This window comes from Castor canadensis, chromosome 6 (genome assembly GCF_047511655.1).
Source record: "Castor canadensis chromosome 6, mCasCan1.hap1v2, whole genome shotgun sequence".
NCBI classification, from domain to species: domain Eukaryota; kingdom Metazoa; phylum Chordata; class Mammalia; order Rodentia; family Castoridae; genus Castor; species Castor canadensis.
This window is the reverse complement of record NC_133391.1, coordinates 82,097,205-82,241,383: the sequence shown is the minus strand read 5'-3', so window position 1 is coordinate 82,241,383 and position 144,179 is coordinate 82,097,205.

The window sequence follows — 144,179 nt, the reverse complement described above, 5'->3', positions numbered from 1 at the left end:
TCATAGTGTCTGAGACCCAGGATTTCCCTGAATGTTTTGGAAGTCAAAGATAGAAATTTAAGTGACTATTACTGGCTGTAAGCCAATGCACACTAGTGCAAAGCAATAGGGAAAATGCTATTTAAAAACACAACCGAGTGTAGTAACTTCTGCCTTTCCCATGGAGAAGACAGGGAAGAGGGGATGATCTGTATAGCTGGAGGAACAAATCTCTTCATTGCTTCTTTCTCTTGCCAAAGGAAAGGCAATGGGAAGCAAGGGTGAGGCCCTATTTAGATGGCCTGTGATTTAGCAGAATATATTAGTGGGTCTTTGGGTGTAACAGAGTCCTCACACCGAGTATGGAGATGAGCAGAGCTAAAGTGGATTACTTTTCATAGGAATATGGAAGGTAATTAGAGTTTTTGTCCCTGTAAGAAAAGAAGCAGATAAGAAAACAGAAGTAAATAGGGAAGAGGAAAGCTCTGGAGCACAGGTAAGTTCATAGAGCTTTTCAAAGTTAGGGTTTCCAATACTGTTATTTCATTTTTTTTTCTTACAATACAATCCCATTCATTGCTTCTGTAAACAGTCAAGTCTGCTACACAGAGAAAGATTTTAATGAGTGTTTTTACTAATTATTATTGTACATATTTATGAGGTACAGTGGATAATTCAATACATGTATACAACATATAACGATCAAATCAGAGTAGTTAGCATTTGCATCTCCTTGGACATGAAAATTTTTTTTATTAACAAGTAATAGCTACATATTTATGAGGTACAGAATGATATTTCAATGCATGTTTACAATGTACACTGATCCAATCAGAGTAATTAAAGTTTCCATATCCTTATCATTATTTGTGTTTGAAGCCTTCAAGCTCCTCTCTTCTAGTTACTCATAAAATATATAATAGGTTATTGTGAACTATAGTCCCCCACTGGGCTGTAGAACACTAGACCATATCACTTCCATCTGACTGTGTTTCATACCCATTAACCAACTTCCTTCTACCGTCCCAGTCTCTGGCAATCACTATTCTATATTCAGATCAACTTTTTTTTTTTTTTTAGCATCTGCATATGAGACAGAACATGCAATATTTGTCTTTCTATGCCTGGCTTATTTCACTTAACATAATGTTCTCTAGTTCCATCCATTTCACTACAAATGATAAAATAGCTTTCTTTTTAAATTTTTATATATTTATTTTTGGTGCTGTGGATTGAACCTAGGGCCTTGTACATGCTAAGAATACAGTCTTCCACTGAACAACAGAAATCTGTTTTTCTTTCATTGTCTGTGCTTTTGGGGTCTTATTCAAAAAAACTGTCTATGTCAATGTCTTAAAGTGTTTGCATATTTTTTTCTAATAGTTTCATAGTTTCAAGACTTACATTGAGGTCTTTGATTATCTTGAACAGATTTTGAGAGACGGGGGAAAGTTTCAATGTTCCACATATGAATATCCAGTTTTCCCAGCACCATTATTAAAGTGGCTGTTCTTTTTCCAATGTGTATTTTTGGTGCCTTTGTTGAGAATCAGTTGGCTGTAAGTGGATGGAGTTATTTCTAAGTGCTCTATTAATGGGTATTTTTACTTGTGAGTGTTTGCTGTGGAGTATAATTCCTTGTGTGTGTAAATCATGGAAGTAGGCTAGATTTCAAATCTTGTTTTGTGTGGTAGGAAACACAGAGATAGAGAACAGTTAGACAACTCATTAATGAAAGTAACCTAACAAAAGCAGGAGTTAAAAGTCAGTGGTGACCAGGAAAAATTTTAAATTCCTTACTGTTGCTTTTTGTAGCAACCTTCACATGGCAAAAAAAAGGCCTTATCAATGTGTATTGCTAGCCCACATGCTCTTTATCAATTAGAAGCTTTCACATTTCCACCAAGAAACAGTCTATGTTTTTTATTCCTGAAAGGGATAGATCTTTATAAATGCCTCAACCCGTAGAATAGGGTGGAAGTGATGCCTCATGATTCTTAGGCTAAACCAAAAAAATATCAATACGTCTCCCATCTGGCTTTCACTTTCTGTAAGGATACCAGCACTTGGAAAAATGTCACCATTATGGAACTGGACACTGTAGCTTAACCCTGTAATCCTAGCTACTTGGGATGCTGAGATCAGGCAGATCAAAGTTCGAGACCAGCCTGGGCCAAAAATAAATTCGCAAGACCCCAACTCAACCAGTGGCAGGGCACAGTGCTATGCACTTGTCATCCCAGCCACATGGAAGGCTGAGATGGGGAGAACTGCAGTTCCAGGCCAGCCCAGGCAAAAAAGTGAGATCCTATTTCAGTGGAAAAAACTGGGCATGTCATCTTAGTGATGGTGGGAAGTTAAAATAGGGGGATCACAGTCCAGCCCAGCATGCACAAAAAATGAGACCCTATCTCAAAAATAACAGAGCAAAACGAGCTGGAGCTGTGGCTCAAATGGTACAGCTCAAATGGTACAGCTCAAATGGTACCTGCCTCAAGAGTGCAAAGCTCAGAGTTCAAACCCCAGTACCTCCAGAGAGAGATGGGAGTGCAGTTGGTTCGTCTTTCAGAAATGAAAATGTAGACCTCAAAGATAACTGAGGAGAAAACAAGTGGCTTACCACACTAAAGAATTAATTCTAGATTCAGCTATTTATTAACTATGTAACTAAAAATTTTGTGCTTTTGACTCAGTTTATTAGTAAAATGAAGCTAATCTATATTTATAATTGTGAGGATTAACAGAAAATGCATGTAAAGAGGTTAGCAAAACGTCTAGCCCAAAATAAGCACTCAATCAATGTTAACTACCATTATTAATAACGGGCTTGGCGTAGCACCTGACACTGGGCAATGCTTGATAAACAGAGGTGCAATTACTGTACCACTCCAAATGTTTACTCTACCATGCTAATCCCTCTCACCAAATTCTGCATCCTTATTTCCACAGCTCATGTTCCTGGAATCTCAATTTGGAAAGGACAGAAAGTCCTGTAGTATATGGAATTGTCAGCTTGTCAGTACAACTAGTAAACTCGACATAAAATTGAACTCATTCAAAATGTTCTACCCTAATTCAGTTTGCTAGGTAGCAGCTTAAAAAGGCATTGATTCATTTCTGCATGTGTTGGAGTATAAATGGCAAACCTTAGAGATGTAATCATATATTCTGCCAACATTGGAAGATATTCCTAACTTGGAGAATTTGTATTCTAAATTAGACTCTTCCATTTTTAGTATTTAATTTCATTTATACTTAACTATACAAAATGTTTGACTCCCCTGTAAAATGTAGCTGAAAATAGATTCTCTGGGCATCTGATAGTTCTAAATTAACTCTAAAAATAATATGTTGATGAGTAAAACAGAGAAAAGCCAGAGATTTCTCATAAAATTCAAAAAAGTGGGTATAGAGCAACAAAGAAACACATGACAACTTTTAATAGACTTTTTCAGACTTTTTGTGGAAAGTTGTCACAAGCCAAGTTTTTTTACATTTAAATTTTTGAGTGAACTAATCATGGTAGCAAGGTCTCATTGTTCTGTCAAATCAGCAGGAGACAACCTCCAAACTATAGGTAGCATTGTCAACAGACTCACCAGCTAAAGAACTGGTCACAACATGTCTACTTTTATTTTTACACTTTTATTGGCATATATTAGTTGTACAGGAGGTTTTCAATATGGCATTTACATATGTGCTTCACCCCCTCCACCATTCTCCCTCATTCCTCTCCCCACTTCCTACAACAATTTCAACAGATTCACTGTTCTGTTTTCCTATATGTATACAAAGCATATCGATAGCATCCACCCTACTCACCTCCTTCACTCTTTCCTTTTACCCTCCCCCTTCCCACTGGTGCCTACCCTCAGACAGGACCTGTTTAACCTTCCAGTCCTTCATTTTTATAATTGTATATTGATTGTTCAAGGGGGTTTTACCATGGTGTTTCATACATGTATATACTGAACTTTAATCAGATGGACCCCCTCTATTACTTACTCTTTCTCTATCACCCTGCCCCTATTCAACAGCCTACAGTGCATTTCATTATGCTAGCTTCATGCACAAGTGCAATGCATTTCATATTATTCACTGTCATTCTTTTCCTCTCTCACGTCCCCTACATATAAACATATATGTGTGTGTGTGTATGTATATATATATGTATGTATAGAAGATCATACATGTATTTATACATACACACATTATTATGGGTTTAAATTCCACAACTGAGGGAAGTTATGTGACCTTTGTTCTTTTGAGCCTGGCTTATTTTGACTAACATGATGTTCTTCAGTTCCATCCATTTACCTGCAAATAACATAATTTCATTCTTCTTTATAGCTGAATGCTACTCCATTGTGTATATACACCACATTTTCTTATTTCATTTATCAGTTGTAGGGTATCCAGGTTGTTTCCAAGGCTTGGCTATTATGAATAGTGTTGTAATAATCATGGGTGTGTGCTTGGCTCTATTGTATCCTGGCACACATCCCTTCTGGTATATTCCTAGGAGTAGTAAGTCTGGATCATAGGGTAGCTCTATCTTTAGTTTTTTGAGGAACCTCCATACTACTTTCCATAGTGGTTTCACAAATTTACATTCCCACCAACAATGAAAAAGGTTTCTTTTCCCCCCATATCCTCGCCAGCATTTGTTGTTGTTTTTGTTTTTGATGATAGCCATCCTTACTGGAGTTAGATGAAATATCAATGTCATTTTGATTTTCATTTCCTTTCTGACCAAGGATGCTGAACATTTCTTCATGCATTTATAGGCCATTTGTACTTCTTTTTTGAGACTTTTATTGAAGATTTTTGCATCCATTGTAATCAGGGATATTGGCCTGTAACTTTATTTTTTTGATGTAACTTTACATGGTTATTAGGGTAATACTGACTTCTTAGAATTAGTTTGGTATGCTTCTTTCCTTTGTATTTTTTGGAGTAGTTTGAGGAACATTGATGTTAGTTCTTTAGGGGTATGGTAGAATTCAGCAGTGAATCCATTGGGCCCGGGTTTTTTTTTTTTTTTTTCATTTTTCTTTTATTATTCATATGTGCATACAAGGCTTGGTTCATTTCTCCCCCCTGCCCCCACCCCCTCCCTTACCACCCACTCCACCCCCTCCTGCTCCCCCCCCTCAATACCCAGCAGAAACTATTTTGCCCTTATCTCTAATTTTGTTGTAGAGAGAGTATAAGCAATAATAGGAAGGAACAAGGGGTTTTGCTGGTTGAGATAAGGATAGCTATACAGGGAGTTGACTCACATTGATTTCCTGTGAGTGTGTGTTACCTTCTAGGTTAATTCTTTTTGATCTAACCTTTTCTCTAGTACCTGTTCCCCTTTTCCTATTGGCCTCAGTTGCTTTAAGGTATCTGCTTTAGTTTCTCTGCGTTAAGGGCAACAAATGCTAGCTAGTTTTTTAGGTGTCTTACCTATCCTCACCCCTCCCTTGTGTGCTCTCGCTTTTATCATGTGCTCATAGTCCAATCCCCTTGTTGTGTTTGCCCTTGATCTAATGTCCACATATGAGGGAGAACATACGATTTTTGGTCTTTTGGGCCAGGCTAACCTCACTCAGAATGATGTTCTCCAATTCCATCCATTTACCAGCGAATGATAACATTTCGTTCTTCTTCATGGCTGCATAAAATTCCATTGTGTATAGATACCACATTTTCTTGATCCATTCGTCAGTGCTGGGGCATCTTGGCTGTTTCCATAACTTGGCTATTGTGAATAGTGCCGCAATAAACATGGATGTGCAGGTGCCTCTGGAGTAACAGTCTTTTGGGTATATCCCCAAGAGTGGTATTGCTGGATCAAATGATAGATCGATGTCCAGCTTTTTAAGTAGCCTCCAAATTTTTTTCCAGAGTGGTTGTACTAGTCTACATTCCCACCAACAGTGTAAGAGGGTTCCTTTTTCCCCGCATCCTCGCCAACACCTGTTGTTGGTGGTGTTGCTGATGATGGCTATTCTAACAGGGGTGAGGTGGAATCTTAGTGTGGTTTTAATTTGCATTTCCTTTATTGCTAGAGATGGTGAGGATTTTTTCATGTGTTTTCTGACCATTTGAATTTCTTCTTTTGAGAAAGTTCTGTTTAGTTCACATGCCCATTTCTTTATTGGTTCATTAGTTTTGGGAGAATTTAGTTTTTTAAGTTCCCTGTATATTCTGGTTATCAGTCCTTTGTCTGATGTATAATTGGCAAATATTTTCTCCCACTCTGTGGGTGTTCTCTTCAGTTTAGAGACCATTCCGGGTTTTTCTTGTTTTGGAGATTCTTCATAATTGTCTCAATCTCATTACTCATTATTAAAGATCTATTTAAGTTATTCATGTCTTCTTGGTTCATTTTTGGTGGGTCATATGTGTCAAGAAATATATTTAGTTCTTCATTTTTTAGTTTACTTGAGTAATAGGTTTTCAGATAGTGTGTGTGTGTGTGTGTGCGTGTGCGTGTGTGTGTGTGTGTGTGTGTGTGTGTGTGTGTGCAGTACTGGGGTTTAAACACAAAGCCTTATGCCTGCTAGGCAGGCATTTTTTCTGCTTGAGACACTCTGCCAGCCCCTGAGTGTAGGTTTTCAAAATACACTTGTATGATCTTCTGAATTTTAATGATGTGTGTTGTAATATCCCCTTTTTAACCTCTGATTTTATTAATTTATCTCTTCTCCTTTCTTCTCTTGGTTAGTTTGGCTAAAAGTTTGTTGATTTCATGTCACTTTCAAAGAACCAACTTTTTGTTTCATTGATTTGTTCTGTTGTTCTTTTTGGTTTCCACTTCATTCATTTCTGCCCTGATTTTTATAATTTCTTTACACATACTACTTTGGGGATTGGCTAGTTCTTGTTTTTCTGATTTTGAGGTACATCACCAGATTGTTTATTTGAGATCTAATTTTCTGATATGAGTACTCATGGCTATAAACTTCCCTCCTAAGACTGCCTTTGCTGTGTCCCACAGGTTCTGGTAAGTAGTTTTCTCATCTTCATTTGCATCTAGGAATTTCTTATTTTGTTTTCTTATTTCTTCAATGACCCATTGATTGTTCAAAAGTGTGTTGTTCAATCTCTATCAGTTTGAAGGGTTTTTGTAATTTCCCTTGCCTTGATTTCTAATTTTATTCTATTATGGTCTTAGGATTCAGATAATTATTTTGCCTTTTTTTTTTTTGTATTGTTGGGATTTTCTTATGACCTAGGATGTGATCTATTTTAGAGAAAGTTCCATGGGCTGCTGAGAAAAACTGTGAAATCTGCTGCTGTAGGATGGAATACTCTATAAATATCTGTTAAAACCATTTCATCCATGGTATTGTTTTGTTCTACGATAGCTTTAATTTTTTTGTCTGGATATTCTGTCTATTGGTGAAAGTGTGGCGTTGAGACCTCCCACTATTATTGTAACTGGACCTATCTGGTTCCTTTGAGCTCAGAAGTGTTTGTTTCATGAATTTAGGGGCATCAATGAAACAGTTGAGAATTGTTTTATCTTCTTGTTGTATTGCTCCATTAATTGTAAGTAGTGATCTTTATTTCTTCTGACTGATTTTTGCTTAAAATTTGCTTTGTTTGGTATGAGAATAGCTACTCTTGCTTTAAATTTCTACGTGCCTGATCTACCTTTTTCTAACCCTTCATTTTTCATTTGAATGAGTTTTTGGTTTTGAGGTATGCTTATTGTAACAGATTGTTGGATTTTGCCTTTTGATCCAATAAAACAATATATATCTTCTGATTGGATAGTTAAGTTTGTTTACATTTAGGGTTGTGATTGAGAGTTGTTTACTGATATCTGTGTTTCTAATTGTGTTTTTTCCAGGTTGTGTCTGGTGTAGTTTGTCCTTTACTTTTGGCATTTTTCATCTTCAGGTTTTGCTGGTTTGCTGAGTTCACCATGCTTCATATTTTCCTAGCTCTCATGGACTCATCAGTTCCTCTTTGACTTTAAGTCTTTCCTGATCACTTGTGTTTGTGATTGTTTCTTTCTTTTCTGTGTGAAATATTCCCCCGAATATCTTCTGTAATGCAGGCTTGGTGGACAAGGACTGCTTTAGCTCGTCCTTATCCTGGAATGTCCTTATTTCTCCACCAAGATTGAAAGACAGCTTTACTGGACGTATTATTCTTGGTTGGCAGCTATTCTCTTTCAGAGCTTGAATTATACAAATCTATTTTTATTTATTTATTTTTTATTACTATTGTGCTGGGAGTACATTGAGACATTTACAAAGGTTCTCACAATATATCAAATATATCATAGTTGAATTCATTCCCTCTATCATCTTTATCACCCCTCCCCCATTCTTGAAATAGTTTCAATGGGTCTCATTTTTTCCACTTACATACATGTATACACAGTATTTGCACCATATTCACCCACATCCTCCTTCCTCACACTGCTACCAATTCCCCAGAATTGTATATAAGATGGTGTTTTTCTCTTGCAGCTTTCACTATTCTTTCTTTGGTCTCTAGTTTTGACATTTTAATTATGATATGATGTGGAGTAGTTCTTTTCTGGTCATGTCTATTTGGAGTTCAAAATGCCACCTGAAGATTGATGTCTATATTATTACATAGACTTGGGAAATTTTCTGCTATGATTTCATTGAATAGGTTTCCTATGCCTTTAGTTTATATTTCAGCTCCTTCCTCCACTCTGTGAATTCTTAGCTTTGATCCTTTGATTATAACCCAAAATTCTTATATGTTGTATTATTTTTTCTTTGTGATTGTTTGCGTGCAATATCTCTTCCATCTTGTCCTCCATCTCTGATATTCTTTCTTCTGCTTGATCTTGTCTGCTGATAATACTGTCCACTGTGGTTTGTATTTGATTTATTGAGGTTTCCATTTCTAACATTTGTACTTGTTTTTGTAATTTCCATTTCCTTGCTGAATTTCTCTTCCATGTTACTGATTTTCTTATCTAAGTCTTGAATTGACTTCCTAACCTCATTCATCAGTTTATCTGAATCCTCTTTGAGATCATTGATCACTTTTCACACTAGGCTTTTGAATTCTGTATTAGATATTTCAGCTAATTTATTATCTTTGGATTCAGTTGTTATTGTTGGAAAGTTTTGGAGCAGCGACACTGCTTTAGTTCTTCATAGTTAAATTTCTATGATGTGATTTGTGTATCTGTTGGATTAAGTTTCTCTTTTACTTTCTCTTACATGTTGAGAACCTACTGCAGTGAGAAGCTCAACAATTTGGCAATAAACCAAATATCTAAATGAATAAGAAACAGTTGGAACCTGTATCTCCCTCCCCACTCAGGTTTTATAGGAATAAACATCTGGTTTCTAGGAGGATGATCTGGGAGCTAGACACTAGCTGAAAAGTATAGGGATTGGAAACTGAGCAATATAGGGGATGGGCATAGGAAAGGAGGGAAGTAGGAAGACAGGAAGGTAGGGAAGTAGGTATAGGAGATAATAGTATGGGAACGTGCTATATAGTTACAACAAAGAAATAGTGTTTTGGGAAATAAGGAGAAAAAATTAAGAAATAAAGAAAAAGATTCTGACGATAAGAAAACAAAAATTTTTTAAAGAAAAGAAGGAAGAAAGAGCCAAGCAAAAAAAAATTCAATAAAAAGGAAAGAAGCAGTTTATATTTCTTGCTGGAGAGAAGTGTTGATAGTCCATGTTTTGTCCAGGTTAGTCCTTCTTGTCACAGTTGTTATGGGCAGAGCTGTACTTCTGGATGTTGTTGGCCTGTCAGTTCTGTTTTCCCAGTAAGGAGGTTTTTTTTCAGAGAGGAAATTCCTAGGTTAGGGTGCAGGTGGAGGTCTGGGGGTAGGGAGAGCCCATACCCCATGATTGACACACTCCAGGACAATTCTCAAAACACAACACTTTGCCAGTGGAGTTTTTTTGGGACTGCACAGCCTCCATGAAGGGGCATGGCACTTCCTTGTTGAAACATGGAGAGATCTGAGTAAGCAGAGCTGCTTGCTCTGTGAGTAGAGCCTTAAATCAATGGAGCTGCTGCCACTGAATAGGATAGGACTGCCAACCTCTAGGCCTTTTTCTGTTCTTCAGATTGCACCTATCAAAACCTCTTCCATTCTACATTTTGCCTCTGGTGGCAGTTACCCATGTGGGCACTGTGACTGTGACTCCTAGAACTTCCCAAGCTGTGACCCTTTCAGTCCCCTAGGTTGATCAGGCACCTTCTGTAACCTGAGGTGTCTGTCAGAGAGGCTAGGTGTTTTGTTTTTGAAATTGACCTTAGTCAATGGAGCAGCTGCTGTTGGATAGGATGGGTCAAGCTGAAAGCAGAGTTTTGGATCCAAGGCTCAAACTCCTGAGATTCAATTTGCCAGGTCTGGCCACCCACCCCTAAATGCCAAATAAAGAGGCATGGTGAAGGCAGAGAAAGGAGGTTTATTACATGGCTCAGGACATGCCATGGGAAGAGGCAGAGTAAGCACTCAGCTCATCTTCAGCCATCTTTGGGGTACAGACATGAACTACAGGTTTAAGTAGACAAAATAACTGGGGAAAGGGGACAAAGGTATGCATAGTTAAAAAGTCCCAGTCACAGGTTTGTTCTGGTTGACCCTTATCTCAGTCCAAGGGTTCCCAGAGGGGTTCCAGGGAAGATGTTATCACTGTCTCACTTAGGGGAGCAATCTGGTTCCCTTGAGATGTTTGCTCTTGCTCCAGGGTGCAGCCTCATCATTATAGGTAATTGTCCTCATTTGGAGGGGTGGTCTGTCCTGCAAATCTCCACTGTTCCCTATCGGAAGTTTCAGTCCTTTGTCATAAAGATGTTATCAGTTCTGTCCTTTCTGGAATCCAAGGAGATTGCAAAGTGACTGCAAAGAATATGTCTTAGAGCAAAGACAGATATAAAATGGAGGCAGGGATGCCAAGCTTCTGTTTTTAGTTAATTCATGTGCCCAAGTAAGGAGTCAGTGCTCTTCACCAAAAGCAATTTGAGGACCTCTTACAAAACCACTGTCAACATTTGTGTACAAGTCTTTGTGTGGACATATGTTCTCATTTCTCCTGGGTAAATACCAAAGAGTAAAAATGCTAAGGCATGTGACAGATATGTGTTTAATTCTGAAAATGCCACCAGTAGCAGAGAAGGTGTTACTTCCCACGTTCTTTAACAGTTGATGTCATGGGACTTCCAGACTTCAGGTGTTGTAATGGATTCGTAGTGGTATCTCATTATATTTGCATTTCGCTTTGATTAGTGATGTTGAGAACCACTGTATGTGTTTGGTAGCCACTCATGTGTCTTCTTCTATGAAGTGATTGCACAAGTCTTTTGATCATTTCCTTACTGGGTGATGTGTTTTCTTCTTTTTGGATTCTTAAAGTTTTTTAGATATATAGTTGCAAGTTATTTGTCTGGTGCATGTGTTCCAAAGATTTTCTTCTGCTCCTTTCCTTTTTGTCTTTTGGAGAGCAAATGTGTTTCTATTTGGAGAAAGTCCAATCTATTATTGTTTATCATTTATGGCTTAAAGATTTTGGATAGATTTGCAAATTGAGTCTGTCAGTCCATGAGCATGAGGTATCTTTTCATTTATTTAGGTCTTCTTTTACTTCTCTTAGTGATGCTTTCTGATTTTCAATATTTAGGTATTAGACTCTTTCATTAAATTTATTCCTAGAAATTTTACATTTTGGGGATGCTGCTGAACATGGAGTTTTCTATTGTTTAGGTTTTCCTATTTTTGGCTACTTGTACATAAAAACACAATTTTCTCTTTTGCCTATTACCCTTATATCCTTAGTTCTTGATAAACTTATTTCCTAGTTCTAGTTTCAGCCATTTTTAGATTTTTTTAGTATTGTTCTAAAACAACTATATCTGTGAATGGTTATGGTTTTAAACCTCCCTTCTAACATTTATGAACGTGATGTCTTCTCTTGGCCTTAATTCATTGGGTGAGATATCCAGAACTAGTTTTTTTATAATATGAAAATGAACACCGTTGTACTGTCTCTGATCAAGAGGAGCAAACAGTCTTTCAATATTTAGATATCATGTCAGGCATTGTTTGTTTGCTTGTTTTTTAAATGTCTGTTTGCCATTTGAAGAAGTCCTATACTATTCCTAGTTTGTTCAAGATTTCTTATCTTGAATGAATGTTGAATTTTGTCAAGCATACAAATATCTATTGAAATTATAGTATAGGCTAGGAATGGTGGCACAGGTTGTAATCCCAGCTACTCAGGCGGCTGAAGCAGGAAGATCACTTGAGCCCATGAGTTACATGTCAGCCTGGGTAACATAGCAAAAAAAAGTGAATTAGAAATGTCTAACAACTGCAAGGCAGAATCTGTATCCTATTGTTCCTGGAAAGGAAGAAAAGGGAGTGTTCCAAGCAGCAATCCATCACTGGGATCCCTGTTTCCTTTAGAGTCTTCAACCACAAAATATCCATCACAATTTTTGTCATTTACTCAGACATGACTCCTGTCTATCTTAAAGTGACTAATCCTTATTTTTTTTAAGTTTTAAAATTTCTTTTCTTGGGGTACTGGGGCTTGAACTCAGGGCCTTTCACCTTGAGCCACTCTAGCAGCTGAAGGGTTTTTCAAGATAGGGTCTCGCAAGCTATTTGCCTGGGCTGGCTTCAAACCGAAATTCTCCTGATCTCTGCTTCCTGAATATCCGGGATTACAGGTACAAGCCACTGGTACTCGGCAATTTTTTTAAATTATTGTTGTACTGGGGGTACATTGTGACATTGACAAACGTTCTTATAATATATCATAGTTGAATTCATCCCCTCCATCATTCTTCTTTATCCTCCTTCCCCCCATTCCTGGAAATTTCAACAGGTCCTATTTTTCCATTTACATACATGAGTACTGTTTGTTTAAGATGGCTTTTCAGAGTGTTTCATTGTGACATTTCCATGTATGTATGTATTATAATCGAATTGGTTCATCCTCTCTATTTTTCTCATTTCTACCTTAGTCCTCTTCCTCTGATTATTTCAACAGGTTTTAAAATTCTATATTCATTGCTCTAGAGAGAATTCTTTTATCCTCCCTCTCTCATGTGTGACCTCCCCTTGTATGATCTCTTTTTCATAATATTGCTTGTATTTCTATTAGGTCTACATTCCACATATGAGAGAAAGCATGCAGCTTTTGGCTTTTTGAACCTGGCTAACCTCACTTAAGATGATGTTCTCAGGTTCCATCCATTTACCTGCAAAAGACAAAATTTCATTCTTCCTTATGGCTGAATAAAATTCCATTGTATATGAATACCATATCTTCTTCATCTGTAGTGGAGCATCTTGTCTTAGCTATTGTGAATCATGCTGCAATAAACACAGGTGTGTGGGTGCCTTTGTTGTAACCTGACTTGACATTCCTTCATGTGTATCCTCAGGAGTGGAATTCCTGGATCATATGGCAGTTCTATTTTTAGTTTTTTGAGGAGCCTCCATACTGTTTTCCATAGTGGTTGTACAAATTTACATTCCCACCAACAGCATGTAAGGGTCCCATTTTCCCCATAGCCTAGCCAACATTTGTTGTCTGTATTCTTAATGTTCTATTCAAACAGGAGTGAGGTAGAATCTTAATGTGGTTTTGATTTGCATTTCCTTTATAACTATGGATGTTGAGCATTTCTTTATTTTTTGCCATTTGGACTTTAAGTCTGGAAAGCTACTGTTTGTAAAAATATGTGCATACTGTGGTAACTCCAGTGTGTATGCGTGTATGTGTGTGTGCGTGTGTGTGTGTGTGTGTGTGTGTGTATCTTAATTGTGGTGAGTTGATGAAAAGGAGAAGAAAGGGCATGCAAATTTGGCTTTGCCTAGCATGTTTTATTTAATTGGGGGAAACATCAATTATCCATAGCAAAGAATGGGAATGAGGTAGAGAGAGGGGTGACAGAAGTAACATTGAGCAGCAACAAGGTCTAAAGCTCTCCCATATATAACCCAGGCTAGCCTTGAACTCACAATTCTCCTGTCTCAGTCTCCTGAGTAGCTGGGATTCAGGTGTGCATCACCATGCCAGACTCCCATGTCTTCTTGAGTCCACAGTTCACATTTGCAAACTGTAAGAAGGAGATGAAGAGGCAGAGGAAAGGGGGATGAGAGGGTGGATGAAAGGAAGACCTAGAGAAAAAAAGTAAAGCGAGTTCATTACCTTTTTCATCAAGTCCTTGAGGATCAGGAAAATGACTAACGGCCATCCTGTATGTTTGTTTCCCCTCCCCAAAGATCCCTTCATCATTTTTCATTGATGTTCATTCAGCTTCTGGCCATTTGTTTCCATTAACAGGTACTTAGATAAATCTCTGAATAGCTCTTTCCATTTTGAAACAACTCTAATTGCTAGAGGACTCTTTCTTACATTAGTTGAAATATTCTATTATGCCTAGTTCTGCCTTCTCCTGGCCTCCAAATAAGAGAGTTGTCAACTGTTCAGAGATGGTCAGCCTGGGTTCACCAAATGTTTTATTTTCTTTCTTTCCCAAATATCACCAAACCTGTTGTGTTTCTCAGATACAAAGATTTCAGAAATCTTCCCTACTTTCATCACCTTCCTCTGGATGTGTGTCAAGCCCTCAATACCCTTCTCAAAATTTAGTATGAAATAAACATACAATAAATATATAACACAGAATCAAAGCTGTTGCATCTGAAAACAATGTACTCAAGGAAGTAGGGTCTTCGGAGTTTGTCAATGGTAATCTCCCTAGGGATGTAAAATGATTAAAATATATGTGAGACTTTTGTTTAATGGAATGGGCACCTGTTTTCCTTTGAAATCGCAGTAAAGAAGATGGGAATGCAACTTTCATAGACAGCTATGTTCTTAAGGAAAAAAGACAGCTGTATTTATTGAGCACGCATTTAAGGTCAAGTATGGAGCCACGTGTGAGCTACAATAGCTTTGGTTTGTTATTCAGCATTTCTCAAACCAGGTCCCACACAGTAATGGTGTCTGACATCACTAGTGGTCTTGGAGGAAAAGGTTTGCATGTCCATTGAATTGTGGAGGGGGGCCAAGAACAGCTATCAGAACTGCAGACGTAGGATGTTTCTCAGTCTTATGTTCTCAGCCCTACCTGACACCCCCTCCTACAACCCTCAACATGCCACACCACTCCTCACTTGACACTAGGACTTCCCAGTGATCTTAGTAGGAAAACATTCTGAAGCCACCTGTATTACTACCAGTGTTTAAATGTGTGTGTGTGTGTGAAAGAGAGAGAAAGACAAACAGACAGACAGACACAGAGGTAGAGAGATCAGCTCTGGTGATTTTCCTCTCTGGCTGTTTTTCCGAACAATGAGAAAGGGTGTCACCTTCTACTTCTTTGATACTCAGATGAGTGGGGTGCTAACTGTAAAATCCCTCCTTAGAAAAGCAAAATAAAACCTATAGTGGAGTTGGAGTAAGCACTAGAGAAAGCTCCGTTGCTATGGATGAGAATGTCAAATAATGTTACATTATTTTTGTTTAAGAGGAGATGGAAACAAGAATTGAGAAGAGAAAGAAAAGGAAAGCTTTAAAGAAAGGGCAAAGAAGTCAAGAGTGCAGTTAATGCTGCCATTTCCTTCTTTAATTTGTTAGTAAAACACTTCTGAACATGTATTTCTGTGTGTGTATATTTCTTTTTTGGGGGATTACTGGAGTTTGAACTCAGTTTTGCAATGGCTTGGCAGGCTATGTATATTTCTTATAAGAGTTTGTAAATATTGTAGATCTGATATTACCAAAACTTAATTTCTTACTTATTTTTAGATGAAAAATAAGTAAATACAACTAGAAGTTCAAATACTGTTCCTGAGCCCAGTGAACTACAATGCAACCCCCGAGGGCATGTTGAGACCACTTTTGGAGGTTGAATGAGCCAAATATTCATGACCAGAAATGTCTAAAATCAATGTTTGCATATCTGTGTAAGAAATATTCCTGTGTCCTTAAGAACTTCAGTAAAATCTATCACGTGCAAATAGTTTGGATGCAGTGTTGTGTGTGCTGTGTTTACGTGTGTGCATAGGTGCTTTTGTCCTGGGTAGAAAGAAAGTGAGCTATGCCTTGGCTGACACAATATGAAGTAAGGAGAAAACACGCATGGCACAATGAGATATCCTGTACAAAGATAATGTAAGCCATAACTTGAAATCAGACTGGGGAGAACGGAAGTCTGTCTCTTACTCAGAATTCCTGGAAAGACTGTGGAGAAGGCCAGGTGTCCACTTTACATAGAATAGAATTCTATTAAATTTTATTTGAATCTCGAAGGAAGGGCAGCATAGATGCTATCTGGGCCTTATAGTTGTATGTCAAAATTAAACACACTGTAATGTTAATTTTATGTGTTGACTACACCAGTCAAAGGTCAACTATTTATCAAACATAATTCCAAGTGTTTCTATGAGTGTATTTTTGGATGACATTACCATTTAAATTGGTAGACTGACTAAAGAAGATTGCCCTCCCTGAAGTAGGTGAGCCTCATCCAATCAGTTGAAGGCTTGACTGGAACAAAAGTCTCACCCTCTTATGATTAAGAGAGAATTCCCCTGTCCAGTGGCCTTTGAACAGGAGTAGCTAGGTCATCAGCTCTTCCTGGTCTTGCAGCTCCCATGCTTCAGCATCAAATTAGGATATGGGCTCTGCAGATTTTAGACTTGCTGACCTCCATAATTGTGTGAGCTAATTCCTTCTTGTATAGCTGTGTGTGTGTGTGTGTGTGTGTGTGTGTGTGTGTGTGTGTGTGTGTGTGTGTGATACTGGTTCTCTGGAGAAATCTTGTACATTTACATAATTAATAACTTTGCCCCTCTAGATCAGTATCAGAAGAAGATAGCATGGAACATGTTGTGGAAAACAATTGACTGTTACCAGAGCTAAGTGACCACGATTAATAACACGGAGGAAACTTTCATTTTAGCATGCTGTTGTTTAGGTGTGATGCTGCCTAAATGCAAAGAGTGGAGGTTCTGTTCCCATGGGTTTTTAATTTCTGAAGATAAAAATAATTTGCTATTGTACATTTTGTAATAGATTTCTCTTTGACAGATTCCTGATTTGAATTTTTAAGGGGATATGCCACTGTTCTCTGCCAATGTGCCTAATAACCAATCCATGGTTTTCTACCATGAGTCAAGCTCATAGAGACTCCCATGGCCGTTCTTAAATACTTATAACACAGTCACACATCCTCACCCTGAAGAGGGCTCTATTTATAACATGAGATTATTAGCAGACTTAATTGACTCTCCTTTAGTCACTTGAGCCATTCCATATGAGCTTACTAAGAAAAAAGAAAAACAGTCATGAAATGTTGTAACTATCAGGTGTAAAAGAGATTCCTGGCAATGACACAAAACTCAGAGGATGAAAAGGACAGATTAATGGATTTGACACAAATAAAATTTTATATAGGGAAAATGAAACAACACACTAGGTAAAACACTGCAACATGTATCACAGCTGCTGGACAGTACCCTTTATCTGGAAAGAACTGCTGTGAATAAATAATAAAATAAAGACCACATTAACAGAAAAGTGAGCAAAGAACATAAATAATTCACAAAACGAGAATTAAAAATGATCAACACATGTGAAGTTTTCAATTTCTATTGTAAAGACATAAATAATTTTTTTTCTCTTTTTTGGCAGTACTGGGGTTTGAATTTAGGGCCTCCCACTTGCTAAGCAGGCGTTCTACCACTTAAGCCACTCAGCCAGCCTTATAAATGATTTTCTTAATTTATAAAAATAAAAAATTTAAAGTCCAATACATTCTGAAGAGATGGAAACAAAAACTCCCATATTCTGCTCATAAGTCAATAAATTTGATCAGACTCTTGGGAAGGGTTTTGACATTAATGAAGAAAAAGCATTACAATTTTAACATTAATTTTTAAAAATATTTTTATTAGTGTATATTACTTATAAAATGATGTTCATTCTGACATTTTCATGTGTGTATGAAAGATACTTTGATAATATTTCTTGCCCATTATCCACGTTTACACCCCACCCCCTCCTGCTGGCCCCCTTCCTACTTCCTAATAGTCCCCCTTGTACTTTTATGTTTTTTCTTTAATATTTCACAAATGAGAGAAATATGCAATGCTTATCTTTCTGCATCTGGCTCATTTTGCTTAACAAGATGATCTCCAGTTCTAGCTCCAGTTCTGTTCATTTTCCTGAAGACAGCATGATTTAATTAGTCTTAATGGCCGAATAATATTTCATTGTGTATATATGTTACATTTTCTTTATTCATTCAATCTTTGGAGGGCACCAAGACTGATCCCATAACTTGACTACTGTAAACAGTGTCACAATAAATGTGGATGTGCAGATGTAACTATTGTATGCTCATGAATAAATGGGCAAATGAACTGAAAAGATAATTTTGAATTAAATGTTGTACTGTAATTCCACTTCTATAGATTTGTCTTAAGAAAATGATCAGAAAAAACATCCATGCATATAGCTAAGAATTTTTGTCCTAGCAATGTTTAAATTCGTAAGAAGCTAAAAAAAAGTGCAGAAAGTGATTACATAAATTGCAGTAGGGCCATACACTGGAACACAAGGCAACCACTGGAATGAGCCCCAAGTTCTTCAGACATTTCATGGGGAGTTATTCGGGGTATTTTATTAAACAGTAACAGAAGATTACTAAATGGTTTATCATGTGATTCAGTTTTTAATTAGCAAATTAAGCATGTATATATTTATGATGTTTAACATGATATTCTGACACAGGTATATTTTGTGGAATGATTAAGTGAAGCTAATTAACATATTCACTACCTCACATAAATCACAGTTTTTTTGTGGCAAGAACATTTAAAATCTACTTTCTTAGCAATTGTCAAACATACAACACATGAGCTATAATTACCATGTGGTACAAGTATTTTGAATTATTCCTCCTGTCTGATATTCTTTGACCAACAGCTCCTCAAATCCTACTTCATCCCCCCTCCCAGGCCCTGGAAACCACCATTCACCTCTGTTTCTATGAGCTCAACTTTCTTAGATGTTAACATAAGTAAAGGCATGATTCCATTTTGACTTAAACATCTAATATAGTCCTTAAGTCTTCCTTTATCCATCTGACCATCACCTCTGGTTTAAACCAGACCTTAAAAAGTGTAGAAAAAACATAGATTAGTTATTACATGCATTGGTAGAGAATAGTGGCATATCCCTTTAACAAAGACTTAAAAATTCAAATAAGGAAATTTGTCAAAGAAAAATCTATTATAAAATATGCATGCAAAAGTAACTTAGCAAATTATTTTTATCTTTCAGAAATTAAAAACCTACAGGACTAGAACCTCCATTCTTTGCATTTAGGTGGAATCACACTTGTTGAAATGAAAACCTCCCCTGTGTTATTAATTGTGGTCACTTAGCTGTGGCAACAGTCAGTTGTTTTCTACAACATGTTCCATGCCATCTTCTTCTGATACTGATCTAGAGGGGGAAAAGGTATTAATTATGTAAATATATGAGAAAATGTTCTCAAAAATGGTTAGAACAAAGTAAATATTCTGTAATTATAAACTGTCGTCAATGTAGTTATTATTATGCAAATTGTTTGCCTTAGACTTTGGTGTAAAGAACCTACTTATTTATCTGGAGGAACAAATATGTTATTATGATATATATTTATATATATATACATATATATTCCAAGTTTTGTAATCATAGACGTTCTTAAGTCCTACATGAGTACTTTCTAGCCTGCTAACCTGATAGTCTCATTCTCCTAATCAAATATTTTTTATTCTCAAATTTGTATCATAGTCTGACATATTGCCTTAAATATCCTGTATAGAATGCGGCAGGCTATAGTTTAACTAACTAACCCAACTTTTTAATGTATTTGGAAAAACTTTAATATGTATATTATCAACACCTTAAAATTAAAAGAAAAAATTGTCAAGATTATGCAGTTTAAACTTGGATGTATAATAAAAACATAAATAGCTTGTTTTCTCACCAAAGAATATGATCTTAACAAGCCAGATGAAAGCTGGGAATCTCCTCTTACAGGTCCCATGTGGAAAAAGGATAAGGTATTTTTCTTCAAGCCATGCTGCTTATATAAACAATGTCTACTGTACTCTGAGAAGGAGAATAAGTAGACATGACAGATACAAAGGGGAAAAAGCATTTTGGTAATCTTTCAGTATTCAAAAAGAAGAGACAGAAGAGAGAAGAAAAGGTAAAAGAAGGAAGAGGAAAAAAATAGAAAGAAATTGGTTGAATGATGAACAAAGTTCATTTCTGCTAGTGATGAAACCAAGAGTTAGCCGTGTGTGTTTCATTTGTAACATGACTGGTGATTAAACTGGCACATACTAAAGACACATGAGACTGGGAAAATTCTTTTCTGATGATGTTTCTTTTTATTTGGTGGCTCTTTGTTATTTCTACTTTCCCTGGCTCTTCGAAGTTGAACACCACTATGTAAGGGATACAAATGGGCCTGTGGAAGGCAAACAGGACATGGTTCACTAGCTAAAAATTATAACCCAGGAATGTCAAATCACAGAGCTTTCCACAAACCACTCAGTAAACTGGGTGCTATGAATTCAAATGAAATATGGGCATTTCCAAATTGAATTGCTTTTTTGTTTTTAATTTTGAGAAGTGTTATATTTAGGAACTGTGTTAGTCAGTGCTCTCCAGAGAAATGTAAGGAATGAGACATGTAGATACTATGAGATTTATTACAGAAATTGGCTCGTGTGACTATAGAGACTGAGAAGTTCCACAGTGTGACATCTACAGGATGGAATAATAGAAAAGCCCATGACAGGATCAGTCTGAATCTGCGCCTGGAGAGGATAGGCACTGAGGCAAGTTCAGGAGTCCTGTGGCTCAATAACCAGGAGCCCCACTCTCTGATAATCGGAGAAGATGGTTTGTACCAACTCCAAGAAGGGGAAGAAGAGAGAGAGAGAGGGAGAGACAGAGAGAATTCACTCTCTCTACTACCCTTTGTTCTATCCAGGTCTCAGCAGATTGGGTGATGCCCGCTCACTTTGGTGAGGATGGATCTTCATTAGTCAGCCCACTGATTCCAATGCTAATTTATCCCAAAGACACCTGCACAGACTCACCCACAAATAATGTTTTACCAAATAACTGGGCATCCTTTGGCCCAGTCAGGCTTACATATAAAAGCAATCACAAGAACCCTCCTTACTCTCTAGCATGTATGCTAGGAAAAGTTGGTGGTGGATATCTGTTGTAAAAAAAAAAAAAGTCCAAGTACCATCTATAGCATGCATCTTTAGCAAACAGAAAATGAATCAATCACTGATTCTATTCACAATTCAATGTAAAAATCAAATATAATTTTAAACAATATACTCACCTATTAAAATGTCCAAAATCTAGAACACTGACCCCAAGCAATGCTCGCAAGGATATAGAAGAAAAACTCTCTGTTAGTGGGAATGCAAAATGGTACAGCCACTTAGAAAAAGATAGTTTAATATTTTTTTTACAAAGCTAAACATACTCTATTTTTATCCAGCAATTATGCTTCCTGACATGGACTCAAAGGAGTTAAAATCCTGCACTCAGATTTTGTAGCAGCTTTATTCACAAACTGCAAAAACTCAGAAGCAATTATGGTATTCTTCAGTAGGTGAATGGATAAACTGAGGCACATTCAGACAATGGAATATCATTCATTGCTAAAAAGAAACAGTTATCAAATCGTGAACAGACCAGGAGGAATCTTAAATATATACTACGAAGTAAAAGAAGCCATTTTTCAATAGACTTCCTCTTAATCATATGATTCTAACTATATGACATTGTAGAAAAGGCAAAACTATGTCAACAGTAAAAAGATCAGTGGTTGCTAGGGGATTAGGGGGTCATGAGATGAAACGACAAAGCACAAAGGATTTTTAGGGCAACAAAAATACTGTAATAGTATCATAATGGATATATATCATTATACTTTTGTCCAAGCCTACAGAATTTCAACACCAAGAATGGACCCTAATGTAAACTATGGTCTCTTGGTGCTTGTGACGTGTCCATGCAGGTTCATCCAACTGTAACAAATGTACCACTCTGACAGGCGATGTTGATAATGGCAGACACCATGCTTGTGTAGTGGCAAGGCTTATTTAGGAGATCTCTGAATGTTCCTGTCCATTTTGCTGTGAACCTGGAAGTGCGCTATAAAAAATAAAGCCTTTAAAAATAAACTAATGCAATGAATTGTATTGTCTTAAGGCGGTTAACCAATTTAAGTATCTTTTTGATTGTACAAAATAATCAGTTTCATTATGACATTTTCAGACATGAATATACATGAATACAATCAAATTCACACCATCACACTTTCTTTCCCCTCTCCTCCCTCCTGCTGGTCCTCTTCTTCTTCTCACATAGTCCCCTCTTCTATTTCCATGTATTTAAAAAAAAACAATGTAATATCTCTGATTCACATAGCATTATGATGATTTATATAAAGGGACTTTGACATTCTTCCATATCATGTCCTTCTGTAATTTTAATATTGTTATTATAGGAATAGATGAATACAGGAGACTAAATAATAAGGAAGATGTCAGCAGCAAGGGAGTGGACTGACTGCCTTGTGGCTACAATCCATTCAAGATTGCTGATTCCTGTAGGAAGCACCAACGTGTTTGTGCTGACTCTGCTTTACAAGGAGGACCTACACAGCAGAACGTAGAGGAGACTTGGTCTTCATTTGGCAAATTAAAACCATGTAGGCAATCAATCTGAAATTTTCTGATGTACTTCCTTTGACATTAAAGTTTTTCCACAGTTGCTTGAATCATTCTTTCTCTTTGGCTTCACATCTGCTTTATATTTTTTAAAGCATTTAATTTGTCCAAACTGTATAGGAAGTAAAATTTCTGCTGCTATTAGTATTTTTGTCAAAATTGCAAATTTATTTATCTATTATCTCAGCAATCTTCTCTCTAGGAATATATCTTATGTACACTTTCGCACACATACAAAATAAAAAAAATAGTCACAAGTTTATTCATTACCACTTTGTTTTCAATAGTGAAACATTGAGAAAAGAAACAAATGACCATCATTACAAATTTGATGTTATAAAGTATGATACAGCTATGCAATTGAATATGTACAGGCTAAAAAGGAATGATGAGACTCCTTTCTCTCAATAAAGAAAGACTCCATGTTTTACCAAATGGAAAAGAAAAGGCAAAAATAATGTAGGTGACATTCTACTTTTCATAATGAAAAGAAGGAAATAAGATTGGAGATAGGTAATTTCTTGTAATTTGCATAATCATTGAATCATGATGAACATGTTTACCTACCAGGAGGTGGGCCATGGCATAAAAGGGACAGGTGTGGAAGCCAGACTTCTTAATTCATGGTATGAATTAAGCACATGCATTCTTTGTTCAAAATAAAAGTAATATAAAGTATAAAAAGCAGAAATACAAACTGAGAAAAATGTTTGCAGCTTGTGTCACTCTCTAAGGGATAATTTATAAAGCCATTAATATAAAAAGAGTTCTGTCACATTAGTCAGTAAAAGGACTTTTGCCCCTCAGAAGATGACTGCAGAATATGAACAAGCAGTTCACAATTAGAGACAGAGATGGCTTTTAAATGAGAAAATATGTGCAAACACACTCAGAAATAAAGGTAAGTAGTCATAAGACACTAATTTCCACCTTTCAGATTATACTTTTCTAAATCTGATATCTCAGCAAAGCAGGGACATAGAGAGTTCACAGGTCTCTTGGTTATTTGGGGTGTTACTAAATTAATACAATATATGTGAAGAACAGACTAGGAAAATGCTACCAAAATTTTAGCTTCAATTTTACTCTTAGGTTTTTATTTTGCAAATAGGCACATGTGTGAAAACACATATGCAGAGAGGTATTCATCACACTGTCATTTATAATAGCCAAAGCAAACAAAGAAGCTGGATGTATCCTAAATGAGTCAACAGTAACAAATTTTGATGCAAGCCTAGGAAATATATTATGCCAAAAAATTAAAAACCAATGACATATATCTGTTTATGTGTTGTTATAGAATATCGAAAAGGTATTAAAAACCAAAGTGCAGAATAGGGCATACAACAGTATGTTTTAAGGATATATGTATATGAATATTTCTGGAACATTACACAAAAATTGATATATATTAAAATCTATTAGTGGAGATTGAATCTAGGAATGAAATTATGTACCTAGAATGAGGTATTACTTTTAAATGTATACCTCTTAGGCTTTGTGAAAATTTTACCATGCATCTGTATTACTTTTCAATAAATTAAACTATCTAAAATAATATAATTAAACTTAAAAGATCAAGGCAAACAAAGCCCATCTCTTAGAATTAACTTTTGTGGTATTAATCTTATAAGCAGTTCAAATTACTATTAGTACTAATATTTGAATTGAAGAATATTTATCCTTAACTGTGAAATCTAGTTATTTGTATTTTTGCTGAAGAAACCATTAGCACATTAAACTGTACTGAGTATTTAAGAATGCATTGCTTTGGTAAAATTTAGCTAATGTTTTCTAGAAGTGACTAATTAAATGGATCAAAATATATAAAGATATAATCTACATTTTAAAATCAATTCAAAAGAGATACACAGCACAAGTAAATATTTGTTAATACACATAGCTAAGCAAGTGCCTTAAAAGGTAGGTACTTACATTATTCTGATTTTCAGCTAGAAACAGATGAAGCTGGGTCTTAGAAGAACAAAGCCTGAATTTTCAACCAAAAGTTAGTTTTCTACTACTGCTGTAACAAATTATTATGAACTTAAAACCACATAAATTTATTTATTTTTTTTCTTTTATTATTTATATGTGCATACAAGGCTTGGGTCATTTCTCCCCCCTGCCCCCACCCCCTCCCTTACCACCCACTCCACCCCCTCCCTCTCCCCCCCACCCCCTCAATACCCAGCAGAAACTATTTTGCCCTTATTTCTAATTTTGTTGTAGAGAGAGTATAGGCAATAATAGGAAGGAACAAGGGTTTTTGCTGGTTGAGATAAGGATAGCTATACAGGGAGTTGACTCACATTGATTTCCTGTGTGTGTGTGTTACCTTCTAGGTTAATTCTTTTTGATCTCACCTTTTCTCTAGTTCCTGGTCCCCTTTTCCTATTGGCCTCAGTTGCTTTTTAAGGTATCTGCTTTAGTTTCTTTGCATTAAGGGCAACAAATGCTAGCAAATTTTTTAGGTTTCTTACCTATCCTCACACCTTCCTTGTGTGCTCTCGCTTTTATCATGTGCTCAAAGACCAATCCCCTTGTCATGTTTGCCCTTGATCTAATGTCCACATATGAGGGAGAACATACGATTTTTGGTCTTTTGGCCAGGCTAACCTCACTCAGAATGATGTTCTCCAATTCCATCCATTTACCTGTGAATGATAGCATTTCGTTCTTCTTCATGGCTGCATAAAATTCCATTGTGTATAGATACCACATTTTCTTAATCCATTCGTCAGTGGTGGGGCATCTTGGCTGTTTCCATAACTTGGCCACATAAATTTATTACCTTACAGTACTAGAGGTCAGAAGTCTTATATGAAAACAAAGGTGTCGACAGACCTGAATTCCTTCTGAAGGCCATCGGAGAGAATCTGTTTCCTTGCCTTTTCTAAAGCTTCTGGAAGTCAATGGCATTACTTTGCTCCTGGCTGCTTCATAGTCTCTTCTTTATTATTTTTTTTTTCATCTTTCCACAGAATTAAAAAAAATTTTTTTATTGTTTTATTATTCATATGTGCATACAACGCTTGGGTCATTTCTTCCCCCTGCCCCCACCCCCTCCCTTACCACCCACTCCACTCCCTCCCTCTCCCCCCTACCCCCTCAATACTCGACAGAAATTATTTTGCCCTTATCTCTAATTTTGTTGTAGAGAGAGTATAAGCAATAATAGGAAGGAACAAGGGGTTTTGCTGGTTGAGATAAGGATAGCTATACAGGGAGTTGACTCACATTAATTTCCTGTGTGTGTGTGTTACCTTCTAGGTTAATTCTTTTTGATTTCACCTTTTCTCTAGTTCCTGGTCCCCTTTTCCTATTGGCCTCAGTTGCTTTTAAGGTATCTGCTTTAGTTTCTCTGTGTTAAGGGCAACAAATGCTAGCTAATTTTTTAGGTTCCTTACCTATCCTCACCCCTCCCTTGTGTGCTCTCGTTTTTATCATGTGCTCAAAGTCCAATCCCCTTGTCGTGTTTGCCCTTGATCTAATATCCGCATATGAGGAAGTACATATGATTTTTGGTCTTTTAGGCCAGGCTAACCTCACTCAGAATGATGTTCTCTAATTCCATCCATTTACCAGCGAATGATAACATTTTGTTCTTCTTCATGGCTGCATAAAATTCCATTGTGTATAGATACCACATTTTCTTGATCCATTTGTCAGTAGTGGGGCAGCTTGGCTGTTTCCATAACTTGGCTATTGTGAATAGTGCCGCAATAAACGTGGATGTGCAGGTGCCTCTGGAGTAACCTGTGTCACAGTCTTTTGGGTATATCCCCAAGAGTGGTGTTGCTGGATCGAATCGTAGATCAATGTTTAGCTTTTTAAGTAGCCTCCAAATTTTCAAAGCTACATTGATCAAATGAGATAAAGAAGGACATTCCATACTAATAAAAGGGGAAATAGACCAAAAGGAAATAATAATTATCAACCTATATGCACCCAATGTCAATGCACCCAATTTCATCAAACATACCCTGAAAGACCTAAAAGCATATATTAACTCCAACGCAGTGGTTGTGGGAGACTTTAACACCCCATTATCTTCATAGTATCTTCAAATCTTTTGGTCCCTTCCTTTCTTTTGGCTTCTTCTTGCCTCTAGCTTCTAGCTCCTCTGACTCTTCTGCCTCTTTATTCTGTCTTTGAAGGACCCTTGTGATCACATTGGGCCCACACAGGATAATCTCCCTATCCTAAAATTCTTAGCTTAATTATGTGTATGAAGTCCCTTTGCCATGTAAGAACATAGTCATAGATTTTAGGGTTTCAAATGTGAGTATCTTTAAGGGACAATTATTCTATCACAACTACCATATGTATATACATCCCAGAATTTCCTCCAAGAAAGCAGAGTCCAGAAGTCTCAAGTCTTTTGGTTAGTCACATAATTCTTATTTTCCTCATATTGTGAGACAGAAACTATAAAGACAGTCATAGCAAAGGGAAAAATATTTTGAAGGAAATGCCTGCTTAAAGCCTACTGTGGTGTTATAGTCTGGCTCAGCAAACATTTGGGGAACAAATAAACAATTGCTAGTAGGTGACTTATTTGATTTAGCCAATCAAACTTTATAACATATTGTCTACTGTAATTGACTAATATTTTTATTGTACCCAAGGATAGTACAAAAGTACTCAGAGCATTTTCAATGTTTTCAGAAGCTTGATGTCATACTGCAGAAACAATGTGAGCTTACATAGAAATATTAAACAAGTGTAAACTCATAAGTAAGAACAAAATTGTATAAAGAGGCCTGCTGTCCCTACCAAAAGTTGCATAGTGGGAGGAAAAATAGAAGAATTAAGGCAGTCTATACTGCTAAGAAGAATAATGAAGTCTTGAGAATGACAATATCCACTAAAGTTTTAAGTGAAGGCTCTATCTGTAATAAATGGACCAGATGGATGGATAGATGATTGATAGATAGATGATATATAGACATAAAAAAAAACCTTACAAGTAGAAAATACACACTAGGTCATGAGACAAACTAGAGGAGAAAACTGAGTTCACCAACAAGCATTAATTATCTACTGTGTACCAGTTTCCTATCACAAGTGTCAGAGGAAAAAAATTGTTGAAAAGATCACATAGTAAGCTCACCTTATTTGTGGATCTATTGCATGCAGTTTGGACCCAGCATTATCATAAATACATACATACATACATGCATAAACAAACAAACAAATAAAATCAAAAGAAATGCTAAAAACAAACATTTTCCCCCACGCGCATTACACAGCTCAGGTGACGTGGAGAAGCTCTCAGTCATCCTCAGTTGTCTTTGAATTGTTATGTGGTCTGCTGAGTGCTTCCTGCCTTCAATTTTGTGAAAAGATACCTCCCAGAAAGCAAATGGTGCCTAAAAAGCCAGGTAAAAGTTACAGTAATCTCCCCAAGCCTAAAGGGCACATAATGTGCTTAATTTAAGCGATAAAGTGCTACCAAACCCCCTCCCTTGAGCAGGACCTGTTCTGCCCTCCTTTTCTCCAATTTTGTAGAAGAAAAAAGAGAAATGAGAAAAAAGAAAACCATGACATTTTTGTTTGTTTATGATAAAGGTAGCTGCACAGGGAGTTTCCTTTGATATTTCCCTGTATATATGTATTATAACTCCAATTGGTTTATTTCCTCTTATTTTTCTTCATTCTACACTATTCCCTCTCTTATGGTGGTTTCAGCTCATTTATTTCTATATTCATTCTTGTACAGAGAATGTATCAACCATGTTCAAATTCTTAGTTTCCTTCTTTTACCCTACCCCTCCAATGCATGACCTCCCCTTAGTGTGGACCAGCATCCCATAATATTGCTGCATTCGTGTTAGGTCTATATTCCACATATGAGAGGGAACATGCAGCTTTTGGTTCTGAGCCTGGCTAACTTCACTTAAGATGATGTTCTGGTACCAGTGGGAGGAGAGAGGTGATGGAGAAAGTGGGTAGGAGGATGAATACATTGCAAAAAATGTGTACACATGTATGTCAATGCAAAAATGATACCTGTTGAAACTGTTCCAGGAATCCAGGGAGGAGGTGATAAAGGAGAGTGATGGAGGGGGTGAATTCAAGTGTGATATATTTGATACATTGTAAGAACCTTTGTAAATGCCACAATGTGCTCCCACCCAGCACAACAATAAAGGTAGAAAGAGTGGTAAAGTAAAGATTTTTAGGTTTGTTGAAGTCTTTTGCAGACTTCAGGCAGTCATATGGGAAAATTGAGCAGGCATCTGCAGTATTAGTGTTAAAGAGCATGAAATAAGATTTAGTATTTGGTGAACAATATTAACTTGTACAATAGTAATTTTTGTAACAGTAATGTTGCCTACTCCATGCAGTTTCAAGTTCGGAAGCTAAGACCTACTATACATACAACATAGACAAATTTGAGTGGTATTTAGTACTGAACTCTAGGCATCCTGAGCAGTTATGGTTTTTCCTCAATGGCGGTCTCCATGGAGCCAATACACATGAATACCAAAGGTCTACTGCAACTTTATCTTTCTACTGGGTGGCATTTCATTTTCTTAGAAGTGCATAATTTTTCACCCAAAATTATGATGGAGGAATACTAATCCAATTGTTCTTCTGTAAGAAGTGCTAATAGTTTTAGGATTGGGTCTATATATATAATAGAATTTAAAGAAGAAAAAATAGAGCTGAAGTGCAGACCTTACAAGTATCATGTTCTGCATGGTCTCTCTTTCCTGAATGTATGGAGTCTGTCATTTAAATATACACTTTCTGATACTAAATATAACGCTGATAATCTTGCTGGAGCACTTAAAGTTTCTGCAGCTAAACTGGGAAGGCCAGCAGGACGGAGTGGCTGGACTACAGTCTCAGATGTCAAATGAGTCTGAAATTGCGCCAGTTTCATCTTCAAATGAAATGAGCCCACTAAATAAGATACTTGAAAGGAGAGAGCTAGTAGCCTCAATGAGTCAGAATAACCTTCCAACTGCGAAGGCCCTGGCAGGAACAGGATTCTTAGCCTCTTTAGAAAAATTGGTTTTCTTAGGAAAAAGAAAGTAATAGTATGAGGTAGATTTTAGATGATTCAATAGAACACATTTATGGAAGAAGAAAAGAAGCATTGAGGTAAGAAAAAGAAAGAAAGAAAAAGAAAAAAATGTGTAGAAAGCACAGTAAGTGAAAACTGACAGGGAAGCCCAGCAAGCCTTTGGGACTGGGGGGAGAATGCATTCATTTGTAGCTCTTACATACAGTTATTACTCAGCACCTTGCACTAAGCACAGATCACTGGTAATTAATTATCAGCTTTCTCTTCAAATTTAATAGCCTAATTTGAATATTTTGACCTAGTGATTATCAGTATAGTGGTTATTTGAAAAGAATATCTTACTTCTTTTGGTAGCAGTGGATTGTTAAAAAAAAAAAGTCTAGTTTTAACAAATATGATAAATGTAAACTATTTATATAAAGTCATAGAGAAGTGAGAAATTAAATCACTGGTCCCAAACATTCTAAAAATCAAATCCAAAAATCAAAGGAAATTGGTTATATAATATCTCCTCTTTGTGAATAAAGTATACCATATATAGTTCAATCTTCCCTGGAAAATTCGGCATTATCATTGTTAAATTCCATGTGGATACTGACACATGTTGAAGAAGACCTTTTATCCTAGGATCATTAATCCCAGAGCGCATTCCTTTAAATTTTTTTTCCTTTGTTTTCTCTCTCTGTTATATTCTTTCTGTTTCTACTGCCAGAGTTTCCTATGTGCTCCTAGTCTGCTATTGCATATATAAATGTTTTCGTGAATGAGTTTGGCTCCATCTGCCCACAAGGACTGAAATACTCAGGCTTAGTTCCAGTTATTTCTGATTTAAGTTTGCAGAGAGAACATGGTTACTTATTTCTGCGTCTGTAAACTGAATCAGGCAAAGGATGATGTTATTGACTTGGGAAGTTATTTGTAACTAAAATACCTCCAAGATTTAGCCAATAGTTCACTTCTCTAGAGTAAAAATAGATATAATGAAATCCAGTGAAACAGAGATCGTCTTTTCAGACTTTGTTGGTGATAGAATTTCATATTTAATGAAATATAATTTTGAAAGAAAAAAGGAAGCAAAAAAATTATTGACATTTTCATTAGTTAGTGACTTTTATTGGATTTCAGAGTCAGTGGTTCACAGCATTTGTGTACAGGAGAATCACACATGGGGCCAGCTTTGGGCATGTGTCACCCATGCAGTACCACAGAGCCTGTGCCCAGAAGGCCCTGCTTTGGTTTTAGGCTCTGCTGTTGCTGTCTTGAAACTGGCTATACTTTTGTCTTTGAACTTGTGTTTTGTAAGTGAAGTCCTATGGAACAATGAAGCACATGTGACATGCTAGTCTACTGTTCCTTGCCTCTCCATTTACACATAGTGTTCATCACATCCCTTGAGCAAACAATTCTGGTGCTGTTCATGGGAGTTCAGTAGGACTCAAAGTATACATTATTTGGGAGTATATTTAAAAAAAAAAAACTTCTCTAAACTCAGAAAACCTCTAGACAAAGGTAGAAAGAAAAAAGAATCTTATTGAATAATTATTCAACCAAAATCTGATGCACATATAGGCAATCTGTTAAAGAAATTACACAGACAGAAATCTTCTCCTTTTATGTAGTCAAACAACTACAACCTATGAGACACATGTCATCAAGATCAATAATAACTAGTCATCAAGTGAGAGTACTTGCCAGCACCATTTGTCACATGTAGTTCATCTAAATTCTCTTGATTATTGGGGAGACCCTCTATATTAGAGATTGGCTTTTGCTTAAATAGAAACAAACAAATAAACTCTTTTTTTTGGACAAGAGGTAGTTGTGAAGCAATACCCTGCAAAAGACAGGCTCCATGGAAACTAAGAGATAGGAGCTCTATCTACCTTGGTTACATTTCAAAGAGATGGTTCTATGGTCCTTGAGAATGTCATTGCTGGGCCACAGAGCTGGCAAAAGGCTTTTAAAAGATTTACATATGCCTCAAAGAAAAAGATAATTTACAATTATAAGTTCCTAAAGTAAATGCTCTAAGAGAAGGGACAAGGAGAGTTCTTTCTCCTTACTTTCATCCAGAAGAATTAAGTCTCTTATATTTGTGTTTCATTTACCTTACACTTTGAGGGTAGGAGTGCTGCAGGCCAGGAGGCCATGCTGCCCATTCATTGGAAGTGCTTGCTTTAAATTCATAAGGGCAGCAATGGTAACTAAGGAATCTTATCATTCCCTTGCTATTTGTGGTACTTCTGTCTATTTACCAGTCAGTTATGCTAAAAAAACTGACAGGTAAATAAACACGAGGCTTCTCCTAGTTCCCTTTCTTTTCAGTCCTTTCTTAGCAATAGTAGAAGGCAGTGAGTGTTAGTAAAAATATATGCATATGAAGATCTGAAATAAAACCAGTGAGTTACTTTTGTGAAGCTTCTTGCTGTCCTGATAGTTTCAAAATGCACATGCATGAATAAGCCACAGAGCATTAACTGTACAATTTTGGGGATTCTACATATGCGTTAAATTACCTTATATCTGTATTTAAAACTGGCATTGCACAATATAAAAATGAATAATAATATTTATTCTAATAAGTTTTATACTTTTTATGATGACAGTAAATAGCAAGTAAAATATACCATGACAAGTTTGAGAGAGAAATTGAGGGAAAACTTTCTGTTTTTAGTATTTTAATAGCACTTCTTTCTCTGGGTTTTGAAAAAAAGGTCCAGCATCTTTGTTTCACACTGACAATTATATACCCAGCTCTGATCCCTGCTACAAAATTTACAAACGAGGGCCCCAGATTATGTGCTTTGGGCATATGGACCCACAGTCTCCAGACACAGGACCCAGCATTAGTACTTTTTGAACGTTAAATTTCTGATAGAAGACTCTGATGACAGTCTGCACTTAGGAACCACTACAATAGGCTATTATGAGAAGATTGTGCTGTCCAGAATGGTCAGGCAAGACTCATTGAGGAATTTGAACAGAGTGCTGAAGGGAAAATAAAGCTTAGTTGAGAGCAAGTTTAAGTGAGACAGTATTAAGGCTAAGCACACTATGGGCAAAAACATCAAGGGTGTGTCCAGTATGGGGTTGGAAAGGATAGCAGGGAGACAGTTTGTCTTGGGCAAAAGAAATTTGTGAATGATTAGTCAGGTGATCCCCAAATTGCTAAAAGAATTTAGGGTGAGGCCTAGTCTTAAAAACATTGGGAAGCACAGAATGTTTCTAAGAAATAGACCTCATGCAGAATAGATGAAATAAAAGACAGGAGGCAGGGAATAAGACAGTATGATAACCAGAGCTTCTGACAAGAGATGATGAGGGCCTAGATCAGAGGACTCTTCTTAAAAATGCAGATTAACAAGTATAAAAAATAACAAAATAACGGCATGAAAAATGTCAGCTAAAATGTACCCCACTACCTGACAAACTAAATATTCATCAGAGCAAATCAACCTGTCCTTCAACACATTAGAGGACCAAGATTATTAAAAAATAATGGATCCATTTGAAAATTATAATTAATTTTACATTTATTAAATATATGTGAAAAATCACCTCATAGCTTTTTTCTCTGAAAATGCAAAACTGCCTGTAGAATATTTAGTGGATTGCAAGGGAGATGAGCTCCAAGATGATTCTTTGTGCAATAGTGGACCAAGTGATGGCAATGCCCTAAGAATGATGCTGAGAGAACAAAAATAAGAAATAGAATAAGAGAATAATCATTAAATTTTAAGTTAGTTGACTATAAATGACTAAGAGAATAATCATTAAATTTTAAGTTAGTTGACAATAAATGACTAAGAAATTATGAAATAAAAAAATGGGAGAATGGCTGGGCATGGTGATACATGTCTATAATCCCAGCTATTTAGGAGATGGAGATAAGAGGATCACAGTTGGGGGTCATGAGCTCAAAAAATTAAATGCCAAAGGAATAACCCAATTAATTGGCAAATGAATAGACAGTTCTCAAAACAGAAATGCAAACAATAAATAAATGCATGAAGAAATGCTCAAAATCCTTAGCCATAAAGGAAATGCAAATCAAAATGACACTGAGATTCTACATCACCCCAGTCAGAATGGCAACCATTAAGAAAAAAACAAGAAATAGTAGAGGGAAGAAGAAACCCCCATACACTGCTATTAGGAATATAAATTAGCTCAACAACTGTGGAAATCAGTATGGAGGCTCATCAAAAACTAAAACTAGAGCTGCCTTATGACTCTGCTGTAACACTTCTGGGCCTATATTTGAGGGAATGTTAAGTCATCATACACTAGAGATACTTGCATACTCATGTTTATGACTGCCAAGCTATAGAATCAGCCTAGGTGCCCAATAACTGATGGATTTATAAAAGTGTGATATATACACAAAGGAGTGCTATTCAGCCATGAAGAAGAATAAAATTATGTCATTTGCAGGAAAATGGGTGGAACTAGAGATCATTATGCTGAGTGAGATAAGTCAAGCAGAATCCAGACCTAAATAATAGTAAGACATGAATGTAAAAGGGAGACAGGGGAGGAAGCCAGGGAAGGGGAGGGGAAAAGAGAGGGTGATAAGGTGAATATGTTTGAAGTATATTATATGTATGTATGAAAACAGCATAATGAAACCCACTAAAAATGCAAAATAAAGGGAGTAATGGGAGAAGGGGGATAAGAAAGAGTAGTAGAGGGGATGAATTTGATCAAAATGCATTCTGTACTTGGGGTTCAGGTTGTGACCCAAGTGGTAGAGCACCGGCCTAGCAAGCAGGACACCCTGAGTTCAAACTCCAATAACACCAAAGCAAAAACAAAGTTTCCAAAAACACATTACATGCTTGTATGGAAATATCACAATGAAATTACTTTGTGCAATTAATATATGCTAATAAAAAAACAAGCTGGAGGTAGTGGTACACACCTGGAATCCCTGTTACTCAAGAGTTGAAAATAGGAGGATCACAGTCAGAGGTCAGTCCAGGTAGTTAGTGGGAGAGCCTATCTGGAAAAAAAACAAAAAACGTAAAATCAAAAGAACTGGGGTTATGGCTCAAGTGGTGGAGCATTTTCCTGCAAGAGTAAAGCCAAGTTCAATCCCCAGTACCACCAGAACAAATAAGCAAACAAACAAACAAAAAAACGGGAGAATAATGTCAAAGATAAAAATTGGGATTTCTGAAAAGATTAGAAGAGATTTTAGATAAGATGATCTTAATATAATAGAGGAGTAAGTGAGTAGAAATTAGTGTCATTCATCATAGACACCTTCAGCAAATAGCAGGATACAAAGTCAATTTGCAATCAGTAGCCTTTCCATATACCAACAATGAATAGACTAAGAAAGAATATAGGAAAACAATTCCATTTACAATAGCCTCAAAAAAATAAAATACCTAGGAATAAACTTATTAAAGAAGTAAAAGACCTCTACAAGGAAAATTACAAACCATTAAAGAAAGAAATCGAAGAGGACTGCAAAAGATGGAAAGATCTCCCATGCTCATGGATTGGTAGAATCAACATAGTAAAAATGGCTATATTACCAAGTCCAATCTACCCATTCAATGAAATTCCCATCAAAATTCCAGTGACATTCATCATGGAGATTGAAAGGTGAAACCTAAAGTTCATTTGGAAACACAAAGGACCACAAATAGCCAAGTCTATACTGAGCAAAAAGAGCCATGCTGGAGGCACCACAATACCCGACTTCAAACTACACTACAGAGCCATATCAATAAAAACAGCATGGTACTGGCACAAAAACAGACATGAAGATCAGTGGAACAAAATAGAAGACTCAGATATGAGTTCACATAGCTTCACCCACCTGATTTTTGACAAAGGCACCAAAAACATACAATGGAGAAAAGATAGCCTCTTCAACAAATGTTGCTGGGAAAACTGGGTATCTGCTTACAGAAAACTGCAACTAGATCCATATCTTTTACCTTGTACAAGTATCAACTCAAAGTGGATTAAGGACCTTAATAAAGTTTCTTATATTAGAAACTTTGAAGCTAGTTCAGCAAACAGCAGGGGATACACTACAAGCAATAGGCATAGGCAATAACTTTCTAAATAGAACTCAAAAGGTTCAGCAACTAAGAGAAATGATAGGCAAATGGGACTACATGAAATTAAAAAATTTCTGCACAACAAAAGAAATGGTCACCAGGTAGAAGAGGCTGACCACAAAAATGAGAGAAAGTCTTTGCCAGTTATACATTTGACAAGGGGTTAATAACCAGAATATACATGGAGCTCAAAAAACTTAACTACCAAAAAATCAATGACTCAATGAAGAAATGGGCAAATGTGTGTGTGTGTGTGTGTGTGTGTGTGTGTGTGTATGTGTCTATGTTTTTATTTATTTATTTATTTTTACTCATTTATTCACAAGAACATACATTGTTTGGGTCATTTCTCCACCTGCCACCCATCCCCATGTTCTTCCCCCCAACCCCCTTGCTTCCAGGCAGAATCTATTTCTGCTCTTATCTTTAATTTTGTTGAAGAGAAGACATAAGCATAATAAGAAAGACAAAGAGTTTTTGCTAGTTGAGTTAAGGGTAGCTATACAGAGAGATTCCTAGCATTGCTTCCATGTACAAATATGTTACAACCCAAGTTGATTCATCACTAACTGAACTTTACACTGGTTCCTGATCCCCTTCTCGTGTTGACCTCTGTCACTTTAAGGTTTCTGTATTAGTTCCTCTGGAGTGAGGACATCAAACGCTTTCATATTTTGGGTTTTCTACCTATCCCCATACATCCTGTATGTGCTCTCCCCTTGTCATGTGACCCAAGTTCAACAACATTGCTGTATTTACCCTAGATCTAAAGTCCGCATATGAGGGAGAACATACAATTTTTCGTCTTCTGAGCCTGGCTAACCTTGCTCAGAATGATGTTCTCTAGTTCCATCCATTTACTTGTGAATGATAAGATTTCATTCTTCTTCATGGATGAGTAAAAATCCATTGTGTATAAATACCACATTTTCTTGATCCATTCATCAATAGGGGGGCATCTTGGTTGTTTCCATAACTTGGCTATTGTGAATAGCGCTGCAACAAACATGGGTGTGCAAGTGCCTTTGGAGTAGCCTGTGTTGCGTTCCTTTGGGTATATCCTCAGGAGTGGGATTGCTGGATCATATGGCAGATCTATGTTTAGATATCTTAAGAAGCCTCCAAATGTTTTTTCAGAGTGGTTGCACTTGCTTGTATTTCCATCAGCAGTGTACGAGGGTTCCTTTTTCCCCACATCCTCGCCAACACCTGTTGGTGGTGGTGTTCTTGATGATGGCTATTCTAACAGGGGTGAGATGGAATCTTAGTGTGGTTTTGATTTGCATTTCTTTTATGGCTAGAGATGGTGAAGAAATGGGCAAATTAACTGAACAGAACTTTTTCAAAAGAAAAAGTCCAAGTGGCCAAAAAAACACATGAAGAAATGCTCAACATCTCTGGCCATAAAGGAAATGCAAATCAAAACCACACTAAGATTTCACTTCACCCCTGTTAGAATAGCCATCATCAAGAACACCACCAACGACAAATGTTGGCAAGGATGTGGGGGAAAAGGAACCCTTGTACACTGTTGGTGGAATGTAAATTAGTACAACTATTATGGAAAACAGTATGGAGACTCTTCAAAATATTAAAAATAGATCTGCCATATGATCCAGCAATACCATTCCTAAGGATATACATGAAGGAATGTAAGTCAGGTTACAATGAAGGCACCTGCACATCCATGTTTATTGGAGCACTATTCACATTAGTTAAATTATGGAAACAGTCAAGATGCTCCACTGCTGATGAATGGATTAAGAAAATGTGGCATTTTTCTCTTCAGCTATAGAGAAAAAATGAAATTTCATCATTTGCAGGTAAATGGATGGAACTGGAAAACATCATCTTAAGTGACATTAGCTAGATTCAGAAAGCCAAAGGCCACATATTTTTCCTCATATGTGGAATATAGACCTAGTACAAATACAAGCAATATTAAGAAAAACAGGACTTGCTAAGGGGAGGTCACATACAAGAGGGGAAGGGTAAAAGAAGGAAGTTAAGAAGGTGAATATGGTTGATGTACTCTCTTACAAGAATGAATATAGAATTTTTAAACCTGTTGAAATCACCACAAGAAGGGAACTAAGATAAAAGGGAGAAAAATAGAGGGGATGAACTAATTCAGATCACAATACATATACACACATGGAAAAGTCGCAATGAAGCACCCTGTATCTTAAACAAACAGTAATGTCATTTTTTAAACAAAAATGAAGGACTGGGGGTCCTTCAAATGAGTCTGGGGGTTGGTACCATTGGGAGGACAGAGGACGTAAGGAGAGGGTGTAGGAGAGTGAATATGGTGGAAATATTATGTAAACAGATATGTAAGTGGAAAAATGAGACCTGTTGAAACTATTCCAGGAACAGGGAGAGCAGAAATAAAGGAAAATGATAGACAGGGTGAATTCAACTATGATGTATTGTAAGAGCAATATATTTACAAATATATGTATATTTGTAAGTGTCACAATATACCCATAGTACAACAATTAAACAAACAAACTAAAAACCTTAGTTAGAACATTGACTGTTCTGTACAAGTTTCAACCCTAGGAAAAAAATTAGTTTTATTGCTATCAAGTCATACAGTCAGGGTTCAGAGGAAGGATTTGTAACCAGGAATTCTAGGACAGGGATTCCACTCCAGGGATTCCACATATCAGGCCCAGCCACTCACCCCAATGCCAAATAAAGAGAAGAGTAATGGTGAAAGGCAGAGAAAGGAGACTTATTACATAGTGCAGCACAAAGCAGGAAGAGGCAAAGTAACACTTCAGCCCATCTCTGGGTACAGATAGGATCTTTAGGTTTAAATAGAGGAAACATTGGGGTAAAGGGAGAAAGACATGCATAATTAATAAACAGTCCTGGTCACAGTCCAGCCTGCCATCATTATCTCAATTCTGGTTCTGAGACAGGGTCCAGGGAAATTGTTATTGCTGTCATCACTTGAGGGAGCAATCTGGTTACCAAGCAACAACTACTCCTGCACCAAGGTGCGGCCTCATCCTCAAAGGTCATTGTCCTCATTTGGGGGTAGTCTGTCCTGCTGAGGCTCTGCTGATCCTTTCTTGGAGGTAGTTTTGGTCCCTTGTCATAAAGATGTTATCTGTTAGTCCTGTCCTTCCTGGAACCCAAGGTGATTGCAGGAGAGAGAGAGACTCGGAGTAAAGGAAACAGATACAAAATGGAGGCAGGGATGCCAAGCTTTTCTCCTACTTTTCGTTAATTCATGGGCCCAGGTAAGGAGGCAGTGCTTTTTAGTAGAAGCAGTGTCTAAGTACCTATTATAATTTTATAACCTGAGTAAGGATGGCTAAAAGGGAGTTTCTTTTACCTGGATGGGAAGTATTTGGAGTTATGAGAGTAGGTGAATCCTTGAATCTTGAGGTGAATCTTGAGGAAGATTTAAATAGAGAAGATCATGGCAAAACCTGATGGAGGTGATTGTTAAAGGTGAAGATCAATTCGTAGAGGTTTGATGCGAAGTCACAGGAATATACTTAATATTTTGTCTAAAATGTACGTTCACTAAGGCAATAAATTGCTGTCTAAATTCCAACGATCCTTCTTCCTGATCCTTTTATCTGTGTCCTGTTAAATGATGTGTTCTTTTTGATATTTTAAGACTTAGGATCTCCTCTGCAGCACATGTTAAGTTTATGTTTGTTGTTCAGAGAATTTATATTGATGCAAGTGGGAAAGAAAAGACTGCATTTAAATTCCAATTAATATTATTATTATCACAATGCAAGACTATTCAGCATTATTGATAGTCTGATCACCTAAACATTCTCTGGATGCATTATCATATCAGCTACATTTCCTGATAGGAATTCTTCAGTGTCACTTTCTGTTCTGTGTCCCTCTCAGATGCTAGTGCTGAAATTTGGAAGGGAGGAGATTAAAAGTAATGCACAGGCAAAAAAGATGAAATAGGAATAACCTGACAAGCTATGTGCACGTCCTCTTCATTGAGGCAAATGTAGAGTTAAATAAATAGAAAGATTTTTTTTTTGTTCTTGGATTAGATAAATAAGAACCATAAAAATATCAGTCCTCCATGGATTAGTTTATAAAGATAATGATAAACTTAATGAAAATTAGTAATCTTCTTTTTCCATGGAATTAACAAGTTGATTTCAAAGTTGCCATGTAACCCTTTCTAGAATGGTCAGGAAATGTTTAATAAAGAAGAATCAAAGATGAGATGAGAAACATAACAGAAGTAAAAGAAAGAGTGCCCCATTAGAAATGCACACAAAAGCCTCTAGAGTTAAAATGATATGGCACTGGCATATGAATATTAGAACCATAGAAAATCCAGAAAGAGAATAATACATATGGAAATTTAGTATATGATGAAGGTCGTATCTCAAAAACACTGAGGAAACAGATGTAGGAAAACTGGACAGTTAAATGAAAAATATACCACACCTCATATCATACACAAGAATAGAATGCAAATAGATCTGTGATCTAATGTTAAAATAAAATGAAACCATGAAAGGACTAAAAGATGACATATATGAATTTATCATAATCTGATTGCAGGCAAAACTTCCTAACTATAACTCAAAATCCAGATTAATAAAAGAAACAATAGACAATTTGGAATACACTAAACAATAAAATTTTTCCATAACAGAAAAACACCATGAGCAAAATCAATGACAAATGCAAATTAGGAGATCCATTTGCAATAGATAGCACAGGTAAGAGCTCCTATTCCTAACATAAAGTAGAATTCTTGAAAATAGGAGAAAACAAGAGCAAAAACTATCTATTGGATAAATAGGCATAGGATAAGAACAGACATAAAAGACATAACAAAAAGCTCTTAGATGTAGAAAAAGGTTCAGAGCCACTTGTGGTAAAGTAAATGCAATTTAAATTGAGATGCCATTTTTCACCTATCAAGTTCAAAACTTCAGAAGCTTGACAACACAGAGGCTGTGATCGCTTTCCCTCATCATTGGTGGAAATGTGAAATTGCACACCTGTTCTGCAGGGATAAAAAGCTTCAAAGACATTTATTCTTTAAACCAGCAATCCTACATCTTCAATCTAACCCTAAAGTTAAATCACAGCAATGCAGACAAAAATATGCACCACAGTATTCTTATATATTTATCGTAGCTACATATTGGAAACAATCTAAATGCCCTCCACTGGGGGTAAGTTGGAAAAACCATGATACAACCACATAATGGAATAATTGTAGTGCCAAAAACATTGAAGAAGACCTATACAAACTGAGATTAAACTTTTGTCAGAATAACTACTAAAAGATGCAAAACAGTATATATGTGTGTATACACACACATATATGCATATATATATATATATATATATATATATATATATAATACACACACACAACACTAAAGAAATGGAAGAAGAATATCAAACTAGTGATATTTGTTATGTATAGGAAGAAGTCTGCTATATATAGAAAACCTGTGATGTACAGGCAACAATAGATGATACAGAGAATGGGATGGAATTGTACTCTCTACACCATCTTGTATAGTATTAAACCGTGTTAGTGTTTTATATGTTAAATAATAAATAATAAAAGATGGGGAATCCAAAATTTACTGTGAACAGAAACAAATGAATCTAATGTTTACCAAATAAATAATCACACTGAAGAGAATAAAAATGAGTTCAAATAACTTCTGAATCATAAGCTCTCTAAGGACACGTTGCCTATGAAGTATTCCTTATTAAGAAATGTGCACCCTAAAAATAGTCATGAGGAAACAATCAGACTAACCAAGTTGGAAGAACAACCTGCAAAACAACTGGTCTGGATTCTTAGAAAATAAGTGGCATTGTTGTAAAAAGATTTAAAAATGCAAAAGACTGGGAAACTGTTTCAAATAAAAAAGATACTGAAGAGGCCTGGCAAGGAAAGGCAATAGATGCTCTTGATTGGATATGGGGCTGTGGGTTTGGGGGAAAGCTGTAAAGATTCTCACTGGGAAAACTGAGGAAATTAGAATCTGAACTTGCCTTAGATGATAGTATTGTATAAATATTAAATTTCATAATCATAATGACCTTATTACAGTAAGTACAGATTTCTCTTTTTCTTTTAACAGATGCATGCTGAAGTATTTAGGGTAGGGTGTTACAAGGCTTGCAACTAGCTCTCAAACATTTCAGTGACAAATGAGTGCTTGAATGAATAAATTGTGTGTTTATTACACACAGAGAGAGAAAAGTCAGGAACAGAGAGATAGAAAATGAGATAAAATGGTAATAATCAATGAATCTAAATTTCAGTTAGACAGGAGTAACAAGTTGAGGAAATCTATTGCGTGGTAATTACAGTTAATATATTTCTAGCTAGAAAATTGCTAAGAGATTTTAAATGCTATCACAAAAACATGATGAAAATGTGAAGTAATAGATATGTTAGTTGATTTGACTGAGTCCTTCCACACTGTGAACATATGTCAAACCGTCATGCTATGTTTATAGTATCATAAATATATGTAACTTTTATTTGTCAATTAAAAACAATCGGTAACTCTAGATGAAAAGTATATGACAGTCATATTATTCTTGCCTTTTTTCTGTAGATTTGAAACTTTCCAAAATAAAAGTTGTCAGTCTTGTGGAGAAAAACATACATAAGGCCTATAAGCCAGGGACAGAAATGGCTGTGTGTATCTACCCCTGTCTCACTCCTTATTCCCTTGTGTCAAAGAATACTACACAAAGCTATTCTTAAGAACAGGCACTGCTGCTCTAACAACAGAGCCTGGAAAACAGCTTAGCTATATTCTGTGCTACCCTGGAAAACTCTATAGGCAGAGAGCAGGAGGTTTATGTGGCTTTATAAATGCTGGCCAATCTTTAGGCCTTCTCTGCCCACTGCAGAGAGGGCATGGGCCTCCAGCACTCTTTTGTGAAGGATAATGGATTTCCAATTGCGTGTTCATATCCTGTCACAATAAATCAGCCACTCTGAAAAGGGACGTGGAGAAGAATAAGGAGAAAACAATAATTTCTCACCAAGTATTTTTGGTTAGAGAAGTAGGTTATTTAGTGAATTTGTTACAGCTTTAAAGATCAATCTAATTGCGACTTAGTCTTGAAGTTCTTGATCCAGTGTGGGAAGGCTATTAAGCATCTAATTGAGGTCCTGTAGCCCTGACTGTTTGGATTCTGGTTCCATTCTAAATATCTGTCCTCTCTCCTTTCCTTTCCTTTTTTTTCAAAGGGTGGATTCAGGTCTTTTCTATTACGTATTTGAATGGTCCCTTTGACTGCCCTAGAGTGGCTCAAACTGTGGATCATCCGGTCACAATCCTGATCTACTTGTATGTGAGTAGAGTACATGGGTGGATTTGACTAACACGTTCCTGGTGTGGGAATGAGACCTCCAGAGGTCCTGGTCTAGAAGCAGAGCCCTGAGACCTGCCTTGGTCCTCCCAGACCTCCAGGGAAAGCCAGGCTTGATGTGGCTTTTGGCTAAAGAAGAGGGAACAGACTGTGCTGGGGGAATTTGCAACTTGGAAAGTCTACTCAACAAAAATGTGGGCTGGCAAATTTTGATGTCTTTACAAGGCTGCATGTAGAGTAATTAAAGTTAATTTATCTTTAGAAAAATTCATGTTTCTAAATATTGGCTTCAGCTTTAAAATAACCCTCAAATAAAACATTACACCTTTTAGTTATCAATTCAACATTAAGCAACCAGAAAGCCAGGGACTCTTTACCCAAATCCAATTTTAGTGCAGATGCTCTTAGAAGATGGAACAAGTCACTAACCTTATTATTCCCATCAGGTTATTCAATCACTGGAGAATAACAAGTCTAACTTTTCTTTCAGATGTCTCCTAAGCATAGCTAATAAGCATGAAGGAATCTTGCCTGGAAGTTGCCAGATATTATGTAAATGATATTGATTAGAACAACTCAACCAGTTGTAGTATATTGTAAGGATTTAAATTTTACAGAAATAAATTCTATTTTTAAATCTCCATGCTGACTTTTTAATAAGGAATTTTTAATTTTAGGGTACCAAGTTTTAAGGAAAAATTTTACAACAATAGTAATAGAATATGAAAATTAATTTTATTAGATAAGATTGAGATAATTGAGTAAAAGTTATTCGTTCACTTAGAAGTCTTGAAACAACTTAAGATTTGGGGGGGATGATTTGGAAAGTTTTACAACATGTCTTGTTACGTGTATTTTATAAGTTTATAACATTTCCACGGAAGGTGACTAAGTAGTTCAATGAGTGAAGTTGTCCCACCAATTCTGAATATTAGGTAAAGAAGAAAAGATCCTGCTTAAAAGTGGGAAAGGCTAATCTTCACAACTAAACAAAATCTTTATTCACAAATGTTCAGTTAAAAGAGGCATAAACTTGCACAGAGAATTAACTTCCCCCTGCCACTTTTGCAATCTTTCAAGAATTCTGTATCCCCTCTTACTTCTGGTCACACACACATGCTTTTCCCTCTGCCTGGAGCCAAGAAACTTCTCTCATTTCTATACCTGACTCACTTTGACTCATCTATAAGAATGCACTAAAAGTTTTACTTTGATGACAACAGAGAATGCGTGAGCTTCTCCCTTAGTGGGCTACCCGCTCTGAGATCCTTTTCCCATTCAGAAATTCCCCCCTTAATGTAATTGCTTATCTGCCTTCCCTACCATGTTAGGCACTTCTGGGGTTGGGAATATGTCCATCTTTTTCAAGATTGTATCTCTAGCTCCCAGCAAAGTGGTGAACAGTTGATTCTTAAAACAATATCAAAAATTTTCTTTTCTGTTATGCTGATTAATCAGGCAAAACTGTTTAGTATTGTTCTTTTTTATTTAGCATACTATTCTTTGTCCTAAACTTGAGATCCCTAGCCATTCCTCCTCATCCTCATCCTCTGCGTGGATAATTTCTGTCTAGCCCACAGGTCTCAGTATTGGAAATACTCCCTCTGAGGCAGCCTTCCTTATACTTCCAGTCAAGGCTTGGTAGTTTTCCTGTGTGTTCCTTCTGAACAGTTCTATGACAACCTTTCTTGTTTGACATTGCAGTTGCCATTTTGCTTTTCTGTATCTACCACCAGAATGGAAGTCCCCTGATGGCAGGGGTCATGCCACATTTTTAACCTTTGCATTTCTAGCATATAGCACAGGCTGACAGAGGCAGTTGTTGAGTAAGTAGTATCTTGTATAATTTATGTTGTAATTACAATTATAAATGACCTTCTCTTAGAGTTCTTTAATGATAATTTTCTGAATAAACGATAAAACCTAAGGTTGGCAGAGTAGTCAAGTGGTAGAGTACCTGCTTAGTAAGCGTGAGTCCCTGAGTGCCACACACACACACAAAAAAATCCTCCAGTACCATACACACAAAAAAATTTAATAATAAAACCTCAATTTCTGTGCCTAGATGTTAAAAGTTACTTTTAAACATGATATATTCCTACTTTTAGGTTCTTCGTTGCATCTTCCACTCAAATTAGATCAATTGCTTTATTCTAGACTTACATAACTCTAGAAAAAATTGTACATTCACTTGGGATTCTATGATTTTATCTTTAGCCCAACCCTAAAATGCTTGCTGTAGCCACAGCTCCCATCTATGAAGTTTTCACCACAGACCTCCTAACAAGGGGTCTTTTTCACAAAAATTGGTTTGCTGATGAACTCTGTGGGTTGTGTGTGTGTGTGCATGTATGAGAGAGAGAGAGAGAGAGAGAGAGAGCGCTCATGGTAGAGGGATTAACACAAAAAACACATCTCTAGACTAGCTAGAATCTATGAGGTAGCCTGAGGTGCAAGCTTTACCTCCTTTAGACAATAGTAACCCAGGAACTAATCTCTAATCTTTTAGGGAAGTCTGAGAGAGTTATTATTGAGGTTGATAAACATATAAGGAGAGATGTAACTAGACAAAGAGAGAGGGGTAGAGGAGTGGGTGGGGGGAGATGGAGAGAATGAAATGGGGTGGAGAGGAAGCAGCAGATATCCATGAGAAAAGCAGGTAATTAGCCATGTGTGCAGAGCTCACGAGGCAACAGATGCTGTGAGTAAGAAGCAGAAAAACATACAGAGGGGAAGAGGGGGGAGGGTGAGGTGGTTGGTAACCATTTGAAAATCAGGAATTAACGACCCTCTGCTGCTGTGGAGCAATAAGATAATCAGGTCACGAGTGCCATCTGGACTATGAATAACCTTTCAGTTCCTGAACCATATGGCAGCCTGCACAAAATCAACTGTACAAAGTGTTCCATTTCCATAATGCCCCATATGTGGGCAGGATCATAAGCTTCCTTATTTCCACATGCTCTATCATAATAATCAGATATTTGATTTGAGGTATCTTGAGAGAATCTCTGTATTGTCACACTGAAAAGCTTCACATAGATTTATTTTGCCTTCCTTAAATAGTAGAATACAATCTGTTTTGGAGGAACCATAAAATAGAAATCACTTTCAACCTGTGGAACCACCATACTGCCTCCTGTGTTGTGCAGTTTGAGAAAACAAATTTTATAAGTTTTTTCATCACTGCAAGGAATGAATGTGCATCTTGCTTTACTAAAACTGGTTTCCTTCTTAGCAAATTTCAAACATATTGAGTCTTTATTTTTTTGTACAAAATCGTTAGTGAATTGTATGAGCCCTATAATTATGTTTCATTATTCACAGTTTAAGACTGAGTATTAACTGAAGTGCACTGCATACTTATTGAAAATTGCTTGAGTTATCTGGCCAATACTCAGTAAATTAATTAAGAGAATTGATTCCTGGCATTTGGGGAAAAGAAAAACAAAACCAAGGAGCCTTCCATAATGGAATTGTAGAACATAAAACTACATGTTGTTGAGAAAAACAGTGTAATAATGTCGGCTAAATACTTATCCTGTGCTCCTAGCTATACTTCACTTTTCTCCCTAAACTTCAGATCCCACTAAGTATTATTTCCTTCCAGTCTGTATTTCAAATGTCCTCACTTCAGTCTCTTGTTATCAGCCTTAATCTCTGTGTTCCCCACTTTTTCCTACTGTTCTGCAAGACCTGGCCTCAAATTAATCCTGCTGAATTTGCAGGATTGTTTTTTTTTTACTGGACTATTGAACACCACGGACAAAATGTAAATATCAGACCTGTCTTGTCTTCAACCTCAACTTGGTAAACATCTATGTGCTTGCTCAGCTGTCACTCCTACTCCCATACAGAGAAATCAAGATTGGATTGCTCTTTTTGAGTCCCCTAACTCAGGCCTCACCTTTTGCAACAAGGACTTTGCTTCCCCTGTCACAGACACATGCTCAAAACACAGCACACCTCCTGTAAGTTGCCTGCAGCTGAATCTGTCTCTGGCTTTCTCTTCAGTCTGAGAGGCTAGGGTGTTTCAAAGTGCAAATTCAACTGCCAATATAAGAATTGAGAGAGTTTCAAAATGGATCAAGGATCTTAATATCAGACCACAAACTCTAAAGTTGGTACAGGAAAGAGTAAGAAATACTCTGGAATTAATATGTATAGGCAAGAACTTTCTCAATGGGACCCCAGCAGCACAGCAACTAAGAGATAGCATAGATAAATGGGACTTCAAAAAACTAAAACTCTTCTGCACAACAAAAGAAATAGTCTCTAAACTGAAGAGAACACCCACAGAGTGGGAGAAAATATTTGCCAGCTACACATCAGACAAAGGACTGATAACCAGAATATATAGAGAACTTAAAAAACTAAATTCTCCCAAAATTAATGAACCAATAAAGAAATGGGCAAGTGAACTAAACAGAACTTTCTCAAAATAAAAATTCAAATGGCCAAAAAACACATGAAAAAATGCTCACCATCTCTAGCAATAAAGGAAATGCAAATTAAAACCACACTAAGATTCCACCTCACCCCTGTCAGAATAGCCATCATTAGCAACACCACTAATAACAGGTGTTGGTGAGGATGCCGGGAAAAAGAAACCCTCTTACACTGCTGGTGGGAATGTAAACTAGTACAACCACTCTGGAAAAAAATTTGGAGGCTACCAACGCAGAGAAACTAAAGCAGATACTTTAAAGCAACTGAGGCCAATAGGAGAAGGGGACAAGGAACTAGAGAAAAGGTGAGATCCAGAGGAATTAACTTGGAAAGTAACACACATGCACAGGAAATCAATGCAAGTCAACTCCCTGTATAGCTATCCTTATCTCAACTAGCAAAAACCCTTGGTCCTTCCTATTATTGCTTATACTTTCTCTACAACAAAATTAGAGATAAGGGCAAAATAGTTTCTGCTGGGTAGCTAGGGGGTAGGCGGAGAGAGGGAGGAGGAGTAAGGGAAAGGGTGGAAGAAGGGGGGAGAAATGACCCAAACATTGTATGCACATATGAATAAAATAAAAATTAAAAAAAATTTGGAGGCTACTTAAAAATCTAAACATTGATCTACCATTTGATCCAGCAATACCACTCTTGGGGATATACCCAAAAGACTGTGACACAGGTTACTCCAGAGGCACCTGCACACCCATGTTTATTGCGGCACTATTCACGATAGCCAAGTTATGGAAACAGCCAAGATGACCCACCACTGACGAATGGATTAAGAAAATGTGGTATCTATACACAATGGAATTTTATGCAGCCATGAAGAAGAACGAAATGCAATCATTCACAGGTAAATGGATGGAATTGGAGAACATCATTCTGAGTGAGGTTAGCCTGGCCCAAAAGACCAAAAATCGTATGTTCTCCCTCATATGCGGACATTAGATCAAGGGCAAACACAACAAGGGGATTGGACTTTGATCACATGATAAAGGGAGAGCACACAAAGGAGAAATGAGGATAAGCAAGAAACCTAAAAAAAACAAGATAGCATTTGATGTCCTCAGTGCAAAGTAACTAATGCAGAAACTTTAAAGCGACAGAGGCCAATAGGAGAAGGGGACCAGGAACTAGAGAAAAGGTTAGTTCGAGAAGAATTAACCTAGAAGGTAACACACATGCACAGGAAATTAATGTGAGTCAGCTCCCTGTGTAGCTATCCTTATCTCAACCAGCAAAAACCCTTGGTCCTTCCTATTATTGCTTATACTCTCTCTACAACAAAATTAGAAATAAGGGCAAAATAGTTTCTGCCGGGTAGCGAGGGGTAAGGGGGGTAAGGGAGTGGGCGGTAGGAAGGGGGGAGAAATGACCCAAACACTGTATGCCCATATGAATAAAAAAAAAAAAGAATTGAGAGAGTTTTATGGTGTAAAACAAATATTGTCTTGGATAGTTATTCTTCTCTTGAATTAGCAAAGCCTTTATTCAGAGATGCCATTGTTAAACTTAAGACCCACTTGCAATTTTTAGTGGTTCCAGATTATTGTGATTACCACAAAGGGTTTTGTTTTCTCCATGATGATGGATAAGTGGCATAGGAGATAATGATCCAATTCTCTCTCTGCCTTATCCTCATTGATGCTGGCCACAGAAAAGCAATAATCAATGGATAAAAGGCAACTATAACCTTTTAAAAATTAGAAATCAGTACTTTTCAATTAGATGAAATTGGGCACAAGCTGTTTTATCTCAATTTGGCCCATAAAATTTTTCTACAAAAATGTTCCAATCCAATTTTTAAGAAAGTAAGACACGGTGGCCTAGACATTCTTAATATTTACTAGGTGAAGATAATAAAGTGTTCTCTTTGAAAATCAAACTATTTTAAAATTATAACAAGTTCAGCATGTGATTTATGCTGCATCAGGAGGCTGAGGGAAGAGGATTGAAACTTTGAAGCCAGCCTGGGCTACATAGAGATCCTGTTTCCAAAAGTATTTATTACAGGTATGTTGTGGTAATTTCTTATTTAACATAGCTCAAAAAGGAAGAATAAAGGAAAATGACTTTAGTATTCTTACAAAGTCTAGCTCTATATTATAATCAACATATTATTGAGCAATTGACCAGTGACTTAAAAGTGAAGATTTCCAAATTTTATAATACAAATATCTTATCTTTACCTCCAGTGTCTTCAAAAATGTTACCCTTAAAATCCCTAACATGGTCCGTGACTTTATCCCCAGATTGTACAACTCAAAGATGCCATTTCCATAAAACTTAGTGGCAGTTCTAGTGTCCTAGTAATGGCCATGGCATTGCTATCTTTAGTTACACTCTATTCTATATGTTGCAGAAATATCACATTTGAATAATACTTACAAGAAGTCTTATTGAGAACTTTATATGTGCCAATTTCCAAGGACATGAGTATGATTTATTCTCATTTTGTAGCTGAGAACTAAGCTATTAGCAATGCAGTAGCTTGACAGTAGCAATAGATAGTATGTCGTTGAGTCAGATTTTAACCTGGGCCAGCCTAAACCAAAACACAGCTTTTAACTACTATACCTTATTTTATCTTTTAGGTAGAAATCTTTTGTCACTATAGTTTCCATCCATAATCTTAGTAATAAAATGTTTTCTAAAATTATCAGTCCTCCTAATGTTGAGGATAAATTGTATGCCAAACCCTAAGAATTAGTAATAATGGATTTAAAAGTAAAATTGGCTATTTATGTACTAATGTATCCTTTGTTTGTTTTCAGATATACCTTTATGTATTTTTCCCTTTAGTTTAACTTCCAGTTGTACAATGTTTTCAGAATCTTTAAAATCAATTTCTGTAAAACATAAGAATTTTCCAGAATGTACTTTTTATAGTCATATTAAGTTTATATGGATCATATTCTGTTTAGTAATTGATCTCTGAAATAAGCTGTTGTTATGGTTGGGATTGGGAAGAGAGAGAGAGAGAGAGAGAGAGAGAGAGAGAGAGAGAGAGAGATCTTTTTAAAGAAAGTGATGCTGTTTTGTTTTGTTTGTTGTCTTGCTATGTGGCCCAGGGTGACCTGGAACTCATGATCCTCCTGCCTCAGAGTTTTGTTTTGAGTGACTGCATTAACAATTTCTTAGCTAATATTTTGCCATCCTCTTAGGAAACAGACTTAATATGCATAAGCATGGGAAATACTATTATTCATTCTTTTTGCATCTAGTATATTTTGGACTCTGTGTATCTGGAATCTGCCTTTGCTATCCTTTTAAATACATACCTTTAAATAATTTCAGTAAGAGCTCTAAACACACATTAACAGCTACAGGACTAAATTGTATAATACTGAAAAGAGAGCCTTAAAACCTTCAGCCAAGAAAAGAAGAAAAGGAGAAGAGAAAAACCTTTATCCAACTTATCTTTTTTGCATAGGTATTTGTCTGGTTAGGATTCTTCTGAAGGCTATTAGTCATGTGCAAATTGAAAAGCACAAGTTTCAGTTATGCAAATAAATGTTCTCAGATTATTTGATATATTTACTTGGGACACTGAACACCTGCAGACATGATCAATAAAAGAAAAGAAAAAATATGCAAAGGGAGTTAAGTCTCTGATTTATCTATTTATTTATACAAATTTTCAAATGTTTAATCAAGATGCAAGAAACAGGCAAGCATCCAAATAAGATTTCTTATTCATCCATGTACCAGGACATGTTGTGGGCTACAATAAAGTGGAAATAATTATATACCATCTAAAAAGCTTCATACTAAAGAAAAGGCAAAAGCAAAAAATGACAATTTTTTCACTGTCTCCATAACTTTCTTTTTTGTTTCTGTCCGTCTTTTGAGGAATGTAGAATTTAAGTACTCCACAGTCCTAGAAAATTACACCATCTGCCATTCATTCACTTACCCAACGACAAGATTTATTGAGCAACTACTTTGTACCAGGCACAGTATTGGTACCATAGACTTGGAGGGTGTTACTGATGCTAAATAACTCCCTCATAATTTACTGGGAGAGACTGGAATTTAAAGAAGTGGCCAAACAGATTTGGAAAGATTAGAAGAATAGGGATTTGTGTAATGGGTTGGAAGGGCAGATTGCCCTAGGATTTAACAGGAGGAAATTGTTGGTCTGGGAGTCTTGGAGGGCTGATGAATAGGTGGTAGGATAGGAGTAATAGGGAGCCGTTGAAGTCAGTAAAAGGGTATGGCAGTATGGGAAGGAATAAAAAAGATGGCACAAACCAGCCGGAGGGAAAAGGAGTGCAGTATTCCAAAAGAACTAGAAGGACAGGAAGGAACTTGACCCTAGCAAGGAACCTGAGAGAGGCGACTCTTACAGTCTTCTGACTCTTTCCCTTGGGGCATTTGCCAAAACCTTAACTGTGTGTGGGGAGATTGGACAGATATCTGCTGGGCCACAGACTCCTGATGTCTTAATAATCTACAGAGACAAGGATTTCAGGCTCAGATCCACTAAGAAGGATATGCCTGATAGAAATCCAGGCTTTTGGTTGATAGTTGAGACCACAGTGGGCCTGTGCCCTAGGAGTAAAAAAGAAAAAAATCAGATTTAGCAAGCCTGAAACTCATTCTACAGTCATCCCCGTTATCCAGTTAGGGTGCCACAGTCATCCTTTACCCAATTTTTCTCCAGGAGAAAAGTAAAACTTTTTTGAGGAGGGATGAAACTATCTATAGCCAATGTAATTTTATCAAAATTTCTGCTGCAATTCAAGAAAAATTACTAGACATAAAAAGATTGAGTTGTGAAAACATATTTTAGTTATTATAAATATGTTAAAAAAATGAATAAGCAGAAGGAATTTTTCATAAAAGTATAAATACAAAATCTCATGAAAATTCTTAAAACTGAGAAGTACAATTATGGATATAAAAGGTTTAAATGTTGCACATCAGAGAAGATTAGACAAGATGGAAGAGATGATTAGTGACATAGATCAGTTAAAAATATCCAAACGGGCTGGACATGGCGCACACAGAGCTATCAAAGTAGGGGGTAGGAGGATCGAGGTCCCATCCTGGCTCAGGCAAATCACGAGGCCCTATCTGAAAAAACAACTGAAGCAAAAGTCTCCAGCTGGAGAGTCCTTGCTCAGCAAGCACAAGGCCCTAAATTCAGTCCCCAGTAGTGTCAAAAAACAAATCCAAACTAAGCAGGGCATCGTGGCAAACACTGCAACCCCAGCACTTGGAAGGCTGAGGAAGGAGAATCACAAGTTCCAGCCCAGCCTGGGCTACACAGTGACCCGATTGCAACTTTTAAAGAAGAAAATCCCAAACTGAAGCACAGAGAGGAAAAGGTACATAAAATCTTGTGAAATTTAAAATGCACATGCACTAAGAATACATAGCATCTATTACAAAGAGAATAAAAGGTCAGTAAAAAAAAATAAGTATTATTTAGGTTGTTTCATCCTTGGGAAAGTGCTAAAATACAGATATCTTAGACTCTAATAAAGTCAGTTGCTTTTTATAATGTCTAGGATACCCTAATTGAGTATCAGAATGTGAATAATCACCAAACTCAAAGAAGGAAAATAGAATTATAAAAATAATTAATTCCAAGCAATGCAACAAAGAAGGAAAAAACTGATGAAACATACCATATTAACATGATAGACTTAAACTAAATCTATTGTCATTCCATTATGTGTAAGTGGTCCAAATATTTCCAATTAAAAATTTTAAATTATCACACTGTATTAAAAAAATCAACCTTAATAACCAAAAATTTTGAGAGGTAAAAAGATATGCCATGAAACCATGAACCAAGAAAATTAAAGGAGCTATACTAATAAGAAAAAAAAAACAACCTAGTTTTTTTATTTGTAGTACCACCTCCTACGTGAAACTAGGAGGTGGTACTACAAATGAGAAAAAGGCTCATTCAGATGAAGACATTACATTTCTAGATCTTTACATAATTAAAGCCTAACCACAAACTATGAAAAACAAAATATGGTGAGAAATAAAAGAAGGAATGGACAAAAATTCGATAATGAATGGAAATTTTATTTTAAAAATTGCAGTTGAGTTTGGTGGTGCACGCCTGCAATCTCAGCACTTGGGGGGCTGAGACAGAAAGATCATGGCTTTGAAGTCAACCTGGGTTACACAGTAAGACACTATTGCAAATAAATAAATGAATAAAAGTAAAACGTTACACAACAAGCAGACAAATATATCAGTGAAAATAATGAAATGTAAACATGATTAGCAAATTGGCTGTCATAATTACATCAATAATTCACATTTTTTAAAATTTCACATAAAATATTTATCAACTTTAGCCTTAGTCTAGGTTATAAATCAAATCATGACAAATCTCAGAAAAAAATTGAAATTGTAAGGAGTGTGATTTTAATTAAGCAAGAAATCAATTTAAAGAAAAATAGAAAAATTTGAAAATAATGTATTTCTAAATGACAGATGAGCTACAGAGAAAAATTGATACTGTCTCAGACTAACTGACTTATTCCTAGGAATTTGGTGTTTTTTTGTAATATTGTAATTTTTTAACTTTCTGATTGGTTACCTATAATATACAGAAATCCAATCAATTTAAGTATATTGGCCTAGAATCTGCTATCTTGTTAATTTCACTTAATTCTAAGGGTTATTTAGATATTTGTTGTGGATTATCCATGAGTTATTTAGATATTTTCTACAGTCAAAATAATGTTAGCTATAATTTTTGTCAGTTTTATTACTTGCTTCCCAACTCCTTTATCTTTTGTTGATTTGGTTGCCTTATTTCAGTGGGTAAGACTTTGGCACAGTGTTGATTAGAAAATGGTGATTGTACACTTCCTGAACTCAGCGCTTCCCACTTGCAAACCAGGCACTCACAAAGTAGGCACTCTACTTCTTGAGCCACACCTCTAGTCCATTCATTTTGTTCTGGTTATTTTGGAGGTAGGATCTCCTGAACTATTTTCCTGAAGCTGGCCTTTGACTTCAATCCTCCCAATCTCAGTCTCCCAAGTAGCCAGGATTATAGGCATGAGCCACTGGTACATGGCTGTAAAGCTAAAATTTTTATATGCTGTAAGGTTTTTGTGGATTTTGCCAATCAGAATATGAAACTTTCTACTATCACATTGAATTTAATTTTTTGTTATTGGTTTTTGGCAGCACTGGGGTTTGAACTCCAGGCCTCATGCTTGGTAGGCAGGCACTCTTACTGCTTGAGCCACTCTGCTAGCCCATTTTTTTTTCTTTTATTATTCATATGTGCACACAAGGCTTGGTTCATTTCTCCCCCCTGCCTCCACCCCTCCCTTACCACCCACTCCGTCCCCTCCCTCTTCCCCCCACCCCCTCAATACCCAGCAGAAACTATTTTGCCCTTATCTCTAATTTTGTTGAAGAGAAAGTATAAGCAATAATAGGAAGGAACAAGGGTTTTTGCTGGTTGAGATAAGGATAGCTATACAGGGCATTGACTCACATTGATTTCCTGTGCATGTGTGTTACCTTCTAGGTTAATTCTTCTTGATCTAACCTTTTCTCTAGTTCCTGGTCCCCTTTTCCTATTGGTCTCAGTTGCTTTTAAGGTATCTGCTTTAGTTTCTCTGCGTTAAGTGCTAGCCCATTTTTTGTGACAGGTTTTTTTCAAGAAAGGGTCTCATGAACTATTTGCCTGTGGCTGGCTTCCAACCTCATGGCTAGAAGCAACTATACCTCATGTCTGACAAGGCTTATGTCAAACGTCCTTTCTCCGTGAGGCACATCAGCATTCTTGTACTTAGGACCACTAGACACCACTTCAGCACTAGTTGGGGGTCACTCTAAAGCAAAGAAATCACCAACAGAGAGCATGAAAATGCAAAAACTTTGGCACAATATACACCGCAAAAGTTCCATTTACTTACAGGATGAAAGCTGGAACAAGAAGGCAAAACATCACCTGTTCAACCTCAACTAATATTATATACTACAAGGCCTTAAAGTTTTCACTGATCTGTGCATGTCTGCAAGTGACTGCAAAGCATTGGTGAGGATTGATTTTGAGGTTACAAATACACTTCAAGGAATAGATAAATTTGCAAGTATGGAATCAAACAATGACTCTATACATGTAGATAGCATAATTATCAAACTATATTTGGCAATGACCAACACTAACTTCAGAGCAATGATAACCTGTGGGGAGAAAGGAAATGGAAAGGAACAGAGGATAGCTAAAGGAGGATTTGCCTTGTAGGGTTATTTTTAGAAAAAGATAAAACCGAGGTTTGGGGTGTGACTTAAGTCATCGATCACTTGCCTAGCAAGCATGAGATCCTGAGTTCAAACCCTAATACTGCTTTAAAACAACACCCGCCTCCCCAACTGGGTCATGTATGGCTGATCATGGATATATTTTACCTTATTTTTAGTGTTTTCCCACATACTTAAAATATTTCTATTTAGAAATAACAATTATAGACATCTGATCTGTTTCCTCCATTGTTTTATTATAGACTAAAAAAGTTTAGTAGTACCAAAAATTTAAAAATTAAAATAAAAAGCTTAATTTATAGCTGTATGTTAATAGATAGGATGCAAAGAATTTTTTATGTAAAATTTGTCAATGGGTAGATTATTGGTAAATGATAAGGAAAATCACCAATTGAAGGCAATTCCTAAAAATGAGAAAAGTCTAAATCTATAATAACATCTTAGGACCAGAGATGGGAGTTATTTTGGTCATAAGTTGGTTGTGCTGCAAAAATGACTGGATAACTTTCAAAGGTTCTTACTCTGAGTCCCAGTCTTTCAGATTACAACTGAACAGGCCTAAAGTCATTGTCTTTTTTTAAAGCTTCTATATCTATGTCTACCTCCATCTACAAATGTGTGTTTGAGAACCACCAGACCTGATGTTAGCTGTGGACACAGGGCTGCTGCCCTGCTGTCCTTCAGAGGGCACTGGGCACACAACACTTGATTGGTGCCTCCTGGAGTTGTGCAGTATCACAGCCCTGCTGGACCACTGAGTAGTTGTGAGCTCCAATGACTCATTCAAAGTGTGGAATATGAAATGTAGCTCCTGATCCATGCATTTTAGTTCCATTTTTTATACTCCTTTTAAAAACTCCAATTCCTTTCTTTCACTTAAATGAGTTGCTTAAAATCAAGCATGCATACATCAAGGATAAAAAATCCCTTCAAATGTAATATAAAGTAGAGTTAATAGAATCCTAGTTAAAGTCATTAATGTAATTGTATTTAGGGACATATTTATACTTGCAAATTTGAATGCAAACATATCAAAGTACGAATGTTTAAGAATGGTAAACATGAAAGAAATTTCTTGACAAAAACACATGCCAATAAATACATATTTATTATTGGCATATCTTAGCTGAGACTCTTTTTCAGAAAACACTAAAATAGGAAGCAAATAGGCAGAGATGTAACCTAGTTTCATGTTTCTTTTTCTCCCTTCCTCTCCTTGTTGTGGAAGGTCCCTCTTCAACAGCATCTTCCTTTCCTTTTGGCCTGGGTATGACTTAGGACTCAGAAAAGGCTGTTTATGGGGGAAGGACTGTTTAGATTGTTTTTTATTTGCTTTGTTTGCTTATAATTTTGGGGGGCAGAAGGATTCTACACTGTCATAATATTATGAAGGGTATGTTGCATTGTAAAAGCACCAACAACCTTTATTATGAAAATGCTTGAAGTATTTTCTGGCTATGTGAACTTTTTATCACTTTTAAACTACAATTCATTTACAAACTGATTAATCAATTCTGTACTTGCAAGAGATGCCTGTATATCAATATATGCAAATGCAAGTTATGGTGGACTAACTTTTTCAGACCAAGCTTCCCTTTGGATAAATGAAAATTAACTCTTTGAAGATATCAAAAAGCTAAGACTTGAGAGTCCCTTAGTCTCAATGCATGCCTGAAACTATGAATAGTATCAAACAATACGTATGCAGTGCTTTTTCCTTATGCATATATATCTATAATAAACTTTATTTTACAAGTTAGGTGTGGTAAGAGATTAATAACAATAACTTGCTAGCTATAGATTGAAGCAACTTTAGCAAACAATTTTTATTTCTTTCCTTTTATGTCAAGAACTTTCACCTTTTTATGTAAAGAAAAAGCACTTTATGGCTTCCCTTTGGCATATCCAAATTGCTAGCATCATTACTCTTGCACTTTGAAGCCATTATTTGGTAAGATAAGAGATACTTGAACACAATCACTGTGATACAGTGACAGTTAATCTGATAATGGAGACAGTCACTAAGTGACTTACAGGTGGGTAGCGTATAAATTTGGATATGCTGGACAAAAGAATGATTCATATCAAAGGCTGGACAGAGGAGGACTGCATGAGATTTCACCACACTATTCAGAAAGATGCCCAATTCGAAACTTATACATTTTTTATTCCTTGAATTTTCTATTTTACATGCTTCTACTAGGGTGGACTGCAGATTAAGTGAAACTGTTGAACATTAACCAGCAGGTAAGAGAAGACTACTATACAGAATAATGAACCCAGGACTTGCTGTTACCTTCCCTCAGGATATTTGTAAATTTAAACAGACATCTGAGGGACTGAGAGAAGAGTTGAGATTGAAAAACCAAGGAGAGCTTTCAACACCTTCACAGAATTAAGGAGAGAAAAACAACTGAGTCTGAAAAGAAAACAGGCCCAGGTAAGTAGCCAGGCTATCAGTCCAAACTTTTGAAGCACAGGCTGGGAGGAAACAAGTGGAAATAGAACAGTCCTTACAAAGACTGAAACACAGCTTCAACCATTTCCTATGAGGCTGCTGCTCTGATTTACATCCTAAATCCGAAGAAAATACTTTCTGGGAAGATGTGAAGTTATTCAGAACCTGAAATTTTTTCTACAACTTCCAGAGACATTGTCTACCATGTAATTAAAAAAACTACCAGGATGCTGGATGACAGGATCAAATAATCATAAATCAACAAAAAAGATCCACAAAATATCCAGATTTTGTAGCCATGAAACATAGGCTTTAAAATATTTGCAATTAGTAAACACAAAACGTAGATGACAACATGGAGAAGGTCAACAGAGAAATAGAAATTAATAAATAAGAATCAAGTAAAAATGATAAAACTGAACACCATGTTTGCATATAGTTCTTTCTATCAAATCTCAGTCATTACATATATCACGTTTCTAAACGTGTTATTTCACTAGTAATCTAATATAAAATTATTTATTACTTAAGATTATTTATAATTCCATTATTATTGATAAATTTTTGAACTGAGCCACTAAAGATTATAATCTAATCTGTCAATCATAAAAATATTGAGCTTCAAAATATCACTTCTTATTAGAAGTCTATACTAATTCAAAATTCCCTCTGAATGAAAAAATCTCAGGTTCTCACTTGTCATAATAAAGTCATTAGTCCATACTCAGATGACAAACAGGAACCTAACCACTAAGTTTTTAATAGATGTTTCTTAGTTCATATGTATGGTAGGTATTTTCCAAGTTCACTTTTAAGGTGTCATGCATCTATACGTAAAAATAGACACATACATACTGCTAAAAATTTATTTAATTAGTCAACAGGTTAATGAAATGAACATTTCTTTTCCAGAAATTCTTCAAGGTGAGAGGTGTCAGTAGCAATAATGTAAAAAGAAAAAGAAGTAATGTTCACTAAAGCCTAAACCCGATAAAATAGTTATTATTTCTCACATTTTAAAATAACGCTCAGAGAAGTTAACATGATCATGGTCACAGAGCTACTCTATGGACGCAATGGAATGCAAACAGTTCTTCTTTAGTTCAAATCCCACGTTTTTCCAAGTATGTTGGAAAAACATACTGTGTTTTCTGTCTATAGAAGTACATAGATAGATGGGCAGATTTATGCTAAAATCGGTGAGGAAATAATCACATTGGGATTTTAACAGAATATTTATCTGAAGTCTATTATATTCCAAACTTGAGTATGGCCACAAAGTTCACTAATGTTGGATCTCATATATCAAAGGTATATACAATTCTGGGTTTTTTAGTTTCTTTTTTATTAGAATATATTAATTATACAAAAATGGGTTTCATAATGACATTTTCATACGTGTAATGTGCTTTGATCATATTCATCCCATTATACTTTCCCTTCCTGCAAGTCCTCTTCCTCTTCCAAAATAATCCTCCTCTTCCTTTCATGTCTTTTTAAAATCTAGATTTTGCATATGAGAGAACACAGGCAATATTTGTCTTTTTGTGTCTGGCTTATTTCACTTCACATGATGTGCTCCAGTCTCACTCACTTTCTTGCAAATGATATAATTTTGCTCTTCTTTATGGAAGAATAAAACTGCACTGTGTATATTTACCACACTTTTCTTATCCAGTCAACTGTTGATGGGCACCTAGGCTGATCCCATATCTTGGCTATTGTGAACAGTGCCACAATAAGCAAGGGTGTGCAGGTTTCTCTAGTGTATGCTGACTTAGATTTCTTTGGGTATATACCCAGGAACTGGATCATATAATAGTTTTATTTTTTATTTTTGTGAGGAACTTCCATACTGATTTCCATTGTGGCTGTCCTAATTTACATTCTTACCATCAAGTTATAATGCTTCCTTTTCCCCAACATCATTGCCAGAATTTGTTACTGTTTTCTTGATTACAACCATTCTGACTGGGGTGAGATGGAATCTCAATGTTGTTTTGATTTGCATTTTCCTGATGTCTAAGAATGCCAAACATTTTTTTCATAGATTTATTATTTGTATTTCTTCTGAACTGTTTGTTCAATTAATTTGCCCATTTATTGATTGGGTTTATTCTTTCGGTGTTTAATTTTCTTCAGTTCTTCATGTATTCTGCATATTCATCTCCTGTCAGATGAACAGCTAACGAATTTTCTCCCATGCTGTAAGCTATCTCTTCACTGTGGTAATTATTTCCTTCAATGTGCAGAAGTTTTATAGTTTGATGCAATCCCATTTGCCAATCCTTGCTCTGATACCCTGTGCTATTGGAGTCATTGCCTCTGCCTGCATCTTGAAGTGTTTTCCCTGTGTTTTTCTGTGAGACTTTCAAAGTTTTTGATTTTTGTACAGGGTGAGAGATAGGATATATTTTCAGTCTTCTACATGTAGACATCCAATTTTCAAGCAACATTTGTTGAAGAGGCTATCTTTTCTCAAATGTATGTTTTAGGTGCCTCAAAGATATATAAAATACACATAATTTTCGTATCTACTATTTACAGAGTTCTCTGGGTGAATTTAGCACCCAATGTTCCAGCATATAATCTTGAATACAAAGGTACATAATACATTACTTATAATACATAAACTCAGTGAAGCAGGAAAGGAATAAGATACAGGTCTTTATGTATAGATCTATGAACCATTCAATAAATATATTACATATGTACTTTTATATGTGTTGACCTTGAGCTAATTCATCATTAGGAAAGAGATATAGGATTCCTCATGACCTAAGTGTTTCCTAGCTTAGCCAGATTTAAGGGCCATGATATTGTACTCTAGCTATCACATGGACACTAATTTCCCATTGCATTAAATTGCCTTAATATTCTATTATATGTGATCATGAATAACAATGTTATATCCTTTGACACATAATGGACAAAAAACAAAGACAGAACTTCTCTGTGTTTTCAGAAGAAACCCAGACAGCAAAAGAAGGTGCTCATTTGTTTCTCCCTCTAGTCCTCAAATGAAAATAGATAATGGGTTCTAGGATTGGAGATTAGGACAGGGACACAGCTTAAAACTGTATTGTCTTCCGTTGCTCCCCATGGATTTTTTTTCCATTTTAACTTCACAATGGCAATTATAAGATATTTTTATTTTACTTGTGTTTATATCTATCTTCCTTTCTAGAATACACCAAAGAATAGGGAATATGTAATTGGTACATGAAAGACATGCAGCATTCTTGGTTATAAGAAACAGAAGTCACTAGATGGATTCTTGGTAGCTTGCAAATCTCCAGGAGAGCTAGAGAAACAGGCTTGGATACTAAACCTAACCAGGAAGAATTCAGCTATGAAGAAGTCCCAAATCACACCATAGAATCTTCTGATAAAACTGTGGTGGCAGCAGCCCTAAACTTAGCACTGAGCAAGTTTGGAAATGAAAACCATAGCTTCCATCAGAGATTCCAGAGGAACCAGCTTCCTACTCCACTGTGTTTGTCAGAAAATTATTCTCTCTGAAGACATAGCCTCGAGTTTCTCATAATGTCCAGTATTTCAGGGACATCCGATGGTGGTACCTAAGTAAATTACATGAATGCACATTAATTACCAGGGAATTACATGTTTAGCTTTTCAGCCTCTTTAATGAAAAAAAGCAAGTTGGAAAAAGCATGGACAGGATAATGAATGAGACTGTATACAATACATGCTACAATGCCCAATTAATATTTGTTGGATTTTCTTTACTGTGCCTGGAATCTATTCTCCTACTTGAAACTCCACTAATTCTGATCACTGTTAATGGCTGGCTCTTCCATGCTCAGTGGTGATGCCTTCTTTATGTACTTTATTTATATATAAGTTTTATAAAACTTCACTAGTGGGCAAATGGGCAGTACTATGTAATGTTTATCTATGTTAGAGATGCACACTTGGTTTGCTTCCTACCTTCTTACCTCTACTTGTAGTTCAGTGTCAGGGAGCACCTGTATTACACCAGAAAGGTTACTTTAGAATGTCAAATTTTATCTTAACTTCACTTCAATAATACTTGACAAGGGTCATTGGCAAAATAAAAAATTTTTACAAAATGGCCATGCAATGTCTAAGTTACCGAGAAACCAGCGTGTTTTCTCAAGGTTATGAGCTCATCCATTACCTATCCTTTTGCAGAAAATGGTCATGTCAGTTGCCCTTCAGGATGATTAAATAACTTTACACTCTCTGGGGACTCAGTATAATCCTAAGGGCAAAAGAAATATGTTTTAGAAAGGTTCCTTCAGAATGTATTTCAAATGGTGTTTCAATAATCACCTGTTGTGTTTTTAAGCATTTGACCCAAAATATTCTATTTCTTTTGAATATTTGTTTTCAGGACAACAGGTGAAGAAAAAGGTTGAAGTGGGGAAGGAGAAAGCATGGGTGGAAATGATGTGCTACATTTGAGAGCAAGTAATAGTATTACATGGAAAAATGTAGTTAGTATGTGTTTGACCTGTATGTCTCTAAAAAAAAATGCATAACCCACTCCAGCACCACAAAAAAATACATTCACCAAAATAATGTTCACCTTTGTCACTTGTATGACCTCAGCTAATTTCATGCTTAATAACCTTAAAGATTACAGTATGTAATTACAGCAGTTACTGCTGATTGCTTTGGAAATTAAAAATGGATATCTAATACAAAGTCATTAATATTATAATTGATGGATTAGTTTTATTATTCATAATAATCCAGACTCTTGGGTCTTCATGATAAAATGAAATATTTATTGCTTCAAAGAAACAGTTTAATGCATCATAAATACACTAGTATAGTTTTAAAAAATGGACTGATAGTAGGCAGAATGGCTACCATAGTTAGACAAGTCCCCTCAGAAAGGTCATGGTCTGGTGGACAAAACAGTCATAGACACTGCAGTAACACAACATCATAATCACTTGGAGCACAGCCTTAAGGTTAGAAAATTGCTTAGAGAGGGAGACAGCTGAGCTCAACCTAGTAATTTTCCAGGCAGACAAAGACACGGTCATTCCAGTCAAGGAAATAAAGGCAAACCAACCTGAATGAGCATAGTGTATCTAGGGGGCAGATGCCATACAATTCTGTGTTGCTAGAACATTGGAAAGACATGAAAGGTAAGGTTGCAAAGCAGACTGTCCATCTTGAGGAGGACATTAAATGTCATGCTAAGAAGTTTGGGCCTTATTCTTTAGCTGTGGGAGATCAACAAAAGGATTTTCAAGCAGTGAATACTGACATAATCAGCCTTGCATTTCACAAATGGAACTTTGGCAGCTACATGAGGCAGGAATTAGCAGGGGAGTCTGGAGACAGGGAAACCTTCAAGCTCCATTTCAGAAGACCTAGGGAGAGATCACCTTAAATCTGTTCTTCTGGGATAGTTTTATACCTGCTGACGCAATATTTAACACTTCTGCACCTACACGTGCCCAGTTCCCTTCAAGTTCTTCACATTTGACTTCATATTCTACCCTTTACATCCACTCTTTTTGGCTTCTAATCTCAGCTCAGTTCCACCATCAATTTTATTCTTTTTTGCCTCACAATGGATAAACTCAGAGAACAAATATCTAGTAAATACCTGATATCCATTCCTGTGAGTCCAGACTCCTGGAACACAGGATTTTGAGCTGAAGGCTCACATTCCACTCATTCTGCTATTTCCCTGTGTTGGAGGCAGGGGACTTGGATGCTGACTAGCTATTGACTTTACTCAACCCATACCTAGTCCCTAAAACTCAGTTTTGTGTCCCATAAAGCATGACATGAGGCTAAACAAACTTTCATAGGAAATCACAGATGAAGTACTGAGTACTGTATTGGCTTTTAGTGTTCTGGATTGGGTTTACAGTGCCAATGAAGGTGACCGACTCACTGGAGAATGAGAAATGTATCCAAATAGAATTTACATAGTTTCCTATAGTTAGCCCTGCTAGCTAGTTTAACATCAAGTGATCGTAGGTTTAAAACTAAGTGAAAACTTAGATGCAACCAGGACAAGGTCAGTAAATGCCCTGGGTTAAGATGGATTCATTTAAAACAATGCCACTCACTGAGTCAAGTCCAAGTCAGGCAAAGAGTGCAAGCTTCACAGACCAAGTGAAAAATATTGTGGCTCTTATTCTTGAGTCAAGAGGTATCCAGAGTTGACATAGATGATGTCAGTCATAATGATCTTACCTTCTCACATAGAGCATTAGGCAAGCCCAAAATGTTGAAAGTTTGCTTAATTGAGCCACAAGCCACTATTATAACACTTACACCCTAAAGTGAATGCAAAGACTTGCTTGCTGTTTACTGGCACAGAACCATTCTATCCCTTCATTCCCTTTGACAATTCTATCTTCTTCCATCCTAAGCTGCATTAAGATGATGTATGATTGAGAAACAGTTGGAGGCTCTTTTTTTTCCAAGGGCTAGATACACCTGTTGGAGTATTCTGGGAAATTTCAGAGAGGAAAAGTACTCAAACTTTTAGACTATTGGATACTGGAGCCCAATTCACCATGAAGGATACAGATTCAGGAATTCCACCAATAACAGTTGAGCAAGGACCATTCTGAAAACTAATGTGACTTTGTGGGTGGGCCTTTCAATATACTGTTGTTGCTACTGCCACTGCTGAAACTACTACAGTTGAAATTAATGTGCTGTATGTTTGTACTTCCTGTTCCTTAAGCACCAGAAGGAATTTCTCATGGGATGAGCTTCAGGCAGTGCTAATGTAATATGTAAACTGCTAACCAGTCATCTCTAGATCATTCCAAGAATGATTCAACAACATTAATTCCCCTTTGAACTACAAAGTTTCTGGGGTGGTGATTTTGCCTATTGCAGTCTAGGGAAAAAGAAGCCTTCACTTGAAAGCTTCTACCTGGAAGCAACTCTGTGGTTCTAGATTCCTTACTTCCCTGAAGGGCTGCAGATTCATCCTTTTTGGAAGCAGCTATAAGCTTTCCACTGGACTCTTGTTGACACTGAATGCCTGATCCATGAAAGTCTTATAACTCTCTGGATTGATAATCCCACTTGGATAGGTCAATTTAGACTCAACAACTAACAAGGTATGAGGGCACAACTTGCCTCACTTCTTAAGTGGAAATGCTATAATCAAGAACACTGCTAAATAAGCCTAAGCAGGATCTTGACTTTACATGAAGAAATGGCAGGTAAACTCCTAGATGAAACCTTATCCTCCATGATACCACCTAAAGCAAAGCCTTTGACTCAGCAAGATCCCCATTTCACAGAGGTTCCTCTAAATGACTGGGCCCGATTCATTTATGGCTCAACTAATGGGAAACCAAGTGGAGCCTCCCAGGCTAATGAAGTATTTCAACTTTAATGCCATCAATGCAGAACCCAAGGTAGACAGGGTCACTGTCTTCAGTGAGTAGAACTCAAGACCATTGTTGTAGCCTTGGTCAGTACTCCCTTTGGAAAGCCTAGTCTTATTTTTTCTGATTATTGGACTGTTGCCAATGAATTAGCTCCTCTTTGGGTCTATGAATAGTAGAAATAAGTTGTAGCTTCTGATCCAAACATCTGGGTCACTCATGTAGAAGCCTACAGTAAGAGCCTGTTTTTTATGAGACCAGCTAGGTTAAGTTGATTGAGTCTGTATCACACAGATGGCAACCGTTTCTCTCTAGATTCATGATCTTACCAGATGTAGCAAAATCTACAGTATCATAGACTGGAAAATCAGTGAAGGATGGTATTACTGGTACTGAGACCATTGTTTCATGCTGTATCTGTTACTCCTACTCAAAATTTAAAGTAGAGAAGTCCACACTATATGCAACACGGATGCTACCTGCTCCTGGAAGATTGACTGCACTGGACCTTTTATCCCCTCTTGGGGCTATCCATGTTCCTCTCCATAGACACTCTCCCACTTTCTGGTGTTATTGTTCTAATACCATTAGTCAACTCCTGCCACACAACTGTAGCCCTTGAAATATGTTTATGATTATTTTTAAGTATATTTTGGACTCTTAAAATATATGACCTTTGTTACAAAAGCCATTCAACAGTGGAATGGTTGTCAAAGTATTTGACAGATTTTTCGCCATCTCCACCATCCATAGGCCTCTTGTATTATGGAAAACTGGAACAACCTTCTCAAAAACAATCCCAAAAGATTTTTTACCATATCTCTCTTTCTTCCTCTGGTTCACAAGCTTTAATAAGGAACTTTGTTTACTAAATGTAGCTGTACCTAGAAAGGAATCATCTTCCCTCAGTCACTTCCTGGGCAATAATCAAGATGAAAGGAACTAGGGTTATATAGATCTGTTTTGAAAATTTGGGATTCCATCCCAACTATTCCTGGACACAAGGCTTTCTTTTCATCTAATGGCAACTTCAGGAGAGCTTAGTTGATCACCCTCCAGGTGGCAGCCAAGCCAAATGGAGCCTAAAGAATTCAAATTTAATTTTGTCTCCCTAACATGGTTCTCTTGTGGGTTTGACTCACTCCTTGATCATAAGGAAAATGGTCACTTGGTTGAGTACACTGCTTGGTCAGTGGCTGAAGCAGACCAAAAAAAGGGGATAAAGGATCTCAATTCGTTTTACAAAAATGTTCCTCTTTATAAAAATATTCTCTTGTATTTGAACCTTGTGGATGAAAGTCTAAGGGTAATTAAGTGTTAATTTAAAGCAAAATGGAATTGCAGCTACAAGAATGGGATACAACAATTTTGTGGCAGTGCAGGAAGAGCTATAACCCTGCCCCTGGGAAGGAGAGCATTAAACCTTACTAGACACAGCTGAAGGAAACCACCCAGGAGCTTTCCTCAGGAAGTAAAATGCCCTTGTGTGACTCTCCCTATAACTATTGCAAGCACAAATTTTTAAATCTTCTTTTTCTGCCATTTCATACCAGATGGTTCTGACCTGCATTTGAATACCATTTCCCTTAATCTTACTGAGAAATCTCAGAAACAGCATGTGACAGCTCCAACTTCTACACTTCCTGTACAAAACACCTGGCAGCACTTATGCATCTCTTTACCCCTCCCCATTACCATAGCTGATACTAATTCATTCCATGGGCCTGACAAGTGCCACCCAGGTGGTTCTATGGTCAAGTAGGGCAGGTTGGACTTCCCTAGGCATTCCCTGCAAAAAACAAGGATTAGAGTCAAGTATTCTGAGTAAATGTAGAACCCTCAATTTGTTGGGAGGTTACTTTGGAGACACTGTTAACCCATGGCCTGACTGATGGAGGTCCTACTTGTTGTGCCTTAATGATTATAACAACAGTTATAATCCAGGACTACAGTTCTTGTGTGAAAACTATGCACTAACTTGCCTTCCTTCTTAAAATTTGGTGGTTTACACATTAGAGGTAGTTGTAAGAGTTCTGAAAGTGTTTTAGAAAACATTACCTAACCCAGTATGGTGGCTTATGACTATACTCTCATCTGTGAGGGAGACATAGGTAAGAGAATCACATCTGAGGCTGGCCCTGGGCAAAAACATAAGACCCTATCCAAAAACACAACTAAACCAAAAAAGGGCTAAGAGTGTGGCTCAAGAGGTAAAGCTCCTTCCTAACCAATGTGAGGCCATAAGTACAAACCCTAGCACTGCCGAAACAAAACAACAACAACAAAAATAACCTGCCATATTTATATGAAGCCTGAGGACAATTTTCCCTATGATGGGAATCCAATTAGAAAAGGCAAGAAAAATACTTCTCAGACTTCGGTGAAGCTATTCAATGATACCACTTTAGCATGGAGTTTTAGGTTAGTCTCAACTCACTGACCAGAATTGTTGAGAATGACAGAGTTGTCCTAGACTTCTTCCTTACAGGCCAAAATGAAATCTGTCCAAAAGCTAAGGCATCCCACTGCACCTAGATTAGTACTTCAGGCCAAGCAACTTAAGGAGAAAACAACTTGACTTTTTATAGCAGACACTAATGGTTTGTGGGATTTATAAAGCTAGTTGGATATGAAAACCTGGAGACATGATTGAGGTTAGGTCCACAGAATGGTACCTCTTGTTGCTTGAAATTCTGGTGATAACCTTAATTAGATGCTGCACAAGTCTACTTGAAAATATTTGTTCTTGACCTCTCTGTCACTTAGGTTATCAGTGTAGTTGATGGGGTGTTATATTCATAGGAAAACTCACCAGAAGCCTAGGAAACATAGTATTATGGGGAGGTGCCAGTGGAAAACAATATTCAATGGTTCCTTTTGTTTCTGCATGCCTTGTGACCAAAGGTACAGACTCATTATTTCAGACTTTTTCTGAGGACATTTTTATATGTTTGTTCAGCAAACATCCTTGGAAAATGAAAAGGGTATCTCTCTTCAGAGCAAAAGGCACACAGTAGTACTGCTTATTAGTAACCCTAAGCTAGGGTTACTTTCCTGTAACACCAACCCACTGTGGGCAGAGATATCATCTGGCCTTCTTTGGATTGCCCTGTGGTAACTAAGGTTTAGGAAACCAGTAAAAAATCCAATAGCCTGGCTACTAGAATTGTTCTAAGAAATAGTCTTTGATCTTGACCCAGAAGTCTGTATGTCTTCTGTCAACATCTGTAAAGCTAACTTATAAAATTACAAGTAAGGAAAACTTCCAGACTCTTCACAGTTCTTAACGCTACCCAATGGCATTTTAGCAGATTTATGATCTCATTACTTCTGTCATGGATCCATGATCCTTCCAAAAGTAAAACCACATACTTTTTAGATGAATAACCAAGACATACAGTAGTTATTTTCAAACTAATATTTTAAGTGCCAGAAGAGATCAACATCAGGCCATACATCAAGGCAAGAAAATGACAAATGCAGTAATACTTGGAAGAAGATCCAAGCTTATAAACTATTTTAAAGTACCCTAACACACTCCAGCTATTGCATCTATCCTTTTTTCTCTTCATGTCTTTTTTAATTATGCATATAATTAACATAATGAAGTTGAAAAGGTGTTACTGAGTTGAAGATCCAGTTTGGCCAATTATTGTCTGTGGGACCTTGGCAAGTACCTCATTCATCATCTTTAAAATATGAATTGCAGTAGCAGAAATTAATTTGCTAGATTATTTTAAGTCCCCCCCCAGTTCTTATTTTCAATAAATGTAGAAATAATTGATAGTAAAGATGGACAATTATTTGAATATGTTTCCCTGCTTACCTTAGCAGAAGGTTCAGACATAAGAATTAAGTTTTCCACAACTGCCTACTTGTCTTTGCACATGTGAGCAAGATCTGCTCTAATCCTCCTTGAATGAGGGTTTAAATTTCGAAGAGAAACCTCCTATGAATGAAATGTGAGAGCAGAACATTCCTTATACAGAAGGTCTTTTCATTTGCTGCCTTCTCCAAACACAGCCATCTTTCCATTGGCCAACATATTATACAAACAGAAAAGCTAGTTGATTTCCCATTTAATACATACACAACCTTGCCAAGGTCATGCTGCCCTTGCCAGGGCTGGCTACAGGAAGAACACACCCATTGGCTTGGACTGTTTTTTCCTGAACATAGTTCAGTAGCTTATAGGTAATGAAATGATGAATCTCATTCATGAATTTGTCAATTCAATTAAGGCTTTTAGGACCTACTATAGCCAGCCAGTACAAATGCCCATATTATTAATAAGACCTTGTGCCTGCCCACAGGTATCTCACAATCACATGGGGGAGGCAGATTTGCCAACCAGTAATTATGATACAGTTGGATACAGGGTAAAATTATAAAGTGGGGGGTGTGTGATTAAACTCTTCTTTAGGAGTCTTACAAGGTTTTCCAGAGGAAGGAATGCTTGAGCTGAGACTTGGGGGACTCAGAGGTGAAACTAAGTGCAAAAAGAATGAGGATAATCAAGCAAAGAGCATATGAAACCAAGAGATTGAGCCAAGATAAAGGGTCAGGTACTTTAGTAAGACTGGAGTGTAATTTTGGGTTGTATAGCAGGAGATGAGATGGAGAGGCAGTAGGAATATTCTGTGGCAAGAGGTGGGGAGTTTAAAGATTCAAAACATTTGAATTTGAGTAGAAGGAGCCAGTGAAGAGGCTAAGGATAGAGGAAAGGAGAGCATTGCTGAATCAAGACCCTAGCAAAATTAAAAACATATGATTTATAGTCCAGAGGTGCATAGGAAAGCTAGTCTGAACTAAAAATGAGTTCCTTCTTCCTCTAAGAAAGACTTACAAAGAGGAAATAGATGCAGAGGAAGGTAAGCTTGTAAGGGAAGTATGGAAACCCAAGCATTTAGATGTCCTGGCACTAGAAAGTGAAGAAGAAATAAGGTTCCTGCTACTTGGGTGGTCAGAATTTTTGTTTATTCATCCTGTCATTTCTCTCTTCTTTCATTTAAAAATATTTACTGAATACAGAAATAAAATGATGAACTAGACACATTTTCCTTTCAAAAAGTATACAATCTGGGACCAGGCACAGTGGCTCTGAAATTCCAGCTATTTGGGAGGTGGAAATTGAGAGGATCACAGTTCCAGGTCAGTCCAGGCAAAAAGTTAGCGAAGTCCCATCTCAACCAATAAGCTTGGCATAGTGGCATGTGTCTGTCACCTCTGCTATGCAGAAGGCATAAAATAGGAGGACTGTAGTTCTGGCCAGCCTTGTGAAAAAGATCCTCGTTAAAAAAATAACTAAAGGAAGAAGAGTTCAGAGTATGGCTCAAGTGATAGAGTGCTTACCTTGCAAGCATGAAGCCCTCAGTTCAAAACCCAGTATCTCAAAAAAAAAGTATATAATCTAGTTCAGATAAAAGAATATAAATCTTCATAGCTAATAGGTACTTAGTGTATGTTTATAGAATGAATAAATAAATAAATAATAGTCCACAAGAAAGATAGGATTGAATAGAAAAGAAAGAGAAAGGTGTGTTTACTAGGTTTTTATGGGTCCTAAAGAATGGGTAGATGTGAACATAGAGACTGGTGGGAAGGGAACTTTACACAAAAATAACACACTGGGATAATCTTGATGGTAAAAAAGATAGAAGGTAAATCTCTCCTGAGGAATATGCAAAGAATTAAATTTGGAAACATTAACACAAGCATTTCTTTAAGTTTTTTTTTTACCCTCTTCATTAAGGTGGAAGACATCACATTTCAAAGAGAAACTAGCATTTTTAAGGATAAGGAGAGAGCATCCTTAATTTTATGTTCCAGAAAGGAGCATACGAATTTCCTGTCAGCTTGGAACAAGGTGGATGTAGAGTAGCCTGCAGAGAACTGCTGACCAAGTGGAAGAGCCATCATTTTTGTTATGCTTGTAATTGAAAAAGTTTTGGTGCCCTGTGCTTTTCTTTGTGAAATTTTGCTATCCTTACATGGATAAGACAGAGTGCTAGAACACCACCAGCGTCCCTTCTACCCCAGCTCCCTAGTCTGCATTATCTTTGAAGAGAAGGGAATTGAAAGGAAGGAGAAAGACCTAAATTCAAGTTTAAATACAATTAAGCCTAAGAAAAATCCAGAATCATCTAAATTTACTTTGATTAAAAACAATTCATTTTCTGACATTAGTGGAATTCATTCACTAGAAAAAACTTTTCATACCTAAGTTTATGAATTTGAATTTTAGGTACGGCTACAAGAAAACAGATCATTACTCTAAGCACAAGATCCTAGATTCTAATACATTTTAGTACCAGGACCCATAGTTCTTTGCGAAATGACCTATTCAACATCTAAGTAAGGAAGACTGAAGGTGGGTATGGGATGTATTGCCAGAAAGCAAGGAAGACTGTGTCAAAAGGACACTGGACCCTTAATAGGATTCCCAAAGTCCTAGTTGTGAAATTCAAGCATCAAAAAGAATAACAATTGAGGTTGAATAAAATACATTGCATATTATAAAAAATAGGTGAGATAATAATGCTATTCAAAAAAGAGAAAAGACAAAAGTACTTTGTCATCATTCATAGAAGCTATGATATGGATTCCTTACTTTGAAAACCAATAATTTAAAAAGATACGAATTTATCCTTTCCAATAAGAATTTTTATCAACCCTATCGCCTGAGTTAAACAGGAAACCTCCACTTTATAGAAGAATTAGAAATAATTATATGTAGGAATGACAAAAATAAATGTTATCTATTTTTCAGTCCCTGATTAAAGTACTGATTCAGGCAAGGATTATCATTAGGTGAATTGTTGATGAAAAATGAAATTTTTATTTTTTTTTTTTATTATTATTCATATGTGCATACAAGGCTTGGGTCATTTCTCCCCCCTGCCCCCACCCCCTCCCTTACCACCCACTCCACCCCCTCCCTCTCCCCCCACCCCCTCAATACCCAGCAGAAACTATTTTGCCCTTATTTCTAATTTTGTTGTAGAGAGAGTATAAGCTATAATAGGAAGGAACAAGGGTTTTTGCTGGTTGAGATAAGGATAGCTATACAGGGAGTTGACTCACATTAATTTCCTGTGCGTGTGTGTTACCTTCCAGGTTAATTCTTTTTTGATCTAACCTTTTCTCTAGTTCCTGATCCCCTTTTCCTATTGGCCTCAGTTGCTTTTAAGGTATCTGCTTTAAAATGAAATTTTTATATGATGACAAAGTAACATCATGTGGATTGCTTTCTGACCACAAGAAGAAAAAATACATAATTTTATTTTAGATTCAATGGCCAAACTCTGAACAACTGATATTATTCAAGATAATTCTACTGTTATATGAAGTATGAAACACCCATACAATGTAATCTCAAGAAGAAAGTTGAAATCTAATTAAACCATTAGAGTCATATTTCTAGATTACAGAAAATACAGTACCTTGGGCCACACTACCCCAAAGAAATATGTGTGCCACATATATTTTTTTTAATTTTCTAATAGGCACATTTAAAAAATGAAATGAAATAGTGAAATTAGTTTCAGTCATTAAAAATTATTTAACTTATAAAATTCTACCACTTTAACATGTAATAAATCTAAAAATTATTAATGATATATTTTAAATCCTTTTCATTTGTACTATATCTTCTAAATTTAGTTTGAATTTGTGTTTGAGGACAGTTCATTTCAGACACTACATTTCTACATTTCTGTTTTTTGGGGAGCAAGGAGGTTGAGACAGGGGCTTGCTTTGTAGCCCAGGCTGGCCTCAAACTTGTGATACTCTTGCCTCCGCCTCCCAAATGTGGCAGTACAAATGTCTACCAACATGCCCAGCCACACTAATTATATTGCAAGTGCTCAATAGTTACCGAGTACCATATTAGACAGAAGAAGGTTAGAGAACTAAGATAATCAATATGGTAATGGTTAGTTTATATGTCAACTTGGCAAGGCTTCCATACCTCCTAGTCAACCAAATACCTATGGAGATATTTTGTAGATGTGGTTAACATTTATAGTAACAACTTTAAGAGCGATTATCCTTAATAATGTGAGTGGTTCTCATTTAATCAATTACAAGGACTTAAGAGCAAAATGATGTTACTTTGAAGAAGAAATTGTATCGCAAGACTACAGCAACATCTTCTTGAGAGTTTCCAGTTGACCAGCATACTCTACCAATTTTAGTTTGCCAGCCCCCAGAATATCATAAATTGATTCCTTGAAATTCATAATGATATATATTTGATATAATAGATTGTTTCACTATTGCAAACATGTTCTACATCTAGTTTATATATGATCATGCTGTTGCTGTGTATATGTCTATCTTTGGATCTATCTTCCATATATGAGAGAAAACATGCAGCCTTGTGTTTCTGAGCCTGACTTACTCCACTTAACATGATGTCCTCCAATTGCACCCACTAACCTTCAAACCACAATGTCATTATTCGTTATTGCTAAGTAGTTCTCCATTGTATACATATACAACATTTTCTTGATCCATTCATCAGTTTTAGGCATTTGGGTTGTTTCCAGAGCTTGGCTGTTGTGAATAGTGCTGTGATGAACGTTGGTGTACAGGTGTTTCTACTGTATCCTGCCTTATATTCCTATGGGTAGATGCCCAGGAGCAGTATCACTGGATCATGCAGCAGTTTTATCTTTAACTTTTTGAAGAATCTCCATACTGCTTTCCACAATGGTTGTCCTTATTTGCATTCCCACCAGCAGTGTAAAAGTTCTTGTTTTGCCACATCCTCACCAGCATTTCTTTTTCTTATTGCCCTTGATTCTGACCATTCTAACTGGGGTGAGATGAAATCTAAGAATTATTTTAATTTGCATCCTTTCATAATCAGGGCAGTTGAACACTTCTTCGTGTATTTACTGGCCATTTTTTCCTCTTTCTTTGAGAATTCCCTATTTAATTCATATGCTCATTTCTTCATTGGGGTGTTGATTCTTCAGAGGTTGAGTTTTTTTTGAGTTCCCTATAGATTCTGGATATTAGTCCCTTATCAGATGAGTAGCTGGCAAAGATTTTCTCCCATGCGACTGTCTTTTGAATCTAGCTACTGTTTTCTTTGCTGCGCAGAAGCTCTTTAGCTTGATGTAGTCCCAACTGTTCATTCTCTCTCTTAGAACTTTTGTGTTCTGTTTAGGCTGTCATTTACTATACCTATCTGTTCTAGTATATTTCCTACTGCTTTCTGGAGTTGTTTCAAAGTTTCAGGCCTTATATTAAGGTCTTTGATCCACTTTGAGTTCATCTTGGATCAAGTTTTAGTCTTCCACATATGGGTATCCAGTTTTTCCGGCAACATTTGTTGAAGAGGCTGTCTTTTGTCCATCATGTGTTTTGGGTTCCCTTGTCGAAGATCAGTTGGCCATAGATGCATGAGTTTATGTCTGGGTTTTCTATTCTGATCCATTGGTCTTCCTGTCTGCTTTTGTGCCAATACCATTCTGTTTTTATTGTAATAGCTCTGCAGTATAGTTTGAAGTTGGGTATTGTGAGGCTTCCAGTATTGGACTTTTTGCTCAAAATTGCTTTGGTTATTCGAGATCTTTTGTGTTTCCATATGTATTTCAAGATGGATTTTTCTATTTCTGAGCAGAATGTCATTAGAATTTTGACAAGGATGGCATTGAACGTGTAGATTGCTCCTGGCAGCATGGCCACTTTCACAATGCTAATTCAACCAATCCATGAGCCTGGAAGCTTCCTCCATCCTCTGATGTCCTCCTTGATTTCCTTCCTCAGTGGTCCACAGTTTTCATTAAAAAGGTTTTGGTTCTTTTGTTATATTTATTCCAAGGTGCTTTATTGTTTTTGAGGCTATTGTAAATGAGATTTTTCCTTAATTTCTTTCTCAGTCCATTCATTGTTGATATTTAAGAAGGCCACTGATTGCTGTGTGTTAATTTTGCATCCTGCTACAAAGTCACGTTACAAAAATCATTAGCTTTTCTATACACCAACAATGAACAAACTGAGAAAGAATATATGAAAACAATTCCATTTAAAATACCCTCAAAAAATCAATATATAGGAGTAAATTTAACAAAGGGTGTGAATGACCTCTACAAGGAGAACTACAAAACTCTGAAGAAAAAGAATGAGGAAGACTACAGAAAGGTGGAAAGATCTCCCATGCTCATGGATTGGTAGAATCAACATAGTAAAAATGGCTATACTACTAAAAGCAATCTACATGCTCAATGCAATTTCTATCAAAATCCCAATGATATTCATCACAGAGATCGAAAAATCTACCTTAAAGTTCATTTGGAAACACAAGAGAATAGCCAAGGCAATATCGAGCAAAAAGAGCAATGCTGGAGGTATCACAATACCCAACTTCAAACAATATTACAGAGCCATGGCAATAAAAACAGCATGATATGAGGACCAATGGAACAGCATAGAGGACCCAGATATGAATCCACACAGCTATGCCCACCTTATTTTTGACAAAGGCGCCAAAAACATACGGTGGAAAACAGACAGCCTCTTCAACAAATGTTGCTGGGAAAAGTGGTTATCTGCTTACAGAAAACTGAAACTAGATCCATGTCTATCGTTCTGTGCTGATATCAACTCAAAGTGGATTAAGGAACTTAATATCAGACCTGAAACTCTGAAGTTAGTACAGGAAAGAGCAAGGAATACTCTGGAAGCAATAGGTATAGGCAAGGACTTCCTCAGTAGAACTCCAGCAGCCCAGCAACTAAGAGAAAGGGTGGACAAATGGGACTATGTGAAGTTAAAAAGCTTCTGCAGAAAAAAAGAAATGGTCTCTAAACTGAAGAGACCACCCACAGAGTGGGAGAAAATATTCATTGGCTATATATCAAGCAAAGGACTGATAACCAGAATACACAGGAAGCTCAAAAACCTAAATTCCCCCCAAATCAATGACCCAATAAAGAAGTGGGCAACTGAACTAAACAGAACTTTTTCAAAGGCAGAAATCCAAATGGCCAAAAAACATGAAAAAAAATGCTCACAATCCCTGGCCATAAAGGAAATGCAAATCAAAACCACACTAAAATTCTACCTCACTCTTGTTAGAATAGCCATCATCAAAAACACCAACAACAACAGATATTGGTGAGGATGTGGGGAAAAAGGAACCCTCATACACTGCTGATGGGAATGCAAGCTAGTGCAACCACTTTGGAAAACAATATGGAGGCTTCTTAAAAAACTAAACATAGATCTGCCATATGATCCAGCAATCCCACTCCTAGGGATATACCCAAAGGAATATGACACGTTATTCCAAAGGCACCTGCACACCCATGTTTATTCCAGCACTATTCACAATAGCCAAGTTATGGAAACAGTCAAGATGCCCCACCACTGCCGAATGGATTAAGAAAATGTGGTATTTATACACAATGAAAGTTTACTCAGCAACAAAAAAGAATGAAATTTTGTCATTCACAAATAAATGGATGGAACTGGGAAACATCATCTTAAGCGAAGTTAGCCAGGCTCAGAAGACCAAAAATCATATGTTTTCTTTCATATGTGGACTTTAGACCTAAAACAAATGCAGTAATATTATTGGACATGGGTCACACACTAAGGGGAGAATGTGTACAGGAGGCATAGGGAAAGGTAGGAAAACCAAAACCTGAAAGTGTTTGATGTACTCACTGTAGAGGAGCGAATAAAGTAATCTTAAACTGACAGAGGTCACTATGGGAAGGTGACCAGGAAGTAGTGAAGAGGGCTGGTAGAGATGAACCAGTTCCGGTTGTAATACACATTTGCATGGAGGCAATGCTAGGAATCTCTCTGCATAGCTATCTTTATCTCAAGCTAGCAAAAATGCTATGTCTTTCTTATCATCTGTTATGTTTTCTCTTCAACAAAATTGAAGAGGGCAGAACAGGTTCAGCTTGGAAGTGAGGGGGATGGGGGAGAGAGGGGGGTTGGGAAGCAGGTAGGAGAGATGGCCCAAACAATGTATACACATATGAATAAGTGAATAAACAATGAAAAATTGCCTCCTGCTACTTTGCCAAGAGAGAAAGGAAAAGAAAATTATAGAGCATCCGCAATATCGTAAAACCTAAGATGTGAAGGTATAGGATATAAGGAGGTATATTAAAAGCTGTTGAAAAGTGGGGGTTGGGAAGTAAAGGGGTAAGGGAGAGTAATGGAAGGGGTTGAACAGACCAAAGTATAGTATACCCATAGTGGGCATATGTTGAAAATTTAAACACAGCTTAAATATTAATACTGAAAAACAGGACTGAGAAAAAGGTACAGTGTGTGTGGGGGGGGCATAGTGGGAGGGGGATTAGGGTGATGGTATATGGTTGGTACTTCACATGCCTATATGAAACAGAACTAGGAAACTTCTTGCAATTGCTTTAAGAGGGGAGGGGAAGGGTTGAGGGGGAGAGACAGTGGGGCAGTGTAACTAATGTACAATATAAGCCTAATTGGAATTGTCACTATGAATCCTCCTGTGTATAACATATATATTGTAATAAAAAATATAAAATAAAGTTACCAAAAATGGGTTAACATGGAAAAAAAGGAAGAATTAGGTTTATTTGCGTATCTGTTTGATGTTCAGTCAGGCATCACATAACAACAGGTGTACGTTCTGAGAAATATGCAATTAGGTGATTTGGTCACTGTGCAAATATCATAGAATATACTTACACAAGCCCAAATGGTACAGGTCAATCACTTGACATAACTTCTATATACAGTCAAAAGACATGGCCAAAACAAGATGTATGAAGCTGGTGCTGGCGTAACGCAGTATCCTGATCTACAGCAAATAACCATAGGGTTATGGTGTCCAATCTCCCAACAGACATGCTCCACAACCAGAAGAACTCCAGGCTGTGGGTGCTGTTCGCCATGACCACTCCTGAGCTCACCTGGCAGCCTTCCTGTCAGTGGACACCTGAGAAGAAGGAGGGCCCCTGAACCGGCTCACTGGGTAACTAAGGATCTCACTGCCTCGCAACTCATGTCTGCTCCACGTTTACCTTGTAATGCCTTGTTTCTCACTCTGTTTCTGAAATATTTAAGTAATTGGTGTATTTATATAACTACAAATTGAATCTGTCATATGGGTTTATGATTTAAAATAAACAATTCTGCTTTTATTTTCATTGGTATTGGATTAAACTTATACATTCATTAAGGGGAAAAAAATAAAAGGAATATATCCTGAAATAATAATAGTACACTAAATACATAAATCATAACATGTTGTTATTATTGTGATAAGGTATTATGTTCTGCACATAATTACGTGTGTGATACCTTTATTTGACTGGCAGTGCAACAGGCTGTTTACACAAGCATCACCACAAATGCATGAATAATGCACTGCACTACAATATCAGGATGGTTATGTTGTCACTAGGTGATAGGAATTTTTCAGATTCATTATACTGTAATGGGACCACCATTGCTCATGTGGTCTGTCATTGACTGAAAGACTGTCATGTGGCATGTGACTGCATCTACAAACTTCTCTAAGGAATATATTAGAGATAATTGGAAAATTTTGAACATAAATTTAATTACATAGTTAAATAACTACTATCAATTTTGACATGTTAGATACTGCACATTTGTCAACAGAATATTTCAGAGTGCAGTCTACACTCTGCAGTATTTCAGAGTGGGATGTCATGCATTCTCTAAACTATGCTCTACTAACTAAATACATATGAATTCATAACCGTTAGGTAAGATTAACAAAATATACCCAGCATTCATTCTCATAGCCCAGGAACTACATTATCTGTAGTAATATTTAACAAAGTTTTAGCCTAATAGTTAACAGTGTTACTGAAAGATAAATTGGTTTAAAAACAATTTTAAGCCAATGTGATATGTCTGGCTCTGACTAACTACGGGACCCAAAGACATTCTGTCCAGAGCATGGGAGGCAATGACCAGAATCACAGAAAGTGACATGGATGATTCAGTATGTGAGTTTTCCCACTCAGTCCGTATTTCCACATGACACTCAAGGACACCATGCCTCTGAACACTGGCTCTTTGAAATCAGCTATAAAACTGACATTTTGGCTTTCTGTATTGTTTTCTTAAGAGTGCAGATGTCCTGGCCAAGTCACAGTATGTTCTTACCAAAATTCTCCCATACAACTAAAATGACAAGATATTTTTCCTTCCCTTCCTGTCATTAAATTGTAATGGATTGTTGGTGACCAAACTGTCATGGTTACTGTTATTGCTATGGTGACAGTCCCATACATTCCAGAAGAAGAAAAAATGTATACTATTTTTAAGGTCCTTGCTGGTAGAAGGTAAATTTATTATATTAACATAGATTTTTAGTAAGTATTTTTGTACCTACTATGATATAGCCCAGTGTTGAATAATATTGTCATGTTATATGCATAATAGTTTGCACAGTGTGAAGTCAGCTCTCTGTCACTCTAACAAATACTCACTTTAATCAACTTATAAAGACAAAGGTTTATTTTGGATCATAGTGTTGGAGGTTTCAGACCATGATCAGTTAGCACTGTTGTTTGGGCCTGTGGTGATGCTGTGTATCAAGCCAGGGAGCACATGGCAAGCCACAGCTGCTTACCTCCCGGCCAGGTTGCGAAAGAGTCCTATAATCTCTTTCAAGGGCATACCCCCAGTACCCAAGAAAGCTTCCACTACTTTTTTGTTTGTTTTTTTTATTATTTTTTTTATTATTCATATGTGCATACACGCTTGGGTCATTTCTCCCCCATGCCCCCACCCCCTCCCTTACCACCCACTCCACCCCCTCCCTCTCCCCCCACCCCCTCAATACCCAGCAGAAACTATTTTGCCCTTATTTCTAATTTTGTTGTAGAGAGAGTATAAGCAATAATAAGAAGGAACAAGGGTTTTTGCTGTTTGAGATAAGGATAGCTATACAGGGCGTTGACTCACATTGATTTCCTGTGCGTGGGTGTTACCTTCTAGGTTAATTCTTTTTGATCTCACCTTTTCTCTAGTTCCTGGTCCCCTTTTCCTATTGGCCTCAGTTGCTTTTAAGGTATCTGCTTTAGTTTCTCTGCGTTAAGGGCAACAAATGCTAGCTAATTTTTTAGGTGACTTACCTATCCTCATATCTCCCTTGTGTGCACTCGCTTTTATCATGTGTTTAAAGTCCAATCCCCTTGTTGTGTTTGCCCTTGATCTAATGTCCACATATGAGGGAGAACATACGATTTTTGGTCTTTTGGGCCAGGTTCACTTCACTCAGAATGATGTTCTCCAATTCCATCCATTTACCAGCAAATGATAACATTTTGTTCTTCTTCATGGCTGCATAAAATTCCATTGTGTATAGATACCACATTTTCTTAATCCATTCGTCAGTAGTGGGGCACCGTGGCTGCTTCCATAACTTGGCTATTGTGAATATTGCTGCAATAAACATGGGTTTGCAGGTTCCTCTGGAGTAACCTGTGTCACAGTCTTTTAGGTATATCCCCAAGAGTGGTATTGCTGGATCGAATGGTAGATCAATGTTTAGATTTTTAAGTAACCTCCAAATTTTTTCCAGAGTGGTTGTACTAGTTTACATTCCCACCAACAGTGTATGAGGGTTCCTTTTTCCCCCGCATCCTCGCCAACATCTGTTGTTGGTGTTGCTAATGATGGCTATTCTAGCAGGGGTGAGGTGGAATCTTAGCGTGGTTTTAATTTGCATTTCCTTTATTGCTAGAGATGGTGAGCATTTTTTCATGTGTTTTTTGGCCATTTGAATTTCTTCTTTTGAGAAAGTTCTGTTTAGTTCACTTGCCCATTTCTTTATTGGCTCATTAGTTTTGGGAAAATTTAGTTTTTTAAGTTCCCTATATATTCTGGTTATCAGTCCTTTGTCTGATGTATAGCTGGCAAATATTTTCTCCCACTCTGTGGGTGTTCTCTTCAGTTTAGAGACCATTTCTTTTGATGAACAGAAGCTGTTTAGCTTTATGAGGTCCCATTTATCTATGCTATCTCTTAGTTGCTGTGCTGCTGGGGTTTCATTGAGAAAGTTCTTACCTATACCTACTAATTCCAGAGTATTTCCTACTCTTTCCTGTATCAACTTTAGAGTTTGTGGTCTGATATTAAGATCCTTGATCCATTTTGAGTTAATCTTGGTATAGGGTGATATACATGGATCTAGTTTCAGTTTTTTGCAGACTGCTAACCAGTTTTCCCAGAAGTTTTTGTTGAAGAGGCTGCTATTTCTCCATCGTATATTTTTAGCTCCTTTGTCAAAGATAAGTTGCTTATAGTTGTGTGGCTTCATATCTGGATCCTCTATTCTGTTCCACTGGTCTTCATGTCTGTTTTTGTGCCAGTACCATGCTGTTTTTATTGTTATTGCTTTGTAATATAGTTTGAAGTCAGGTATTGTGATACCTCCAGCATTGTTCTTTTGACTGAGTATTACCTTGGCTATTCGTGGCCTCTTGTGTTTCCATATAAATTTAACAATAGATTTTTCAATCTCTTTAATGACTGTCATTGGGATTTTGATGGGAATTGCATTAAACATGCCGATTAGTTTTGGGAGTATAGACATTTTTACTATGTTGATTCTACCAATCCATGAGCATGGGAGATCTCTCCACTTCCTATAGTCTTCTTCAATCTCTTTCTTTAGAAGTTTATAGTTTTCCTTGTAGAGGTCTTTCACATCTTTTGTTAGGTTTACACCTAGGTATTTGATTTTTTTTTGAGGCTATTGTAAATGGAATTGTTTTCATACATTCTTTTTCAGTTTGTTCATTATTAGTGTATAGAGATGCTAATGATTTTTCTATGTTGATTTTATATCCTGCTTCCTTGCTATAGCTATTGATGATGTCTAGAAGCTTCTGAGTAGAGTTTTTTGGGTCTTTAAGGTATAGGATCATGTCATCTGCAAATAGGGATATTTTGATAGTTTCTTTACATATTTGTATTCCTTTTATTCCTTCCTCTTGCCTAATTTCTCTGGCTAGGAATTCCAGTACTATGTTGAATAGGAGTGGAGATAGTGGGCATCCTTGTCTGGTTCCTGATTTTAGAGAGAATGGTTTCAGTTTTTCTCCGTTAAGTATAATGCTTGCTGTAGGTTTGTCATATATAGCTTTTATAATGTTGAGGTACTTTCCTTCTATTCCTAGTTTTCTTAGAGCTTTTATCATGAAATGGTGTTGGATCTTCTCAAAGGCTTTTTCTGCATCTATTGAGATGATCAAGTGGTTTTTGTCTTTGCTTCTGTTAATGTGGTTTATTACGTTTATTGATTTTCGTATGTTGAACCACCCCTGCATTCCTGGGATGAAGCCTACTTGGTCGTGGTGAATAATCTTTTTGATGTGTTGTTGAATTCGGTTTGCCATTATTTTGTTGAGGATTTTTGCATCAATGTTCTTTAAGGAGATTGGCCTATAGTTCTCCTTTTTGGAGGTGTCTTTGCCTGGTTTGGGGATAAGTGTAATTCTGGTTTCATCTTCCACTAGTTTTTACCTCTGAAGTTTCTACTGCCTTCCAATAGCACCAAGTTGAGAACAAGCCTTTAACATATGGGCCTTTGGGGAACATCCTAGGTTCAAAATCTTGAGTTTAATAATCAGTACTTTTTTTTTTTTAATGCATCTAGTGATACACTTCTCTGCTCAGTACTCTGTAATTTTGCCCTATTTTGGGTATTTTACCTAGGAGCCCTCTGGGTGGAAAACTGGTGTATCATACTGTTGCTATTACACATGCTGTTTAGTACTGATAATTTCTTGTAGACTTCATATATCATTTCATTTCATCCTGACATGATCCCAGCAATAGTGAATGATGAACTTGGCATTGATTTTTGGCTTATCTGAATTCATAAGACTCTTGTGTTATTGAAATGTCTTCATATTTTCCTTTTTAGAAGAAAATATGTCTGTTCCACAAATTTATGATTGAAATTGAGGATTTAGAAGTCCGGAGAGTGGAGACATCACAGCCTTTTCCAGTTGGGAATTCCTACAAGGAACCCAGGAGCTCTTAGGTGCACGAGTCATATCTTACGCAGGAATGCAGTTCTAAGGTCAGCATAGAAGTAAAGATGGAAACATACCAAATTATTCTTGAAAATTTCTCAGGAAGGAGTTCTGCTAATGAGCTACAAGCACCTCCAATTAGTACAGCACAGTCAGTCTTCCATTCACATTAGAAACACTCTCTTTTTCAATTGAATGCATTCTGTTTTTCAGTTGCAAAACAACTTGAATTACAGGGAAAATGTGCAAACACCAGTGATACTAAAATTTGTAATGAATTTGTAAAATTCATGCAGGCAGAAACATGTTTACACCAGAGAAGACATAAGCATTGGAACAAGGGAACTGAGATTGACTGAGGGACAGTCCCTTTCCCACCATACTTCCTCTCTCCCTTTCTCTCTCTTAGGATGTTCACCAATTGAGCAGAACAGGGAGAAGAAAAGTCCACATTTTTTAGGTGATTTTACTCTTTTTGCTAAGGTACTTGAATTCACATAAGTTAAATGGAAGTATTGTGACTGTAGATTAAATAAGTAAGAATATTAACATCTAATACTAAGACACCAACACACACTACATAGCTTAAATAATTTATGCCACACAACTAGTCTAAAAGAGAGGTGCTATGGTTGTCTTCATTCTGTAGATGGAGAAGCTGAGGCATAAAAAAGTAAGGTAACTTGCCTGTGGACCCATATCTAGCAAGTGGAGAGTGGGTATTGTGACTCTCCAGAATGGCTTGCAGACTCTGGGGTGGGCAAGAGAAGTTGAGTATACAGAAGGGAAAGGTGATAGGAAGAAAATTCACTTTCTATCCTAAAATACTGGAAAGGTTGAGAGCAACTACGGTACACACTTCTTGCTTGCATGAGGAGAGTGACGCCCAGATAAAAGGTGAGCTAAGAAGATATGGTAAGATGATTAATGCCCCCCACAAAGAGATCCACATCCTAATCTCTGAGACCAGTGAGTATTACCGATTATGACAGAAGGGACTTGATATGATTAAAGATCTGAAAAAAGAAGATTATTTTGAATTATCCATATGGGCCCTATATATATAATCAATCACCAGGATCCTTGTAAAGAGAAGGCAAGGTTCAAGAAACAGATTCTCCTTACAGCCTCTAGAGGGAACCTGCTCTTGACTCACAGTGAGACAGATTTCAGACTTCTAACCTCCAAACAGTAAGAGAATAAATTTGTGTTGTTTTAAGATACTAAGTGATAATTTGTTACAGCAGCCATGGGAAATTTGATAGAGATGGTCTTTTCCTATTATCTTTAATGAATCGTTTAACTTGAGGACTGCTACTATATCACAGTCTATCCTGTATTACATTAACTTGAGAAGAATTTTTTTTATTTTCCCCTAGCTTTATTGAGGTATAATTGACAAAAATTATATATACTTAAGTTATACAGTAGAATGATTTGTATGTATATACATATGAAGTGTTTATCACCAACCAAACTAATTAATACATCCGTTGCCTCACATATTTATGGTGTGAGTATGTGGTGTGCACACACACGTGTATTTGTGTGGTGAGAACACTTAAGCTCCATGCTGTTAGCAAATTTCAATAATACAATTCTTTAAAGTATTAACTATAGTCACCACATGGCTTATGAAATCTCCAGAACTAATTCACCCTGGATAACTAAAACTTTTAACCATTTCACCAACATCTCAACATCGTTAGGTAGCCCTCACAACCACCATTCTACTCCCTGCATGCATGAGTTTAACTTTTTAGATCCCACATATGTGTGTGTGTGTGTGTGTGTGTGTGTGTGTGTGAGAGAGAGAGAGAGATCACGTAGTATTTGCCTTTCTGTACCTAGCTTTTTTCACTTATGCCTTCCAAATTCATCCACAGGATCATAAGTGATAGGACTTTATAAAATTTTGAGAATGAGCCAGGTGCTGGAGGCTCACACCTATCATCCTAGCTACTTGGGAGGCTGAGATCAGGAGGATTGTGGTTCCAGGCCAGCCTGATCAAAAAAGTTTGTGAGACTCCATCTCAACAGAAAAAGACTGGACATGATGACTTGCATCTGTCATCTGAACCACAGGAGGAAGCTTAAAATAGAAGATTTCAGACAGGCTGGCCTCAGCAAAAAGCAAGACCTTGTCAAAAATAACCAGAGTAAAGAGGAATGGACTATCAAGCAGGATAGCACATTCCTCTCAAGAGCAAAACCCTGAGTTCAAACTCCAGCACAGCCAAAGGGAAAAAAAAAACTTTTAACGCTGAATAACACTGCATCATATGTATAAGTATGTATCACATTTTCTTCCTCCATTCTTCTGTTGATTGACATATGTTGATTCCATTTACAGTATTGGCTATTTTGAATAGTGCTGTGATGAACACGGAGAATAACAGATATCTCTCCAAGATAATGATTTCATTTTACTAACACCTAGAAGTGGGATTGCTGGATCATAATAGAAATTCTAGTTTTAATTTTTTGAGAGAGTTCTATCACTCTTTGTAATTTGCATTACCCTAATTAAGAATAATGAATAGTTCTTCCTGTACCTATTAGCCATTTCTACATCTTTTTTTTTTTTAAGAAATGTTTATTTTGGTCCTTTGCTAGTTTTTTTAAAAGTTAGGTTATTTGTTTTCTTGTTATTGAATTTAGTTCCCTATATATTTGAGATATTGTCCCCTTATCAGATGTGTGATTTGCAAACATTTTCTCATAAGGTCTCTCTTCACTCTGTTGTTTCCTCTTATTATGCGGAAGACTTTAGTTTAATGCAATCCAATTTTTCTATGCTTGATTTTGGTTTTACTTTTTGAGGTGTCATGGAGGATCATATTCCAAAACTTATTGTCCTGACCAAAGCTAAGGTTTTTCTCTGTTTTCTTCTAAGAGTTTTAGCTTCAGGTTGTATCATTGTCTTTAATTAATTTTGAGTTGACTTTTATTTATGGTATGACACAAGTGTCCAGTTTCATTCTTTTACCTATGGATATCTAATTTTCTCAGCACATTTATTAAGGACTATGATGGTTCGTCTTGATTATCCATTTGACTGGATTGAGAAACACCTAGGAGATTAGTAAAGCACACCTCTGGATGTATCTGGGAGGGCATTTCTAAAGAGAATTAACTAACAGGAGAAGACCTGCCCTGGATGTGGGCTATACTGTCCCATAGGCTGGGGGTACTGAAGGAACATAAGGGGTAAAGGGAGAAAGCTTGGTTAGCATAGGCAGACTCTCTCTCGCTCTGCTTTCTGGCTGCCATGAGGTGAGCAGTCTCTGCCCAGTTCTCCCTGAGCTATGACATTCTACTTGGACTCAGCTCCTATGCAATACATCCAGCTGACCTTGGACCGAAACCTCTGAACGTGTGAGCCAGCTTAAATCTTTCATTCCATAAGTTGATTTTCTCAGGTATTTGTCACAGCATTTAAAATCTGCTAACACAAGGATATTATACTTTCCCCTCTTTGTGTTTTGGCAACTCTATCAACGCTCAATTGACCCTAAGAGTGCGAATGTTCTTCTAGATTCTCTTTTCTGGTCCATTGGTCTCTATGTCTGTTTTTAACATCAGTACTATACTGCTTTGATTAATATAGATTCATAGTATGTTTTGAAATCAAGTAGTGTGATCCATCAACCTTTTTCTTTTTGATCAAGATTGCTTTAACTATTACAAATCTTTTGTGGTACCCTGTGAATTTTAGGATTTTTTTTCTATTTCTGTGCAAATTCCACTGAAATTTTGATATAGATCACATCGATCAGTTTGTAATATGGATGTTTTAACAATCCTTAATTCTTCTAACACATGACGGGGTATCTTTAGATGAATTTGTATCTTCTCCAATTTCTTTTATCAGTGTTCTATAGTTTTCAGTGTACAGATCATTCAACACCTTGATTAAATTTATTCCTAAGAGTTTTTTGTTGTTGTTATTTTTCAATGCTATTATAAAGGATCTGTTTTATTCTTAATTTTTTTTATGGATACTTCTTGTTAGTATGTGGAAACACAATTGATGTTTGCATAACAATATGGTTTCCTACAACTATTTCTCCGTATGTGTGTGTGTGTGTGTGTGTGTGTGGTCCTGGGGCTTGAACTCAGGCCTTCACCTTGTGCTACTCCACCAGCCCTTTTCTGTGAAGGATTTTCTCAAGATAGGGTCTCAGGAACTATTTACCCAGGCTGGTTTTGAACTGCAGTCCTCCGGATCTCTGTCTCCTGAGTAGTTAGGATTACAGGTGTGAGCCACAGGTGCCTGGCCTGTTTCCTGCCACTTTAATGAAATGCTTATTAGCTCTAACAACTTTTTGAAGAAGTCATTAGTGTTTCCTTTGTATAGGGTCATGTCATTTGTAAACAAAGACAATTTAAGTTCTTCTTTTCCAATTGGAATATATTTTATTACTTTTTCTTGCTTAATTGTTCTTGCCAGGACTTACAGTGCTCTATTGAATAGAAGTGACAAGAGAGGGCATGCATCTTTTATTCTTGATCTTATGAGTATTGAATATTATGTTAGCTGCAGTTCATTCTATTGATGGGGTATATCATATTTTCTGATTGGCAAATGTTGAACAATTATTGCATTCCAGAGATAAATCCTGCTTGATTGTGGTGATAAATGGTCCTTTCAATGTGTAGCTGAATCTGACTTGCTAGTATTTTATTGAGCATCATTTTTGTTTTGTTGATGAATTTATGTTCATTTATATTGGCTGTCTTTTATTGTAGTGCCCTTGTTTTGTTGTGTATCAGGGTAAAACTTGCCTCAGAAGATGACTTTAGAAGTGTTATTCCTCTTCATTTCTTGGAAGAGTTTGAAGATTAACTTTAATTCTAGTATTTCTCAGAATTCACCAGTGAAACATCAGGTTCTGGCCTTTTCTTAGTTGGAGGTTTTTGATAGAATTTTATTTCCTTACTTGTTATTGGCCTATTCAAATTTTCTTTTCTGTTTTTCCTTTCCTTTCTTTGTTTCTCTTTCCCTTTTTCTCTTCCCTTCCTTCCTTCTTTCCTTCCTTCCTTCCTTCCTTCTTCCTTGCTCTTCTTGGCAGGGTCTTCTTATCTAACCCAGGCTGGCCTCAAACCCACAATCCTCCTGCCTCAGCCTCCCAAGTGCTGGTATTACAGATGTGAACCACCATGCCCTACTTCATATTTTCTCTCTTTTAATTATTCAGTATTGGTATGGTGTATGTTCCTAAGAATTTATCCATTTCTTCTAGGTCACCACATTTGTTGAATGTAACTCAATAGTAGACTTTTATCCTTTCAATGTTCATGTTATCATTTATAATGCCTCCTCTTTCATTTTAAATTTTATTTGTCTTCCTTTTTTTTCTAACTTAGCATAGCTAAAGTTTTATCAGTGTTATCTTTTAAAAAGACTTATTTCATTGGGTTTTTTTCTCTTATTTTTCTGGTCTATTTTATTTATTTCTGCTGTGAAATTTATTATTTTCTATTGCCAACTTTGGTCTTAGTTTATTCTTCTTTTTAATTCCCTAAATTATAAAGTTAGGATGCTTACATGAGCTCTCTCTTTTTTCATAATATTTGTGTTCACTGCTATAAGCTACTCTCTTGGAACAACTTGGCTGAATTCCATAAATTTTAGAATGTTGTATTTCTATTTTTGTTTGTCTCAAGATATTTTTTATTTTGCTTTTGATTTATTCTTTTACTCATTGATTGTTTAGGAATGTGTTGTTTAGTTTCTACATAATTGTGAATTTTTCAGTTTTCTTCCTATACTGACTTCTAGTTTCATACCACTGTGATTAGAAATATACTCTCAACCTTCCTACATTTGTTAAGACTCATTTTGTCGCCTAACATGTGATCCATCCTGAAGAATGTTCTAAGTATTCTTGGAAAGGATTGCATTCTGCTGCTTTTTGATGGAATGTTCTGTATACATTTGTTGGGTCCATTTGGTGTATAACTTTCTTCAAGTCTGCTGTTTCCTTATTGCTTTTCTGTCTGGATGATCTAGCCATTGTTTTGGGTTTTTTTATTCATATGTGCATACAATGTTTGGATCATTTCTCTCCCCTTCTCCCTGCCCCCTCCCATACTTACCACACCCCCTCCCTGTCCCCTCCCCATACCTCCTCGCTACCAGGCAGAAACTATTTTGCCCTTATCTCTAATTTTGTTGAAGACAGAAAATAAGCAATAATAGGAAGGACCAAGGGTTTTTGCTAGTTGAAATAAGGATAGCTATACAGGGAGTTGACGCACATTGCTATCCTGTACGTGTGTTACCTTCTAAATTAATTCTTCTTGAACTAACCTTTTCTCTAGTTCCTGGTCCCCTTCTTCTATTGGCCTCTGTCATATTAAAGTATCTGCATTAGTTTCTCTGCATTGAGGGCAGCAAATGCTATCTAGTTTTTTGGGTGTCTTACCTATCCTCATACCTCCCTTGTGTGCTCTCACTTTATCATGTGATCAAAGTCCAATCCCCTTGTTGTGTTTGCCCTTGATCTAATGTCTGCATATGAGGGAGAACATATGATTTTTGGTCTTTGGGGCTATTGTTGAATGAAGGTTTTGAGTTCCCTACTATTGTACTGCTGTCAAGTTCTCCAGTGTTTGCTTTGCATGCTTAAGTATTTTATTATTGGGAGTACCTATATTTATAGTTGTTTTATACACTTGATGAATTGACCCCTTTATCATTACATATGGTTCTTTTGTTTCTTGTGACAGTTTTTTACTTAAAGTTTATTTTTTTCTCTCCTTTTGTTTACTACTTGCATGCAACATCTTTTTCAATTCTATCACTTTCAACCTATATGTGTTCTCAAATGGGTCCCTTGTCTCTAGCATACAGTTTGATCATGACTTTTTTAGCCATTCAGACAATCTATGTCTTTTGATTAGAAAAATGTAATCCATTTATGTTTAAGATAATTCTTAATAGGTAAGCGCTTACTATTTACATTTGGTTAATTGCTGTCTGATTGTTTTGTTGCTCCTTTCTCTCTTGCTGTCTTCCTTTGTGATTTGATAAGTTTTTTGTAGTTGTGATTCTTTTCTCTTTTGCTATAGGTTTACTTAAAAGTTTTTTTCCTTTGTAGTTTCCATGGGGCTTGCATAAACATAGTTATAATAGTCAATTTTAAACTGATAATGGTGTAACTTTGATCACAAAAATTTTATACTTTAACTTCTGCTCCCCCACATTTTGTATTTTGGTATTTTGTATTCCTTAACAAATGATTTGTTTTTAAATACTTTTGTCTTATAATTTTTGCTAATGTTTAGTGATTTATACATTATAATTATAAGATTAGAGGGTTTTTTAAATTTGTTTATTCATATGTGCATACAATGTTTGGGTCATTTCTCCTTCCTTCTCCCACCTCCTCCCTTACCCCCCCACCCCCTCTCTCTCCCCCCAACCCCTCAATAACCGGCAGAAACTATTTTGCCCTTAGCTCTAATTTTGTTGAAGAGAGAGTATAAACAATAATAAGAAAGACAAAGCGTTTTTGCTAGTTAAGATAAGGATAGCTATACAGAGAGATTCCTAGCATTGCTTCCATGTACAAATGTGTTACATTCTAAGTTGATTCATCTTTAACTGTCCTTTTTTCTAGTTCCTGATCCCCTTCTCATATTGACTTCTGTCGCTATAAAGTTTCTGTATTAGTTCCTCTGCAGTGGGGACATCAAATACTATCCTCCCATATGTGTTCTCCCCTTATCATGTGACCCAAGTCTAATTACATTGTTGTACTTCCTCTAGATCTAAAGTCCACATACAAGGGAGAACATACAATTTTTGGTCTTCTGAGCCTGGCTAACCTCACTCAGAATTATGTTCTCCAGTTCCATCCATTAGATTAGAGGGTTTGAATTTGATTTTATTCTTACCTTTAATTGAATTTTATTCTTTCATATGTTTTCATGTTAGTAGTAGTAGCCTTTCATTTCAACTTGAAGAACTCCCTTGAGTATTTTTTGTAAGGCATTTAATAGTGTTGAATCTCTTCAGCTTTTGTTTTCTGGGAAAGTCTGTATGTGTCAGTTTCTGAAGAATCATTTTGCCAGGTATAGTATTCTTCGTTGACAGGTTTTTGTTTCAGCACTTTGAATGTGTTATCCCACTCTCTCTAGGCTTTCAAAGTTTCTGCTGAGAAATTCAACTACAGTTTCATGTAGGTTCCTTTGTATGTGACAAGTTGCTTTTAACTGGCTGCTTTCAAAATTCTCTTTGCCTTTTGAGAATTTGATTATAATATATTTTGGTAAAAAATCTAACTTTATTTTTTAAATTACAGAAATAAAGTGATGCTCATGAAAATTAAAACAATACAGTTTATTTATACTTAGTAAAAACCCTCTTTACATGTTTCTATTTCTACCTCATACCTCTCCCTAGAGATAACTACTATACACACTTGAGGTAATCATTCTAGACCTTTGTGTATTTATAAATACATACTTTTCAGTGCTAAAAACTGAATTATTGTGGTTTTGTTTTGAAACAGTGTCTTTCCATGTAGCCCATGTAGCCTATGCCTTAAACTCTAGATCCTCCTGCCTCAATCTACCTCAGCTAGGAGTTACAGGACTACCACACCTGGCTAAATGTTGTGTTCTTAAATGATTAGCAGACCTTTGAGGAAGATCTCTTTATGTTTAATCTAGTTGGGATTCTTTGAGCTTCATAAATCTGGATGTTCATTTCTCATTCTGGGTTTTGTAATTTTTCTATTATTTCTTTAAATGAACTTTCTTCCTCTCTCTTTATCTGTTCCTTCAAGGAGTTCCATAATGTATACATTGTTCACTAAACAGTGTTCCATAAGTCTCCATTCTTTTTCCCTTTTTTTCCCTCTGACTGAGTAATTTCAAAATTACTGTCTTAAAACTCATGCATTCTTTCTTCTGCTTGTTTGAATCTTGTATTGAAATGTTGAGCTTTTTATGGAATTTTTCAGCTCCTTGTGCACTTTTTTTTCAGTACTGAAGATTGAACTCAGTATCTCATGAATTCTAAGCAAGCACTTTACCACTGAGCCACATCCTTCAGACATTGTATTCTTTAGCTCCAGAATTTCTGCTGGGTTCCTTTTTATGGTTTTTACTACTTTCTTTCTTTTTAAAGATGGACTCTAAGCCAGCACTCAAGAGGCTAAGGCAGGAGGATGGTAAGCTGGAGGCCAGCCTGGGCTCCATAGTGTGTTTGAGGTCTGCCTGGAGATACATAGTGAGACCCTGCTTCAGAGAATGGGGTCCACATGTTGCCTAGACTAACCTTCAGCTTCTGGACTCAAATGGTACTCCTGCCTCCACTCCCAAGCAATCAGGACTACAAGAGCTACCATGACCTGCTTTATGGCTTCTGTTTCTGTATCCAGTGTCTAATTTTGCTCATATATGCTCTTTTTTATTATGCTTTGTTGTCAATAGATGTCCTTATAACTTACTGAGCTTCTTGCAAATGATTATTTTTAATTCTTTGTCAGGTGGCTTGAAGATTTTCATTTCTTTAGGGTCCTGTCCTGGTGCTTTTTTTTGTTCTTTAGTTATGCCATTTATAGTTCTTGTATCAGCCAGGTTTCTCTACAGGAAGAGAACCAATAGAATATATCTATAATTATAAAAGGTGATTAATTGGATTGGCTTACATGAAGAAGCTAAATCATTCCACAATGGTTGTGTGCAAGCTGTACATCCAGAAAAACCAGTACTTGCTCAGTCCAAGAAGCCTAAGTTCTCAAAATAAAAGATACCAATGATCTATCCCTCACAGTGAAAGGCCTGGAATCTCCCTGAAGTCACTGGTATGAGTTCACATTGAAAGAAAAACCTGGAGTTCCATGTCCATGGTGATAGCAGAAGCACAAAATATACTTCCTCAAGAATGATCTGTGCGCTTAGATGAGCTTCCCCTCTCTTCTGATTTTTGTCCACCTGGGCCCCCAGCCTATTTAATGTGCCACCCACATTCAGGACAGATCCTCTTCTACTCAATTCACTGCTGATCTGCATACTAATCATCTCTGAAGACATTCTCATGGACACACTCAGAAGTGTGATTCACAATTTTCTAAGCATCTCTCAACCAGTCAAGTTGACAACCAGGATTAGCTATAAGAATCCCTGATCTGATTAATAGTGATCCTTGAGGTCTTGTGTTGGTGTCTCAGCATTTGAAGAAGTGGGTACCTCTTATAGTATATATAGACTGATGTTGGTAGGGAAAGTTCTTCATTAGTCAGTGTAACAGAAATTCTGACTCATGGGTGGTGATTGTCTGTAAGTAGGCTTGCTGCTGAAGTTCTTAGGCTAACATACTTAGGATCATGGGACCAAACCTGGTTCTTGAATTAGTCTATAGCCTAAGGCCCTATGGCAAACCTTGTGTTGGTGCATGATTGGAGCCTGGGTCCCAAGGGGATTGCCTGGTGCCTGGGACTTCAGAGGCCAGACTGGTACCAGGTTTCAAAAAGGCAGGCCTACTCCTATGGTCTAGGACAGAGTTGAGTACTCACTTCACTCTTGTCTTGTGTTGGTGTCTCAGCATTTAAAGAAGTGGGTACCTGTTATAGTATATATAGACTGATGTTGGCAGGCAAAGTTCTTCTCCCTCATGTATCACTCACTCTTCACATTGCACTTTGTGGACTTGGAGAATGGTTAATGCAAGTAATGTGAAACTATCCTTCCTACCCTTTTCAGTGTTTTTTTATTATTATTTGTTTATTCTTTCAGTACTATAATTTCCTGCCTGAATTCCTTTGCTCTTATAAAGGTATTTCCATGCATGAATGGTTGGTTGTAATTGATGTTTCTGTGAAGGAATGAACATTGGAACGCCTGTTCTGTCATCTTGCCACTCCCTGAAACCATGTTTTCTTCACAATAAATTCTAAAGTTCAGTGATTCAAGTTTACCTTCCCCCTAATTTTTCTTAACCAGTGATATTTTACTGTTCTTTTCTGGGACTCTCTAACTTTACAATTCAATGATATAATACCAAACTCTATACTTTGCCTGGGTTTAGTCCTTGTATATAAGATTCATTTCATTAGCTTACCTAGGCCAAAATAGCTCTCTGTATGTAATTTAAGAGAACTTGATTGGAAACCAAATGTTATTTACTTTATTCATATGCATTATATATTATGTATTAATTAAATTAACATTTTGTTAAGTATCCAGCAGATGTCATAAAATCAATGAAAATATTTAGAAAACCAAACACTAAAAAATGTGATACTTAATCCCAGAAGTGTGTCAGCTGTGAGAAAGTGCTAAACTTTTCAAGTTTCATCATACTATATATATTTTTTTAAATGAAGATATGACAAACATATCTTCTTTTATATGCTATAAGAGAATACCTTAGACTGAGAACAACAAATATTTATTCATCACATTTCTGGAGATCAGAAATCTGACATCAGGATGCCAGCCAGTCAGGCTTTTGGTGAGTGTCTTTGTCCTTATTACATTGTGCATGACCTTTTATTAGTTTATACACAGAAAGAGAAAGATCTTGTACCTATTCCTCATTTTATAAGTGAGTTAATACTATCATAGGGGTTCTACTCTCATGATCTAATTTAACCCTAATTACCTCCCAAAGGTCCTACCTCCAAATGCCATCACATTAAGGGTTAAAGTTTCAACATATGAATTTATGAAGAATAAAAACATTCAGTCCATAACACATGCTAAGTATTACACTAACAAGTTAATACATTTTCTACACACAAATCAATGTAAAGTAATTATATTCTGTATGCAGTAATAACAGTATTTACAAACTATACTAACACATAATGTTCTTCAAAGGAGTATGGCCCAGGAATGGGCCCAAGTTTAAAGTTTATCTAATGAGTACCAGCTGGTTCCAATCCTATCAGTCTGTCTCTGACTATTTGTATATCTGTGTTTGGAGACAAGGTCAAATTTCTAAATTTGATGACCTTCATGAAGTGAGGCTTGGGCCAACTATCCCTAGTTGACTCCAGTTATTTACTAGCAAATTAGAATAAATTGCTTACATGGCTATCAGTTACATATTTAACTACATACAAATATAACTTAAAGTTTCTATTCATATCCATAAACTGGTCAACTCAGCTGGTCAACTGGTCAACAAAATGGCTATGCCCATTCTAAGGGGGAAATGTACACATGTCCTTTATAGTTCTTCCATTTCAAGTATTCCTAAAAGAACTTGCTGGTGGATTTTCCTGCATTTTCAGAGTTAAGACCAAGAAAGTCCTGGCACGTACTCTTTCCTCAGGTATGCTAGCATCCTGAGTCTTAGTAGGATGTTCCTGAGTTTAAGGAGGACTGAACTTACTGGATCCTGATGGTTTGGTCCTACCCAAATTCCTCAATTGAATTGTTGATTTGGTCCTACCTAAATTCCTCAATTGAATGTTTACTACACATTGAAAAGTTTACTATACACACTTTAAGTTACTAAATGTCTGATCTGTTCTTTGGATATCTATCTGATATTTTGTCCATACACTGGTAATAAGGAGAAGAATACAATTAAAACATTTTGATTACTGATTTGCCATAAAATTTAAAAGTTAGTGAGCTCCTTCTTTCATATGAACTACTTTTAGATGCAGTTGGCAGGCCATATGGATGTATTTCTAGTTCTTTATTTCTAGTAAGATTTTATTAAAAAAAGAAAAACACAGACTAACACTAACAGTTTCAAATTAGTACAAATTTCAGTGCTAGCCATTTACATGTTCACAAGACACCTTCAACACTCATTTCCCCACATGGAGAGAAAAATCTTTTCTTTCCCAGTAGCACCTTGGATATACACCTGCCTGTTTAAAATCAGGCATACAAAAGAGGAAATGTTGATGAATTTGGTGCTGTCTAGACAAGTATACTACAGTGCAGTGTTGCACTGGTGGTTACCATGGTAATGAGCAAATAAGCTCTTACAGCTCTGCTAAATAGTGGGTTGCGAATGCTTCCTTTACAATAAGCAATTTTCTCTTCCTTGAAATGGGGATTGCCAAAAACAATCTGACTAACTCTAAGACACAGAATCGTGGCATCCAATAATGTTTCAGAATGTAAGATGAATGCCACACTCTCATGTTCCTTTTTAAAGTAATTCATTTTCTGTGCCATTTGTCAGCAGAGTAAAAAGTTTCTCATTGTGTACCAAAGAGCTTGAGCCTCAGGAACAGCAGTGTGCAGGAGGAAATATACATGTTTTCACTTGCTGCAATAAATGATTGCTTTTGAGTCTTTCTTTCATAAGAGTTATGCTTTTCTTTCATTCAATCAATACTTTTGTAACTCCAACTTCACTCTGGTCTGGGCTGACCTCTGAGTGTACACCTTTGGATAAGAGGATATTTTTTCCCTCAAAGAACTCATAATTTTGTGGGTAACATATGGGACCAATCTCTACAGGCAGATTTGGTTTACATGCCATGCAGGGTACTTCTGGAATACATAAATGCAGATAGAAAACAGTCCTAGAAAGTTAATGATGGCACTGTGATGGACTTGATATGCAACCTGAGGGAAGATAGCAGGGATTCCAGCAAAGTGGAAGGAAGCATACCCAAAGGAGAGAACAGGGGATTCAATACCTCAGAAGCATAAAAAGTACTACATTCTAGTCAATTGAAAAAACTGAGTAGGTAAGAATGTGGGGTGCACTATGCTGTGAGAGGGCAGCACTAAAGATAGTCAAGTGTTCAAAGGAAGATAGAGCTCTAATCATTAGCATTTCAGACTTCATCCAGAAGTAATGAGGAGCCAATGAATGTTTTAAGCAGAAGAATGACACTTGAAACACTTCTAATTGCAACATGGGAGGTGGAGATGTGCCTTAAGTGGTGGATCACTTGTCTAGCATGCATAAGGCCCTGGGTTCAATCCTCAGTAATGATTTTTTTAAAGTACATTGCCAATCAGGAAAACACAGGTTAGTCCTGAGCAAAATGTTAAAGCAGAAGACAGGCTTTACCTTCCCCCACTTTGTGCACATATCCTCCCCCTCCCCCTGGTTAAGAAAAATCTTCCCAGATGATTGCAGTGTGGACAAGAAGAGAAGCAGAAAAAAAGTTCAATTGGCTGTTATAATAGCCAACTCAAAGGCCTTCTGAATTATTATTATTATTACTTACATCTATGGTGAAGACTGCTAGTAGTTCCTCAATGTCCATTCTTTTCTTATTTCGCATCTTGAAGTTGAAATTCAGATGGGCACACAGTCAGCTGAAATGTATGTTTCTCAGATTCCTTTGCAGGTCAGCATGGCCATGGGATCTAAGTTGAAGTGATGTGTACAACTTCTAGAGCAGGCCCTCTCCACTTTCCTTTTTTCCCCTCCCTCAGGTTTGAATGTAAGTATGTGCAGGAAGTGGAAGAAAACTTAGACCATGAGAAAGAAGCCCAGTATTTAGAAAGCAGAATAATAAGGTCAAAGTGTCCCAGGACTGTGATGATTGTGGAATCACCATACTAGCCAGAACCACCTAACACTACCATTTTTATTTCTCAGTTATAACAGCAGAGCCAGTGACCTCATTAATAAACTGTCACCTTTTCCATATACTACCTCCATTTATTCTTCATAACAAGTTCTCTATCTATCCATCTGTCCATCCATCCCTTCATTATCTATCTATCTATCATCTAACTACCTATCTATCATCTATCTATCTGTTCTCCTTCTACTTCTCCAGATACTCCCTATTTAGTAGCTTTCTTGACTCTTTTTCTTTCTATCACCTGCTGTGGGTGTGACTCAAGGCTCTTCTACACTTCTTCCTATAGTGGACTCATGACTTCATTCAGTGCAGAAGGCTTCTGATTTCACATAGTAGTCTGATCTTTATCTAGACTCATATTTTCAATGGCTTGCAGCATATTTCCATTTATATCTCTAGCTATCATTTCCAATTCATGTCCCAAACTGAGCTTGATACCACTTCCCCTCACCCACATGATTCCATTTCTCAGGTTTGTCTTTTCTTCCCAAAACAGTATCACTTTTTCCTACTTTATCAGTACCAAATCTTGTGGCTTACCTTAACTGTTTTCCTATTCCCTTCACCTCTTACATCTAACCTTTCTCTAAGTCTTGTTGCTTAGGTTTCTTTCAAGTAACATTTATATTTTTCCTTCCTATCATTCTTGCCACTGTCCTATTCAGCCTTTTTTGGTTGGGCCGCCTATTTCCATTCTCTTCCTCAATGACTACCTGTCCTGAATATGTAACACTGTGAACAATTTCTGAAATCATGACTTTCCTCTTTCTCTTCTTGGCCCAAACAATGTATGCACATATAAATAAATGAATAAAAAAAAACCCCAAAGGGTTATCACATCAGTCACTATCCTGATTCCTAAGACAGATTGTGATAAATGAGAAAGAACAAGGGTTTTACTGTTTGATAGAACACCATTTGAATTATTGATCTATTTGTTATTAAGTGTGCAATCTCAAGAAAATTTCTTTTTTGAAGCTCAAATAGTCACATGTAAAAAATAGAGATGGCCAAATTTCACATCCAAAAGTTGTGAGACTCGGGTGAGATAACTGGCCGTCATTGTGGTGTGTAATGTGTAGAACTTATTAGGAGGTGTCATTTCCTCCTGGATCACTACAGTCTGGTGCTGCTGTGTATATCTCATCTGAGTTCTACCTGCTTTTCCCTGTTTCCCTGAATGTGCTCAGTTCTATATCCTTTGTCAATACTGTTCTTCTCATACTATATCCAATAAGTATTTAGTGAGAGTCTTTGAGCTACACATGTTATTGAGATCATATTTAAAGTTTGGAATCTTGGCTTCCAGTTTCATCATACCAATGACTTTGGGAAAGCCATTTCTGTTTGGAGGACATATGTACTTTATTAGAAAATTCAGAAGTTATTTCTTAGATTCTGTGTTCTAGGACTCAATACACTGTTTCTTAGAGTGTGCGAACAAGATATTAAGACATTACAAACAAATATTAAGGTCCAAATCTTGACTTGCCCACTTTGGTCACTGTATCACCTTAAGCAAGTCACTAAAATTCTCTGTGCCTAGATTCTTCATTGTAAAGAGGATATAGGAAGAGTACCTTCCTCCAAGATTTGCTATGACAATTGAAAATGCATAAAAAGCTCTTGATCCAAAGGAGATTTCTTTAGGTGATAGGAAGATTCTATATCTTTGTTGTGCTGATGGTTATACTACTGAATACACTGGTTAAAACTCAGACTCTAGATATTCCTAAAGGTATCTAGGCAATTTACCTCAATAAACCTTATTTTAAAAATAAAGGTACCCTGCATTGTACATTTATCAAATCCCATAGGAAGTGCAATACAGTGAACCCTAATATAAATTATGGACTTTAGTTAATAACAATGTATCAATGTCTGGCTCATCAATCGTAATAAATGTATCACACCAATGAAAAGGTTAATAACAGAACTTTGAAAGGAGGAGGTTTTTATATGGTAACTCTCTAGGCTTTACATTCAAATTTTCTGTAAACCTAAAATTTCCCTAAAAATAGTCAATTATAAATATTTAAATTACAAATAAAACTTAGTTACTATTATTAGTATTCCTTTTATGAAAAATAAGAACCAAACCTACCAAGATAGTTTAGTTTGGATTAGATGGTAGGGTGAGAAGAACATAAGAAAAGCAACAAAGGTTGTTTCTTCTCTATGCATACTTCTTAAATACTGGTTTTTATTTTTAGGGTTAATATAATCTTAAGTGTCTCCTTCTCGGAGCAACCCTCTGAGGTTGGAACTGCATGTAGAAGCTGCTCTTTTCTCCCAAGTTGTTCCCATTCCCCATGATTCAGCCACAGATGCTCTTTCTCATTTCATGACTGTGTCTGCTGCTTTACCAGGGAACTGAAGACATGGAACAGCCAATTAAATATCACATTTTCAGTGCCCTTGGGAAAGTCACACAGGAAACAGACTGTGTTTATATCTCACACCTCTGGGGAGGCTGCACAAGCTGAAAGCAATGTAGGATTTTTCCTTCTCTTTATTCTCAAAGAAGAATTAAAAACAAAAATCCAAGCCACACAGCCACCAAAACAAACAAAAAATGTAGTTTCAAATATAGAGACAGTCTCCTTCATAATGAATATGTATGCAGAGACTTGTCATAAATTCTGTGAAAACTCTGGTGAAAGCTGTTCAATACAGGGGGCTCAGCAGCTCTTCATGCTGAGGGTTATGAAAGTTCATTCACTGAGTCCACCCAGCACAGGGTCAACCTCCCCTCGGCTCTGTCAGGCAGCACCTTGCAGTGGGTCACCTGCTAATGGAGCATGAGTTGACACACTCACGTTGAGGAGTGTGAGCACAGCCAGGGAATCAGAGGCTCGGAGACCAGCCTCTCTGTGCCAAGAACTGTCTGCAAGACCATAACATGCTACAAAATTTCCTCAGGTTTCAGTCTCTCCGTTAGTGAAAAATGCAGGCAAGACTAGAAATCTCTATGGTCCCTTCCAGCCCATCTTCCTGTGCTTTCAAATTCCTACTGAGGGTTTTTTAAAAACTGAAATTCTACATAAAAATATATTAATCAATTAATTATGTCTATCCATCTCACAATTTCTATTTTTATTTGCCTAAGTTAATACAAAAATGAAAAATAAAATGTGAAAAAATGAACACTTTACAGATAAGGACAGAGCCTGTCTAATTATCATCCCTATTATCTTCCATTTTTCCCTTTCCCAGAAATAACTATTTTATTCTGCAAGCTATTACTCTACATAAGTTCTTTCTGATTTTTCAGACCCATATAGGTACAGAGAACATTGTCAATTTTTTTCTGTTTTACATACATGGTATCATACCATTTGTTTCATTCTTTTTTAATAGCTATGTATTATTCCAAAGAGTGCATAAACTTTTGGTTATTCATCCATATCCTTATAGATGGCTATTTCAGTCACTCAATTTTTTCAGTAATATAAACAATGGTAAAACCAATGCCACACAGTAAATGGCATTTTTCTAAGGTAGACACTAATAAGTGGACTTACTGAATTAATTAATTAGGTGTTTGCTTTAGTAGGTGTTACTCAATTGTTCTAGAAAGTGTCTTTGCCAAATTACACACCAATTATAGGTAGTATATTTTCACAGAGTCATGTGGAACAATGGCTATAAACTGAAGACAAATTACATGCCAAAACGTACTGGTTCTGAGAGTTTGGTCAAGATTTTTTTCCATGTGCCTGTTTCCACAAATGTAAAATAGGAATAAAAGGTTTCCATAGAGTAAGTTGATCTGGGGATTACCAGCACAGTTGCTGGCACATAGTCACTAGCCAATGGGAACTCTACTACACTACTTTTACTGGCATTGGTTGAGGAGCTTCAGCTTTTTAACCAAATGAGTCTGTACTCCCACCTCCCAAATCACTCTGTGAGTCAGGATTTTTCCATACCCAGAGGTTAAATGACTGCTGGGCTCATCTAACTCATACTTCTATGTTTCCCTGTGATGTGAAGCCAGCAGGGACCTGAGTGACAGGCCGCTGATGCCTGTTTGTACAACAATCTTTGCTAATGTAAATAACTAAATGCAAACTGCAACATCTAAGAACCTTCAGGGGATTTGAAGACATTCTTGAGGGGACTGATTTCATTAATATTTCAGAAGCAAAATGCCTCCATCCTGACCCCAAGTGCAAAACAATCTCTCAGGGTTACAGGACCAGGACAAACAGCACAGGGCTAATTGCCTCCGAAATGATAATTGTGCTGGTGAAATGGGTTAAAATGAACACCAAAGACAGACTGGAGGGGGAAAGAATACTGAAAGAAAATCTATTTGCAACTGTCAGAATGTTTGTAAAAAGATGAAGTCCTATTGTGTCCCCTGTGCTCTGAAGTTATTAGAGAGGACCTGAGCGTGTATAGATTTTGAGTTCGTTGTTAACCTCTGAGACTAACTGGAGAAGCCTCTCTCCATCTTGTCCTTCCTTCCCTCATTAGTTGTATACCAGCACACCTGCCACCAAAGGAGAGAGAATAAGGGGGAGGACCTGGAATGTCACAATTTGGGATATTGTCTGCTCACATAGACAATCAGTTCAGTAGGTCACCAAATGTTGCTGTTTTCAAGAGGATTGTAAAAATATGAAATATATTCTTTTAAGCAAATCTTTACAGAACAGGACAGACTAATGGACTTGCTTAAGGTCACACAGAGAGTGTCAGAGTCATAAAAGGAACCAGGTGTCTTTTTTCACAGTCCAATGTCCTTTCCACACATAACTCTAACTCCCTAACATACTCAGTAAGCCATCTAGATGAGCCAACTCACATCCTTATGTTAGAGCTCTCAAGACAGGAATTCATTTTCAGACAGTTGCCTCGACTTTTGGCTTCATGTTTGAGTCAGTACACTGGGTGACTAAGAGCAAAGGTTGGGACATCACCTGTCTTCACTAGAAGGAATACTTCAAATACTTGACCTCCTGACAGTGCCTCTTGGTGCCCCCAAGTAATCACCATGCTGATTGTATCAGGGCATTCAAACTTACCTATTCTATTATTTCAAAACTTGACAAAACTCAGATCGGTTTGATGACTTATTCTAGAGTCACTGATGGAAAGTTTAAACTTAAGTCTGTCATCTTTTCAGCTTCTCTTTGAAAAACAGCGAAGATAAAATGTACTGATGGCTTGACATGTTCATTGATTGGTTGTTCATACTATCAACATAGAGCTGTTTTCTAATCTGTGCTGGATTGTTTTAGTAAGTTTGACACCAGCTTCAGTATTTCTTGATTTTAAGTTGCATTTGTTTCCGTATGTTTCAATTTAGTCTCTTTGTAATTTTGCCTCAGATTTTTGTTTATAGAAACAACCTAGTTAAATATTACTGTACAATGACAAATAGGTAGTAATAGGAACTAAAGCACATGTGCTCGATTAACAAATGGAAGCTGGCCTGCACATTTCCCTGGAAAGTGGGCTGGGAATACTGAGAAGAAGTGTATGAGTCTTCATCTAGTTTTTGTCAGCCCCATATTGTGGGCCATAGAGATCAGTGCATCCAGAATTTTATATGAGCAGGCACTGGGTTCAAGAAGGTTGTATAGTATTGCCTTTACTGTGAACACAGTGGTGCATGTTACAGACAAGAGAACAGAACCCAAAAGTCAAGTTGATAATTAATTCTCCAGCCATGATGGTTTTCCTGCCTCTTAACTATTGACCTTGAAATTAGTATCAGATAACTTAGCACTTGGTGAAAAATTCAGCATTCTCCATGAATTTTCCTTGAATCAAATTCTAGTAGCCTTCAGCCTTCTTAGTGTGGACCATATTTTATTCTTACTTTAGCCTCAAGTGGGTATGATGTTGCTGTGGATACAGCAGGTGATCAAGAAAAAAATCTGACTGGTCAGTAAATTAAATTCCCTTGGACAGAAGAACTCCTTGAATTGAGTTCTTTTCACCATGCTCTGGAATATTAATAAGCTCCACAAGTGGGCGAAATTTGTTGGTCTTGTTCGTCACTAGATTCTCTAGCTTCTAGAAAAATAAGTGGAACATAGTAAGAAAATATTTGTTAAATGAAAAAATAAGTGAGTGTACATATTGCTTTCCATTGTTCTCTGGATGGCAGTAGAATGGAAATGAGAACCTATCTATCTCTCTGGAGCACATAAAAATAGCAGAAGGTAAGAATAGTCTTTCTCTGAAGTGACAATCACTTCTAAGACAAATCTGGAATTTTTTTTACCTCAAAGGAGATAAAAAATGACCCTTCAATCTACTATTTTAGTCTACTTTATAACTAAAATGGTCACCTTTAGGCTACAGTACCTAAAAATGAGAAAATGACCTGGAGCAGTTGCTCTCAAAGTGAGATCCTTGGACCCAGCATTGGGAACTTAATAGGAATACAAATTTTCATGCATTACATCAACCCTACTAAATCTGAAACTGTGGAGGAAGGGCTTACAGTCTGTTTTAATGAGTTCTTCAAGTTATTACAGTGAATACCCAAGGTTGAGACCACTGACCTAGAAGTCTATGGCACGAATCTAGGTCCTTTCCTATAGTAAGATTCTTTTCTTTTCTTCTCTTTTCTTTTCTTTTCTCCTCTTTTTTCTTTTCTTTTGCCTTTCTCTATTTACATGATCTGGTTTTTCCCTGGTCCAGTTTTCTCCCACCAAGTTCAGAACATCTAGATCACCTACCTAGTTTCATCCTGTGTGTCCTGGGAGCATCTGTGCCCAATATTTGCCTGGGAGGAGCAGGATAACTCATAAGAAGGGACTCTAGACAAAAAAGATTTAGAAACTATTCATAATGATTTAGAAGCTAGAAGGGGCTGTGGCAATCATGATGTCTGACTCCTTCATTTTATATATGAGGAAAATGGTTGAGGCCAGGCTAAATACCCAAAATCAAAGACAATGAAAAGCTTAGAATTCAACCTGATGTCTCTAGACAAGTTTCTCCCACCATTACTGCAAAATGCCAACAACCAATAAGAGTAAATGAAACATTTCTCTATCAGAGTAATTCCTACAAAGATCTCCAAGTTATCTTACTTATGACTCTTCCATTACATCCAAGTTCCCATAAATATAATAAATAAAGCATAAAGAAAAATTATATATGAAGAACCAGTCAAGGACTATCCATAAATAATGACTGGGTTATTTTACTTTCTTCACAGTCTAGGAATAGACCCTGCTGCCCATGTGTCTCTGGTATCATCCCACATGAGTTGGCTTACAATACAAGAATTATTGCAACTGAAAAAAGTTAAAGGAAGTCATTTCTGATAGTTCAAGCTATTGTTGAGACAGCATGCTCTGTCTCTCACACACTGAAAATCTTTTATCTAAAAGGAGTCATTTTGAATATAGATTTTTGTCTTTGACTACTAGACACTCAGGGATTTCATAGTCCTAGAGAGACACTAGTTCCAACTACACAAAGAAAATCCCTAAGCACAATTTAAATGCTCCAGAAAAATATCCATCCATAGAATGAGAAATGCTAAAAACTTTAGAAAGGAAAAATTACTTTCAGAGGAAAACTTTTGCCAAGGTGGAAAAGCCATATTTGAGTGAGATGAGTGTGCCAGGGCAGCTATGTTCCACAGCATCTCCTCTTGCTGTTTAGTATAAACTAGGAAATCAAAGCTGGAAACTTGTTAAAGGCCATGGGGGATGGAGGTTGGGACAGGTCTTAAAAGAGCAATGCTAATGGGCTCACAGATCTGCTGGGGGTCTGGAGCCAAGCACAACCTTGCACCCTGCCAGCTCACTCCTTTCCTCCCCTTCCCTACCTGCAGGTATTTATTTTTCCAAGGTCTGAAAGAGGAGGTCAAGCCAGGCCATGCTGAAAACAGAATGGTTCCAGGAATCTTACTGAGAAGTCCAAAAATATCTACCATCCCACAGGCAACTATCTGCCCAGTCTTTTTAAATCAGGTCATGCTACTACTAAAGTATCATGTTGTCTCTTCGAGCAGTGAACAATGAACTAAACTAAGTCAGGGCAGTGCACAAGCCATGTTGTACATTTTATTGATAATCTTATTTCTCATAAATTCTGCTGTATAGGTTTGACCAAATTTCCTTCTGATTTCAGGTCTTTAGGCTAATTTTCAAGCCAGGCAAATACTCTGGAGCCTTACTTATGATTCTCCTATTACATGAAGGTTGCATAATCATGTTGTAAGTGAAAAATTATGTTGCAATAATATCCCTCTAGGACTTCCAGGAATAAACATTCCTGGATGGGGTCCAAGGTGAAATCACCTTATTCTGAACTCAGGACTTATTTCAAGGCAGCAGTGTGAGTGTGTGTGCACCTAGGGAGAAGAGACATTTCCTTTGAGGTCTCTGTCTCCATTGATAATGCCATTATCTCTTTCAGATGACACTGAAAAACCTTTGTGTCTCTTTTGAGTGTTTTTCCTATTACTCACAACCAACATTTCACCAAGACTTTCCATGTGTTTCTTTGAAAGATTTCTTTCATGTATACCTTCTTGTCCATTCTAACCTCTTGCACTTTAATCTCGGGATTCAACAGTTAGTGCTTAGATTATTGAAGGAATTGCTTCATTGGCCTCCCAGAATCTAGTTTATCACTCTTTGAATCTGTCCTAAATGCAGCTTCTAATCAGTGTCCAAAGGAAAACTATCTTTGCTTGTTTTTCAGGATGATCCCTAAAAAGACACATATCCCATATTTTTAACTTTATTTCATATTCATCACCCAACATACAATACACATCATTTAAATTAAAGAGCAAAGTGAAAACTAGTTCTATATTAAGAAGTAATGGATAATTCATATGAAAATACTGTTTGTATTCCTTAACATTATACCAATGTAAATGTATTAAAGTGTTTTTAAAAGTTTTCAGAAGCATTTGGGAAACAGTTATAACATGCCTTACACATAATTTTATGGCTCATAAAAATTTCAGCCATAAATACTCTGGAGACTGGATCAAGACAGTGCTCGGAGAACACAAAACTGTATGTACTTCAACTCTAAATCTTGAGAAATGATGGGGGGAAAATCTTAAAATTTGAAAACAAAGAAAAGTGAAACATTATAAGGAATTTCTGAGAGAAAACAAACAGGAATGGAATAATGAAGAAGCCCACAGTCTAGAATGCATTTAGAAGTGAACTAACTGCTCTATAAATGGGAAGTGCCATAGGCATGTGGAACTCAGAGGCATCAGGTAACAGAGATCAACACATGTTTCCTGGACCAACTGCCATGGTAGTTCATTTTTGGCTCTGCTTTTGAAACAGTCAGGTATATGATATCCCATCCCTAATTTTCTTGGTCTAAGCAATGACTATACAGGTTTTAACCTGCAGATTAATACATGGGGTGCTTGGGCCAGAAAGGCATGGTAGTGACTGGGAGCTACTGATAAATTAGCGTGGTGGGGGTGCTAAGTGCCAAGAGAAATGGATGACACATGCCTAGAAGACTTAGTATAAGCACCATCTTCTCAATGAAGTCTTTCTTGATTTCCGCTGGGCTACTTAGGCTCCATTTTTCTCTGGGTTCATTGGATCTCCTACCAATCTCCCTTATATCACTTACCATATTACATTATATTTGATAGCAGAAGAAATCATGAAACGTAATTGTGTCATTTTGTGATTAAATTTCAGAACTATGATAATACAGCAGTTCCTATATTACTACACAGAACAATTTGAAATGCTTTTCATTATGATATCTCAGAGTACAATCAGAGAATCTTAAGATGTAGGCACATGGCCATTAACAGTAGTTTACATATAGTAAGTATGAAAAAATACTAATTAAAGATATTATTAATCATACTACTCAGTAAAATTCTAAATAGCACACAGAAACTTTCATTAACAATAGGTAACACAGCCCAGAAAACAACTGTGGTTCTGACATATGTAACATATAAGTCATTATGCCTTTTAAATGCCATGTCAAAAATTGAAATGAATGATATGGTATATCTCTACACATGATAATTTTCTGATTTGCCTTTTCAGTTTACTGACTGTTTTTTTTCTTTTCTTCTAAGCAATTATAGAAACTATTTACTTTTAAAAACTATGAGTATAATTTTGAGAACATACTTATTTTTTATTTATAGAAATACATTAAGCCACATGATATAAGCAAATAATCAACCAGATGCAATTCATTGTATCACCTTCCTTTGAGAATACTTTCACTTGGAAATTATAGTTAGTGAGATGTCTATATTTTGGATGAAAATTAAAAACTCCTGCATATAGTCACAGTTGTCTTTGGTTCAGCAATTATCCATAAAAAATATAAATTTCTCTAATATTAGATAGGTTGATATGTGATGATGCATGCTGATAGAGAAAACAGATTGTCATTGAAACATTCCTGAGGACATAAATTGAATATCAAGGAAGCCATCTAAGTATGAGCACTTACTTTATGATATAAAAGGAAGCTACAGCTCTCTCCAAAGTATGAAAATGTGTACAGTGAGGCTTGCATGGTAGCTCAGACCTATGGAAACAAGCTCCAGGATGTGGAATTCTCTCACTCAGGGACGCAATATTGGGAGGATGGAGGATGGAAGACTGTTGGGAAATAGCTCGCAGAAAAACTGTGAGAGTATAATGCCACTGAATAAGAGAAAGTGAGAATTTCAAGAAGCAATTATAATTAATATCAAATGGTAATGATGGGCAGTTGAATAACATAAAGACTTTATTCCAAATATCTGTTATTTCTTTCCAAGATGGCTCATCCACATGGCCAGTGAGCTAGTGCTGGGTTTTGGCTAGAACCTCAGTTGGGGCTGCCATCTGGGATCCTCTTTATCATAGGGACTGTTTGGACTTCCTCACACCTTGGCAACTAGCTCCAACAGCAAATGTTCCAAGATACAGGAAGTCTCTTAATGTCTGGATTCAAAAACTAGGACACTATTATTTCTACTATATTCTATTGTTCATGCAGTCATGAAGCTCATGAAAATTCAAAGGAATGGGACAAACCATACTTCTTGGAGGAGGAATATCAAAGAAGTTATAGAATCTTAATTTGTCAGACCTCAATAGTTGTGCATTTCTATTTATTGCAACATTTTTATAAGCACAAAAGACTGTGCTTAACCTAAATACTCTCATTGGGGTCCTAGATAATTAAGCCAACTTCAATTTATAAAACAAAATACTATATATATCTATAAAAACAGATACTGATATTTTAAGTAATGGACATATTACCATGAAATATTATTGTGTTAACAAAGTAAACTACTCTGTGCTTTGCTTTTTCAGCCCAATAACATCTCATGATGGTAAATGTACATCAACAAAAACATTGGAACATTCATTCTCAGTGGGGTGACATCACCTCTAAGAGGGCATAAATGTGTTCTTGGCAGGGAGTGTCTTAGTTCTTTTGTATATAAAGCAAAGGTGCACAAATAACATTCTCTACCAAATTTGGATATGCTATATTGCTTTGAAATATGGGACTCCTTTGTGGGTTTCTTTATGGATTCTCAGGTAGGAGTTGTTAGAGAAAAGTAGTTGATTTTCAACTAGCTTATTGCTTTAGCTTGAGCTATCATAACAAAATATCACAGACTGGGAAGCTTAAACAACAAAAACAGATTTGTACTATATCTGGGGGTGGGGTGTTAACAAGGAAAGACATATCTCAAAAGTTTCTTTAGGGGAATAGTAATGATAAAAATGTTGAGAAACTCTGCTCTAGGAGGATACCAAGAAATGAATCCAAAAGGTTGCCTCAGAGAGTGAAAATGGATTTCAGAAGAAGGAAAGAATGAAGATGAGAATGAAATGTTAAATGTGTACTCTTTCATATTATCTGATATTAGAGCCAAGGACCAAAGTATCTATCAAATTTTAAGTTAGAAAATAAGGTTAAAAAAGGTTATCTATATCATTTAATGATATGTTATTACTGAGTGGAAACTCTTTCACTATATATTACAATGTATATAAATCTTACATGGTTAAAAGCCTAGTCTAGAAAATGAGCTAGTAATTTTACTCAGTTATCTTCTTGATTCAAAATGGTTCGGTGACATTTTATGTGAAATTTTACAAATCAATAATTATAACATATTCAAGGGAAGTAGTATTAAAGACAAGTTAGTGTGGGTACTTGCTTCATTCTGAAGGAGTAGTATGTTCCTCTCCTAGGGGTTCTGAGGAACACCGAAGTTACCTGAGTGCTAACGTATTCCCTCCTTCACACCCTAGGACAGAAGAAGCAAATATAATATCTAGAGAGATGAATGTAATGTGAACAAAAGTATTTAGCAGCATCTGGACTGACAAAAAAAATTTTTGCATGTACCAACGGCATAAGTTAGACTACAGAAGATTGTGACATGCAGCCATTCCCTACCAAATTGGGATGAACTGCATTGCCTTGAAATATGGAGCTCATTGTGGGTTTGTCTATGGATGCTCAGGTAAGAATTGTTAAAGAAGAGTGGTTGGTTTTCAACTAACCCATTGCTTTAGCTTGAGATGCCATAACAAAATACCATAGATTGGGAGACTTAAACAATAAAATTTGTTTTCTCAGTTATAGAGGATGAAAGCCTGAGATCTCTTCCTGGCCTTGCAGACTTAGCTTTCTTTTTTTTTTTAATAAATTTTTATTAGGATATATTCATTATACAGGGGGGATTCATAGTGACAATTCCAATTAGACTTACATTGTACATTATTTACATTGCCCCCATTGTCTCTCCCCCTTAAGCCCCTCACCAGCCCACTTAAAGCAATTGCAAGAGGTTTCTTAGTTCTGTTTCATATAGGTTTATGAAGTCCATCTACCACATACCGTCACCTTAATCTCCTTCATTCACCTTCTCCCTTTCCACTAGAAACACACACACACACACATATACACACATGTACATACACACTGTACCTATTTTACAGTCCTGGTTTTCATTATTAATATTTAAGTTGATGTTCAAAGGCCTTCTTGCTGCCTTTTCTTGATGTATGTGTGGAATCTCCTCTCTTCTTCTCTCCTCTCTTCCTGTCCCCTTTTCTCCCCCCTCTCTCCTCCTTCCTCTCTCTTATTCCATTAATTTTATTGGATTATGTCCCCTATTCCTATGACTTAATTTAAATTATTTACTCCTTGTATTAGTCCATTTTTTGTTGCTATGACAAAACACCCAACACTGAATAATTTGTAAAGAAAAAGATTTATTTCATTCACCATTTTGGAGGCTGGACGTTCAAATAGTAAGGCCCCAACTTTGATAAGGATTCCCCTGACTGCACTGCATTGTGGTGGATGGCATCACAGAAGGAGCTCCGTGGCAGGTAGAGATCACATAGCAAGAGATAAAGCCAGAGAACAGAGGACAAGCTTGCTCTTTTATAAGAACTTGTTTTAGAGAGAACTAGTTGGGATCCCACAAGAACTACAGAATCCCTTCCAAAAGTAACATCACAGCGACCTAATTTTATACCTCACATCTTAAAAGTTCCACCATTTCTCTTATCACCACACTGAGAACCAAGCTTCCAACACATAAACCTTTGAGTTTGTGCATCTGGACCATTGACCTTCTAAAAGCCCAATCTTCAAATGCTATGGCATTAAGGGTTAGGGTTTCAACATATGAACTGAGATGAGGGTATGTTAGGCCATAGCACCTAGAAATGAGAAAAATTTAAATATCATCAAGGACTTTTTACGCTGAATATTAGAGAAATTAAGAGTCAAATGAGAATTTGAGAAGTAAAGCCTTCTTTTCAGAAAACAAAACAAAACACAGCACCCTTATCTAATACTGGATTTCCCCTCCAATGGTAAATATCCTGGCCCTATGACAATTGTCTTTTTTTTTTTCTTTAATTGAGGTAAAATTCACATAACATAAAATTCATCATTTTAATCATTTCAAAGTATTTAAATCCAGTGACTTCTAGAACATTCAAAATGATATGCAATCCAAAAAGAATCCCAATCCCTATTAGACAGTCATCCCCCCATTCCACCTTCCCTCAGTCCCTGCTACTGATCTTTCAAAATTTAAGAAAGGAAACCTATAAAAGTGTTTTTTTTTCCACTGAAAAAATAAGAAAAAAATGGTATTTTAAAGCCACTAGTAACACTAATTCATAGAGAATTTTACATCACATTTTCCTCTCATTTCATCATGGAAAAGACAACTTCATGGAAACACAAAGGCAGAGACCTTCCCAAGGGTCTTAGTTTCTAGTGTGTCTCCAAGTGCATTTACCACATAGCTAAAATTGTTACTGCTGTCACATCCTCATATAAAGAAACAAGCAGATTTTATGTTGAAAAGCATTAAGGAAATCCTAAGTTAAACTGCTAACAGATTTCTCTGCTGAACAAAGAGGATAAATAGAGCACCAGCAGGGAGGTGTTTGCTTTTTCTTTTGATTATCACTGTAGAATTCTAGCTACAGCCTGGTGGTTTCTCACAATAAATGGGCCAAAATCACAGATGGATTTCATTTTTTTAAAAAAGTGATCCATTAATTTAATACCTGTAAATTTCACACAAAAATGTTCACATTTCCAGCTTCACTTAAAAATACTGGGTTAAGTGACAACTTACAGCCATTCTCAATTGAGTGGAGAGGAGAGACAATTGCTGTTTTCGAAGGGTTGTACATGTCTGAGTTTACTACCACATGTGGCTCGTCCTTTTCTCTTGTGTATAAGTTAGCTGCCTGGCCCATTATGGCCCTGGAATTTGTTTCTCTGAGGAGAGATCGCAGAGGCACAACCTTCAAGCACAAAATCATCCAACTGGAAGGCAAACTTGTATCATCCAGTTTTTACCACAATCTTGAATTTCCCATACTCAAACTGAATGATGGGCGCTATTCCTCAGGATCTAAACAAATAAATAGAAAGTACAAAGTTTTTTAAGTGGTGGAACAATGCCGACATTTGACTATTTTGAATGGTACCCAGATATTTCTGAGAGTCACAAATGGTCATTGTATTTAGGGTTTCATCATAGGTACACACAAGCTCATTTAGAATCTAATCAGAACTATGGGGAAGCCATAATTTGACCAACAGCAAGCAGTTTACAAATATGAGTTTGTCTGCATGTGTATCTCTCTCCCATACATATATAATTATTGAATCTCCACACTAATACTAGTTAAAGAAGAGAGGTCATTTACTAACACCAGAGGAAGCAAGTGAACCATCTTCCAAGCTCACTTAAAATACTCATCCGTTCAGTGAAAGAACAATACTTAGACTTTCTTAAATTCCATTTGTTGGCATGCTGCTGAAAATTATTATGATTTTTTTCAAACACTGTATACATGTATCTAACCAATTCATTTAAATAAAAAACAAGAACTTTTCTAAAATTATTTCATCTTCCCTTGAAAAGCTAGTATGACAGTTATGCTTAAATTAATAGTTATTGATCAAGCTTTCACTGATTATGCCAAGTAGTTGTATGTTGTTTTAGAGTCGTACAGTAGTTGTATGTTTTTAGTTAGCTTGGTGCTAACAAGTATATGACAAATGATCCAGTACGATTCGTGGCTGAAAGCTCAGGCTCTAAAGTCAGACAGCCTCGCTTACAATGCTCATGTGAAAAGGAAGAACAAATTGGATCATGAGCATTCTCCTTAGGAGAAGCAATGGATTTGTTTGGAAGGGATATACTTTGAGAAATGCTAGGGAATAAAGAATCCCAAGAGTATACTCAAAAAACAGCAGAGCAAAGAGTAAGGATGAGAATTTGTTTCTTTCTTGATAGAAAGAATAAATAAAAAGAGGGGGGAAATAGCATAAAGTTGACCAAATTCAAGTTTGTATGAGTGAATTTCTTGATGGAGAAATAAGTGTCTGCAGCTGAGTCAACATGGAGGTTACAATGTCTGTGATTTGCTTTAAAAGACTCCAGCATAAACAGTGTACCACTTAGTTTAATCTGCACTTCTAGAGGTACACTATTGACCTAATAATGAATGCCACTAACAATGCAGGGGTCATCAGCTAGCTTGCACATGCAACTCTCCATGTCTCCATGAACATCTGAGGCTTTCTAGTATGACACTGATAATTAGCACATCAAAAATGGATTTACTTTGGTGAAATCAATGGCTTAATTAACATGATAAAAATCTTAACATATTTCATAGGTGAAATTAAAGTGTTTTCAATAAAGTGAATTGATTAAAATATTGCACAAATAAGTATTATGAACTGAATTGTGTCCCCCCAAATGATATATTAAAGTTCTAACCCTCCAGTACCTTATTGGAGTCTTCTTTGGAATACATGTTAGTTAAGGTAAGGTGGGCTGTTTCCAAAAGATTGGTGACCTTATAAGAAAAGAAGGCTGAGCGCAGCATCTCATGCCTATATTCCTAGCTACTATGGAGGTGGAGATCAGGAGGGTCATGATTTGAGGTCATCTCAGTCAAAGAAAAAAAAATTGTGAGACCCCTTTCTCATCCAATGGCTGGGCTTGGTGGAATCTGCCAGCTATGTGGAGAAGCATAAATAGGAAGATCAGGCCTGCCTCGTCCAGGCAAGACACTATCCCAAAAATAGTCAAGCAAAGAGGCTTGTAGCATGGCTCAAGTGGTACAGAGCCTGCCTAGCAAACATAAGACCCTGAGTTCAGCCCTCAGTACCACCAATATAAATAAAAAAAGAAGAAAGAGACCATAGCAAAAATACCACTTGAAGATGGAGGCAGAGATTAAAGTTGCACAGCAACAAATCAAGGAATGCTAAGGATTGAAAGGCACCACCACAAAGTAAGGAAGGATTCTACCTAAAGCTCAGAGGGAGCATGGCCCTGCTGACACCATGACTTCAGACTTACAGTCCCCAGAGCAATGAGACAATAAATTTCTGTTGCTTTTAAGACATCCACTTACTAGTTTCACACTAAAGCACAGATACAAAATTCTGGAGAGGATCAAAGACTAAACAAGTCAGTGCTAGCATCTGTATTAGGCATATATATATGAATATAAATAAATACATATATACGTATATATATAAATATATACGTGTATATATACATATATACCTATATATATGTATATGTATATAAATACCTATATGTATATAGGTATGTATATATATATATATACATGAGTGTGTATACACACACATACACATATATACGAGGGATGGTGGGAAGGAAGAATGAAAGGAAACAGAGAGAAAAACTATAGAGAATTAGCACATGCTATTATAGAGGTTGACAAGTCCCAAAATCTTCACATTGAACAGGTAAGCTAAAGACCCCAGCAGGAATAGGTGGTATAGCTTAAGTCCAATGATCAGCAGTCTATGGATTCGGGTTTCACCTCTAGTCCAAAGGAAGAAAATAGCCAGTGTCTCTGTTGAAAAGCCACCAGGCAGGAAGAATTTTTCCTTACTTAAAGGAGGGTAACATTTTTTTGCTATATTCAGACCTTCAACTGATAGGGTGAGGTCCATCTACATTAGGCAAGGAAATTAACTTATTCAGTCTACCATTAAAATGTTAATCTCATTCAAAAACCCTTACAGAAACACTCAAAATACTGTTTGACAAAATATCTGGACACCCAGACACATTAATCATAGTAATTAAGCTTGATCTTTATGTGGACTGATGTTTTTCTTTTTTTTTTTTCCACATCTTCTGCTACTTTATTTTTTTAATATTTATTTATTTATTTATTTTTCTTTTCTTTTATTCATATGTGCATACAATGTTTGGCTCATTTCTTCCCCCTTCCCCATGCCCCCTCGCTACCAGGCAGAAACCGTTTTGCCCTTATCTCTAATTTTGTTGAAGAGAGAGTATAAGCAATAATAGGAAGGACCAAAGCTTTTTGCTAGTTGAGATAAGGGTAGCTATACAGGGACTTGACGCACATTGCTTTCCTATACATGTGTGTTACCTTCTAAATTAATTCTTCTCCAACTAACCTTTTCTCTAGTTCCTGGATCCCTTCTCCTATTGGCCTCTGTCACTTTAAAGTATCTGCATTAGTTTCTCTACATTGAGGGCAACAAATGCTATCTAGTTTTTTGGGTGTCTTACCTATCCTCATACCTCCCTTGTGTGCTCTCGCTTTATCATGTGATCAAAGTCCAATCCCCTTGTTGTATTTGCCCTTGATCTAATGTCCACATATGAGGGAGAACATACGATTTTTGGTCTTTTGGGCCAGGCTAACCTCACTCAGAATGATGTTCTCTCCAATTCCATCCATTTACCAGCGAATGATAACATTTTGTTCTTCTTCATGGCTGCATAAAATTCCATTATATATAAATACCACATTTTCTTAATCCATTCATCAGTAGTGGGGCATCTTGGCTGTTTCCATAACTTGGCTATTGTGAATAGTGCTGCAATAAACATGGGTGTGCAAGTGCCTCTGGAGTAACCTGTGTCACATTCTTTTTGGTATATCCCCAAGACTGGTATTGCTGGATCATATGGTAGATCTATGTTTAGATTTTTAAGAAGCCTCCAGATTTTTTTTCAGAGTGGTTGTACTAGTTTACATTCCCACCAACAGTGTAAGAGGGTTCCTTTTTCCCCCACATCCTTGCCAACATCTGTTGTTGTTGGTGTTGCTAATGATGGCTATTCTAACAGGGGTGAGGTGGAATCTTAGTGTGGTTTTAATTTGCATTTCCTTTATTGCTAGAGATGGTGAGCATTTTTTCATGTGTTTTTTGGCCATTTGAATTTCTTCTTTTGAGAAAGTTCTGTTTAGTTCACTTGCCCATTTCTTTATTGGTTCATTAATTTTGGGAGAATTTAGTTTTTCGAGGTCCCTATATATTCTGGTTATCATGGACTGATGTTTTTCTCTGCCACCTCTCAGGGCAACAGAATTTTGTCTCTGGAATTGGTCATGTCTGCTTGAGTGAACCTTTTGTTTAACATGTGGTTAGAACTCAAAACACAAAATACTGCTGGAGAGTGTGGCACAAGTGATAGAGTCCCTGCCTGACAAGTGCAAGGCCCTGGGTTCAAATCCCAGTCCTGCCAAAAAAAAATCCTATAATTTTCTAATTTATCGATGTATTGATCTGTGTTTGCCATGCATGCTGGTGAATTCGTGTTTAGTGTTTGTATCTATAATCCTAGCACTCAGGAGAGTGCTAAGGCAGGAGAATCAAGAGTTGAGGCCAGCCTGGGTTACTAGAAGGGCTCTGTCAAAAAACCAAGGGCTAAGTATTGGGCACAGTAGAGTGCTTGCCTAGTATGTGCAAGACCCTGGGATTGATCCCAGGTACAGGGAAAAATTAAGTTTGTATTTGTGACAGAATTTGAGGTGAGAGTTGCTTTCAGTTATGTCCTGATAGCAAGTATTGAGAGGAAATAGTGAATGCAGTCTGTTTCAATCATGAGAACCTTTGGATTTTCTCAGGCTTGGAAACTGTCAGTTTTCCATCCAGTTTTACTCAAATTCTTGGAGAAAGGCAATCTCAGTTGACATCTATATCATGTCACTTATTTGATTGCAATGTAACATTGAACTATTAACCTTTGTGAACCTTAATTTAGCCATCTATAATATGAGTAAAATAAAAGAATCTACCTCAAGTAGTATCATGAAAATTAAAATTAATGATACAGGTAACATGTTTATCATAATGTCTGGCACACTTTAAGTACTCCTTAAAAGATGTCATTGTTATTTTTAATCTAAAATGATGCTTGATAAGCCAAAAGAACAACTGAGGAGATGCAGATGGGAGTGATCGTTAGATAGGACAGAGAAAAGAAGGGCTGTTTTAGTTTTCTAATTGTGGTAACAAATTACCACAAACTCAGCAATTAAAATCAACACAGACTCATTATCTTACATTTATGTAGTACCGGAGTCCAATTTGGGTCTCATTTTCCTAAAATCAAGGGGTCCACAGCTATATCTCTTTTTAGGGGATAACCCATTTTCTGCTCATTCAAATTGTTAGAAGAATTCAAGTCTTTTCAATTGTAGGACCAGGATGCTCACTTTCTTTCTGGCTGTAGACTGAGGTCTGTCTCCGGCTTCTAACAGCCTCCCGCAAGCCCTCTCCCTCCATCTTCAGAGCAGGCAAATTATTCTCACATTTCATCATTCTGAAGGACTCATATGATTTGATGGGCCCACCCAGACAAAACCAAGATAATCTCTCTACCTCAAGCTCTTTGACCTGAATAACATCTACAAAGTTATTTTTGTCATGTAAAGGAAGATGACGCAGACATTTTTGGTGGGGACATTATTTTGCTCTCCACAAGGAGTGACAGAGAGGACAGGTGGAGTCCCATAACCTCCATCAGACCTGCATTTCTCCTAATCCTCTTCTCATTTCCCACCTACCCCAACCAACTTTCTCTCCACAAACCAACATAATCAGAGTCTCAGGTAGAGACAGAGACAAGCACCAGTTTGAAGATGGGACCACACTGCATGTGTCAATGGTTGTTGAGCGTGTTCTCGGGGGTCTGAGGGATAAGACGTTGATGACAGGCATTGGATACATAAATAGAATTATCCTCTCGCACCAAAGCCAATTATCTGCAGGTAACTGAGGTGCCATGAAGTCTCAAGACAGGGCATGTTCTCTTCCAGATATGTGTGAAATATAAGCCATGTATTTTAAAACTCTCCACATACTGTTCTCCTTTCAGTCCAGATATTAATGAATCACCTATATTAATACCATACTGTGCTCTATGGTAAGATTGTGAACTAGATCTGGAAGAAACTAAAAAAAGTCCTTTTTAAGACTCCAGTATGAAAAACATGTAAAATCTTTCTGTTATGAAAAGCATGTAAAATATTTCTGTTATTGAGCTCTATGGGTTTTGGCTCCTAAATGGCTTTCCCTCTGTTCACAGATTTAATTCTAAGAAGCAGTATTTTTCCCTTAGCGTTTCTTCTTTCTCTGCTGGTTAGTCCTGTCTGGGGAGAAGTTTGGGAACATAGCAGGTCTTTTCTAGATTGGCCTGTTGGTGAGTAGAGGCCAATATCAGAAGAATAAGCTAAGATGCCTACTTCTTTGACTGCAGATAGGAATGAACCCTGGCAGCATAAACCTTTGGATAAAACATTCCAAGGATTGCTTGGATCTGGGGAGGGGAGAGGAAAGACAGTTCTCCCTTCCAACACCAGTCTGAGAAACACATGTAAAGCCCAGTTACCCGTTCCTATAGCCTGTTCATTTCTAGACCTGCCTCAGTGTTGCCTTACTTCTGGCCACTTATCACAGTGCAAGTGCCTCAAAGTTTGCTTCTTCTACACAACCCACTAGTAAAGCAATTTAAGCAGGATGACTCAGATGGTCTTGGAACACCAGATCTAAAACAATAATGTCCTTGTGAGTTGACTAGTATGTCTAAAATCACACAAAAAGTTGTACTTTGGACTTTATACTCTATTAAAATGCAAATACCACAGCCATTAACCTCTTGATAAAGACAATTATTTTATTGCAACTTTCCAAGAGTAGATTCTTATAAGAAGAATCATAGAGAAGGAACAAAAGTAGAGTGAGCAGTAAAATCAGAAGTAGTAAAGACAAGGTGCACTTACTTCAAAATTCTGTCAATAAGATAATTTTTTTCCTTATCTTGTGACTTTCTTTACTACAGAACTCCTTAGAATTTTCTCTTCCTAAACTTCCCATCTACTATTAAATTTTAATACTTCACTCAAAACATTTTATAGTAGGTCTATGAGACAAATAGAAAAAGAGGATATAGACATGCTTTCTACCAGATCTGTAGCTGTAATTTAAAAAAACTCCTCATTGCATTTCTGCTGAGAAAATCACCTTTCCAAACTATATCAATAAAAATCTAGATAACACTAAAAGCTTATAATTTATATAATGACTCGTGGACACAGAACTCTACTAGCTAAAATTCCTTAGGCCACCAGAAGGCAACTCTCAAGTTGTCTTCCAATATGTTTCTGCACCATTCAGAAATTATCAAGCTAGCCTAACTCATCATTTCTGGAACTTTCATTCTCTTTATACTTCTTGCTAGTAGAAGTAATTTGCAGTTGGTGAGGAAAGACTTCTTTGTGCCAATTTCTTGGTTTAACATGCCAGTTTCATTGGCCATTAATAACGACAGGGCTCCAAAGAAGGGCTTCCCCCTTCTTTGGATGGTTATCAACCATCCTCCTGTTAAGCATGAATCCCAAAACTCTCTACAGGGGCAAGGACTGGCCTCCGATGAAGTACAGGCAGTACTTTTGAGTTCTTGGGCTATGGGTCCTCAAATCTTTGACTGCAAATCAAAATGAAAGAAAATTCAATCTGTCAACATGAAGAGAAACAAATCACCATGTGCTTTTATCTAAGTGTTTTGGATAAGGCACAAAGCACAATAGAGACTCTGTTGTTCACACCCATCCACAGAGCTAATCAAATTTTATTTCTGATTATTTCTAACTTCCAGAAACTCATCTATGTGTTTTACAAATGTTAACTTAGTTAAATTCTTATAAGGATTCTGTAAGAGATAAACTATAATTAAATCTAATTTATAGGTAAAGAAACTGAGGCATAGAAAACTTGAATAACTTATCCATAATCACAGAGCTGGTAAGTGACAGAACCAGATTGCAAACCTAGGCAGTCTGTGCTCTTCACCCCTGTGCTAAGGTGCTCTCATTCTATAGTAATAAAATAACAATAAGTTTCCTGTAACTCAAAGTTTTAGTACTGAAACTCATTTTCTTTTACTCTGATATGTTTACTTAAGGTAGATACCTACTTCTTAACTCCCTAAAGCTAATCTGTGATTTATACCTACCAACAGTTTCCCACTTACCTCTCAGTCTGTCCGTCACTCTCAGTAGCTTCTGCTATGGCCTGATCCGCATCAATAATCTGCTTCCGTGGGTGCCCTGATGCTTCTTTCACATTCCTTCTGCATTCTTTCTCCAGCCTTTGAAAAACACAGCCACTGCTGGCTCACACCATAATCCAAACTACTTGGAAGGATGAGATAAGGAGGATCTCAGTTCCAGGCCAGCCTGAATAAAAATGTGCTCAAGACCCCATCTTAATGGAAAATAAGTTGAGCATGGAGTGCTAAGGACTAAAGTACATCTCTGCAAAGTTCTTATATTGAAGTCCTAACCCCCAGTGTGGCTGTATTTGGAACAAGGAAGTAATTAAAAGAAATCAAAAGGGTAGTACCCTGAGCCTATAGTTTTAGTGCCCTAACAAGAGATGCCAGAGAGTTCACCCTCATTCCACAGCCTATGTGAAGACACAGCAAGAAGTTTTCTGGAAGAGAGCTCTCACCAGGAATCAAACCTCATAAGAACCTTGATTTTGGATTTCCAACTTCCAAAGCTGTAAGAAAATACATTTTTGTTGTCTATGGTATTTTGTCATGGCAATCTCAGCAGAATAAGACAAACAGCCAGTCTTGGATGGAATGGGAATGTTTATAGATGGCATGTGTGGAGAAATGGAGCATCATCACAGACTATACTCAGGTCGACCTTTTCCTTCCTAAAATCACAAAGTTTATGAAAACTTCTCCATTGCACCACTAAGAGTCAATCAAGGGGAGGCTTCTTGGAAAAGCTGTGTTTGCATTAATTTCTTCCACTATGTGGAAATTTTTTTTTTTTTTAGAAATTGATCATATTTGAAATAAATCTCTATAGTTAGCATAGAAAACCTGCTCTTTAAAAAGGAACTCTGAGTAACTGAAGGCAATGAGAGTGGGCGATAGATCTATTAAGCTCCTTTTGTAACCACATGACAAAAACCAACTTGAACTAACTAAGTGAAAAGGAAACCCTTATTTGTAACAATATCACAGTATTTTATAAAACTCAGACTTAAGAATACAGCTAGAGACAAGAAAAATTTTGAACCAGGGACTTGAGCACTACTGAGAATCTCCCCACTTCTCAGATTTTCTCCATTCATTACCCTTGCTACACATGGTTGATGTAACTACTGAACGTTAGCTTTGTAGCTGTCGTCTTTAAAGGGGCCCTAACTGCACTGTAAGGGGCGAAGTCCAAACTCCAAGTTGCTCTGAGTGTTCTACCCCAGCCAATCCAATGTGCCCAGGTGCACCTGCATGGCTGCACTGGACTATGGCAGCCCCAGCCACAGTTACGTGAAAGAGAGAGACAAGTGGAAAGGATGATGCCTCGATGTACACCAAAGACAACCTCATTGATATTGAAAGCAAGAGTGCAGTTTAAACTGCATTGAAAGCAAGAGTGCAGTTTAAACTGTGGAGTTCGAGACATGGAATTAAGACCACTGAACAAGGAGACTTAGGCCAGGACTAGGCCAGAGACAGCACCAAAAATCTCTCCTGGTGAAGGCCTTTACCAATACCCAGTGAAGAACTGACTGTTAAGCCCAAGCTTAGCTATACATAAACCATTTGCTTCCATGCCTGCTAACTTAAATATTACTAGACTATCTAAGAAGTTTGTTTCGTGGAGTAGTTTAAGGTTTTAACTAGATCTTTACTCATCTTTCTTAAGTAAAGATACTTTTCAAGAGAGCAAATGAGTATAGTGAAAACAGAAGTTTAGAGTCAGACCTGGCTTCCTACCTAAACACTCTTCTAACCTACGGGCTCTGTGACCATGTGGAAACTCTAGCTATCTCTGAGCTTCAGCTACCTCATATGTTTTTCTTGATTATGGCACACTGCTCATATGTTTCATATTATTTGACCTAAGTCGTAATTATTCATTTAGCACCCAGTCACTGTTCCAGGAGACTCAGATATAGCACGGGAGCACCAACTGGCATCATGGAGGAAGAAATGGTTGCAATTAGTAAGCAAAATTGCTGTGTGTTAAAAATAATCAGTGATAAAGATAAATTCAATCCCCAGAATGTACATCATTATTTGCAAATATTTGTCTATATACTTTTAGACTCTGAGTACCTTAGGGGCAGGTACAATGCCTGCTCCTGCCATATTCCCAGGTCCTGGCCAGTGTGGTAGAAGCTAAAAAGCTAACACAAAAGTGACTCATTCCAAAATATTAGAAGGTGCTTGGATTAGAATCTTACGATGCCATATATCACAGGCTTAATGGCTTAAGCAAAAGAAACTTAGTTTCTCACAGTTCTGGAGGCTAGAAGTCTTGGATCGGGGTGCCAGGTGGTTGGGATAGGTGAGGCCTTCTTCCTAACAGGCAGAGACCCAACTTCGTGTTGGATTCACACATGGAAAGGAGATTGGGGTGGGGAGGGGTGGGATAGACAGACATAGACAGACAGAGACCTCTCTGGTGTCTTTTCTTATGAGGGTCTCATTTTCACAACTTCATCTAACTGTAATTACCTCCCAAAGGCCCATCACTATCACGAATGAATTTTAGAGGGATGAAACATTCAGTTCATAACAATGCTCAAAGTTAATACTTCAATCCCTTAAATAGGGAACAAATTGTGTTTTAAGTTTACAACATACCTTTTTTTTTTCCTTTTTCTTTTATTATTCATATGTGCATACAAGGCTTGGTTCATTTCTCCCCCCTGCCCCCACCCCCTCCCTTACCACCCACTCCGCCCCCTCTCCCTCCCCTCCCCCGTCAATACCCAGCAGAAACTATTTTGCCCTTATTTCTAATTTTGTTGTAGAGAGAGTATAAGCAATAATAGGAAGGAACAAGGGTTTTTGCTGGTTGAGATAAGGATAGCTACACAGGGCATTGACTCGCATTGATTTCCTGTGCGTGGGTGTTACCTTCTAGGTTAATTCTTTTTGATCTAACCTTTTCTCTAGTTCCTGGTCCCCTTTTCCTATTGGCCTCAGTTGCTTTAAGGTATCTGCTTTAGTTTCTCTGCGTTAAGGGCAACAAATGCTAGCTAGTTTTTTAGGTGTCTTACCTATCCTCACCCCTTCCTTGTGTGCTCTCGCTTTTATCATGTGCTCATAGTGCAATCCCCTTGTAGTTTACAACATATCTTGAGTTTATATTTGGATCTCATCTCTACCATTCATGACCTATGAGACAATAGGCAAGTTTTTCAATTTCTCTGTTTCTGTTATGAGTAGTAAATGTATTAATACTTAGTTAACCACAAAGTTCCATATAAGATTGTTTCAAATAAAAATACCTAGGTGAGTAGACCAGGTGTGTTAGTTTCCTGTAGCTCTTGTAACAGATACTAGATGGGTGGTTTAGCACCTGAAACATACAGTCTCATGATTCTGAAGACTAGAAATCTTTTTTTTGTTGTTTTTTTAAGGCAGAGAAAGGAGGTTTATTACAGGGCCCGGGACACGCTGTGGGAAGAGGCAGAGGAAGCACTCAGCATCTTCAGCCATCTTTGGGGTACATACATGAGTTTTAGGTTTTTTTTTTTTCTTTTATTATTCATATGTGCATACAAGGCTTGGTTCATTTCTCCCCCCTGCCCCCACCCCCTCCCTTACCACCCACTCCGCCCCCTCCCTCTCCCCCCACTCAATACCCAGCAGTAACTATTTTGCCCTTATTTCTAATTTTGTTGTAGAGAGAGTATAAGCAATAATAGGAAGGAACAAGGGTTTTTGATGGTTGAGATAGGGATAGCTATACAGGGCATTGACTCACATTGATTTCCTGTGCGTGGGTGTTACCTTCTAGGTTAATTCTTCTTGATCTAACCTTTTCTCTAGTACCTGTTCCCCTTTTCCTATTGGCCTCAGTTGCTTTAAGGTATCTGCTTTAGTTTCTCTGTGTTAAGGGCAACAAATGCTAGCTAGTTTTTTAGGTGTCTTACCTATCCTCACCCCTTACTTGTGTGCTCTCGCTTTTATCATGTGCTCATAGTCCAATCCCCTTGTTGTGTTTGCCCTTGATCTAATGTCCACATATGAGGGAGAACATACGATTTTTGGTTTTTTTGAGCCAGGCTAACCTCACTCAGAATGATGTTCTCCAATTCCATCCATTTACCAACGAATGATAACATTTCGTTCTTCTTCATGGCTGCATAGAATTCCATTGTGTATAGATACCACATTTTCTTAATCCATTCGTCAGTGGTGGGGCATCTTGGCTGTTTCCATAACTTGGCTATTGTGAATAGTGCCACAATAAACATGGATGTGCAGGTGTCTCTGGAGTAACAGTCTTTTGGGTATATCCCCAAGAGTGGTATTGCTGGATCAAATGGTAGATCGATGTCCAGCTTTTTAAGTAGCCTCCAAATTTTTTTCCAGAGTGGTTGTACTAGTCTACATTCCCACCAACAGTGTAAGAGGGTTCCTTTTTCCCGCATCCTCGCCAATACCTGTTGGTGGTGGTGTTGCTGATGATGGCTATTCTAACAGGGGTGAGGTGGAATCTTAGCGTGGTTTTAATTTGCATTTCCTTTATTGCTAGAGATGGTGAGCATTTTTTCATGTGTTTTCTGGCCATTTGAATTTCTTCTTTTGAGAAAGTTCTGTTTAGTTCACATGCCCATTTCTTTATTGGTTCATTAGTTTTGGGAGAATTTAGTTTTTTAAGTTCCCTGTATATTCTGGTTATCAGTCCTTTGTCTGATGTATAGTTGGCAAATATTTTCTCCCACTCTGTGGGTGTTCTCTTCAGTTTAGAGACCATTTCTTTTGATGAACAGAAGCTTTTTAGTTTTATGAGGTCCCATTTATCTATGCTATCTCTTAGTTGCTGTGCTGCTGGGGTTTCATTGAGAAAGTTCTTACCTATACCTACTAACTCCAGAGTATTTCCTACTCTTTCTTGTATCAACTTAAGAGTTTGGGGTCTGATATTAAGATCCTTGATCCATTTTGAGTTAATCTTGGTATAGGGTGATATACATGGATCTAGTTTCAGTTTTTTGCAGACTGCTAACCAGTTTTCCCAGAAGTTTTTGTTGAAGAGGCTGCTATTTCTCCATCGTATATTTTTAGCTCCTTTGTCAAAGATAAGTTGCTTATAGTTGTGTGGCTTCATATCTGGATCCTCTATTCTGCTCCACTGGTCTTCATGTCTGTTTTTGTGCCAGTACCATGCTGTTTTTATTGTTATTGCTTTGTAATATAGTTTGAAGTCGGGTATTGTGATACCTCCTGCATTGTTCTTTTTACTAAGTATTGCCTTGGCTCTTTGTGGCCTCTTGTGTTTCCATATAAATTTAACAGTAGATTTTTCAATCTCTTTAATGAATGTCATTGGAATTTTGATGGGAATTGCATTAAACATGTAGATTACTTTAGGGAGTATCAACATTTTTACTATGTTGATTCTACCAATCCATGAGCATGGGAGATCTCTCCACTTTCTATAGTCTTCCTCAATCTCTTTCTTCAGAAGTGTATAGTTTTCCTTGTAGAGGTCTTTCACATCTTTTGTTAGGTTTACACCTATGGAGACTAGAAATCTAAGATGGAATTGGTCAGCAGGTTGCTTTTTACTAAGTCCTCTCTCCTTAGCTTACAGGTGGCCACCTTGTCGCCGTGTCCTTACATGGTCATCACCTGTTTGGATGTGTGTATGGTTTCTCTTCTGGTGTGCTCCGGTATTCTGTCCTTACAGGATTAGAACCCACCCTAAAGACTTCATCTTAACTCTTTTAAAGGTTTTATCTTTTTTTTTAAGAGATAGGGTCTTGCTTTATGCCTGGGTTGGCCTGGACTGTATGTGATTCTCCTGTTTGTGATTCTCTGTATAGCTGGGGTGACAGGCACATGCTCCCAAGCCCAGCCACTGCTTGAGATGGGGTTTCATGAACTTTTGCCCAGGCTGGCCTCAAACTGTGATCTTACCAATCTCTACCTCCCAAGTAGGCAGGTATGAGCCACCAGTACCTAGCTAAGACTTTATCTTTAATTATGGTCAATATTTTGAGGTAGAAGTTTAGGACTTAACATATGAATCGCAAGAGAGAGTAGACAAATATTTAGCCTAAACACCAGGAATGGAAACCTTTTAAACCACCAGGTGTATTATTTTATCTGTTGCCTAGATAAAGTGGCAAGGTGACTTGTATTATCATCATCCCTAGTGTACAAATAAGAAGAGTGAGAGTAATTCAATGCAGACTTGTGATTCCCAATCAATTACTCTATACTCAAGGCCACAATACCTCTACCAGATATCACTTCTACAACTCAGTAGACACAGTTAGGAGCTACTAAAGCCTATGTGGGCAAGGCGTAGCACAACCACTCAACATGGTGTTATAAGCTGTACTTTGGACAATTTAGTGGGCATAAAAAATGAAAAAGTAGAAGTTAAGTATCTTGGTATCTGAGGTTTGCTTGGCTGTTTTTCACTGAGGCTGTTCAAATCCAACTGAAGACAACCCTGACAGGTTTTACCCAAAATACTCTAATTTTAAAAAGTGCTGACATGACTATGGGCATTGCACTGAGATGCAGGCAGACCTGATAGCAGTATATTCACATTTTTATAAAGTTCTGCTTCAGCTTTACTCAAGTACAAATTGGATTTTGCACTCTCGAAGCCACCTTGCTGACTGGCCTGGAAAACACAATTCTGATTACTTCATAACAGTACTCTCAGCAGTGTCTTCTTAGAACAATGACAAAATCATCTGAAATTGAAGGAAAAGTCCTATCAAATGAACTACTGAAATTTAGTCTTTACAAGACTACATGGCTCAGTTTATTGTAAAGAAAACAGTAACCTTGCAATGGGATTCCAAAAGCTATAGTCCTGAGGTGAGGATCAGCTAAAGTAACAGGTCTTTGGGTCCAGAAATGCTGTGATGCTTTTGGGTTGGAAGTCAGTCTGTTGTCCTCTAAATTATGAAGCATTGATGGTTGTCAACACCTACTTTTAGTTAGATGCAATCCTTTATTTATCTGCATCCTACTGATTAGCTAATGGGTTTCAATTGCACATAGTATATCATCAATGCTAATGTCTTTCCCACACCTTCACTCTCCTCCTCCTCCCTCCTTTTGTCACTCTCCAACCCAACTATAATGCGCTTAAAAGAAGATAGCTTGAGCTCCAACTCAAATGTTGGAGTGAGTGCATACATTAACCTGTTTCTCAAAGACCACATTAAATAATAATGTAGGAGAAAAATGCATAATGAAATAAAAATGCATAAACACAATAGCAAAGAGAACACGCATGGGATGCTGTCAATCAGTGTATGGATAGAGTTCAGCAAATATACAAAATGCAGAAAATGGAATGATGTGTACGACCTATAACACAGCCATCACAATTCTGTGATGCATGTTAAAGTCTCACTTAGATCTGCAGAGAACCTGCACACAGGTGGTCACTATGGTAGTGAGGAGCTGGAAGAAACCTAGAGGAATGGATAATTAGAGGAGTGAATGCAATCTGTGAGACATTAGGCAGCCTTAAGTAGAAAAGTAAAGAACAGAACAAGTGAAAATCTAATGAGAAAAGTAGAAACAGAAGAATGCATACTATCATTCATGCAAATAAAGACGATAGCACACAACAGTGCATATTGAAAAAAAACCACACATATGTGTGCATACAAATATATATAAGCAGAAACATATGCTATATAAGTACATTACATATGATATATCAGGTGCCTATAGAGGAGAGATGTGAGGAAAAGAATGAGAATGAAATTAGGAAAGAAAGGAAAAAAGCAATAGATGGCTCCCATTTAAACTTCAGATAACAATGTGCTCTGCACATGGTTCTTGGGGTCCTGTAGAGATACATAGTTAAAGAAGTGGGTTGGGTGAAATGGGAGGAGAACCACATCCAGAATGCACTATTCTGAGGGAACCAATGTGAGTAGGATCCTAAATGTTTACACAAAGAAGTTACTTACTATAAGCAAGTCTAAGTAATTTTTATCATGTCCATACATTACGTAGATTTTTTAAAAGTAGAAGTGAAGAGAGGTTGTGATACACTGAAAAAAAAAATCTACTTGCTCTACATTTTCCAAAAAAAAAGAAAAGAAGAAAAGACAGAGAAAGAACGCCTGAAGAAAATGCAGGTTTAAACTTTAGCATTCAGAGTGTCTAGAGTCTAAAATAATTAATTTTTTTTTACTTTTTCCTTAGTGTGAGTTAACAAAATCACTCAGAAAACACAAGCAGGAGCTCTGGAGACCTGATGCCACATGGCAACTATTCAAGATACTGATTTATAATTCCATGAGTTTTATGAAAACACGGGTTTCTTAGGATCTGAAGAATAGTGGGCCATTTATGGACAAAAGCCAAGCCCACCAGCAATATGAATCTTCTACTATGTGAAAGGAAAATACTAATTAAGTAAACCAAGCATCAATTAGAGAAAATCTAGAATTCTAGAGGGAAAAAAATCTGTTTGATTCCTCCTGTCTGCCACTGGACACACCAACAGCAAGTCTCATGATATTAACACACGAAGTCCATGTCATGCAAACGGGTTTGCTTTGTAATACGGCAGTTACAGCCAGATCTTCCCTTCTACTCGAAGATATCATCCAAATCTCAGAAAAACAAAACAAGGATTAAAAACCCCAACAGCTGCAAATAATTCCTGTCCAGTCATCAGGTTGGTTTCTGGCTTTCACTGCAATTATCATACAAAAGTTCAGAACTAAATAGGGAAATAACACAAAAACATTAACTTGGACAATATTCATAAAATTGCTAGATTCTACGTGCACTAAATTGAGTAAAGAAAATAATTAAGGGCTTTTAAGAGCAGAAACAGAGCAGTTGTTTCATTAATCAGGACAAAATGGGTAAATCCTTAAAGCTCTTTTGCTTTCTTTTCTAGATTATCACTATGCACTATCTGAGGATAACACTCAAGTATTATTTTTTAAGTGTTCTAGTGAAACTACTGCACAGTTCCAAGGCAAAATAAAACTACAGAAGGAGAGCTCTACACTCTATTTAGAACTTGAAACAGAAAAGTAAGGCCAATAAAAAAAAAGTCCCAACTCTTTCCTGGACTGATGATCCAGGTTGCCTGAAGAACTTTTATTTACAGTGAGACCATGATTATTGATGCACAATAGAGACAGCCCTGTGGATAGAAGCCTGAAGATTGTCACCAGAGTGAGGTAACATCAAGACCAGTACGAGAAAGCTATTGTCATGAAGTGAAAAGTCATCATTGTATTGAGATCAGATCTTCCACAGGAACGGCAATTGTAAAACATCGATCACAAGGAAAGTCATAAGTCAAGTTGAGCAGAGGATACTAAAGCAAATAGTCCATGTAAACACCTCTGAGTACCATCTGAGTGGAAGGCACCAGGAAATAGCTTTGGCTACCATGCCTTCTGAAGCTGCTTTACGCCCCTAATGCTGGGGATGAAATAGTCATTTTAACTGAAACACAATTTGAAGGGGACTAAAAAACAAATCAATATCCTTTTGTTTTTCTTACCGGATGATATATGAAACAGAAATCCTCAACTTATCTCTGAGCCTTGCTACATCCTTTAGAGATTGGGGAAAGAGTGAGGGGTCAGGAATTGGTGGTAGCAAGAAACACATGAGGCTCCTGGAGGAGATGCAAGGTCATGAAGCACAGACAAACACTCGGCAAATATTAAGACACTGTTCTCCATGCAGGGGCAGAGAAACAGTCCTTTGTTCATGCAGTAGACATTCTAGATGGAAGGGCCAGAGAAAAAAACAGGAAATATTTGAACAAGGCAATCTCGGATAATTCCAGTGCTATCATAGAGGTAATGTAATAGAGAACACCTGGGATGGTAGTGATCATTCCAAAAAGAGCAAGGTAAATAGAAGGCAATGAGTAAAAGAGTAATATAGATTAAGCAAGCTGAGATGAGAAGCTTATCTAGGGTGAGTCAGTTTGGGGGTTATTGGCATGTGGGGGCAGGGAATTCTGTGTTGCAGGTGCTGTTCTGCATCCTATAGGATGTTTAGCATTGCTCCTGGCCACTATACAATAGATACCAATAGCACTCCCTACTTGCAATAACCAAAAATATCTGCAGGCACTCCAAATGTTCTCTAAGACATTTGAGGATCATCAGTTGAAAACCATCCACTCATGTATGTCTTTGGAAGCAGGAGTGAAAAGCAAAGTAGTTAACAACTCTTATGGCGTCGAACCAATAGACAACCGATATGGCTATTCCGGTGCATTCTGGATGAGTATCATCCCTGCTGTAGATTGTAGTAAAGAGTTTGGGTTACATTATAATTATGATAGAAAGTTACAGTGATGTTTTAAAAAAGAGAGTGACATCATTTCTTTTATGTTTTTAAAAAGGTCACCTTAGCCATTAAGCAGAAACTAGATTATGGGGCAGGGCAGCATAGGAGGAAGAAGGAAGACTGCTAAGAAGCAATACAAGAAATCTATGTGCAAGATGATCATGACTTGGACTACAGTCACAACAGTGGAAATAAATCAAAGTGATAAGAGTAAATTCAGGGAGGTGAGGGAAAATGAAGAATCAAGGACTATAACCAGTTTTGGCTTAACAATTGATTGTGGCCATTTACTAAAATGGGAAAGACTAGGGAAAGAACAGATTTTATAAGAAAAAATCATGAATTATTTTCTTATGCATATTATCTCCTACTTAACTCATCTCTCCCAAGAAGTCTTCTAAAACTTCCACAGGGTAGGTGAATATTCTTCCAAAGTGTTGCCATAGAATTCTTTGCCTAATATATCTATAGGAATCATTACATAGTTCTTATATCCTCAGCACCAAGATAAATTCTGGTACATATGGACATTCAAATATTGGTTGAGAAAATAGTAATGAATAGTTGTATGTATATAAACATATCCCAGCGGTAAAACAGGCTAAAGAAAACAGTAAGTTAGGAGGTGGATTTGAGGAAACAAATGATGATTAGTTAGTAAGGAAGGTGGTAAAATTGAGTGAATGACTACTCTGTTTCCATGCAAAACATGAGTCACCTGTTTAAACTAATATTATCTTCATTGGTTAGTAATGATTTTCATTCATTTATCTAATATTATTTCTTTATGATACTTGCTTCTGTGCTAAATGCTAACAAAAAAGCGAGTAAAATACTAGTCCTAAACCCGTAACAGATAATTAAATTATATAATTTAAAGTGGCATGTATCAAATTTAGGGATGTGAACAATGCTACAAAAGTGCAAAGAAGTGTAAGAAATTGCAAGAAGATGAACACAGAGCTCAGTATATCCCTTTAACTGATGGTCAAAACATGCAGAACAAAAACAAAGTGCTAATTTTCATATTTGGGGTTCTCTCAGTTATAAATACTTTAAACAACATTTATTTTTACGTTGATTATTGAGTAAAAGATTTAGTATATATTAAAGTGAGCTATTTATGAATATCAAAATAAAATACAATCCACTTCTCTGTTTGTATATTTAGCAGCTCAAGATATCTTTGGGAAATGGGCTGGAGTGCTTTCTCCAAGTGACTTCTAAGGTTTTATGATTTAAAACCACCAAAAAGAGAACAGAGATACTTGAACTGAGGCTATCACAAGAAAGTATTTTTGTGTGAATCCCCATTTATCCTTTTGTAATGCCTTACACAACAAATGGATCCCATTTACAAGTCAACATTTTTATTTTCTAACACAAATTCCTCCCAGAGCCTCAGTACCAGGCTGTGTTCTTTCAGCCTTTCCCATCAACGCCAGATAACAGATCTAGCAGGAACAATTCGTCTGATAGTTTGTAATGAACATGTGAGGCAAAATTGAATACAGATTGCTATGCCATCACTGCATCTTCATTCCTGAGATTCTAACCTCGAAATCCTCCTTTCATAGATTAAGTAGTGAGGTATGTTAATGCCTGGGTCATAGTTTTATATGTGATTTCTTTTCACATAGGAGAATGACTTGATTAGTTAGTTTTGGTGGGCACAAAGTAATTTATAGTTATGATATAATGCACATTTATAAAAGAATATAAATTACTGAGTTTGCTAAAGATTAATGTTTTATTTTCCATTTCCTTAAATTCATTTGTCCTTGGCTAGCCAAATTTTCCTGATTATACTAGTTAAAATATCTGTACTACTGATTCTCATATACCTGCCTGATTTTCACTCTATATACCAAAGAAGGATAGCAACCATTTTAGTCTCTGACATGAAAGAATTAAACAGTTTTATAAATATAAATTGAATGAAGAATTTGCCACTTGCCTCCATCAGAGAAAGCTAAATAATCTTTTTTTCTATAATAAGAATTCTCACAAGAAACAGCACAAAGGGTCAATGTGTGGAGATTAATTGGCTCTTTTGTTTATTTGGGGAAACTATTGACAGGGTGTTCTCACAACTAAAAAGACCTCAAGAACTGAAAAACTCAAAAAGATCCACATACTTATAATTGGTTCTCTCCATGAGAAGAAACATATGGAATATTAAAACTTGAACCTAAATGTAAGATTAAGAAACTATGAAAGATCAAAAGCACTCACTAAGTATGGGTTAGGCATGAAGATGTCTGGCCCTCTCAAGTCACTGGGCCATGGATCTGAAGAACTTGGCTTGCATGACTGGAAGAGACCCAAAGATCCCCTTGGAGATAAGCCCCCAATGCCATTGGGTAAACACCCCCTCCAACAAAAAAGAAAGTCTTGTGAGAGAGGAGCCTTGTCAACCTTGCTTACTGTCAGAATGCATTGGTATGCCCAACTTGTTAAAACACAGGTTTTAAAATATTATTTCTGACCCATCCATATATATAGCTGCTATTGGGAGTTCCACAAGTGATTTCCTATAACTCCAGCCCTTCTTATTCCCATATGCTTCAGAGAGATATCACCTGACACATGGGTCACACCTGGCAGAAAAGAACACCTCCAGGACATTACTAGCACCAGTAGAGTCAGTTCTAACTAGTTCTAGCCAAATGTTCTAGATAATATCCCCTGTATCCACCATTCTGAATATCATCCTTCTCCCCAGAGTTCTGGATACCATCCCGTACCCAGTGTCATAGAAATTACCCTATGCCCAGTGTCCTGGATGTCAGCATTATACCAGTGTCTGCAACACAGTAGCCTCTCAGTAGATTTTTCCGGATATGAGATCTAATCACCTTACTTATTTCATACTTCTTAACACATTTTGTAGAGGCATTTCCCATTTGCTAGTTCAATCCTACAAGATAGTGTTCAATGACAAAATGATATCTGACCCATTAATTCTGCACTGGTACTATCCATATTTCCAATGCCTTTCATCAAGACAGTCACTGAGTAAGCACCCAGTATGTGGCAGGAACCATTCTGGGCCCAAATGGAACTCTGGAGGAGCCTTAGTGAGGTGGAGGTATGATTGGGCTTCTTCCCAAGAACACAGATCTCATCAATAATTTACAACCAGGAGAGAAAAGGGGATGCCTAAGAGATAAAGTGACTCGTAAATGTAATACTATTGTTCAGGTTCAATGTGTCTTCTTTTTAGCTTTCATCATAAAATATAAAAGTTATCTTTATGACCAGCTAAAGATGTAAAAACAAATGAAACCATGTAGTAAATTGAATAAGCTTGAGGAGGCCTCTAGACAGACAGAATCCAAACCCAAAATAATTGATTCTCATTGCCTACTTTCTATGTGCCTTGCACTGTGCTGAGCTGTGACTACAGTGTTTTATATGGTTTCTAGAACAATCCCATGAGCAAATCTTTGCTCCATTTTACAGATGGGGTAACTGGGTTGTGAGGAGACTAATTTGTCCAAAGGTGCATTGTTGGTGTCAGGGACAAAATGTGAATTCCTGTCTATCTGCCTCCAGAGTTCAAGTTGTAAGTACTACAACTATTTTATAAAGATATAAATCTAGTATAGTCAGCTTATCTGCGATTATAAATTGTATGTTAAAATATCCAATATCTAAACCAGAGCAATACTTGTGCTTTTTTAAGACACTTTAAATTTTCTTCCCAACTTGGGAATTGGAAGATGTTGCTATAGCAACACTTTCCAGCATTTTCCTTCCACTCTTTATTCATCAAGTTCTCTCAGATTCCCTCTTTCAGTCTGGTGTAGCTCTCATAAGTGTTTGAGTCTAGCCTGACAATATGATCTAGGGTCTGCCCCATGCCATTTCAAATGGACCCAGACTTACCTCTTGACCTCCACTCAGGTTCTTACCCTTCCCATGTCTCCTGCTTCCCTTGACTTTGGGTCTGTGGTCTATCCCTCATGACCTTGCCATTGGTGCTTTTCTCGTGATATATGCCCTCGATATCATCCTCACAATCATTCTGGCACTGAGAGTGATTTCTGCTTCCTGAAGTTGATAGATTTCCCCCTCCTCTTTCACTATTAATTCATGAATAACCTCAGGCTAATAACTACCCCAGACCAACCTGCTCTTGTCTTTCTTATGTCTTTGTATTCTTCATAGCACACTTAATAGGCACACGTGTGTAATTTAAATGGATATGTATTTGGTTGGTGGTTGAATAGCCAGAGAAGAGCTGATATGGACCAGGAGTGGTGGCACACACCTGCAATCCTAGCTATGCAGAGGCAGAGGTAGGAGAATTGTGGTCTGAGGCCTTCCCTGAGCAAAAAGCACAAAACCCATCTGGAAAAGAAACTAAAAGCAAAAAGGCTTTTGGCTCCAATGCTACAGTGAAGGCCCTGGGTTCAAAGCATAGTACCAAAGAAAGAAACAGCTTGTATGTAGTACAGAGGTGAAGTACAATATGATTTAGGAGATACCATTTATATTTCCTTCTTTCTGCACAGTGTATAGGAAATATTTATTCATTAGGATTATTAGCAGCCAGGCACAGTGGTTTATGCATGTAATCCTAGCTACTCAGGTGGAGATCAGGAGGATATTTGCTCAAGCCCAGCTTCCCCATGTCAACCAAAATAAAATTGGACAGGGTGATGCACACCTGTCATCCCAGCTACATGGGAAGAATAAATAAGAGGATTGTGGTCCAGGCCAGCCCAAGCATAAAGCAAGACACTATCTCTAAAATAACCAACATGGAAAGAGCTGATGGAATGTACTACAAAAAAAAAAAAAAAGGCTACCAGCATTGGCTGGTAATTGACTGTGACTGTGAGTCACTTACTTAGTTTACAATATTGTAAACATGTTAGCCATAACATGTAAGACATCTGTACATCGGTTACTAACATCACTTTTAATTAAACAGTACAGCCGAAATAGAAGGTACGTATTAGTCTTCCCTTTTTTTCAGTAAAGGCAGGTCACGAAGGTTCAGAAAGGTTAAGTAACTCAGGAAAGATCTCAAGAAATTGAATTTGAAATGTTGGTTAGATCCTGTATCACTTTAATTACAAATCCTGAATTTTTCACTCTTTACACTACTTCATTTTAAAGACAGTATTATAAAAATATCCCTCTTAAATTTTAGAGGTGTTTGCAGGAGATGGAAAACTAGCACATTGTCTTTCATTAACCCATTACTGCAGACTAGGTCATAACACAGTATGCTATTTCTTAACAGAAAGACTTATTTTGAAATAAGGGATTCAAGGAAGGTACATTTTGATGTCATAAAAGAAAGCTGATAAAGATTCAAATCATAGACATCATCCCAGATAAACAGGACTCATCTGAGTCCATAGTTCAGGGTCCTAAGTAACCAAGGAGTAAGAAAAGAATTCTAAATGCCCAGATGACACTTAGCACCAAATGACCAAAGAAAGAAGTAGTAGGACAACTGGGTTAGGAATAAAGTAATGGGTGCTGAAAACAGACTTTCACAAATCTTTTGAGGTACAATTAAGGTTTTCAGGGGAAAGAGGTAAATTCCCAGTTCTACTTTGTTCCCATGTCTGACTCTGATTACAGGAATGAGACTACTAGTATAAGAGAAGTAGAAGAGATTCCACCCCACAGCTACATCAGTCTTAAAGTTACCTAATGATGGATGAAAACATCTTCAATTCAAGTCAAATCACAGATGCACTTTAAAAAGTAAAACCATGCCAAGCTTGAATTAAGTAATAAGGAGAAAGCAATCATCCTTAAGCATCAAGAAGTAAAATTATTTGGTAGTCACTGGTACTTTCAGACTTGAGTCCATTTGATAAATAAAAATTTGTAATAGAAATTACCATCAGATGCAAAAGTTGGAACTAGGCTAGGGGAAATCAGTTCTCACTCTGATTCATTAACCATCATAAACAGCTGTCTGGGTATGTTTAGTAAGTCTTTAGATGAAGTGCCACAAAAAGGGTCACCCTCTGCTTAGATAGTACATTTTTAAGATTGAACATTTCCATCTTAGATGGACATGGCTTGAGAAGCTTAAAGATGATACTTTCTCTGATATAAACTTGTGAAGGCACCCTAAAGTTTCTTTCAAGAAGCAACTTTTCCATTTTTGTAAAAATCTCACTCTTTCATTGGTTAGTCTCTTGAATTATGTCTATGCGTTAATAAATGTCTTTATAACTGCAGACACAGAGAGCCACTCAAACCAACTCCCAGATGCTATGGTATTCATCCAGTGCCCTTGGAGTTCTTTTCACTAGTTCTAGAAGCCTTTGTGATAGTTTCATTGTGCCCTTCATCTGAGGCCTCTTCTGCAACTTTGCTTTCGAGGACTTCCCTCAGGCTATTGAGTTGCCCACACACATTCTGCTAGATGTGCTTAGGAGTTTGCATCAGTGACTGATGGTGCAGAACAATGAAAGTCAGCTTTCTGGCCTCAGGTCAGGAAAGCTCTGAGGTGAAAGCTATTCTCCATGAACTTGGCCTTCTCCTCTTTGTAATTCTTTCTCCACTTCTTTACTGCTTCTCTTGGGAGTACTTCTGTAATAAATGACTTGCACATGAATCATCATTTCAAAGGCAGTCTCTAGGGAACCTGACCTAAGACACTGGCTCAAATAAAAAATGATTGGAGTAGTTTTGGTAAGGCTGCAAGAGGCAATCACAGGAGAACACAGTACCCTCTTGGGAAGTGGAGCTCAAGAGTATGCAAGTCCTAATGGTTCTCTCCTCACCACACCACCATCTGCCTTCATATGTATTGGTCTGGTATTTTGTGTCTGTTTTGGGACCAGTTTCATTCCCCTCTGAGCTGACAATTTTCCTGTGCTGCAGGCAGCTATGTTCAAGGATGATCAGGTCACAAGAATAAGTGTGGTTACTAAGTGTGCTCCTTCCTCCGGGGCTGTGAGCACACACACACACACACACACACACACACACACACACACACACACACAAATTGTTTAAGTTCTAAAGTATCCAAGTGAATGAGGCTGAGGTAGGGTGGAAAAACGACAGTAAGTTTCTGAAATGCAAATACTCTGGCATGCTACAGTCACTGTAAGTATTGAAAATACACCAATAATTACATAATATGGAGTTTTTTTTATGAGAGTGGAAATATTTAAGCACATCAATTATAAATTTTACCGGCCTTTCACATAAGAGTAGCTACTTTATATTCTAGAGTAGATGATTAATAAATAATCTGTCTTGCCTGAGTAGGTATGCGTGGAGGGCAAGTGGGAGTGATGTTAATTGAAGTCTTCTCTTTGCCTCTTACAGCAGCATGAGTGAATATTCCTGTGTTCTTGAACATGCCTCCGGTTTGTGGTGACAAATTCTGAATTCAGTCGTGCAGACAATTCAGACACTGCCCCCATTCCTTCACGCTACTCTTCTACCAGAAGGTGTGATACACTGACCACTAGTCACAGCTTCCCTTTTGGCTTGTCAAACACTCTTAGGTAATAGCAATACCATAACACAGACACATGAACACACACACAAAACACATAAACACAAACAAAACAGGTATTTTGTGAAATAATGCTTGCTCTTTCCTGTAATAAACTCCATTGTTTTCTATAATAATTGAGTCTATTTCATTTTTAAAATGCTAGCTCAGCCAACTAAATTGATTTCAGGGCCCATTAATGGATTATAACCAGTGCCTTGGGACATTATGGGTTTGCATCTAAATGCTAATACTGCCAGAAGAATTTCACCTATAAGTCATTACCATCCACTAACACCTAGTTGTGCAACAGCTCATTATTCATGCAACAAATGTGTTTTGAGCACCTACTCCATGCAGAGTATTTTGCTAAGAGCCAAGAAAGATAAAAACATAAGGATGCTCCAGCCCTCCCCTTGAAAGCTCACTACCAGGTTCCTCAGCTGCAAGCAACAAAGGCATATTCTGACTAATATAGAACTATATTATATATCTATACTATATAGTGGTAAATATAACTACATAACTATATATGTGAATATATATTTTTAAATTACATAGATGCAGTAGACAAAAAGGAGGATACATAGATAGATAGATAGATAGATAGATAGATAAATGGAGAGAGCAAGAGAGAGAGGGAGAGATTGAGAAACTTTCTAGGAATTACCAGGAATAGAGACAACCAGGAATAGTGTTGCACAGCAAGAGCCACTGCCATAGTCATAACCCTAGAGTTGGATCTCTGCTCCCCTGCTGAGCCTCCAGGCTGGCTACATGGCCAGCCCCAGTCCCTGGTGCTAACACTGGCATCAATGCCACTACAGCCCTAGGAAAGTCCATATGGCAGCCACAGTGGACCTTCAGCCCTAGGTGGAGTCTCCTATTACCAGTTCTGTGAAGCACCAGTTGTTGAATATAAATCTGCAGTGGTTATATCTGATTTTGAATTGGCCCATGTGCCTTTTCACAGTGGCTAACGGCTTTGACTCTGGAGTCACATTCCTTGAATTTAAATCTTGGTTCTTCCAATTACTTGCTGTGTGACTATGACCATGTTGCATTCTTTTCATGTTCTGAATTTGACAATCGTAGTACCTACTTCACAGGGTTGTTTGAGGACTTAAGTGTTAAGTGCTTGGAAGTGATAGGCTTATAGGCTATTACTATAAGGAATTAAAAAGTAGGATATCAAGTTTTTATATTTCATTGTGGGAGATGGGCTCAACATCCAATCCACATGATGAGCAGTCAAAACAAAAAAAACCAGAAAGACCCACGCCCTCTATTGTAAGCAGGTAGACTACTTTAAGAGGTGAACTGAATGATGAGGATTCCTGACCTCAGAAGTCAGTGCTCTGAGGAAAGAGAACCTAAGATGGGCTGGGGAGTGGAGCTGTGAGAAGATCTGAGGCTTTGTGAGCCTTGGACTGGAGAAGCCTGGCAGCCAGAAATCCACATGTGGGAAGCTTCTTCCATGTGAGGAAGCAGAGTGGAGAGAGAGATGGGATGAAGCCAAAAGCCTCAGCACTTGACAAGCACGCATGGACTCCTACTCCTCACATCCTGAGTCAATTCGGCTTTCTAGAGCAGTGGTCTTCAAGTCTATTTACCCAGATATGCCCTAAAGTGAGTTTGCAAACAATCTACATTCCACAGATTTTTAAGTTAATAACTAGAATTTTGTCATAAATTAAATACTTAAAAAGATAGTAATTCTTGGCACATTATATATATATGCTTTAAATATATTTTTCTCAAAATCTCAAAGCTTCTGATTTTTTTTTTTAATTTTTAGAAATTATCTGCCCTTATAAGAAAAATGGCAAGCAAAAGTTCCCAGATTCAAATTGGGCAAAGTCGACTTAGTTTTTACCAGAAAAAAAAGTATGACAATATTTGAATGGAAATTTATTATAGGTGTTCATCTGTGTGAACCATCTGACTTATAAGCTCCAATTACAAAAAATAGAAGGCATGAAGCCCTGCCATGAGTTTGAAGCCTGATGAAATAATGTATTGCCTCCCTTAATATTTTTCTGCTAAAAGCTGTCTTTTTCTCTCACACAATGCTCCCTCATGTGTCATCTTGGACACCTTAATGATTAATTCCTGAGAAACGTATCTTAGTTAAATTTAGGATGGGTAGGGTGGAAGAAAAGCAACTATAAAAAAGAAGGTGGGAAGAGAGAACCCCTAGACCACAGACACATTCACAGGTGGCCAATTTAGAACAGAATACATTTTGATGCTAAGGAATGAGAGTTTATTCCTTAAAAGGAACCCGGTTTGCATACTCACTGGAGAAACTTCATGTTCCTCCAGAAACTATGTGTCCCAGTTTTAAATAAACAAATAACCTATTCTAGAGAAATATCTAACTGGATACTCTTTAGATCATTAAATGCATATTTTCTCATTTAGGAAAATTATTTTGTCATATGCTAAATGTACATGTTTTGTATCTAATGTTTGAGCCAATCAGTACTGAACGGTGGAGTGTGTAACACTTGTCTCCTCGCTCCTTCTACAACAAAAGGAAAAAGGTTACTTAGCAAATGATACTAAGATTTCAGATTTCACATTTATTTCTACTGGGTTTTGCTAGCTGTTTAACTTTTTAAGGGGCCCTAGAATGCCTTTAGTTCCAAATTAATCTTGGTAAAATATTACATTTAATTTTGATATATGAATATTTTATAAAGTACTATGCTACTTAGAGAAAATATATAATCCAATAAAAAGCAGACTTTAAGATATGAAGGAATTTTGCAAAAAGCATTTTAAAGGGAACCAATGGGCTAGAGAGTCACTGAGTCCTCAGTCTCCCACCTACTGCTGTGGTCAGGCTCAGGCTTCTGATGCCAATTCCAGTAAACTACCTCTGCAGAGGACTGGCCTCAGGACAATGGCCTTTCTGTACCACATGCTCTTTGGAGCTTTGCTGACAACAAGTATTTAGACATTTTTAGGCTAAGCTCTCTGATTACTGCCAAATTGATTTCAAATAGAAATCTTTTCTTTCTCTCACAAGTCCATGTTAGAAATACAATATTCTATTAGAAATGAGAAATTCACACAGTGACCTTTCCACATTTTCAGGGCTGGCAAAATCCTTAGGGAATTAAATCTGTGAACTGGAATATCTGTGTTACTCCATTTGTCAAGGCAATTCTTGTGCGGCAAACCATGTTTTCCACTCCCAATCCTTTACTTTCTCCCTGAATGATGGGAAGCTGAAGACTGTGAGTAGACTCAAAGCTAAAGAAGTAAAAGAACAAATGAATAAATAAATGAATGCATAAAAACCTATTAAATGCAAACAACCTAACTGAATTCCTTTAGACTAAGCAAGTTTAGTCTTCTTCCCAAGAGGAGCAGATTATTCCTTCATTTTCCCTCCTTCCTAGTCCCCTGGATTTATCTTTGGCCAGTTGTTCAACAATTGTGAAAGTTCTCGAAATGACTGAGAGTAAAGCTGAGACATGATCAATGTCTCTTGCCTGTGGTTGGTTTGGTTTCATTATGACATGTGATGCAGCTCTGGGCAGGGAGTCAAGACAGAGCAAACTGAAGGCCTCTGAGGAAGGGTACCTTTCTCAAAATTAATGTCAAGAGGAAGATACAATCCATTTGTCCTGCTGGATGTTATGACCATACATGATAGCTAGTACTCACGCAATCATTTTGTAGCCAGTCTGACAACAAAAACTAAGGCACCTAACATGGCAGAGCAAAAGATGGAAATACCTTGGATCCTTAGTTAAATAATCCAGACATTACCCTCTCTCTCCTCTTCTTCTCATGTCCATATTATTTAAACCTCCTGTAGTGGTTTTAAAATGTGTCCACGATTCTTTGATTTTCTTCCCTATAAAAAGTGAAAACTAATTCTCGTCTTCTGAGTGTGAGCTGGACTTAGTGACCAACTCTAGCAAATACAATAAAACAAAAGTGATGATATGCATCTTCAGAGATGAGGTTTTAAAAGGCACTGTAGCTTCCTCTTCACTGACTCTCTCCTGATCACCCAGAGTAGGTGAACCTAGCTGTCACATCATGAGGACAACCAAACAGCCTAACGAGAGGACTGCATAGTCACCTGCCAAGAGACATGTAGGCAAGTATATTAGAAGAACTTCCAGCCTCAGTCAAGCCTAAGATAATTACATTCTTCACCCATATCTTAACTGATTCTTCATGAGACTCAAAAAAACACAGCTAAGTCACCCCCGAATTCCTGATTTATACAAACTGTGAGATAATATATATTTGTGTTCTAATCCACTAAGTTTTGGAGAAATTTGTTATGCAGCTATAAATAACTAATACACTTTTAAAGATTAGATTCTCTAGCAAAAGCATAGTCATTGGTAAAATGTTCTCAAAGATTGCATCCTAAAGCCAGAGAATTACAGGTTCCTCTATGGATTTTTTGGATTATTTTCTCTCTTTGTAGAAAGATTATATAATGCTATCTGAAACAAATGGATGTCTTTGTCATGTGGCCTTCTGAAAAAAGAGATAACAGTTGTTCCAGGGTTTTACTTTCCACAACCATCTGGTAAGAGGCTGAAATCACTCTGGTTATGATTAAGCCAACTGCATCTCATTGTATCCTTAGAATAGTGCTTCCCAAACTTTCTTATAGGAAAAGTATCCTGAATGATATTAACTGATAGTCTACCAAAAAGAAGTGGGGAGAAGAGGTCAATATTCAAATTATACATATAATACATTAAGGACTATGGGGAAATCTTTCTGCAAAGAGAGCCATTTGATTTTGTTTTAACCCAGAATTTCTCAAATGCAAGATGACTACAGACTGCCCCTCTATTCTCTCTATTCCAAAAGAAACACCTGTGAGCATTTATTGGAACACAAATCTTTTGCAACACGTAAAAACATGGGTATGGATGAGAAAGACCTCATCATATATACTGAAAGGAAAATAGTAGCATGAATGATTAAAGTAATCCAAAACACTATACTCAAAATAACATAGCCATCCTACAGTGATAGAGTCACATCCATTATCTGAGTAATCCAAAGTATCTAACTTTAGATTTAGATTTCAAGGCAAGAATTATCAACATTGAGTTAGTAGCAAAATGGGACCCACGCACACTTATTCAACCTCCCAAAATACGAACTTTCTGAGTAGTTT